This window comes from Micropterus salmoides, unplaced genomic scaffold, assembly GCF_014851395.1.
Source record: "Micropterus salmoides isolate LMB-PRFRI ecotype aquatic unplaced genomic scaffold, ASM1485139v1 Ms_hic_scaffold_15, whole genome shotgun sequence".
Classification (NCBI taxonomy): Eukaryota; Metazoa; Chordata; class Actinopteri; order Centrarchiformes; family Centrarchidae; genus Micropterus; species Micropterus salmoides.
The window spans coordinates 24,281,241-24,425,419 of NW_024040596.1; the positions used below are offsets into that span (position 1 = coordinate 24,281,241).

At 39.7% G+C, this 144,179-nt stretch overlaps 2 protein-coding genes across 3 annotated transcripts; both read left to right on the forward strand.

The window, feature by feature from the left end:
* Nucleotides 1–23,416: 23,416 nt before the first annotated feature.
* Nucleotides 23,417–50,795, forward strand: wars2 (tryptophanyl tRNA synthetase 2, mitochondrial). Its single transcript, XM_038721197.1, has 6 exons — nt 23,417–23,546; nt 39,333–39,590; nt 43,136–43,216; nt 44,955–45,037; nt 46,706–46,824; nt 49,753–50,795. The coding sequence occupies exons 1-6, from the start codon at nt 23,442–23,444 to the stop codon at nt 50,199–50,201; spliced, it is 1,095 nt and encodes a 364-aa protein (XP_038577125.1). The 5' UTR covers nt 23,417–23,441; the 3' UTR covers nt 50,202–50,795.
* Nucleotides 50,796–56,834: 6,039 nt separating this feature from the next.
* On the forward strand, nt 56,835–91,765 carry tbx15 (T-box transcription factor 15). 2 transcript variants are annotated; one of them, XM_038721198.1, is made up of 8 exons: nt 56,835–57,363; nt 63,998–64,205; nt 67,137–67,238; nt 74,591–74,762; nt 80,098–80,265; nt 80,594–80,658; nt 86,682–86,779; nt 89,802–91,765. In XM_038721198.1, the coding sequence occupies exons 1-8, from the start codon at nt 57,177–57,179 to the stop codon at nt 90,632–90,634; spliced, it is 1,833 nt and encodes a 610-aa protein (XP_038577126.1). In that variant the 5' UTR covers nt 56,835–57,176; the 3' UTR covers nt 90,635–91,765. The 2 variants fall into 2 exon arrangements, with proteins under 2 accessions (XP_038577126.1, XP_038577127.1); XM_038721199.1 differs by having other exon boundaries at nt 56,836–57,052.
* Nucleotides 91,766–144,179: the final 52,414 nt, after the last annotated feature.

A 144,179-nucleotide genomic window follows, 5' to 3' on the forward strand; every position in this document is an offset into this window, starting at 1 on the left:
ATACTGGTAAGAAACACTCTCTCTCTCTCTCTCAGTCAGCACAAAGGCATCCAATTAACAAGTCGGCGTATAATGCAAACCAAGAGAGTCAATCCCAACTCATTTACACTGCTAAGGAGGGTTAACTACCGTGAGAATCCTGATTCCCCATATAGGGGAAAAAATGTTCCTGGTCCATGAGGTTTGGCTGCCCCGGTGAAGTGAGGAGAAATCGTTGAGATTAAAGCTGGCACCTCACTCTCAAAGGGAGCACTGGGGAGGTGAGGGGTGGGGGAGGAGACCCAGCCCTGGGCAGTCTGCTGCCAACTGAGGTGAGGGATTGTAGGGGAAAGGAGACATGGCAGCTCCTCTTCCTGTTGGCTCGACAGAGGATGCCAAATTAGAGAGAAAGAAAGAGAGGGCAGAACCTGGGTTCATCTGTCATACTCTTCACTCTCTTTTGTCTCCTTTATCTCTCTGTATACCCCCCCCCCCCCCCCCCCCCCCCCCCCCCACACACACACACACACACTTCCCCTTTCTCCCTCTCTCTTTTTGCTGGATACAGTGCAGAAATATAATCCAGATGATGGCTAACCACAGATCGCTGGAGAGCAGAGGGAGACAACCAGAAATCACCAGGCCTGATAATCAGTGTGTGTTTGTCTTGATTACGTTGGCCATTTTGGGTTGATATTCATGGAGGATGTTTGACTTGGTTCTCTCTTTGGTTTGTGGGCTGATGGTGCTGTTGACAGCATGAACCTCTGCACTGAGTTGTGGATAGTTTCCAGGATTTTGTTTTCTTCCTCTCTTTCTCTGTTTAATTTATCAGTTGCTTCTATTTCTCTTTTGGTGTAATAACACTCTTTTGAAAATGTTCCTCCATTTTGAATCTGATGCTGATACCAGGTAATGATTTCATTTTTTTTACATGAACATAACAAACAGCTTTGATTAGGATCCCTTTAATTTGGTCATAAAAGAACTGTGACAAACTATGAAATGACAACACTGTTTCTAAACTATATCAAGTATATCTTGCATGTTGTACTGTAATTTCTTGTAACTTATTGGCATACAGTTAAACTGAGACCTAGACATCTGTGATAAAATCAAGTCAGATGATAACATCAGCCCATCTATTTTATTTAGATATAAGAGAGTTCTTTCAAAAGGTTTCAAATAAATAGTAAATTATTTTAAGTTCTCCTTTTGTTTAATCACGTCTTTCCTTTCACCTCTACCACATAATACATCATCCACATACCCTCACTGAATTAATTCTCTCTCTGCTCACATGCAAATTCAGTGCAACAGACCTTTCTTTTGCCCTTTGATTGGTTACACCAGGAAAAGAAAAGTTGATGACTTTGTTCCTTTGAGGTGTTCCAGCAAGTCCTGCTAGTGAGCCAACATGCACAGTACCGGGCCCCTGGATACGGTGCACCTAAATAGATTGCATGCTATTAGTTACACAGTCATAATATTAAATTACAGCAAACACTTGGTAACAATATACATCAGATATCCCCTTCAATAACATGTTAAAACTATACACAAATAGCTACGGCAAGTTGCTCTGTAGTTGGATTTATTTCAAGTAAAGCAGAAACATTAGACTCATTATTTCTAGTGTGGAAAACGTTTTCATGAATTAGATAAAGTTCAAATTACAGACGACAAAGTGTGTCAGATCAGCACGTTCCACTTTCCCCCGTTGTAACGGGAAGTTTTTCTTTCTCTGTCAACGGTCAGCATTTCCTTCTTTCTCTCAGTCTCGCTCTCTTTCATTCACATTTACGCCGACTTCACACGGTGCTGTATTTCTCTCTTATCTCTTGTCGCCTGTCTACAGTCTCTGCAGTGTGCGCGCGTGTGTGTGATGCTGACAGTTCGCCTCTCTCTTCTCCGTTTCTTGATGACCAGTCCTTCCTGGTGTTGACACACACATCTGGATGACGGCTTTGAGGTCTGCAGTCTTCATCAGAAATCAACACAAGCCATCACGTTACATTATACTTTGGGTTGTTTTAGCCAAGAGAACCTGTTGAGACTCCGGTTGCTTTTTTTTAACTGATGGTGCTAAATGCGTTGCTAAATGTGGAGTTGATCACAGTAACTGCCTTTGGTGTTAATTTCACTGTTTTTGTCATGGCAGTGTCATGTTGATGACAGTAAGACAACAGCAAACTAAACAGAGCAAAGTACAATTAAGTTAAGTAGGAATCATAGGGAAGCATGGAAACTTATAATGTTCTTCACTGAATAATTTATTGAACTTACAATTTCTGTTTATACAAATGTTATTTAAACCTAGTCTAAACCGAAATAAAAATCAGGTCATTTTAATTCTGAAATACGATTATGATAATACTCTAAAACACTTCTTTGATTGGAGAAAAAGCTGTGAGCCAACAGTTTTGCTTTAATAAAGTTGGCAGAGGACAAGTAGAGGCAGAGGCTCAACTGCTGACAGGGTTTGATCAACAATGAATGTCGGCCAATTTAAAATAACCTCTTCACCAAAAATGCCCAGTGTTTTATTTTTCCAAATTGAGTTGAAGATGAACTGAAACTGAATTGTAAAGTAAGAAATCAAATGAAATCAATAAGAAAGAAATACAAATTAAAGCTCAACTTAATATGATCTGAAATAAAATGAAATTTTGATATAATTTAGAAATAGTAGAACTAGAAGAACTGTGTTCAAGTTTCCATTTGGTCTTAAATGAGCACTTTGCCTTTCCCCTTTACCGTTTAATAATTTTAATAATTATTTTTTCTTCTGAATAAGTGAAAGAATCAAACACCTCTTGCTTTGATTTGGTTTTTTTAAATTGATTTTAGAGCCGCCAACAAAATCTGTACTTAGCCAATACCTGACTGAATATTCCTGTGACTTAAAGGTGTCGGTAGGTCTTTGGTAATTTGATTACTTACAAATATGTTGTGGCATTCACACCACTAACGTACAGTATCAACTGGTCACGCAGTATTATATAATCAAAATCTAGTTCTAATATTTTTTATTTAATTTAAGATGACAGAAAACAGAATACCTGGAGCTAGCTAATATTCCATTATAGCAGCACTGACTGGGTTCTGGATCTCTGTGCACAATATAATGAAGCTGTCATCTGTAGTGAGCTGTCCTGTGGCCACCAAAAGGTTAATCCAGTGACCAGTTTTTAAAGATTGAATTCTTTAATGGGCTTAGGGCTGAGAGCCACAGACAGAGTAGGGATGTTTGAAAGTATAGAGAGACAGACTAACACTAGATTCGCTGACAACAACACCTTATTTGTTGAAGCCTTCTCACTCCATCTCTCTCTGCCACATGTAGGACGTGTAAGAGCATTCAAACCGTGAACAGGGCAGGTTCTCTCTCTCTTTCTCCCTCTTCCTCTCTCAATCCAGTATATAAGTGTTTTAAGGCTATGAGACATACTGCTCTGGCCTGCTTCCTCTCTCTCTCACTGCACACATAGCAGAAGAGCCGCACTCCTCTCTGTGGGTCTGGTTTCAATTTCTGGAAAATGAAGAGGTTGTGAGAAGGAGAGAGGAAAAACTCCTGCCTTGTAAATCCATTATTGTTCAGGATATATCAGAAATCCAGCTTTAATAGCACTGTTTGTGTAAGATTTACTCTCAGTCTGCCACTATATAATCCCATTCGCCGACCAAGGCTTAGCAGCACAAATAAACACAGTAATGGATCCCCTCACATATAGCAAAGAGAAGAGGCAAAGAATGAGGCACCCTTCGGCCCAATCTTTTCCAGATGGCACCAATAGATCACATTATTTACATCGGCTGTGTTCGGGTTCCCAAGGCAACGTTGCACTGTTTTACAATCGTTAGTTCAATGACCCGAATCGTTTCTGTTTTTTTTAACCCGGGCCTTGATTAGCGCAGAATCCAAAAAAGATGGATCCCCTTCGTGGAAGAGGAGTACGTTACTGATACCCAGATGTGGTGTCACTCCAACGCACCTTCTCGAGAGGATAAACCTCCCATCTCCCACCTCCCCCCATATGGGATTCCTTATGATATTCAATCCTCAAGCTGGGTGTGCATTCTGCACTGATCAGCGCGCATCGTTTCCATTAGCGTGGCTTGTTCCTCTTCGTTCACCCGTGAACTGCAGTACGATCTTTGGGACTCATTACCCCTCTGCTCTCAGTGTGGTTATGGATAGTTAGCATCGTTCATGATCCTTAATTGTTTCTCCTTGTCTTTTCTGCTCAGAGATGAGCAGCTGGGTGGAAAAGGATGTACGCTGATAAATCTCTCGGGCAGGCGGGGACCTCTACATGAGAAAAAAATCTGCTGGTTGAACCCCAGTTGTTGTTTGTAAGTTAACATCCACTCTTCCTGCCTGTGCCATTTTGTGCCATGTTTCAAGAGTTTACGGAGGTTCTACCAAACTGTGGTGACATAGAAAAACACAGACACATGCTGCAGGGACAAGAGTTCAACGATTTCTTTCTGCTGGTAGCAGGGAGGGGACCCCTGTGAGGATTTCAGCTGCCATAAGCATCTCTTGCTTGTTTATCAAAGGTTAGTCTGTTTCAGAGTCTGGACGCAGCATCTCTGAAACCTTAAAAAACAGCATGAAGGTTGTTCAGCCTCATGAGAATCATTCAAAGCTGTCGTATTTTTTCTTTCCAGCTGAACTGGAAAGATTCGGTACTGTAGAAGTCGATGCCACAGTTGTAGAGATCTCTCACTTCTGCCAAATCTTACTGTCTTCTTCCTCTGCTTCATTGGCCAAGAGTCAATCTTTCAGACTGTTTCCCTCGTGCATCTCTCCATTTCTAACAGCAAGGGAGATGGGGGAGGCTGCCGTTGATTTCTGACATAATGGAGGAGAGCAGAGAAAAATAAAACAACAACAGAGAGGTCCAAAGATGTGAAGACCTGGTAGCTCTCCAGAAAGTCTGTGTTTTCTGAGTATGATTGCTGTGTTGCTGCCAAGGACACTGTGTGTGTGTGTGGGCATGAACAGTTCATGTATGAAGCAGGATTTGACTGATTCAGGTATGTGAAGGCAAAGACGCCAATGCTTTTGGACTTTGGTGCCAACAGCCAATGTGGCAACATTCAATATGCTGAAATGTATTGATGTAATGTATTTGAAAATATAAAAATGTGCTTCTTATCAGAGTGCCTGCAGCTCTTAAAGGTTGTCCCATAGCCCACCCTAATTATACAATTTGATTAATTAGTTTATTTGTCTGGGCTGATGCCCATTAATTAACGAAAAACTGTAAACTTGTTTATAAAGGAACATACAACAAACATCAACAAACCAATAATAACAAACATGGATGCGTACATTTCATTCTTTAAGCGGCAACTACTGTGTCATATCTTTTATATTAACAATGGATAACATGACATGTATGTAAAAGAAGTCATACCTGACATTGCAGTTCTCCTCAGCTCTGTAGAACGTTATAACGTCTTTCAGCTAATTTATTTCTGCACACAACTCTCTTTTCAGCTGCAAAATCTATAACTCACTATACACTACCAGCTCCGCACTGAACAGCAGCCAGAGAATGTTAGAGACTATAGTTGGTGAACATAGAGGAGCATTTAACAGCTGAAGAGCAATGTATTCCCCTCAGGAGTTAGTGGAGAGCTAATACAAAGCTAAAAGAAGGGTGAACATTGTCAAAAACACCATTCCAAATCACTGATAATGTTGCTCCGCATCTGCCGGATGTGTCAATAGGCAAAAGTTCACCATATCAACTTGCACAGCTTGTTTCTGCTGCCCCCAAGAGGAATAAACACCCGTTTTTGCAGATTTAACCATAGACTGTATATGAAAAACGTTTTAACTAAATGAATATGTGATATATATATTTCAGGTTTGAATCAGTTAAAACATTGTGGTAAAAGACTGTGGAGATGTGCAGAGCAGGAGGGAATCCAATATGAAACAAAAGACATATATATAATGAAGTGTAAATAACAAAAGAGATTTTTTCTGTTGAATGTTTGTATAATGAGGCAATGACTAGACAACATTCAGTATTTAATAGAAGACCAATAGTGGGAGCACATCAGCACGACTTGAGATTAACATTATTGATCCCTGAAGAGGAAATAGTTGGAGCGATAAATTATGGGTGATTTGTCTTCGTCATGCAAATGTAGAGCTCCTGTGGGCTCAGAACAGGCTGACTATGTTGACTATTAACAGATTTACAGAGGAACATGTGTTGGCAGTTTTCAGATATATAAATTTACAGTCCATTGCAAGAGCAAATGTGCATCACTGGCGACCTTGCTGCTGGAATTGTGCAACCTTTGACAAAGAACCCACTGATTGTGTTAAACTCCCCCGGTCACTCAGTCCAAAATCAACCGCACAAGTGTCGTCCTCCTCCCGCCCCTGCCTGGAAAAATGTACTCAGACTGTGTGTGTTCGATTCCTGGCTCGACCTGCGCTGTCGTATTTCTCTCACTCCTCACGTTCCTGTCTTTGCGGCGATAAAAACCAATAAAACATTGCCGAGAAGTGGCTGCCCATCGCCCCTCTTCCAAAAAACTCAATTAAAGCAAAACAATGAGCAGTTACTGCACATTATTCATACTTTAGCTCCCTGACAGGGATAAATCATTCTATTTAATGACAGATTGGTGCCTGATTCAGGCAAATGTATGAAGTGGCAGTGAGCTGTTTTGAACAGATGTAAGCTGAAGAAGAAGAGGAGGAGGAAGCTGGAAATGTAATTACAATTAATGTGGGTGAGTGGGAGGCCGGTGAGTTCGGACAGTAAGCAGAGGCTCGTCAGTCTGCCCCCGGATGGTTGCGGGTGCGAATCCCTTGTTGCTGAGACCAAGGAAGGCAGCTGAATAAACCCATTAGAGGAATGTAGAGACTACAGACAGGAAGCAGACAAACTCATTAGAAGAACATTTTGGGGATGTCGGATTATGTGGGACATGCGCTGTGGAAGGTTTGACAGATAAAAGTTTTTTTTAAAAACATGACTAAAGTGCTTGGTCCATTGTAATACATATAAGCAGTTACTGTCACTCTGCAGACGTTTGTCATAGTTGTCATACAACAGTCTTTCCCGGAAAATCAAAAAAATGTATGACACCAATTTGGAGTTCAGCTTGAAGATCCACAATGAGAAAAGAAAGAACAGAGACAGAAATGAGAGGAATTTCCTGGAGATGACCTATAATTTTACAGATGAAGAGCATCTTAGTGTCACGCACATCTCTTCTTGATCATGTATCTGCTCATAAACATGTCTGCTGAGAAGCATTGGTGTCTCCTCTCATGGCAGCGAAGCATTACTCGGGTCTTTTCATGTCGTCGGATGTTGTTTCCAGATAGAACCACGAAAATCCCACACCATTGGACTGAAAAATAACTTTTGTATTTTTACATCTTTGATAGCTAGTTGGCCTTTCAGGTCTGCACAGCGAAAAACTCTGTGCTTCTTATCCAGATAAATAAACCTACTATTTCAGTGCATTAAATATACTAGTTCTATACCATGTATTAAAAAAGACAAGATAATTATTTACAAATTTGATTAAATTCAAACATGCTAAAACCAAATTAACACATAACAGAAGGCATGTTCTTTGACAAGAAATAATACCATTGTACTTTGGAATGGCTCCGAATATATATAGCAAATCAAGCTTCATATTGATGTCAGAATGAAGAACAGAACTGTCAGTCAACTGATGATCAGGCTAGCTGAAATTACATACAGTATGTCTCAAGCCAGTGCCTTGTTAAGCCTTGCCAGATCAGAATAAAGGCCAAATTATACTTCTACAGAAGAGCAAAAATTGTACAATTGAGTTTTTAAAATGAGCTCAAAAGCTATGACCACAATTGGTGCAAAACCGACACACACGTATGGTGTTTCCATTGAAATCCCATCAAAAAATATATGACATATTACCACTGCTTTTTTAATGTACCTTAATAGTTCAGGACCTTTATTGCTTCTTCTACTGTAAACAAGTCATGTCACCTTGCACCTTACCGTTACAGGCTTCCATAGTTTTTGCAGAGTGAAAACAGCGGTCGCTCTGCTCTGCCTTCATCTGTGTGTTGCTCGGTATTCGGTGAACCTGATCCGGACTGTGGCTCTTCATGCTCGTTAGTGTGTTTGCTGCTCCAGCAGGACTTGACCCAACATCCGTCTGGGCCAGATCCCCTTGGCCTGGGCTGCAGATGGGGAGCACACGCATCAAGACAGAGACACACACAATGTAGACACACACACACACACACACACACACACACACACACACACACACACACACACACACACACATACACAGACTTAGAAAGATGGTAGATAATATAGGGTACATACATAAATACACTTCACACATGCAAAAATGCTCATAGGCTACATGTGGAGGCTCTGTTCCAACACTCGTAAGACAATTATAAAAAATGTATTTCTCATAATTATGGCTTATTATGAAACAAGTATGAGAATCCTCCAATTAAAATTCACATTTTACAGTTTTTCCTGTAATGATATCAGAATTTTTGACATGTTACATGCAGTACTTATTTTTTTCATCTTTTCTAATTATGATTTTGTCACAATTACAGATATTCTCTCCTTCTTCTCATTTTGTGCCTTTGTTTTTTCCTCACATCATACTGGAACGTCACACCATAAGAAGAAAACAAAACTTAAAAATGAGTGTTCAGTCTTAGTGGCAGAAGTGGGCCACACATATGCTACAGATAGCATCACTCCAATGCTGCTTTCAATCCTGAGCCTATATTAAAATAAAACCTTGCAGATTACGCAACTTGAGCCATTTAGTGTTAAATTTTGTAAGGTTTACTGACTTGCAAGAGACCAATTTAAAAAAAAACATGGTCAAAATCAAAGCAGCAGAGGTTGAGATATTCTGACTTTTAGTCCCTCATGTAGTTCAAGCTCCGAAAAGCATGGATCCCATAACGTGCAGAAAACGTTGTGTCTGTTGTCACAGGCTGGGTAGGTCTCCAATTATATTGAGCAAATAGTGACACATAGTGACCCTGTTTTATATGCTATTGTGTCTGCAGGTCTGGTATTCCTGACCCGAATGCTGAAAAAGCAATGTAATTGTCCTCCCCTCTCACAGGAATCCCACAGGACCCCTGGGACCTTCGATTTGACACGGGGTCAGACTCCACATACTCTCTTACATACATTCACACTCATAGATGCACACAAACACAACCCAGCAGACAATCAGATATGTACTCATTCATAAACACACTCACAGATGAACACACGGACTACTGTCTCGCTGCAGTTTTTCTGTTTTCCACGGTGGATGTGAGGGCGGTTTGGCTGAAATGTAAATGAAAACGAGCGGGTTCGTTGGGGAGATGGCGGGCGGTTCCAGCTGTATGACTTCAGTAAAACAATCCTCCGTCACACACGCTGAAGATCGGACGTGCTGACAGCAGTGACGAGGCCTTGAAACAGATATTACACATCTATTACACATGTGAGCAGACCCATATACGTGTACTAAAACACACACTTACATATGTGCCTGTCTCTTCCTCACATGTGCACACACACATGGGAAAAGTAAGGAAGAGTTGAAACATACAGAGATGACCGAGGTTGTGGGTTAAATTTAAAATAGTTTACTGTGTGTACAACCAGTGTAAATGTATCTGTTTCTAAAACTCTGAAGTTACCCACCAAACAGAAACAGAACAGATTTATTATTTTTTAATAATAATTTTAACCGTAAATTATCTAATAGATGACTTCATTTACCTCAACTGCAGATAGCATCTTTATTTGAAATGGCTTCATATTAAACACAATCCTTGTCCCTGTTTGGTTTCTCCCTGTTTACTAATCACTTAAAGTGATTAGGGATCAGATCAACAGCAGCAGCTCAGTGCACCTTTTATTTGATTGCACATATAGAAAACACTGGAGCCACTTTTCCTTGTTGCGTCAATGAGACAGAGATGGGTAAGTTCTGTATAATTACAGTGTTTTAGCTTTAGCTTATCACAAGGACAGAGGACACAGACCATGGATGTATAAAGAAAATCAAACTGTGTGGATATTTCCACCGACATAATGACTGAATATGCGACTTTGAGAGACAGATTTATAGACACCTTTTCGACTTCTCCACCTCTGGAGGCGCTTTGAACAACTGGATTTCAATCCATCTTGAATGCGTCCTGGATGCACTTTTTTAAATTATTTTTATTTTTGGAGATTTCATAGCTGTTCAATCCGTCCAAGATGGAAGAAGTGACTGAGTGTAAATGGGGTCTGAGACAACAATAATGTTTAATCATATAATTGCTGGCCACCACAATTAATCATATTTTTACAGTTGTAGGTGTATTACTGCAATTTTGTAAACATAGAGAGAAAACAGCTGCAACAATATGAATCAATAATAAAAAATATGAAAACGTGATGTGTTTTAATAGCCTACTTAGCTTTTCATGTTTAAACATATAAACAATTTTCTCATTACATGCTTTGGACACATGCTTTTATATATAGGCTACTGTACACTTGAGCACATCCAAAATGTTCCTACACCCTCCATTACCTCCACGATTTCATGCTTTTGATATGCTCCCAAATAATATAAGCCATATCCTTTTATTCCTCATCATACTCACCCAAAAACCTGTTCTGTTTGTCTCTTCACAAAAGCATTTTCATGTATCTTTGCAGAAGCATATTTAAGCCTGAAGCCCGAATTGGTGTGGGCTACTTGAGTGATATGATATTAACTGTAAAATAATAACAACTAAGAGCTTACTGGTTAATATCTCCTCTGATACTGGGAGGTTTGGGGTTTGACTCTTAGTGAAGTCATGCCTATTTTCTCCACTTAAAAGCCATACCCTTTCAGCTCTCCATGCTGTGGATGTGGGTGTTGGCATTGTGGTTACAAAACCAGATGAAACTTTTGGGTTTGTTGTGGGAAACTAGCAAAAAATCCTTCCTCATAACCATAACCATCCATCCTGTAAGAGTAACCTTCAGTTTCTACTTGTTACCTCCCTGCAAGCTGCTCTGGATTAAAACATCAAATGTCAATAATATAAAATGTCCCCTTCCAAAAAGTGATAATGTTAAAGCCAGTTTTGGCGGCAGCTGCCCAGGTGACGTTTTCTCAGATGTTTTCATCTGAAGCAGCTTCCTGAAACAGAATACAGAGTGTTTCACATCTGTGTGTGGAGCAAATACCATCGACCTCTCCTTCACTCGTCCCTCCTTTTAAATGAGAGTATATTAGGTGTTATAATGTTGTGGCTGTTTTTAGTGGCTGCTGAGAACACACACACTCACACACACATGGACAAACACATATTTGTACACACCCGTCAGATTGCTTATGTTTGGGCGGACAGTTTATTCAGTGTTCTAGCTCTTAATCAGTCATCAAGTTCAAGGGAAGCAGGTGATATGTGTAAACACACACACACACACACACACACACACACACACACACACACAAGTTAACTGGATAACAAGGTCATATTTGGAGATCGGGATTTACTTTGGCCCGTGTTGCTGGTCTTAATGATTAAATCATCTATTGGTTCAGGTTTTCATTATTCTGTGTTAGCACATATCTGTGGGTGACCAATTTTGCTGGCTGAACTGACTCTGTAAGTTTTTATCAGCTGTGAGCCACTTCTTAGGAGTTGGTTATTAACTCGATTTCTGACTTTTTCATGTCTTTTAGCTGACTTATTTGAAAATGAGCCTTCAAATGGGTCTTAAATATGCATCAGTTGGACACATACACAATATCATGCTAACACAATATTAACTTTTTCTGAGACTTTTAATCTCAGATTCATCCTCAGCACTGCTCCAATATAGTTTATTTCTGTCTACCATTTTTATGATTGCTTTTGTATACATTTCATTTCGCTTTGCAAACTGTTGCAATATGACAAATAAACCTACCTTGCACCTTTCACATGGTGTAAAAAAAGTTGCAGAAAACACTAAGACTAAAGCTGACAGATCTCAGGTAAAAAGTCATCATCCTTTCCTGTTGATGAAACATGCAGAACACTTGGAAATAAAGGAGCAGTATTGTATTGTAATCCATGGTAGATCTAGTTTGAATAAGTTTAGTGAGTAGGATAAACCCCTTGAGATGAACCATCTTGTTTTCGAGGGGGTCCTGATAGACAATACAATACAGAACAAGGGACTAATCAAACACATTACAATACTAAGACACAGACTATATGTAATACTACAATCAACACACTACAACAAAGACAACAACAACATCAACAACAAACAAAAAACAAAACAAAACAAACAAACAAAAAAACACAAACCACACAGAGGCTGTGAACAAATACTTGCCTGCAAAAACATAACATAGAATAAAGAATATAGTGACTTGTAAATTATATATAGGTATAGCATCATTTGAAACATGAACAGTTTAACTCAAAATATGAAGACAAACTATTTTTAAAAATGTGAAATGATGTTAAAGATCATATGTTTGAAGGTAAGTTATTCCAGTCTGAAGGAGCCTTAAACATAAACGCTCTCTTTACTGCTTTTTTGACTATAGGAGTGAAAAAGTAGTATTGTGTAGAATACCTCAAATGATGTATTGAAGAATACGGTACCAAAAACTGTTGTAGATATTGAGGATAGTTAAAATGTAGACATTTAAATACAAGTTGCAGCCAATGTATGTGTCTTCTTATATTGAGTGAAGTCCATTTAAGTGAGTGATACATTACACAGTGATGAGTATTATAGGAACATCCAAGAGAAAATCTGCAGAGATTACTGTATTAAGGGGTAGAAGGCTAGTTTTAGTTGCACTTTGATAAACAACATTGGTTTATTAGATAACAGCCATTTTGGTAAGGTACTAAAATCCAATTGAAGAGCCGTTTGGATTTGCAATAAATGTGGTTTAGATGTATAAATGACAGAGGAATAAGAGCAGATTAAAGGCAGATCATTAATAAAATAGAGAAAAGAAGTGGACCCAGCGTCGAACCTTGTGGTACACCTCTTTGTTGAACAAATAAATCCGACCTACTCCCTTTAAGAACAACACATTGTTTTCTATTATGTAGATACGAACTAAACCATAATAATGCATTTTGAGATTAGCCAATTCCATACAGCTTATCTAAAAGTAGATAGTGATCCACCAAATCAAAAGCTTTTTTGAGATCAGTAAAAATAGCCCCTATAGGATTACCAGTATCAGATGCTGAAATCACATCATCAGTAAGTTTTAAAAGAACAGTAGTTGTTGAAGGATTAGGTCTAAAACCGGACTGAAATGGTGAAAGGATATTATTGGTCTCAAGATACTGTGATAACTGATTAAATATTATTTTCTCAAATACTTTAGCAATAGAACAAATTAATAAGGATCAAGACAATCACCAACTTTGTAGAGTGGAGTAATGCAGGAATATTTCAAGATTGTTGGTAACTCAGAAGTAGACAAGGACATATTAAACAGGTCAACTAATGGAAACATGAGAATATGAGAAGATAATTGAATATATCTGGATTCAATTGCATCAAGTCCTGCACTGCTTCTCGAACTTAGTTGTTTGATAGCATTTAAAACATTTGTAGGTGTTATTTTCGTAAAGGAAAAGGTACTGTAACAAGGCAAAATGTTCTTAAAAATTTCAGTATAAGAGGCATTCAGTATTGGGTCAGAGCAGACAGAAGAAAAATGCTGACAGAACACTTGGGCAATAGATAGAGAGTCGGAGATTATTTTATTTCCATCTCTTAATTGATTAATGGGACTTTTGTCTGAAGTGTGTATTATGGCTTTTAAACTGTTCCAGAATTGTTTAGGATTTTTAAAATTATTAGAGAGACATTGTTTATAATAATTAGATTTTGTATTGCGGGTCACTGTCTTAGAAAGATTTCTTTCTTTCTTGCCTGTATGATTCCCAATCATCATTTTTCTTTGTCTGACGATATATAGCCCAAGCCTTGTCCCTCTGCTTAAGAGACTTACAATTTCTGTACTTACCCATGGCAGGTGTCTTTCCTTCACCTTTGATATTTTCCAGGGAGCGTGTCTGTTGATTACTTGAGTGAACTGTAAGAAATCCCAGGCATCCTGAACATTGGGTATTAATTGGAACCTATCCCAATTAATAGAAATGACATCATTAATAAATAGATCTATGTGATGATTTCAGAATTCTAATCTTCCATATGCAATAAATAGCTGAGTGGTCACTGAGGCAATCAGACAAAACACCTGCTTTAGTAAATCTGTCAGGGTGAGAGACAAGTATCCAATCGAGTAGAGACTGACATGTTGGGGTAATTTGAGTGTGTTCCATTATAAGTTGTGTTAGGTTTAGATTTCCAAAATTATTTTTAGTAGAAGACTTGTCTAGACAATTTTTGTTAAAATCACCTAAAATAATAATTTCATTTTTACAAGAGATCGAGTCAATGGTGGAGGTTAAACAGTCAGAGGAGTTCTACACACATTTCCAATAGTTATATATTTATTCTGATGAAAAAATGAAAGGCATTCAAAATATACTGGTTTAACTAAGGGTGTAATTAGCTCAGACACTAAGTTAGAGGAAACGTATGTAGCCACCCTTTGAGCCTCTATCAGCTGTATATAGCATATAATTTTAATTTCGTTGTCAGAAATTGTACTCCTAAGCCATGTTTCAGAAAACGAATACAAAAACACAAATAAACATTATCACAAAAAACACAGATTCAGGCCCAGCAGCCTCAGCCTTCTTATGCCAAGACATCTCCATGAGAAGGCCAAATAAAGAGACTAAACAGAGACCATTAATAGCGCACACATAGGTCTGCAACAGAGATAACAAAGTAGAGATAGCTCCATTAAACCATTAGGCAATAGTATACCGAAATTAGCATTCAAATTAATGGGCCTATGGCAGTATGAGAAACAATACAACAGGTAACTATGATTTTATGACAACAACTGAGAACAACTGGCAATACATCAGTGCAATTTTATGACAACCGGATGTAAACAAACATTGATTTTCGGCAGAGAACTAAAAGGCATGCCAGCGCAAATAAGTCAAACGTCCAGTTAATAAATAAAAATAAAAACCATGAAAAGAAATATCTGGCCTTGTTAACGTCACCTTCGCAATGGGTCAACTTTTTAATTACAGCTTGAAGTTGGGCGACCTGATTCAAACAGACAGGAATAATAGCGTATCCTTAAGCTAACAGCATTAGTGTAACTGTACCTGTTATGTTGGAGAGTTCATGGGAGACATAAAGGCAGTTTCTGCAGCTTTATGAAAACACTTGGGGTTTGCCATCAACAATGACACTTACCGGAGAGAGTATTTCAGATTCAATTCACGGAGTCTCCATTTAACTGTATCAAAACACCAGCATTTCTTCATGAGTTTGGCACTGAAATTGGCATAAATAAAGATGCGAGTACCTTTAAACACAAACTCAGTCTTTTCTCTTTTCCTTGTCCTGAAAGTTAAGAGGTTTAATCAGGATAGGCCTTGGGCCAGATCTATTGCTGTGACGGAATGTTGGAGTGAGGTGAGCCAACTTGATTGCCGGAGGAGTGGTGAAATTTTCTCGCCCAAGGAGCTGTGGGATGAGCTGGGACATGAAGCCAAGAATATCACGGCCCTAGGAAGATTCCGGATTCTTAACGAAGCAAAGATTGGAAGACCTGGTTTGATATTATGGCATTATCTTTAGTTAGTTTGTTAGTCCGAGTCAAGAGTTCTTGTAGATTGTCCTCGGTTGGACCAATTCGTTGTTCTAGAGAAGACATATGTTCTCCAAGTATATCCAATGACATCTGAATGCTGCTGAGTTTTGTTTGGATACGATCAACCTTTGTGTCAAGGTGAGCAAGCATATCTGTCTTGATCTGTTGTACGCCATCCCATAAAGTTTGCAAGGAGATCTAATTTTGTTGATCCAATGCCATTGTAATGGCAAGCAGTGTTCTTCAGTTCTTGTGTCAAGTAAATACAAATGATACTGAATTTAACTGTATAGATGGGGGTTACACATTGAAAAGTACCACGCATTAGTTTTACTTCATGTTAATGAAAGAAGGAAAAGATGACCAAATGGAGTGGCATCTGACTTTGGGAATAACACAGTCTTGAGAAATTACATTACCGGGAAAACAAGTAAAAACTCATCCAAATTGAGTTTGTCTGCGTGATTTCTACTGTGGTTGCATTGGTGGGCTGTTGGGGGAGGAGGACTGTGAGGAGGTGGGGGAGAGAGAGGGGTTCATATCCAAAGAGACAGTCATTATTTTTCACGTCACTGGGAATAGATGAGCGTTGTCAGGCTGACTAATGACTGGGTCTCTGCTGCGGTGGAATCAGTAGAAAGTCTCCGTCTACCGATGTCAGTCATTTTCTGATGGACCCCAGCGCTGATGGATTGTAGGATCTGGATCTGATTACACGCTACACTGGCATCCACTCATCCCCCGATCCTTTTGTTATTTTGGAAATGGGTAATAAACACAAATACAGCAGACATTCAGTACATGCATTCACACGCACACGCACACACACACACACACACACACACACACACACACACACACACACACACACACACACATTCTCGCTCTGCAGTCTTCATCAGTTTTGACACTTTCCTCAGACCTCAGCTCAGTCAGAGGCTGCATGGCAGAAACCCCCTGCACACACAGCACGTCTGGTTCCCAGAAAACTACACCCAAAGCTCTCAGTTACACTTTTTTCACTGTGCTAAATGGCTGGTAATGGCTTTGAAGTACACTATAATGACATAATGTACTATAGGTATGTATGCATGTATGCATGCTCTACATCCAAAAATACTTTGCAGATCCAGATGCTTTTGTTGTGACTTTTATGTTGTGCTATATTGCTATGTTCACTCTAGAAGGAGGGACATCTTTCTCCATGGCAGGAAGCAGCAGGCATGTGGGACATGTGGCTGTAAATAAAAACATATTAAAAACTGTGTCCCTACTTTCTCAACAATCCGTATACTTTTATATATACTAGAGTTTTCATATGGACTATTTCTAAGCTTCAGAGTAGTTACAGTGAAAACGTTTGTTCTGTAGATTATTCAGAAAGACAGTGGTCTTTTTATTGCTTTGAATCCTGCAAATGTTCAGCACATTGCTATTTATTTTACCTAAAACTAAATGGCTGTTGTCAGCTACTTCAGCAAAGGTTTATGTTGAGCTTAGGAACAAAAATATATGAGACTCCTGAATAACCATGATAAAGGACAGCAGAGTGTAAGCTGCTTGTATAAAAACACAAGTTCAGGTTATAGACCTTTGACTTGTCAAACACAGCTTTACAATCAATGTCACTCTTCCGTTTAGGTGTAACACCTCCCGGTCCATCCAATTGGCATAGCTTATTGGGGAACCTTAATGGAATGTAGTGATCATTCATTTGCTTGCCACTTACACCTGTGCTGTGAAAAGTCCTTGTTTGCTCAACTCACATGCTGTAGTCAAACAGTACTTTAACAAAGGGATCCAAAACTCAATAAAATAACAATTACATAAATAAAAATAATAGTATTGACAGTATTCATACTGAAGCTGAGTAAGTGTCCTTTTGATTTGTGTTTCACCTTGTCTGCCCCCCCACTCCTGTCCTGTCAACACTACGACAGGCAATGAGACAAGGTGCTGAAACAGTCCGACTCCCTGAGGGACCCCAGAGCTCCCAGTACAAGCCCTACTTTCTCACACACGCACACACACACACACACACACACACACACACACACACACACACACACACACACACACACACACACACACCTGTATTACTGCCTGTATTACTCAAAAGACCATAGTGTTTATTAAAAGTGTCTTCATTTCATCCCTTTTAACATGGCTATCTGCCGACCCAAGATACCCAATTTAATTCCCTCCTCCTTTTTGTATATATTTTATTGCAACTTCCTTGTCCACTTCATGTTTTATGATCTTTGTTTCAATTATTATTTATGTATTTATTAGAAGCAGATGTTCATAATGTAAACAGTATAGCATTATAGTCACCTCTGGCTATATATATCTATATATATATATATATATATATATATATATATATATATATATATATAGAGAGAGAGAGAGAGAGAGAGAGAGAGAGAGAGAGAGGGCTGATTTTAGTTAGCATGACTATAAGTAACAACTGAAATATTTTTTAATGTGATATTATTTGTGTTCACTTGTACTTTGACACTAATTGTTTTTCTTTTTTCTGTCATCCTGTGGATATCCTTTACATTTTATCCCACCTGTACTTGTAGCACCTCTTTTGGGTTTGTCATTTATATGTAATAATATTATTTTTCCTCATGTTTTTTGAAAATCTGACCAGTGATGTCTGAAACATGATTCACACATTATTTCTTCTTCCTTAAAATCAGATCTTAAGCATTTGAAATAGTGTATGATGAGCACACACAGTATTCACTCATGTCAATGCAAGCACTGAGAGACATGGGTGATTATTAATTTGTATGGATATTGAATTAGGGTGAGTTATGATTATTTTATTTGTTACTGTTTGATCTATTATATTTTGAATAATCATTCCATCTTTAGGATTTCACACAAAAAACAGCCCCACAAATTTTCCAGAGCCAGAGGTGATGTCTTTTGAGTGCATTGTATGTCCAATGGTCCAAAACCCTGAAATCCAAAATTTTCAATAATATAACAGAAAGAAACAAGAAGCAAAGAAAGAAAGAAAGAAGCAAATCCAAATTTAAGAAGATAGAACCAGAGAATATCTGGCATTCAAACCTTGATAGCAATACGGTATAGCAACATAGATTATTTAGAAAGTCAACTGTAAAACCATTTTCAGATAAAATATTCTGGTGATTTAAATCCAGTAAATTAACCACTTGACTAATGAAGGCACTGATGAAGAGATCAATCACATATATATACAGTATATATGTACAAACAAATCCACTGACGTGACAAAGTGTTTCTCACATGCACAGTCACACAGATTAGTAATGAAATCCAGATTCTCCTTGGGGAAGCAAACATTGCTTTACACAAAATACTTTGTCCTGAATGTTTATTATGCTTGCAGAGGCTTCCCACTCTGAGAACAGCGGGCCAGTGAGGGAGTGACGCTGCAGGCTGTGTGCGGTCGGCCTGACAATTCAATCACTGACACCTTCTCTGCACTGCACCTTTTTCGGACTTTATTATGTTTTTATCCCCCTGGCCAAATTCTCCATCCTTCCAGTGATCGTATCATCGGTCTGCACATCTGCTTAATTGTCCATCTACTGTACCCAAGCATATTCAGTCCATCTGATTTGTCTGTCTTCAAAAAACACATCTTCCGTTTATCAAGGTGTCTGTCATCCATCCGTCCGTCCATCCATCCATCCACTTGGGTGGTGGACGTCCTGTGGACTCCGAATGCCTGCAGTGTCAGAGGGGAGAACCTGTCTTTCAGCATCAGGATTCAGAGTCCAGGAAACACACACACACACACACACACACACATCTTTGGCCCTTCACTCAGCAGCCCCCCACTCTCCCATCATGCCTTGCCTGGCTGTATTATGACAGGTGGAGTGTCGGTCACCTCCAGCCGGACTTTCCTACCAGCATCTCTCCTCAGCTCAAGCGGGCTGCTGCAGAGACTTAATATGTGTGAGAAAATATTAGAATGTGTGTTTACAAGTTAGATTAATGTTGGGTGTAGATGTTTGTACATTCTGTCCGAATATATACTGTATATACTGTTCAAGTACAGTGTTATGGCTGGTCTGGTTTAAGGAGATGGAGATATGCATGAGAAGAAAGAGGTGAAGGAGATGAAGAGACCAGATCGGAGAATGTGCAAAATGATGCGCACCAGCAGAAGAAGACGACGGCAAAATAGACAATTATGAAGAAGGAGCTAAGAAAATGGTTTATGATATGAAGCTGGGGTAGGAGGGGCAGAGAGCCTGATGAGGATGAAAAATGAATCACCCTGATGGGGAAAGTAGAGCGGCTTTGTGATGATAGCACAAAGTCTTCACTCATCACCTGGGCGGCCTCATGTCCTCTCTGGAGATTGGACTGCTGAGTCTCTGTTTCTTCTACTCTGCTTCAAACTGAGTGATGGACACTTTTTAACACATTAATTCCCAGTGAAACCAAGACTGAAAGAAATCAGTTACTTTGTAATACTAGTATGTAAATGCTCCGTATTTGTATAGCGCCTTTCTAGTCTTTTCGACCACTCAGAGTGCTTTTACACTACATCTGCATTCACCATTCACTCACATTTATACACTGAGTACACTGAGCCTAAGTGCTCAAACAGAAATCATTCAGAATCATTCACACACATTCATACACTGGCGGAATAGCCACTACTCTCTGACTGCCATTGAACCGCATGCTGTATGTAGTATAAGTCTTTTTAGCTCTTTTTGTAGTGCAACACCATTATGATCATTTATTTCTTTAAATGTTTTCGCAATGGGTCAACTTTAAACCTTAAAATTGTGTTTTTAACCTTTATTTAAAGGTTCCCGGTGGATTTCTTTAATGGAGCAGCTTTTGCATGCTCACTGCCAGTGATTTCACACTATTGCACTGAACAACAGGTGGTGGTAATGTGCAAGCAAATACAGTAATGCACCAACAATGGCAGGGAGAAAGAAGAATGCAAGTAAACCTGCATGTAAACAATGTTATAAATTGGCTTTGTTTTATACGCATTCAACAAGTTTGTTAGAGCTCAAGGATACACAAAATGTGCTGGATGACAATGGATGTAAACATAGTTTATTTGATTGCAGCAGAACTACATTTTTTGGTACATTTTTTGCCCTGTTTGGTTTGCAGTAAACTTGGCTTCTTTTTCTTTGTTAAAAGTAGATTTCAGGCCATTTTGGCTCCTTATTATAGGAGTGTTAGTACAGTGCATTGTTTTCTACTTGTATGATGTAAAAAGAGATTTCTTCTACATAGTTTGAAAAAGATTATTTGTATCTACTGATTTTTATAAGCTACATTTTGATGAACAATGGCTTTGAACTGCACTGCAAAGAGCTATAGCTTTTGCCAGTTGAGGATGCTTTCATCCAAAGTGCGTTATACCACCATGAATTGTATGCTTAAATGTTTATTATTGTCATCTTGTGCCTTGACCACTGAGGCTTGCTCCTGGCAAGCCTGTATTTGCCATCCGAACTCTGCAGCTCACCCTGAATGCAGGAGTTTGGCTGGTCTTCAGCACCCTGCAATGGCTTCTGTTGGATTTTCAAATCCGATTCAAGAAACTGATGACTGCCCACCGCGGTGAGAATGGCACAGGCCCATCCTGCATCCAGGACTTGGTCAAACCATACACCCAAGTCAGTCCACTATGCTCTGCTACTGCCAGACAGCATGCTGTTCCCTCTTTACTGCTCAACATTGGCCCATAAAAGACAAAAAAAATGGCTTATTCTCTGTCTCTTATTGTTTCTAAATGTAGCACTTGAAGCAGATCAGCATATTTGATGGAAACTACTTGCATGATTCTTGCTATTTTTTGGGTAGTAGTTGAATGCACTTACTGTAAGAGACTGTGGATAGAAGCATCAACTAAATAAATTTTATGTAATGACTGGTGACCTCTGTAGGAATCGAACCATTGACAGTATGAGTAAATAAATAAATAAATAAATCAAAAACAAAAAGCAGGAAAACACCACTCCTCTTGAATTAAGGACAGGAATTTATCTTAGACTAAGAAGAAAAGAGAAGGAGGCAGAAGAAAAAAAGAAGCGTTGAAGAGCAGGAGGATCAACCTCTACAGGGTGGCCAGGAAACAGGATTATGCACACAACCACACACACACACACACACACACACACACACACACACCAGCAGGCATACAAACCCATCTCCCACCAGTCTGTCTCTGCTACACCGACCAGATCTCCCATCACCCAGGCAAGAGAGAACATACCGGCTCAAGTCTAAATCTGACGCACCAAAGAGCTTAGCCTCAGCGCCTCAGGAAATAATAATGAATATGGAATGATAGTCTGTATTTTGTGCTGCAAATGCAACCAGATGCAAAAGGTGGAGGGGGAAAAATCAGGAGCAGATGTTTGAGAAACAAGAGGTCTTAGGGACTGTGAGCAGCCAATTTGCCCTGCAAACATATTGTAACCCTACCCAGCATGTAGCATAATCACTTATAGTATGTATATCGCCACTTTGTAATGAGGGAAAGTATGGAACAGAGGCGTTCTGCAGCTGCTCCCTGGGAAAGTTCAGTTGTTATGGAAGCAGCCAGGCTAGACACAACACCACCCAATTAACATAAAGATCTCTGACAACGAGGGAAACCGCACATGTCTGACACATTTCTATAGCCTACTGTACATGTGGTGGTGGGTGAGTGTGTATTTGCATATCTTCCTCTTCCATAGGCTGCAGACATGCATACAGAACAGCGCAGACAGCTGGTGTACAGTTCAGCAAAGAGAATTCTGCGTTGTTTTCTGATGAAAAACCCAGTGGTTGAGTTTTCTGAAAATATATTATACATAAAGATTTATTCCACTGTCTGCGAGATCCTTCTTAACTTTTAGTGTTTTTCTTTGTCTCCATTTTATTGGTGCCAGGAGCTAATGATGGCTTTTCTGCACTGCACTTTATAGAGATGACTTGAGTTATACAGAAAAAAGTCAATAGACAAGTGAAAAAGCAATTCAGTCGGACTTCAAGACCTAATATTAGTGTTATAAATCATGATAATGAGTATATCTGATATTTATCCAATGAAACTCTCACACATCGCTACTCAAAACTAAAATCTGTAACTCGTTACATGGTGGGTAACCAGAAGGAAAGAGGAAGATGCAAAGAAACTTAATTTAGAAAGTAGCTGCCAATTGAACCGAACAATGAGAAAGCACAATGTTTTTACAAAGAAGTAATGTTTTGTTTGTTTTTTAAATTAACAAATATGAAATCATGAAATAAATATATTTTTGTTGTGTGATTGGCTGTACGCTCAAATTCCCACAGATGTTGGACAAAAGATATTTTGAAATAAAAACAGCTGGGATAAAAAAAACTAAACATGATTAAAGAAAAGAAGCAGTATCAAATTACAGTTCACAATAATGAGCTAAGTTTTAAAAAAGTATTAATATTAAAAGGAATGTTTCACAAAATGTTTATATTAAATATTTATTTCATTCACTTTTTAAATTTATATATAATAATTAACATGCTAGGTCTGCTTTACATTTGTTGTTCTCAGTTAATAACATGAGATAAAAACATGTTCTGTCACCTTAGTTTAACTTTGCTGATCTGCTGCTTTATCCGTTTTGTCCTTTCACAGCCACCGTATTGTGAAGTCACAATCCAAGATGGCGCTGCCCGTGCGAACTAACTTGAAACATCTCTTCAGATTCATTCAGAAGTTTAATTCCCCGAAAAGGGTACTCTGCGCTGAGGTCTGTACGGAAAACAAGGTACGTGCTGCGGTGAAAATAATGTCTTAACTGTGTCTCAGCTTGAATAAGAGATTCACGTCTGCAGACTGCACACAGACTGAAACTGGGTTTGTGTGTTTCTTAGAATTTCACTATTTTTTAATCGTCACGTGTTAAGAATTAGTATTTATTTCATCAACGTGTTTGTGTTGTGTTGTCTCTTCATGAAAATCTAGTTTATTAATCTTTTAATCAACAAATTATTTGAATTGATAATTAGTGACCTTTAGAGCAGATGTGAGAACAGACTGGCTGTTTGTATAAGAGCATGTCAGCTGTTAATTATCTCAATACAGACAGTGAACATGATGTCTGTGCGATCAATGTAACGTTACTTACACACAGAACAATTTACAGGAAGATAGAAATAGACATTGCGCTAAAAAACAAGGACAATGAAGCTTAACAAAGAGGCAAAATTAAACATCTTTTAGACAACTGTATTTGTGAATTGTAAACTAATACAAATAGTACAAAGGAATACATATTGAATGGAAAATGGATCACTTTACAGCATGTCAGTATATGGAGGTATACATGTTTATACAGTATCAAAGTTGGTTGAGTAACTTTGTTCACAAGACATGCTAAGCTGGCAGAAATAATTGTTTTATCCACTGGGAAAGATCAATCTTATCTGCAGTGCAAAATATTAGTGGTGCAACATATTTGTAGTATAATATAGCTTGTCTGTTGACCTCGTTGTGGCGCAGATGCCCAGACTAAAATATTACATACTGTCTTGTTGGGTAGTGGTGATGATGTGTATCACATGATGTTATGGTATCATAGTGCTAGGGTCGATGTTCTTTGGACTATCTGTAGGCCCTATGTGGCTGTGGTGGACACTTGTGGCTTGCTTCAGATGAGCTAAAACGTCATAATGTAGGTCTTCCTTTTGCTGCCAAAACAGCCCTGAGATGTCGAGAAATGGACTTCCCTGTGTATCAGCCCCCTTTTGTAAGCACTGTGTGTTCAGACACCTTTCTATCAGAACCAGCATCAACTTTTTCAATAAATTGACCTACAGTAGCTCGTCTGTGGGATCGGACCACGGTCCAGCCTGTCAGTGATCCTTGGCCGTCCATGACCCTGTTGCAAAATCACATATTTTCCTTGCTTGGACCACTTCTGATAGGTACTACTGACCACTGCAGACCATTTTGGAGATGCTCTGATCCAGTCGTCTAGCCATCACAATTTGGCCCTTGCCAGAGTTACTTTAATCCTTACACTTGCCCATTTTTCCTGCTTCCAACACATCAACTATGATGACAAAATGATCACTGTGCCACGATAATGAGATAATCAGTGTTTTTCACTTCACCTGTCAGTGGTCAACAGTACATGTCTCGGTTGCAGTTCTATAATAATGTCTTACTTTTCACACACAATGAGATGCACACCAGTGTGAGTTTAAATGCAAGCCCATCAAAATTAAAAAAAACACCATGCAGCTCTTCTCCAGTACACTCCATACTTTATTCACAACCGCTTTTGCCCATCTTGCCTTCATATGGGTCATCAGGAATAATTTATATTCAAATTTAAAGAGGCCATATTATGCTCATTTTCATGCTTTTATTTGGGGGTCCTACTAGAATAGGTTTACAGGCTTTGATGAAAAACACATTCTTTTTCTCATACTGTACATCGCAACAGTAAATCTACTCACCCTCGGGAAAAGTCACGCCGTGATTCCTGAGGCTTCTTGATCAGCTGGGAACATCACTGTAGCTACAATAACCATGGCAGGCTTTATGCGAATGTGTTGTAATCACATAGACAAGTAACGGAAGAGAAGGTCAGGAGCAGTGTTTTCTGTGGGACATAGTAACTCCCTAAGGTGTACTTTGGGCTTTGTAACTTTGCAGACCTTTTACATGCACTAAAAAAGATATATAACACATTAACAGAAAGGGAAACCCCCCAAATGCATAATATAGCCACTTTAATCAAAAAATGTTTGTTTTGTTGTGTATTAAAGTACATCAATAAATATCAACCAATTTGCTATACATTTTTATAGAAAACTCTCAAATACCTATTTGGGTTTTGATCTCAAATGTCAAGTATCAGTTTGGTTCTAGTTCTTTTTTTTTTCTTCTTTGTCCAAATGGATTGTAGTGTTAGTGTTTTAGTAAGTTGAGTCGAGCTCAGTCATCAGCAGAACCTACTAATTATATAATTTTCATGCTTTTAAAACGTGTAACTTCATTAAAGCTGGTGTAGGCAGTGTTGGAGAAATAGCAAAAGATGCATAGATCATGAAAATACATAACCGGAAAATCCCACCCCCTCCCTTCAGGCCTCCCCCAAAGCCACTCTCCCAAAACACATTTTCATGCACAGTGAGTGTACAGGCAGCGTGCACACAGGTACGTAGACAGGCGGGTAGGCCAGCCAATCGTTTCATTTGGGCCGTACTTAATGTAGCTTGGGACAGCCACAGATACTGGATTTTCTACATTTTTGTGTTGGAGCGTTTGATTTATAGATTGGTTTTGGGATGTTAATAGAATTTCAACAAATAGGCTATAACAAAAAAAATGAATTAAATTGCCAGGCCCAGCTTTAAACTACAGTGCACTGTTTTCCATAGCATTGTTAAGTGAAACTATCAGGTGTAAAAATCTGTCTTTGAATTCTTGCAAATTATGATATAAATCAGGATAAGGCTCATTTTAGACTGTATTATATTTAGTTCTTGTATGGCTTCTTGTCTTAAGACAAAATTAAAAACTGAGCAGCTGAGTGCAAGAATTAAATCATCCAAAGTTTCTCCTGGGCAGGAAGCCAAAGCGCTGCACTTCTTCATCAAATATGCGACCGAGAAAATAGTATTTTTAGTGTTAGTCCATTGCTTTCAAGTGCAACAGTCTCTGCAAACTGTTATTGTTACATACATAGAGAATACTTGTGGAATTGTAGCAGGGAGGTTTGGTATTTAGAGCAGCTGCATTTGGTTTGACAGCAGAAAATGTTTTCAGAGACTTAAAACCTCAACAGTAACTGTCAGCTATATGGTGTCAGTTGGTCAGAATCAAAGAGTGAAGGTTGAGTACAGATGAAAGCAAACATGGTTATGCCCAGTCCCTGGGGGAAAGGCATTCTGGGAATTGGAGGAAATAATAAACTGGAGTTGAACTAAACAAGGCAAGTGGCAAAATGTGGTTGTAAATGTGACACATTGATTATATTTTACTTTAGCTTTTATAAAACCACAAAATTATATTGTTGTTATTTGCTTGGAAATATAATTTTTTATTGCTTAAGGTTCCTGCTGAGTTTAAATCATACTTTTTGGATTATTCTGTTTTGGGCATTTCCTCCTCAGCACTAAGTGGCCCATCACATTCTTAATTGATCGTTTTTGACTAAAGCAGCTTTCATTTGTGACTTTTTCCCTTTTCTGTCTTGATTTTATTCAGTTCAGTTTCCTTTCCTAGTCTGACATGTGACATAATATCCTCAGTAGCACTACTTGAGTGTTCCCTTTATTACTTCATTGGATTCAAGAAATGGACCTACTATAACTCAGCTTAGGGTTTCCTATCATTGCACGGCTGCTTTGGAGAAGCAAATGGGGTGTTAAGGCAAACAACGAGTCCCCGGGCACACGTAAGAATAACCAGTGCGTTTCAGTACAACAACGATGCTAATTATTGAGCTGTTCTTGCATTACGCTGCAGTTAAAAACCTCAACCATCTGACCAAAGCCCTGTGCTGGTTGATGAACGAGCTGTAATACAGTATGCGCGTTCACCGCCGTCCTGTCTGTGTTTTGTTAAGGCAATGTCTCTGGAGAGACCGGAGAGGTGTGTGACGAGAGGGGAGGAAGGGGTGGAAGCGAGGGACTCAGAAAGCATCACAGCAGTGCTTCATTACCAGCAATAACATCAGAAATGAAGTGTTGGTTTTCATTTGTTTTAATTTTCTCCAAATGTGGAAGGCTGAGTCCAAACACCAGCACACTCACAATGCCCTGAGGTGTGATGTGCGTCAAACAAGACGCTTTTTGGAGTTTTTCTCTGCTCTGGAAAATGTGTTTAAAAATTCAATGAACCTCAACAGACTGACACAAAGATGAAGTGTGACCTTTGAATTTTTAGAGAAATGTTTGTGGTCGGTGGACAGCTGTGTGTTGCTTTTTAAAATCTTGTCACTAGTAGTTAAAATTTGCTGTTAATGTCTGCTCATAATAGCAGATATTATTTAGGTTACCTTTTTGACCATTTAACAACTCAGTTCAGTTGTCACCATCAGGTATTTCTCAGAGAGAGAGACATCACAGGTGAACTTGATATTTTACAGATCAGAGTTTGTCATGTCTGTGACGATAACCCCGGTAATGTCATCAGGGCTTGGGCTTGGACCCTGCCAAACTGTCACAGAAATCATGTATTAAAAACTGATATGGATTTTGAAATACAGTTTTTAAAAATGTTAACCAGGCGGGGAAGCTGTAATAACGGACACTGTTGACTTCCATTATGGGAAATATAGCATCCATGATGTTGTCTGCCATGAGTTCCCAGCTTTATGGAAGTGCAGAACTAAATTGTCGGGTTACTCCTTTAAGTTTAGGAAGTGCAAAAAAGAATACCCATCGCAAGCTACGTGAACCAACCTGCAGCTAAAAAAAACATAACATATTCATTTAGGCTACATGTTTTTCTGTAAAATGAACCACAATGGGAACTTATAGTAGTCCTGTATATGTACACATCTGTTCCTCTAAAATAGCAAGAGTAGATGTATTTGTAATTTTGTTTCTCTTCTGACATTTATTCTTTAATTAAATTGACATACAGTGGTTTCAAAAAGTCAAACAAGCAATTGTTTTGTATCTTGTATCAAATATTTCATTTATTTATTTATAACTTAAAAACTTACCTGAGTAGTAAATGTATACATTCGAGCCATTGGGGAGGTGTAAATCATTAGTCGGGGACACCCCTAGAGAGTATCCAAGTTGTTTTCTCATAAATTATAATTTTAAAAAATCTATAATGGCCCTAATACGCCATCGTAAATTTAGCCGTTGTAATGTTTGCTTGGGATTGAAAAGTGTGTACTCTCTACAACCCTACTGCCTTACAATAACCTCCGGCCTCATGTCAGCTGTAAATACAGGGCTCCTAGTTCAGCCGTCCCTCGCCTGTGGTCCTGTTATTGACTGATATCAGTCATGTCAGCCACGGGCTCCAGGAAAGAGGAAGTGACTTCTAATTTGCCTCTCTGTTCTCCGCTGTTCCAAATTCACTTACTCGGGTGTCAGCTAAAACCATTAGAGCAGCTCCTGCGCCACATGGGAGAGGCTGACGAGAGTGAGGAAACAAGGCCTCCCCTTTGAGGATGTTCATTAACTGCCCTATTTATTTTCAACTGTCAGAAAAGCCCGCTAATTCTCAGCAGTCCCCTCTGTGTAATTAGGTCTGTCGTAGTCATTCTCCAGCCAGGGCCCTCACTCAGATGCTTTGCACACTAACCATTTCTTAAAACTTTCCCATATGTCAACATATTCCTTATTTTTTAAATTCATAACTAGCTAAGTCAAATTACAGAATCAGCCTGTAGCTGTGCACCCACAGTTGGGCCTGGGGAATCTTTCTAGTTTTCCTGTGTTTTTGTGCGTGCCTGATCCAGCGCCTTTTGCTGAGAGTCTGACATTTTTAATTAAAACATAGCAAGTATCTGGTATCAAGAGATCAACATACGCCACCTTTGCAGGGGTAAATTACAGAGAGGCTGCTGGTAGAGGTTTGCTGTGAGTCTTACCATAATTACATATTGATACATTTATGAAGTGTGTGCTGGTTATTTTTTGCTGTGTTGTTACTTTCATGTGTTTTTCGGGTATTATTAGCTTACCTGTCAGTCATTTGTTTCCGGCAAGTGAAATAAAATTAAACATGTCCAACAGACATGGAGGACTGAATGGAAACAAGTAGCTCTGGCCTGAGTTTGTTTTTCTACCAGTGAAAAAATGAATTCAGCTAGTTTTGGCTTTTCCAGCTGCACATAGCTGCTTTATGTGTGGTTATGGATTATTGGTTTCAACTGCCTGAATAGTTCAGTTTTAGACAGTGATAGTGGTTTAAGCTTTTTTGGGAGTTAATAACACTGGTATGTGTTTATCAGGTCTGATTTTAGTCAGTCAGTAGCTATCAAGGGATGAGTGTTTTCAACTGCGTAAAATATTTCTGTGTGAGGTTGTGCTGATCAGCACTAGAAAACACAGCCTTGTTACTTATTACAGCGAGACCACTCTGTTGGCAAAAGTGGGGATACTAACGCAGAAGTCTCAAAGAAATTACACAGGGGCGTCTGCAAAAAGTGAACTAGCTCAAGTTTTTCTGCAACTCAATGCAACGCCATCTGGAAATGCACTACCTATTGCATTTCAGGATGGCAGATTATGAACAATATGATTATGTCAGCTTTTAAATTTGGTTTTATGGTTGTTTTAAGCATGTGCTAATTAACAATAAAGACAATAAAATGAATATGCATTCAGAAATAAATATTTTAATTAACTTTTCTGCTTTATCAGCAGTAAGAGCACCTCAACTTAAACTTCTCAACTTTTAAAGGAGACCTATTATACTGCATTTCCAGTCCTATATTGTAGTTCTGTGACCTCTGTATGGCAGCTTTGCATGATTCAAAGTAAAAAAAAAATGTAGGCAGTCATTTCAGCCTCTGCACGAAAAAAAGTTGTAGATGCTCCTGTCTCTTTAATGCCCCCCCCCCCCTTAAAGCGCACTGTCTTCTGATTGGCTAAGAACTGAAGAATGTTATCAGCTGTTGTTGTCCCTGAGTGGTACAGATAGACAGAACGTAGCTATGTGGAGCAAATGACCATATATGGGATACCGGCTCATCAAGCTCCGTGTGTCCTAGAACAGAGGCATTGGTATAAAAAGCAGTTGAAAACAGAGCGTTCAGAAAAGGAGGAAATCTGAGGTTTTTCTTTTAAACACTTTAACCTCATTTTTTGAAGCTTTGGCCATGATTAACATGAACATGTAACATTGTAGAAAAGTCATAAAATGTGGAAAAGCACAATTGGTCTTCTTTAAGTCAACATGGACAGTATGTCCTTGAAGAGCTCAGAACTAGGCTAGTTTCTAAATCAGTTTCAGTAAGATATTTTATTGTGGGACTTTAAGTTTGTTTGTTCACACTTAAGGTTGTGCTTCTGTGGCTGTAATGTCCTGCACATTCTCACACTTGTTGCATGCAATTACATCAGCAGGTAATCTGATACGGTAGTTGATACAATATCAGCTGTCAGTGTTTGTCACTTCCCATAAACTAGAAAAGTCATTAAACGTTTAGTTTCTAATGAGCCAGATTACAGCTTCCTGTGTTGAGCAGGCACTGTTCCTCTTGGTTATCTCCCCGCAGGCCGTATTGAAGTCTGGTTCCTTCAGAAGCTGCAGCCTGTTAGTGCTAGAGGCTGAGGCTGCCTCCCCTGCTTGGTTATTTTTGGAGCACCGTCGGGCCCTGTCTGCGGGGAGTGCTGTTTTTGAAGGGCCTCCAGTCCCATTAATCAGCCACGGGACCCCACGGCGCGAGCGGGCCCCGAGCCCTGGCCCGCCACACTGCAGCGTACTGTTCCTGTACCCCCGCTCTCTGCACAGTGTGAAACTCAGAGGAACCTCATCAATCTCACCTGTCCTACACGTCAACCGCAGATTTAATCAAACGCTCCTTTTGGGCCTTTTCCTCTGCTCCCCCTCCAACCCGCTCACTAGGAGGAAAAAAGAAAAAAACTGCCCAAGTCTGCCATAGTCACACTTTTATTCTTATTTTCTTTATTTTACCACATTGCCTCCTTCATCACTTTACTTTTTTCTTTCTCCTGCTTTAGCCACCACCCCCTTTCTTAGTTTTTGTGTGTTTCTCTGTGGTCATATGCACTTTGTTTCAAGCTGTGGTGTGTTCCCACATTGGCTAAACACACACGCGCGCGCTTTTAGGGATGAAGGGGGTTAATACAGTAACCCCCATTTCCTTTTTGATACCTCACTGAAGTGCAGCTCTGTTGGTTGCCAGCGTTAACAGGTCCCAAAGTGAGAGAAAGACAGAGATGAAGAAAGATACAGAGGACTGGGGGAAAGTGTGTCAAGGTGCATTTCAGCATGATGCCGGTGTTAATAGGTTGCGTGGGGCGCCCAGGACCGAAGAAGAACACTGGATTCTGTGTGTCTTGATGCCTCCATCTGTAAGCCCATCTCGATGCAGCCACGGCCAAATCTGGAGCCTTTCCCCGGCCCACAAAGAGCTGATGGTAATTCACAGCAGGGCAAGCAGTGATGCTCCCGGAGCTGGTTTTGAGATGTGTTGAAATTGGCGCTGTAAAATGGCGGCGACTGTCGGCCCCGCTCATCAGCCCCTTGGTGAGAGAGATGTCAGTGGGCCACACCAGGACTCCCAGGCTCTGATATGATGCATGAGCCATGAAAAGCAGCTCAGAACAGATCTGAGAAGAGAAATCCACTGTTTTGCAAGTCCTAGTTCAACCAAACCATGGCTGTGATTAATAACATTGAACGGATTGAGGCTGTGGACCTGGACATTCTCGAAGCTGTAACCGCTCAAAAATTAAAATAATAGCGAATCTAGCATAGCATGCTTTAGCAACACCTCAAATGCAACCGTTACTTATAGTGACACCAACTGGGAGACTGGGGTCCAATGAGGAAAAACAATAAACTATTGAATGAAGGAAACAAACAAAACAAAAAACTATGAGAACGATATTCAGACAGTTTGTGAGATTCCCTTTAGCAACCAAATGTATAAAAGGATCGACTAAAACCCCTATATGATGTAATTTATAAAAGAAGAGCTTGCAGTCAGAATGTGCACACCTCGTGGATCCTTCAGACCAGGTACACACAGCTTTCTAGGGTATACCAAGAATAATATTATCAATTGGAAATAAAAATGTGTAGTGTATATGATTTTGAAGTTACACACAAAGCAAAGAAATGTAATGCTTCTTCTAGGTGCATACATCTGTTTATTTAACAGTGTGAGCATAGAAGGCGTATGTTTTTGCTTGCACTGAAAGGCTGACTTAAAGTGTCATGTGAGTTAATTCAGCCTACAAGATTTGTAAAATCTCTGCCCTGTGGGAGTTAGCTTCTCTCCACAGGGAACAAAAAACCAAGATTATACGCATATTTCTGTCTTGTGTCAACGTGTAGATTCAAGTTTTATGCATCTTGTCCCAGTACTATTTGTCATTGTTGCTCATTCCTCTGTAAGTATGTCATTTCATTGTATTTTGCGTTCAAATGATAAATGGAACACATTTAGTTCCCACAAAGAAGTGGTTCCAGGGCTCTGCAAGATTTTGGAGAGAAAGGGGAACTGTTGTTTCCATAAAAACCTGGAATGGTGGGAAACCCAACATTGACTCAAAAAGAAGAACACTGTCTATTTGTTCTCAAATGAGTTGAATCAGTTCAGGTTGGCTTTTGTTTTCCATTTGATAAAGCAGCTTGTGCGTAGGATCTGGTCTTGTTACTGTTTTTTGTGATGTGTCTGATCTTTCCACCAGTGTCATATGGACAGACACCCTCACCGCTTAACTGATGTTGATGTAGGCAAAGACTGCGACACGTGCGCATATATGTCTATGTTTGCACATGACCTCTGTCCCTATGGAGATTACCACACACATACATGAGCAGTCAAATTAACACATATTCCCGGAAAGGTACTGCAAGTGTGAAAACATTGCTTTTCAGTGTATGTAACCTTCTAGCTGTTGGCGTTAATGTCACACACACATGGTGCGTAATGCATTGAGCATATGGCAGACATGGATGAAGAAAGCTTTCGTCGCCTTAGCAACAATGTAGTACCACAGCCTGTCGGTGTACAATATGAGGATCGAACAACCAGCGTTTCCTGCGTCTGTGAGACGGAGAGGGAAGTAAAGAGACAGAAGGGGAAGGCAGATGATTCTTCTCCCCTGGACTTTTGTATTTCATTTGTATGGAGCCTGCTGTTGCTTAAATTGTTGTCTCATAATTTTTTTTCATATCAGAAAAATGTTATGTTGTAATGTCTTATTTTAGCCACACTATCGGCCTGACTCTGGGGATATCATTCTGTCAGCTTACTGGTCCACCATAGGTCCACCAATCTGGTCCAGACTGAAATATCTCAGGTGCTATTTTTCATTGTCATTGACGTTCATGGTCAAAAATACATCAACATCCACTGAATGGATTGGCACAAAAGTTTGTACAGACACTAATGGCTCCCAGGTGGTGAATCCTAGTGACTTAAGACATCGCCTGACTTTCCCTCTGGTGCTTCCAGGAGGTTAACATTAGTGGGTTTGAGTGAAATGTCTCTCGATTAACATGATAAACTAAGTGAACATGGTAAACATTATACTGGCTAAACACCAGCATGTTAGCATGTAGCTCAAAGCCCCACTCTACTTAAGTACAGCCTTGCAGAACTGCTAGCATGGGGTGGTGTCACTGAGAGGGGTGTGGCCCGCAGGGCAAATAAAAAGAAACTAAAATAAACAACTCAGCTTTATTTATATAGCAGTTTGAATGTTCAGCACAGACATTAAGAAACAATAGAAAAGAAAAGAATGAAAATATAATAAAAATGTAAGTAAAAAAAAGCACTGGACACTATCTATGTTGCAGTATAGCCAAATTTTGTGATGGTTTCAGGTTAATTAAGGTGTCTAGATTTGGTTATAAAATGTTTAGTAATTTGAACCGTTTGAAGTGCATTTGATTTATCTTACTGGAATTTCTAACAAGCCACAAGGTGCCATTTCATCTCCAACAAATTAAGTCAAGCACTCTACAAGTATCTGAATGCTGAAATGAATGAATTTGCACAGGTTTAATATAGTCCATGGCCAAGGTATGCTAGATGATAGTATTTTATTACTCTTGGCTTTGCAGTGCAGTATTCCTTACAAACAATAATTGCTTTTACAACATTTGCTGTCTCCTCTGTCATCATGCAGTAGTTGATTTACTTCTTTGTGTAACCTACTTTCACTTCCAACAGCTATAGAGGCACATGTTTAAAGACACTTTCCTCTGACCAACAGTAACACTGAGGTGTCTGGCGAAGTAGCATTATGCATGATAGTGCGATTGCCCAGTGGCTAGTTAGCCGTGGCGTTGACTCTCATTTGACACTCGATTGGCTCAAATGACACCATTACCATGTCTGCATAGCTAATGGTTTCCCCTGGGGGACGGAGCAGAGGGGGAACATGCGTTTGGCGTGTCAGCTCGAGGTGAGAACACACATGAGCCAGACTCGGGGCCCCGTCTGCACCCAAATCAATCCTGACACCTCTTAAGAGGCTCTCAGCATCAATGGCACTCCAGTGCAATTACCCCGTCGGTAATGACATAAGCACCCAGTTCCTTCCTGCCTCTCTCTGGCCGGGCAGCGACCAGCTCCCTCAGGCCGGTAGATGGAGACTTTGTGGACCACGCTGGCCTCAGAGCAGTTGTTATTCGATCCCTCAGGGCTGAGAGATGGAGAAGTTCTGGGCCAAACTGGTGAGAGAGCAGCTGTTATCTGATCTCAGAGGCTGTGCTGTGCCTGTCCCTCAGTCAGATTGAATGTGATGTAGCTCAGCTAGCTGTCAAGATAACCGATATCTCAGCAGCGACTGAAGAGGATATCCTCTGAAAGCTTCAGGTTTTAATGATTAGTTATGATAACCTTAAAGACTGCAGCCGGCGAACATATGATCGGCAGTCAGATTTGAGGTGATAACACAGAGATCCCATGGGTTTTGTGGGGAAACGTTTTAAAACGGGCTCCTCTGTCCAGCTGTTGCTGTTTACATCCCATCAACACATCTCGTGTCGAACTTAAACAAACTTAACCTCATCAGAATTGTGGGTCATTTTCTTTGAAAGTGATATTTACAATATCAACATCAAGATGTACTGTTTATATCAGAACAGTTTGTTAGATCAGAACAATTGACAAAAGTTTACTTTTTATTTTAAGTTGCTGGTTAAAAATGTGCTGTTTTTCTACTGCTGTGCAGGAGGCACTACTCTGAAATACACCCATACAGTTTTAGAGGCTTTTGCTCTTCATACACGTATGTTCTTCTTATTAGGGTTGTCCAACATAGCACTCTAAAACACAAAATTTAAATTAACTAATTTGACTGGATTTGAAGTGGGAGCCTCTGGGTTTGAAAAGTGAAGCCAATAAAGAATTGCCTTAAATCTGCATTCTTTCTAATGGCCAGCAGGGGGCAACTCCACTGGTTGCAAAAATAAGTCAGATTGTATAGAAGTCTATGAGAAAGTCATCTTACTTGATTAATTACCTTAGTAAACACTTAAATAATGAGTTTATGGTCTCAATCGCTAGTTTCAGGTCTTCTTCAATATAGCATGATGTTCAGTTTTATTTATTATTATAATTATGGTCCAATTTAAAGTTAAATAGAAGACAAAGCAGGGTATGTTTTAGGGCGTGGTTTCATTGTGATTAACAAGTCGCTACTACGGCGACCTGTCAGGCGTAGTAATGTATATCTCTCCCCAACTCCACCCTCGCCCAAATATGGTCACTTCTAGTTCCAAAAAAAAACAAGATGACAGCAGCTATTATGCCAAATTTAAAGCTTCAAAACGGTAGTCCATAAAACCAATGGGTGGCGCCATGGTAGCTACGTCCACTTCTTTTATACAGTCTATAATTTTATGTAATTACATGTTGACTGTTTGCTTTTTTATTTTTTTTTTCTGCTTGTGTTTTTTGTTTTACGACAGCACGGACACTCTCTAGACTTTAGCCAAAGCCTTTTTCAAGAGCTTTAGAATTGGTAAACTAGTAAAACCTGTTGACAAGTTGGTTTAAGCCAACGTGAGTAGTTTTTAAAATGAATATTTACAGTTCTATGACAACTGGCCAAACTCAGTGTGGTGTGTGATACAATCGAAACCTTAAAAACAACTTTTTAATGGACCTTGTGGGAAGATTGTTTTGTGCCAATTTATTAAGTACCAGTTCTTAGGGCCCTGAGTGAAATGTATCAACAACAATTGGATGGATTGCCATGAAATTTGTAACAAACATTCATGTTCTCCTGAGGAGGACGTGTAATAACTTCCGCCCTGAATGCACCCAAGACGCATTGAGGACCCATTGAGATCTGATCATGTAGACCTAGAGCTGCAATGGTTAATCGACTAACCAAGTAGTTGTATTAAATTAATTGCGAAATAAACCATTTTGATAATCAGTTAATCTGTCAAAATTCACTATTCACAATTGAGAAAATAATTGTCATTATTATAATCAACAACATAACAGTAACCGTTAGTTGTAGCTCTACTTACACCACAATTGGAGGTGGTATGGGCCACATATGACCACATTCTTTTACCAGTGTGTACTGCAAATATGTCCTGGGCCAGGACATCTGAGCATCTATTCAGTTGATGTCCTCTGCCCAGACTGGGAGCTCGGAGCACCGGGGTTGTGTTACTGTTTACACCACTAGCACAGGAGCTTTGGACCGCCGGCCAGAGAACATTGGAAGCGAAACCAATTATAAATATTTTCTATATTATGATCCAGTTTCACAAACATCAGTGACTAAAGTTATGGGCCCGGCCCTCAGAAACACTGCAACTCTGTCTATTGGTTTTCCAACCTAACTCTTGTCTCACTTGTGGTCTGATAAATGGTAAATTCATCAAATTCAGGTTAAGCATATTTGGTCTTTTCAAACGGAAATAATGTCTGTGGAGCGTAGAAGAGAGATCTGATCAATTGATCACTCGAGACTCATATGAAGACACATTCTAATGCCAGGTATGAACTGATCTACGTGGAACTGTCTACATGAGATCAGATGACCCAAAATGTATGTTAATGCCAGGTGTAAACAGGGCCTTTGATGATCCCCTGACTTTTCATCTACCGCCGTCGTCAGTTCAACGTTTTAATTAGTCAAATGCTTTGGTTTACAACCAAATACCTGCAAAACTAATGAAATTCCCATCTGCCTCAGCTGTATTTTGTGCTAAGTAGCAAATGTTAGCATGCTAACATGCTAAACTAATATAGTAAGCCTGGTTAACATCTGCATGGTAGTACTATCATAGCATACCGATAGTAGGATTTAGCTCAAAGCACTGCTGTGCAAGTATAGTCTTATAGAGCTGACTGTAGACTCTAGTCTTGTTCACTTGAACAGTGTTATGCTGCTGTTTAGCTCACAGTCATCAAGATGGACAATTAAATGACTGCTGCTGAAATCATTTTCCAGAGTTGTAAAACTTTAACATCACCAAAATAGTAAGGGACATCGGATCATGAAAATCATGGCCATTTTCAACAAAATTAGACTCCCTGGTATGAACCTGTAGCGACATACCTTTAACAATACAGGCCTTTGCAGTGCTATTTTCAGGATGGACATGTTCCTTGTATATACAAAAGTCTCTGGCACTGCTGGCCCCTCTTTTGTTCTGGATTTTGAACACCTCATATAATTCTTATCCTTGTGCACCTAGAGGTTTATGTTGTCTCCACCACATGTTCCACCTACACACCCCAACAAGGACATGATCCCTGTACCCTCTTCTCACCTGTGAGTTAGAGCACCCGGCCAAGCCACAGCCCTGCACCTCTGCCGGGAACTAAACCCTGGCCTCCGTGGTGGACAGACAAATGTGTGTCACCCAGGCGCCAACAATTTTGTCTTTATAACTGCCCAACAAAAACATCACGTTCCAGCCTGGTTCTATGTGTTTTCCCCCTCTGTTGAAGTCCTAATCTACTGTGTAACGGCTTTGGTGAAGAAGCCCCAGATTTTGGATACCATTTGCGGTTTCATGTCTGATGACAGGTGCCGCTCTGCTTGCCCTCTAATTGTATCATGTAGTGCTTGGTGCTACAAGCAGTGGTTAAGATGTTCTTCCAGCAGGGCCAATTGAAAGCCAGGGTTCAGCGGAGTGGGCCCATGCCAGTAGAAATGAGGCGGTCTGGCCTGGCAAGGCTTTGCAGGAAAAAAAACAATGTTTGCCCAGCAATACAAACACAAAAAGTGATCTCCCTCTTTCTTTCAAGGGGGGTGAAGAGTCAATTGCTCTCATAGCTCCAGCTCTGTAAAATAAGGTCTGTGTTATACTGTTGGGCTGCATGTATGTATTTGATCCATTTCTGTGGTTCTGCCTCCCCTACTTTTTCACTGTACTTCCCCGTTGTGGTAACAGAGGTCTCGAGGTTGGCTGGACGGATGTTAATTGTTATTGTTGGCCAGTGAGGTGATGCATTCTTTATGCTGGATGTGTTTGGGAGTGAACTGAGGTGATAGCCGTGGAGTTAGCATCTCGTTAATACAAGCATGACTGCTGCTGGCTTCTAACCTGCCAATAGTTTAACACTGACACTTCAGTCTCTGCAGGCTTCTCTCTAGTTGTGACTTTCTAACATTTTCACCTTCAGCCTCTCTCTCCAAACACTAGTTTCTCTTCTCTTTCATCTCTTTCTTCTGTCCATTATCTTGAGTTTTATATAAAAATATCATTACTGCATTAATTTTGAGAAACAGATATTATGGGTACTATAAGCACATGAGACACGATTTATGTGAGACACTAGCCCTAATAAAGGTGTGAGTCTGGTTTGTTTAAGGTAATTATATGAACATATCCTCACAGAGAATCTTGTATAAAATAATGCTAACCTGAGCATTTCCCCCCTTTTCTCCAGGTGTCTCCTGGTGGGCGCGTATTCTCTGGGATCCAGCCAACTGGGGTGCCCCACCTCGGTAACTACCTTGGTGCACTGGAGAACTGGGTGGCCCTGCAGAACCAGTATCCTTCAGTGCTCTACAGCATTGTGGACCTGCACTCCATCACCCAGCCTCAGGACCCAGCCCAACTCAGGAGCAACATACTGGACATGGCAGCCAGCCTGCTGGCCTGCGGCATCAACTCAGATAGGGCAATACTCTTTCAGCAGTCTCAGGTGGGCAGGAGAGGATGGATGGATGGATTTTGTTTGCCTGACATAAAATTGTTTTCTCCAATGTAACGTTAATATTACAAAATTGTTAGGTCATGTGTTTCTGAAAATCTTGAATAATTCAGGATTACCTTATGAGTGCAATGATGTTTAGACACCGTGTTGACTTCATGTCTGATAAATGCTTCTCTGTGCCAAAACATTATTGTGTGGGCACCGTGGACATTTGGAATGCATTGTTAATGTGTTATGAACGTGTGTTTAAATGTAAGCTCCTTTGTAATACCTGGAAAGATAAATGAATAACACTCTTACTCATCGGCAGAACAGTAATATTCATATGTAATCACATACGAAGCGCTCTTTCCTGACATGTGCCTGTGCACACATGTTTACTTTGTGGCAAAAAATCTGATCTTTACATGATCAATGCTGCAGTGGACTAGTGTGAAAGTATGTTCGTGTATGCTTATGAAAATATGTGTGTCTTTTCTAAAAGTCTGTTTTCGTGTTTGTCATCTTGACGGTCAGCCATCTTTTACTGTTTATTTTACTGCTGCTGTGATGTTTACCCGCTGACATGCCAGCTGGTCCAAAAACGCTTATTTGATCACTCCTGATTCTTATCACCACTGTATGCTGTGCAAATTCACTGGGGCTATAAAAACACACGCACACACGCACACACGCACACACCTACCTATAAACCACCATTAAGTCCTGCTTTGGCCACATGAAGAAACTGAGAAAGGGTGATGACTAGATTCCAGATTTCAGGCTTAAATTTTAAGTGAGTATGATGAGAGAAATCAGAACAGCTGATGGTTCTCTCTTGATACTGTTTTCTTTTTCACAAGTTTAGAAGCTGAAGTGTGTGTGTGTGAGTGAGAAAGAGGGTGAGATAGTTAAATTCGGTCCATCTGTGTTTCTCTGCCACTCCCCTCCCCTACACACATACTCACAGTCCTATTTTTATTCCCGTTTAGCTTCATGCCACATAACTTGGCAGCGGTGCGACTGACCCTCCTTTTGAACACGCCTGCTCCACATGTAAAAATACAGCGACTGCCCAAAGAAAATACTCAACTTCATTGAAAAAAACAAAAAGGAGCAGATCTGGTGACGAGCTGTATCAGAAATGAAGTGAATGAATCAGCAGATCCACAAGCCCTCTGGGTTTTATAGAAGTGAAGAAAAGTTGATATACTGCAGGGCCAATTGTTCAACGGCTGTTTCCCAAATCCCATCTTTACAGTCTTAATGAGTTGTTGCCATGGTTGTTTGCTATCTCACTATCAGTGTAATATCCATATGATCCGTAACATTAGCATTTCTCTTCTTGCCATGCCTCATGAATGGAGACCTTGTTCTTCTCAAGCTTTTAAATATCAGTGTTTTATTGCACTTCAAACCATATCCATCCCTTTCGGCGCTGTCATCGACATCTGTCCCATCTCTTGTCTGTCTGTGTAATGAATACCGGCCCCCTACATGTTAGCTTGAAATCCTGGTTTATGTCCCTGCTGTCTGGTGTTGACGTCACGCTCCCCAGAATGCTTTTCAAGCTACAAGAGAAAGAGGGGATGTCAATATTGCCAGCGTCCATAAAGTTTAATTTGCTGAAGCAGAAGGCTATTTCCTGCATCCCCCCCCCCCCACACACACTCTCTCTCTCTCTCTCTCTCACACTCACACACACACACACACACACACACAAGCATTTATTTTTTCACATTCAGAATAGCCTCAATGAAAGTGGATATGTTGTTCATTTAGCAGTGCCAGATGCACAAGATACACTAGATTAACATTCGCCAATCAGTTACTTCACAATAACTACATTTTTAAATTAAGCTAATTCAGCAAACAAATGTATTGCCATTTCAACAGACAAAAAAACACAACTAAAACATAAACTTGAAGAGCAAATTCACATATCTATGCAGCAACAATTAACATTTACATTTATTCTTTTAGCTGATGATTTTATCAGAGGTCACACGCCTCTGGAGAAGCTAGAGGTTCAGTGTCTTGCTCAATTAAGGCAGATAGTGATGTCTGATGTCTGAACTGTAGGGATGGATCAGTGTTTAGTGTACCTGTGTTTATTAGCTGATATCTGGTGTTCCCCAAATAACAGGCATCGATGACTTACACTAATAACCCCAATGAGAACACAGATGTTTACAAATCCAGGATTGCTTCATGTTGTCATTTATGCCCCCCCCCCCGGATTCATACTAATGTGTAAAAAAGTTGTGTTGTTTTTGTTATAAAAGTGATCATAGCGCAATAATCATCAATTGTGGCTAACAAAGTCTTCCATATTGCTTATTCTTTCTTTAAGATGGACAAAATTAAAGACACATTTCAAACAAATGGCCCCATATCAGCACAGATTATGTTTATTATGAAGCCACATTTTGAATTAGCTCTGTTAATATCAGGAAATGTGTGTTGATCTGTCTTTCTACAGTTCATTCAACAGTAAACCCAGGTGTGCACCTGTCTGTGTGGGGAGTGGACAGATGGGGAGAAGCATAGAGGGACAGTACTGTTCTCTGCCACTTGGAGGCGCTAGGGAGTCGCCCTCTTCCTACCCCACAGCTGTCCCACAAGGGACCACCTGTAACCCATTTATCTGTGTTTGTTTAATCTGTCTGCTTAATTAATTTCTTCTATTTATCTCTCAAATTCTTTTCTGTAGGTTACGAGCATTTAATTTATAACTTAACTAAATAAAGTACAACACACGGACACATATTGAATACATGTGAATGTATGCAAATGTGCATATATCATTTGTCTATTGTGTAAACGTATATTGTTACATTCTTTATTGATTTTGAACACATACATTCTTTTCCTAACCCAGCCCTACCCGTACCAGCAGTTACAGGAATTCACAGCCCTATGAGTAGTATAGTGTATGAGCCCAACAGAAATGAAGAATATAACTCTGGGGAAAAAGAGAAAGAAATCAATGACAATGAAAGGAGAAAAATACGCAGAAAATTAGCAACTACAGCAGGAACAACCACTCCTTGGGCCAGAGTGTCAATTCTTCTACATGAGCAACAAACGGTGTTGTGCAGTGATCATGTTCTTTAGTTGTAGTAAAGACATCACTTGCTGTATCTAAATTTAAATCATCAAGTTCCTAATTAATGAGCCAAAATATTTGCAGATGCTTGTGAGTTATTACAGAGAGCTCGGGTTCCAAATATGGCAGGTTATAGATTAGGAAAGAATGACTGCCGAGTGAAATATTAAAGATCCAAAAATGAACTAAAACATATGACCCATTAAAATCAAGTTATTGCATCTAGGACAAAGGATTCAATTCAAGATATATTTTGGCTACCTTATTGTACTTAAACTGTAAGATCTTGAAATTCATGTGTGGTGTTTTTAATAATAGATCAATATCATATATATCATATATTTTTATAATATATCATATATTTTTATAATGATTATAATAGATGATTGTTCTGTGACAGTAACATTGCATGTGTCCCCAACCCTCCTCTCTCTCGACCCTGCAGGTGTCCGAGCACACTGAGCTCTCCTGGATCCTCGGCTGTCTGACCAGCATGCCCCGCCTCCGACACCTACCTCAGTGGAAGGTGAGACTTTTCAGATTTCCTGCAGCAGACACTCAAACATGCACATAAAATGATCAGACAATGATCATTGAGCCTTTTAGAGCAGTCACCGAGGCAGCAAAGTACCCATTTAAGTAACTTCGCACTTGGTAAATAGGGAAGTTAAGGGTGCTGAGAGATTACGGAGTCATTTTTTACTGTTTATAATCATGTGTGACACACAGACTGTAATCAGCTGTGTTTATAACCTTGTCTTCTTTCTCTGTTGCTGTGGTGCAGTATTACAAGTTCACAATAACTTAATTTGTGGATGTATTTAAATGTGATTATAAAAATAACAAACACTTCTGTTATAGGTATCAAATTATCTTGTCTTTTTTTAACAAGCCTTTATTGGATGTGGGCTAATGACACTGCATTAATGATTGACAAGCCAGACTACAAACATCTGTTAAAACGTAATATTATTGAGTTTTTTCAAAAGTAAGTATGTTAAACATGGACTACAATTATATAATAATCTTATTATTTGTAGCATTTATTTTAACCAAATAATGATAATAAATATAAGTAAAGTCCCTTCAGTTGTTTAGATTAATATATCCATTCACTATTCTTCAGTGAGATGTAAGATGATATAATAATATATACAGTAAACTATAAAATAAAACTATGAAATGATAAAATCACCGTTTGTAAAGGGACAGTTTCATGAAGTTTTTTTTGTTGATTTCCTTTGTCGGATCGGAGAGCGACCTGTTTCTGTGGCATTTCAGCTACAAAGACTAAAACACTTCAGTCTCAAACAACAAAAATAGATGCAGTTTAATTTTGTCCCTACTATGATTAACGACAGTACGTTACTGGAGCCTTATAGATACTTCAGCAGATAAAAAACCTTCTGACCAAATTGTGTCATTATGATAAGATGCAATGCTGACGTAAAATCAAATTGAGTCTAACCATAGTATCCTGTTACTTGCTGCGGTCAAATCTGTTTTTGACAAACATGATGAGATGAGAAGTATTTATTTCATATCTGAACACAATTAAATGGAGATTGGCCCTAAAATCCAGCTTGGATTTCTGTGACTGACATAGTTTTTGTACAGCCAAATCTTTTATCAAGCAACCTGCAATCTGTAGATGACGACGGCTCCCTTTATAGTAAATTACATATCTCGTGATTATAATTGATGTTATATGTCTATCAAAGGTTTGACCTCCTCTCGCTCCCTTGCTGGTTCAGAATCACGCTGGTTTAATTATTGCCACGTCTGCGCTTAACTTCAGTTTAATAGTTAAATTAAGATCATTCCCTTTTCCTCTCCCTCTGAGTGTCCGGCATTTATCCAACATCCCTATTGTCTTGTTTTATCGTTTTGTTTCTCTTAACCACCCGCCAGATTTTACAAAAGTCTTGTGATTACAGTTATTTTCCCCGGCCACATGCAGTTTTAATACACGTTGAGACCGAGTCAAAGAGCCAGCGGTTCTCTGTTCTTGGAGAAATCACCTTTTGTTTACCCAACAGATGAGTTGATCTCAAACATGGTGGAAAATGTCCCGTGAACTCATCCGTACCCCGTTTGTCTGAAAGTCGATGGGTCGTAAAAGTGAGAATGGCTCTTTCAGGGGGAAAGAAAAGAAGCACTTGAGTCAGTGTTTCCTCCTGTCTGCTTTAAGTTTTTTCTTTTATCCCTTAATTTTTTCTTCCATCTCCACTTGCTTAAATTTCCTTCCTGTGCGTTTTACTTAGATGAAGAGCAAACAAAAGAATGAAGGCAGTGTTGGTCTCTACACGTATCCTGTCCTCCAGGCCGCCGATATTCTCCTCTACAAGTAAGAACTCCATACAAGTAGAAGATCGTGTGTGTGTTTCCAGTATGCACTATGTTTCTTGAGATTCAGCGACTAACTAAATCTTTTCTCTTTACAAAGAACATTTATTGCCCATTGTTGTCCTGTATAATTTTATTGTTATATTCCACACATCAGTCAATCTGAGTGCTAAAGCTTGTTGAAGGAAGCATTGGTATTCAACCCAAACTTATTAGGAAGGGGTCACACTCTTTCAATGCAGTTTTATTTGCCTTATTTTGCTTCTGGTACAGATGAAGCTGAGAAAAATGAAGTCAATGCATCCTTGTAGAAAGCATGGTTGCATCCCCTTTTTTTTTTAAATGTTAGAACAGAAGAATCAAGGAAATTTGTCTTGTATTTTAATGCCAAAACAAGTGACAGGTCCATGTAAGAAGCAGGGTCATCAGTTTCTGCAAGCTAAAGCGATTGGTGAGGTTATAAAAGGTGATATAAACTTTATTCCAGTAAGATCTGGGACTGTGAAAAAAAAAACCTTTTTGCATTCCATGGGGGAAAAGACAGCAATATCAGTGTACAGTTTTTCCCACTGAAGACATTTTAAAGGGTCAGTTCATCCATCCACAGATTTTCTCACTTACATCTAGCCCATGCAGATTGATTTTATTTGTCCAGGTTTTGGGAGACATGTCTCTGAGATTTCTGCCTTTATCACAATACAAGGAAATCTTCCAACTTCCCATTACTCTTGATAATCTACAAGACATGCCATGTGTTTTCATAGGGGCTATTTCCTCAGTATAAAGCAGTTCCAGTGAAAACTGTTGTGTGCTCTGTGGTTTATCCAGAGTAATAAGGGAAATTGTGTCTAGAGAGAGATGTTGCTTTCAGTGTCGGGAGCAACAAAACAAATGTGAATGGACTTTACTTGTATAGTGCCTTTCTAGTCTTCCGACCACTCAAAGGGCTTTACACTACATGTCACATTTATACACTGATGGCAGTGGCTGTCTTGGAAGGCGCCTGAAAGAAAATTCCATTGTATGTGGGGGTGTAGACACAAATCTACGAGACAGATAACTAAAAATCAGGACAAATAAAACCAAAACTATCTCCACAAGTAGGAAAACCTAAGTAACAGAATTTGTTTTTATATAATATGTGTGAGTCGGCCTTTTAATACTCTTTAATGTATTTAAAGTGCAGTTAAACCGTGCTGTTTTACTTGTGTTTTTGACAACTTGCATTTATGTACGATCTTGCAAGTTAAAGTGCTGATGCTGCGTCAGTAAATTTTGATGCGAGCCAAGATGGTGATCACATCAGTGATCTGGTGTGTGGTGGTGGTGTGTTTTTTTTTTTCTGCAGTCAAAAATTAATACTACAGATTCCTGAACAAATTTATAATTGATCTCTTCAGCCAAAACCCATTTTCCTGGGCAAAAAAGGCAGATGTAGCAGCGAAAACCCTCATCTCTAATGCTAACTGGATTTTATTAAAGAGAAAATGAATGGATTGCTTCATCCCAAGTGACAGTTTGTTGCTATACCAATGCTGAAGAGAGCTCCAGCAGCGACTCCAAGTGTCTTCAATTTGTGTTCACATCTTGCTGTGTATTTTATCTCGTGTGCTGTCAATGTGTACGGTTGTTTAGGAAGCTCATTTTGTGCTGTGCGTTCTTCTCTCAGGTCCACTCACGTCCCTGTCGGAGAGGATCAGGTCCAGCATTTAGAGCTGGCTCAGGATCTCGCTCGCATCTTCAACAACCACTACGGAGACTTGTTTCCTGAACCTGGCGCGCTGCTCAGTAAGAACATGCTCCTACACACATTTACAGGCATGGTGGCACACATACACACACTAGGTTTCTTCACATATGGACTTTTGAAGGTGTGCCACCCATTGATTGAATGCCGAATAAATACAATAAAACCCGGCTGCCTTTACAGAAGGGCTTGACTACCTACAATGAAATATATCTCTGGTAGCCAGTGATTGGTGGCAGAATTCGGGAGCTTTCCATTTTTATTTTTATGTGCAGAATATATCCAGTGGTTTCATCAGTTTCCTTTTGTAAGAGTGGAAAAACTTCTTAAACAGCATTGCAGCAAAGCACATCAAACTCCTTTTGAAACGCACACATTTTATAATATTCCATTAGTATTAGCAGCTTTTTATGTTATGAGATATCGGCCCTTAGATGCTCGTAAACTGTAGATAGAATTTATACTTTGTAATTACTGAGTATTTTCATGTTTCACAGTGACAGCTGTGAGTTGTACATATGACTTGAGAGAGCGCCATGGTGATTTTTTAAATTAAAATCTGAGCTTTTTATTATTTTTGTCTGTAATAGAAATCAGCTTGTTTAAATTTAAGTTTAGACCAAACAAACTTGATTAGCATTGGAAACAAGGTTACATACACTAAGTGCACTGGCAGATTTTTTAAAACCCGTTTTAATAAAATAACATTTTAAAAATTCAATTACAGTCTTCAATCTTATGAGAGTTTGTGCAGTGCAGATTGCTTATGTTGCATTCTGTTATATTTTTCTGCTTGTGTGTGTGTGTGTATAAATTTGTCTCTTTGCATTTCCCTCTTTTTTCCTGAATGATTGTTAAGCAAAACAGCAGCTTTAGAAAGAAGTGTGAAGTCTTTGCAATTTGAGGGACTGCCACTTGTGATATCTGATGTCACTAAAATAATTTCTATCATCAAACCCTGTTGCTGGAAATATGTAGATGACGATGCAACGTCAGTAACGATTGCTCGGCAAACAACTTGAAAAAGCCAAATTCAAAGCAACAAATGTCAATAACTGTGTTGTTTTCAGAAGTGTTCATCTTTGCAAACTATTTTGTTTTCAAATATTTGGAGGCCATTTCATGTCTTTTATTAGATATGCCTTCATCTTTCATCTCTCTACTACTATCGTGGTAGAGAGATAACAGGAATCAAAGGGAAAGCAGAGCAGGGATTCCCAGCACGTCTTCACCTATAGGTGCATGAAGAAGGAAAAAAGCTGAAATGCGCTTGTCTGACAAAGTGTTGCTGGACTTTTGACCTCTTTGGGAAACAAGGGAGAGAAAGGAGGATGACGTGCAACAGAGGTTATCGGCTGGATTTGAACCGTGGATGTCGCAGTTCATGGTTGGCATGTTAACCTCTAAACCACAGAAGCGCAGCTTTGCAAACATTTTCATTTTACAATACATACCTCTGACGATAAGCATATTCGTTGTCTGTTGCCAACTGTTGGATAGTGATGGATAAGAAAACCGTCATGTTTTCTGCTTGAGCCACTGGGAATAGTCTGTGGAAGGAACTCATATCCTTGGTCAAATTCTGTTTTGGCAGCAACTTTGGCCAGTTGGAGGCCTGGTTAAATAAAGGTTACATTTAAAAATGTTTTTATTTTGAAATGATTGTTCAGTGTTTTCTAGTATGTCCTCAAGAGTTTTTACACACACATGGTTAACATGTTCTGAGCGCCTAGTTTCATCCTTCTTGATTATCAGGATCATAAAAGCACAAGATGAAGTCAGTCATGTGTGCAGTGCGGCTTTGATTAAAGAATTATTTTCTTCCTCTTGTATCAGAATAATAGAGTGATAATAGATTTGGGGGCATGTCCTTGGGATGACTTCAAGGAGGGGGTGTGTGTGTTTGTGTGTGTGTAAGCAGGCAGGCAGCAGTGTTTAGCTCAGATTGCTGGATCCCATCCTCATTTCTTGTCTTTGGCGAAGCGGAGTTGCCAAGTCACCACCTTCCCTTTGAAACCGAACCAAAGACTTTTTTAAAGTTTGCCTGAAATAAAGACGTCTCCATGGCGATAAACAGTACGTGGCATGTGGGACGGATGTGGACTGTACTAATATAGAAAAAGAATTGCCGCTTGCAAGATGGCGGAAGGAGGGGATTGATAAATAAGAAAAGAAAGGAAATCCCGGCTCCCACTGTCTGCCCATCACTTCACACTGAGATACGTCTGTTGGCGCTTTCTCACACACCGCCATACACACACAAACACACACACACACCAAGCAGAAATAATGAAACTTTAATTCTTTGTTCATTTATTCATTCCTGCACAAAGAATCCAGCTCATCATTCACATCTGAATTTAAAGAATTTGAAAATGCTGTGAAAATCCATTTTGATAAATAAATAAAAATGTACCAATTGAAATCTATCACTAGATGTAAAAACAAAACAACAAAACCCTATAAACTAGCACTGAAATGATTTTTCACTGAACAATACGTTTATTTACAGAAGGATAATGGACAGATTGACCCCAAAAAAGTATTAATTTTGAATGATTAATTATTGTTTTTTATCAGATTTATCATCATTTTAGACATTTTTTGATTGAATCACTAAAATCTCTCTAAAGTGTTCTCTTAATGTTCAGTTGACAAATTCAAGAAGAAAGAAGCTCATATGCTCATTTAGGTTTCCTTCACTTATTTCAGTACACTCAGATCATTAAGCTTGCCCTGGTTTTTGCCTGTCAGGCTAAAGACAGGCGCTTAGTTTTGTGAGTTTCAAAAATATGATTGATAAAATTTTTCCAGTCTGATGTGATCCTAACTTTGATGCCGGGGGTAATTTTACAATGTGTCAAATTCTTCAACTGCTGGATGTCTTATTTTAAAATCAATATATTGTTTAGAAAAATACTTTTTCATCATCATACTAATGGATTTCTCAATCTGGTTTCCTCCCAAAGGCTCAACGCGAAAGATTAAATCTCTGCGTGACCCGTCTGCCAAAATGTCCAAATCCGACCCCCAAACGATGGCGACGATTACCATCACAGACTCTCCTGATGACATCGTGCTCAAGGTTCGCCGTGCTGTTACTGACTTCACCTCTGAGGTCACGTTTGACCCGGAGACGCGGCCAGGTGTTTCCAACCTGGTGACGATCCATGCTGCCATGGCAATGATCAGTGTGGAAGAAGCAGTGTCCCAGGCCAGAGGGTTGGACACAGGTGCCTATAAGAAGCTTGTAACTGAGGCTGTGATACAGAGATTGACTCCCATCAGGGAGGAGGTCAAGAGGCTAAGGTCGGATCGTGCCCACTTGGAGGGAGTGCTGGCCCTAGGGAACCGCAGGGCTCGGGAACTGGCTGCGCCGGTCCTCAGAGAGGTCCGACAGCGAGTTGGATTCTGCTGAGAGGCAGCTGGGCTGGAAAGTAAAGGCACATTTATACTGCAGGCCGTGCTCAGTACTTAACTGCTGCTGATATCAAATTTTATTCCAATGACTGTTTATATCTTTAGGATATTCAAGGATGTAACTCATTTCATAACACAATGTGTTGAAAGCAACGTGGAAAAGACTCAACTGCAGTGTAATGTTTTGTTCAGACTGCAAACTGATTGGTGGACAACATATTGTTATTTTCTCCTCTGAGTTTGTCTCATTGGAATGAATTAATTTCATGCAGTTGTAGTTCTGAACACAGCCCAGCAAGAATGAAAGATGTCACTTTTGTTTTTGTGCATGCACTACACACTCATTGGCTGTATGTGTTTCCCTAAATTCCAACAGAAAAAAACATGTAAACAAATATTTGCAAGTAAGATTCAAAACATTCATTGGTGTTTTAACATGTGATTCAGACACTATTTCTCCCCTGAGCACTCAAACACAACAGTAAACAACACAGTTCATCAAAAGTGCTTTACAAAGCCGGCAGAAATGGAAGAAAGGACTGTGAACATACAAATAAAAGTACATATTCAAGAAATAAACCCTCCTACAGATATACAGAATACATCATTTGGTCTCAGACGAATGCAAGCAAAGATCATGTACTGGAAAGAGCTAGAGGAAAAATGCATTACACTCTAAGTATTGCCCTACAGAACACTGCAATGAAACACAGACATGTGACTGAAAACAATTATCAGGTGTAATAACTCAAGAAAATCTTGAGAAACACACAAAAGGTGAGTTACTCCTGCTTGCATACTGAAGATCACTGAGGAGCATCATCTTTTCCAGAATGACCAGGACAACGTGATTCTTTATTGCTTGCTCATTTTAGACCGTGCAGTACAGCATCGTTTACCGTTGAAGAATCAGTGTACGTCATGCACAACACGAAGCACAGTGGTGAAAAAGGCATCGATACGTAAGGGCTTCAGTAACCGTTCCATCTGCTGATCTTCAGTCTGCTGCAGGTCTCCGCTCTGCCGCTTCCACACACGTCATCACACCGCATGAGGAGTCCAAATGTAAAAAAACTTGAAATCAGAGTTAACGACTTGAAACTAAGCACTGATGGTGATAGGGTGTGGTGATTATAGTCATCAGGAACGCTGCTGCTGTTGTGTTGTCGTTTGCTTGTGTCACAGTTTTGTCTTTTTCTCTGTATTTTAAAAAAAGAATATATTATTTTGTATTTTTGCAGCTCAATAGTTTTTTTCTTTTATTTGAAAATATTTCATTAACATTGATTTAGTTGACATCTTGACACACATTGGAACTGGTATGCACAACCTTACACTTCTACACTGTAAAACTTCTCTGTTGATTAACAGCCACACACACGCACACACTCTCGGTGCTCCTAAAGAAGATACTTGTGCGTGCCCACAATTCCACCTTAACTGCTTACACATCCACACTTGTTTGAACTTATATATCTAATTTGAACACTTTGCTGTAGATTTGTGTTTACACGTAAACACTTGGAAATGATCACATCCACACTTTGCTTAAATAAAAAGATGTATGTATGTGACATGCACACATGATGTCATTCTCTCTGAGGAGAAATAATAATTGTTATTATATTATTTATACATAACTTTCCAATACACAGTATTCCCATTCTGATGAATTTATACAATATTTATATTAACAGATATAATGACCCAGTGTCAGCAGTGACTTGAACATTTGGAATAGTATTTTTTACGTCTTGTGTCCTTTCTGTGTCCCTCTCTTTATTTTCGTTCTTGCGTTCCTATATTTCCTTGTTATTCCCCTTCTTTCATTTTTTCCTCTTTTTAGTTGTGCAATTCTTTCTCCCCTTTCTTTCTTTGTTTTTTCTCTTTGATTTGATCTCTCCTCTATAGTCTTCTTTCTTTGAGTCTCTCATCACGCATTCATTCTTTCTTCTCTTTACCTTGTCTTTCCTTCTTTCTCCTGTTCCTTTCTTTCTATTATTGTTATTGTTGTTGTATGCCCCCCCCCCCTTCTCTGTCTCATTTCTTCATCCTTTCATTCTTCCTTCCTTTATTGTACCCACTGGTCTTCTCCCCACAGTTTATCCTCCTGCTGTTTCTACTTTTGCAGTTTTAACCATCACACTTTCTCTAATTGAAAGTGCACTGCTCTAGTCCTATAATATTCCTGCAGGGACTCACACCACACACACACACACACACACACACACACTATGGAGCTGGACCCTGTGGTTTTTCCATCTCAGTGTTTACCTGGGAACAGAACGTATCCTTGCTTGGTTTATTTCCCTTTGGTCCTTTTTTTCTGTTGGCATAAGCAGCTGACAGAGTATAAATAAAAATATATAGAGTACATATACGCACAGCACCAGGCTGTAAATCACAGCGGCCTGTTAGGACCGCAGCATTATGACAAATACATGTTTCTGTGTAAAGTGGGACAGCAGTGATGTCGGTGTGGTGTAATAAGTAGTCTGTTTTAATATGAAAGCGACTCCGTAACTCGACCGTTTTATGCGCAGAAGTAAAAACTTTAATAGAGTCGTAATAAATGTTACTTTTTAAAGAAATCGTGGTAAATGGAAATCGTGTCACATGGAAACAGCTACCCTACAGAACAAATAAAAGGTTGTTTTTTTTTTTTTACTGATGTTGAACTTACAGTGAGTAATATTGGAAATGAAGTCTCTTAACCTTCAGACATTATATCCTGTTTACTGATGGACGTCTCGCTCTGTGCAGACACACGTGACCTTGACAGTATTATTACTAATTAATCAAATAGCATTTCATTGTTTTATCGCGCTATCACGCAATTCATTTAATTTAGGGCAGAATGATACGCATACTAATTAATGTAAATTATGGTCTATAGCTACAGCATAGCCTATCATAAAAATGCGTGCGTGTGTTGGATATAAAAATACACACTTTATGGTATTTTTTGGATGTAATGTCTGTAGCCTGTTTATCCTGTAATGTTCCTATGGGGCTTCAGCTGGGATAAATCTGTCTCTTCCTCATTGTTTTGGAGGATAACTGTGTCAATGTTTAGTGTAAAAATCACGTTTTTCATTTTTACGGCGGCACATCCGAGGACCAGGTGTCATATAATATAACTTTATTTATTTAGGTAGCCTAGTTAGTTTTCGGTCGAAGCATTGGAATGTAATGTTTATCCGTACACACTGCTGCTGCCTGATATTTTTCTTGATGTAATTAACTCTAGTTTTATTGTAATATTCTGACTTCACATTTAGAAAACATTAGTAATACCAAGCTAGCTTGTCTTTTTCAAATATAATTTTCAGTAGAATGTTTACTCTTTTAGATCTCTCTCATGTCCCCACAAAAATCAAACGGCGATTTAACAGTAGGCTGATTTATTCTACGCATTACAGGGGATCACACACAATCAGACTGTTTATTTCCTACTTTGATGTTGTGTTTTTTTTTTGTCATTCGATTTACTTTTTAACTTTTCACCAACACTTAAGGGAAAGTGTCTTGGTATAACAACGCAGCTTCTTTGTCTGTCATGCATCCTGTCGCTCTGTGCTTAAAATGGTGAACTTGTGATCATCGCAGTAGGAACATTAAATGCACAGTTTAACACCCGCACTGTTATCTTACACCTAAAACTGAGCGTCAGGTGAATTTAAGGATCCTTGCCCACAGGCCAATCTCACATCTTGTCAGTGTCTGCGCCTCCTGCAGTTGCTGTCCACACTATATTTAGTCCAGCGTGAGGAATCGCAGTCCTTGGCCCGCGGTGGAAGGTGCTGAAACAACCCGAGAGCTGCTGTCAGGTTGGACGCTTTTACTGCTCGCTGCTTGTTTCATCCCTGGGGTCAGGCGGGGTCAAACGCTCTCTTTTACTAATTGAATATTAACGTGAGGTGTGGCCGTTACCGCCCACCTTCCACGTGTCTGTCTGGTGGGATGAGATCAGAAAACAAAGGTTCCTCAGAGACATTTTTGAGTTTATGACTGTTTTGCATAAAGAGCCACAGTTTGGTAAAAACGGAAAACCAAACAAAACTGGCAAGAACAGCGCGTTGTATGAGTTATAATGTAAAAATGACTGCTAGATGAATTCAGCAAGTGTTTGAGAGAAAATATTTGAATGCATTGAACCTTATGAAAATGTCCCATGTAAACCTCACCTGATCAAACCTGATTTTTGTCTGATTTAGTTAAAGCAAGAGAGTCAGCCCGTCCTCTTGCTTTAGTTTTGGGTTAATGAGATGCCATCGGGGCTATAATTGGGATGTACACAGCAAACAGTTGGTTTTAGTTTTTACTGCTTGTATTTAACGAGATTCCTTCCACGGGGATTTAAACCCACCTCCTATAAGCCTACGCGCGCGCAGAATATTTACTGGTTTACTTTGCCAGAACTTTAGGCACAAGCATTTAGGCTACTCTACAAAATCATCCAACATTTCATACAAATAAGTAGACCTATCCACAGCTTGTTTTTATGTTAATTTAAGTCAAAACGACATTAATATGATATCAAACTCCAGATTCCTCACGATTCAAATGTAGGGTATCCTCAATAATTTGTTTAAAGCTAAAGTAATCTTCCACAATCTTTTTTTATTAGGCTAAAGCGTCAGACAAGCCCAGAACATCTACTGCGTTGATCTCTATGCTGAATAATATCAGTTCAGTTAAACCCGTAGAAGCTGTAACTGATGAAATGTCACTTCGATATATTCTATATCCTAATATTTATACGTAAAGTATTTCAATACGAAACTTTGCTGTTTCTATATGCTGCAGGCTGTATGTCAGTAAAATATCACGACAGTATTTCCGAAATGTATATGTTTTTTTTTTTGTTTTTTTTTGTTTGGTTTTTTTGGGGGGGGGGGGGGCGTTAAAATATATATTTTATTAGCTGTGTCTTCATTTGTTTTGATGTCGTTAACTTTATTTCACCGTTTCTACAGATTTTGCTGAGTTATAATCCAGGTGCGCACTTCAATAGTCTATTTGTTTTAAGAGGACAAACGCACCGCGGTGACCTTTGGAAAGCTTCATTTTTAGGAGCCGCAGGTTGACTTCAGGCCTGCTCGGTGTGAACCAGCAGCGATCACCCTCAGCTGGTTTTGCCGCCGACGGGAAATGTTTGAAATATTTCCCCCCGCGGTAGAAACTGATCAGCCTCTTTTCTCTGGTCTGTGCGCCTCTTCCTGAACATCAGGCCTGCAGACTGATCACATGCAGCTCTGAGGGAAGTCTCTGGAAAGCGCCTGATTTTAAAAAGCGACATTTAATCATAGGAAACCGGTTATATTTTTAGAGCTTGACCAAAAGCTCATATATGACCTGCCTGTGTTGTTGCTATTATTATTATGATGATTATCATCATCATCATCATCTTCATCATAAGCCTGATATCTATTTAATGATTAGGCTACAGCATTATTTTTATTTCAATATTAAGTTGTCGTCTATATTATACTAGCCTAATATATGCTTTAGATATTTTTAGAAATAAGTATGTGCATTCGACCAAAATTATTATATAATATAAATATTAAACAATATTAAACGGAAGAATGTAGACTATTTTCTGATATTCTACATAGCTTTATTAGTTATTAATTAATCGAATAATTGCACTCGGTTCAAGTGATATGCCATTTTATGGTAATTTCGCTCCATTTAGTTTTTAAATCAGTGACTGGGATTTGTCTTCAATATGTTTGAGTAAAATAAGTGAGTATACAGTTTAATTGATAAATAGGCTATAATAAATCGATGACAGGCCGTTGATGGCAGCCGACGTTTAAAATCGTTATATCCACTCCTGAATGATCTACCTCGAGACTCTCTAAACAGTAATTTATTGTCCATATACATTTTTTCTGTTACCGACCTGCAGGTCCGCTGAAGTAAACGCTCAATAAGCCGAGCAGAGCCAAACCATTTCACTTGCTAATCTTTTCGTTCCTTTCAGTGCCCGACCACGCAGCCCTGAGATCAGCCCACCTGTCCTGCTGGAGCTCTGCACTGACTCCTCAGCTGTCCGGTGACACGATGAAGCTGTAATTTGACTTTTCTACAATCCCTGGTAATGAAGCAATCAGGGGCTCAAACACACTTGGTGAAAATACAAATATTTTAATGACTTTGGGGTGTTCGCAGTGAGGTGACGGTCTCGATTCGGCCTTGGCTGACAGTCTCAAAGGATGATCAACCTTCAGAGGAGAAGTGAAGTGGAGCTGCAGGATCTGAGTGTCAAAGAAAGGAGACATCAGAACTGGTGAGGTAAATAAATACATAGCTAATTTAACGCAAACTGACACTATTCTATTATTTTATTATTCTGTTTTCAGGGAAATCTGCCTGTAAAGCAGTAATGGGTATAACGAGGGGGGAAAAGATAATGAGCTAAGGTATTTTTCCATATGATACATTGTGGGGTCAGTTCATTTGGCTGCTGCACTCCCAATGAAGGCTCCGCTTCCAGGACGCGCGTCTCCCTCGCTGCCATTGGACGAAACATTTTGCCTCCGTGTCTTTCCTAACTTCTCATTGGATGCGCGGGTTTGACAGGGAGCAAGAGGGCCGCCCCCATGCGCCTGGAAAAAAGCTCCTCCAGAAGTGAGTATCAATCAGCGAGAAGTTAGGGGGACAGAAAGAGAAAAAGAAAGACGCGGAGTGGAAGGACAGAGAGACGCGCAAAGCGGCAGACCGCATCAAAACTATCAATCCTCCCGGACTTGACCTCATGAGCAGCCAGGATGGCACAGTCTGCCTTTAAAAGTTTGAGGTGGCGTTTCTAGTCACAGTTGGGATTACTTTGGACATTTGGTGAGTTTGCGTCCCGCTGTAAACACTGACGTGTGCATTTTTTAAAAATTGTTTTGCTTCATTGTGTTGGACGGACGGAGTGGGTTTTTCGCCTCGTCCCCCCCGTCGGGTGGATTTGAGAGAAATGAGTGAGAGGAGGCGATCTGCCGCAGCTCTGAGCTCTAGAGCCCACGCTTTTTCCGTGGAAGCCCTGATCGGCTCCAACAAGAAGAGGAAGCTTCGGGGCTGGGAGGAGAAGGAGCTGGAGTTGTCCATGGAGAGCCTCGCCACGGACGGAGAGGATCCGGCGCACTGTCTGGATATGGACCCGGGTCAGTGCGCAGACATGCACCACACCGTTCAAATGTCCGGATCTCTGATATTTCCCTGCAGCGCAAAGCAAACCGACAAGTCCCGAGTCAAAAGATGGCTCCACTTTCAGTGACCCAACCCACGACAGGGCATGTAGCTGTAAGCTCCACGGTCTCTAAGTGAATGTGGAGTTTCTTTCTTTAAACCGAGTTAACCGAGATTCTGCTTAATGATTCCGCTCTGCTGTAGCGCTGTTACACAAAGAAGAAACATGTTGCTGTTGTAGACGCAGCTCATAAACCTGATGAGTGCAGGCCCGTAGAGAAAGTCATTCATGCTGGTCTACTGTCAGGAACATGACGCAGAATATACATCAAGAAAATTCCTTAAAGTAGATTATTTGCATCAATAACAAATCGAACTATCAAAACAACTCTAAAAATAAATTGGGATTCAACAAAAGGTTTTGTGATTAGAAGTATCTCTTGACATGGCGGGTTAGGGTTAGTCCAGGTTTTGACTCCGGACTGGTGGATTCCCCTGTAAGATATATGTGACATAAGAAATAAAAAAGCAGTCGAAGCATAAAGTTGTGTTGCTGTTTGGACGCTATTTGCTTTCAGCCTGAGCTTGGCTGCAGGCCCGCAGGGAGGCCTCGGCTTGTTGCAGGAAGCTGAACTGGCACGAAATAAAGTAATGTAATGCGTTTCATTCTCAAAGGGAAACACATTTCAGACATTTTGAATTATATCGTCTGCTGCTAAATAACCCCCTGGTGCAGAACTGCAATTCGCTTTGCAATAAAAGCGTCCGTCTTGCGCAACACGCAGAACAACAGATATTTTCCAGGTATGAAGGCCTCAGAGAAGTAAAAAATTATATGAATGAAGTAAAATAAAGATTTGATCATTCATAAAAAATGTGATCAGTTTAAAGATGTAGGCCTATAATAAAAACTTTCAAACCAAAATGTTAAGACATTATATACTGCATGGTGAAAATGCATGGCGTGTGTCAAAAAAAAAACAAAAACAACAATCATCACATAAGATAAAAAAAAAAAAAAAAAACTAATAAAATGTATAAGAGAAGCAACGAGCGATTAAGATTGTAATGTATTGAACTGTAGTAGAAATGACCAATGGTGGACATCAAGATAAAAAGTGGTAATGTTTAGTTGTTTACATAATTTTGCAATTTTGAAAATGGGCAATTTGTGCAACATGTAGGCTACAAATGTTATGTAAAACAATTACATTTTATGTTTTGTTTTTTTTTAATTCACTGCTTATTTGCATACACTTAAATGTTAATTTAACTTTTAGCACATGAGCTGATGTATTATTCCATTTTTGTGAATTATTTAACTACAGGTGTAATATTATTCTGGCTGCTAGCTCTTTCATTTTAAACTGGATTTCAGTGTTTAGAGATGAACTGATAAAAAGTGATAAACCTGCTGCGCCGCTGAGAAGCAACTTCAGGTTCAGACTTGAAGTGACTTTTAACCTCTATGTTTCCCTTTGTACTGAGATGTCGACCCTTTTTAGCTTCATTTTAAAGTGGCAGAGCTGCACGGCTTATTAGAGCCACAGCTAAACATGTAATTTATTTGAAAATTCCTCTGTGTGTATTCCTCTTCTTGCAACATTTTACAGTTGGTGAAACGGATCGGAGAATAATATGGATCCAAATGTGGCCCGTTCTTAATTATTGAGTCTTTAATTTAGATTGAAATATACAAATTATTTTATGTACATCACAGCTCATTAAATTTGTGCAGGAATGAAGAAACAGGCATGAAGGAAGCTCACCTCTACGTGCTCCTCAGACGGTCTCAGGCCGACGCTGAGTCCTGCCGCAGTCCGACCTCCGGGGCGCAGCGCCTTTACGCACGGTTCTTCTCTGGTCTGAAATTGCCAGTGATTAAAAAGTGATTGAACTTTAAAAAGTGGCAAAAGAGAAGTCACCAGGAGGATGTTTTGATGAGGGAACACTCCCATGGAAGGTTGTTGTTGGTGCTGGTGTAGAACTGTCTTCTGTATTGTTAAATGAGGGAAGTGAACCTTAACGCTGATTACAATGCCACCAACGGCGAACAACTTGTTGTGTTGTTGTTGTGTGTTTTAAAAGGGCAAAGATAATCAACAAAAACGAAAGCCTATACCTCATTAAATAACCCTGTAGTCAGTGTTTTTTTTAATGATCTTTGGTTCAGTTGGGCAAAGAAGTTTCTGTTCATCTTCTCTCAGGTTTTGTCCCTGGGAGTTTTAAGATTTGTGGCTGAATGAATTACCTAGTTCCCGGTCCCCCCCCCCCCCCCCCTCTCACTCATTAGCAGGCGACTTCCTGGCAGGTTCAGCGGGTCCTGCTTGGGTCCTAAAGCCTCCGCTTTGGCGCGTCGGGCGGCGGTGACCGAGAACAGCGAGTCTCTGTGGTCAGATTATGTGGTCTAGAGGAATCCTTAACGGAGTGATTTTATTTTTACTTAACTCCAGGCGAGGCTGGAAGCCGGTTGGTCGTATAACACGTTTATTAGTCTCAAAGACAAGGGCAGGACTGAGAAACCCTCAGGATCTGAACCCAGCTCGCATTTAACAGTCTGCCTGTGCGAGCTGAGCAGTTCAGTTCACAGAAAAAGTAGTAGTGTTAGACCTCACAAAACTGCTACAACCACATCTCCATAATATGTACCATTTTAACAATAATTAACAAGTTGAGATAATCTAGTATAACTTAATATTTAATGCCATTTATCAAAGGCCTGCCCCAAACCATGTGATTTACAAGGCGACACTTCTCGATTTTGCACAGAGTAGAACTAATTCACTACAAACAGCTGGCCGATGTCTTGCTAAGAATCTGTTAATTGAAATATATCAAGTTTACTGTACTAATATACTTATACTAAAATCATAAATGCAAATCCTTCCATTCTGTTTTTCTAAAGAGTAATTTTTTAGTGTAAGCATGCAGGCTGGCAAAAGAGATGTGTATATGAGCCGGATTTAAGTTTTTACGGCTTTCTCAGTCTCAACCAGTGAGAAAACAGGTGCTCTCACTGTGTGGATTGTGTTACTTGGTAATTTCATGGTTGACACATTGCTACTGTCCATTTCAGAAACCTGCTGCAACTTCATCAAATAGCTACATCAACCCTTATAAAGGACCAATTCACTGTAAATGCTTTTTTGGTGTGGAAAACACATGTTTACATTGCCAAAGCAAGTGTGAGAGAAAAAGTATAAGTATTAGAGCAGGACTTCCTTCTCTTATATGTTAACCTCTTAAACATTTGATGCCCCCCTTGAATTTCCCCATAAAGTACACTGTATAACATATCACCTACTATATACTGCATGTTCTGTATCTGCTTGTAATGCTTCATTAAGTGTGTGTGGTGCTTACACATATTCAAATCCAAGACTAGATACTTTTTTATTGCTGCACCACAACATCAAATTGGAACACTGCAGATTGATATGGGATCTATTTTTTATTTATTTATTTTTTTCCCCCAAGTTTCCCAAATTTCAGCCTGACTTATTGGGTATGTTTGGAAACTTTATGAGGTAAAATAAAGTTAGGTAGGTTTTCCATGAAACAACAATGCCTGGCTTTACAAAATGCTTGGAAAGATGGAAACACAACTAGGTTTACAAGGTTAAACATCTAAAAAGAAAATGTTCTAAATCAGGTGTAGAATTTTCCAACCACTGCAATAAAAACAATGCAACAACTGCATGTCAGACTAATGATGAAGATGATTCGCATATATATCGGCAGCTCCCAGTTTAAAAATGCTGCTTCAACATCATTCAACACACTCTCCATCAAAGGTATACCACCAAAGCAGCAAACATTTGTATCTGCGTTCGGATTAAAAACCTCCTATTGACTTAATTAAAAACAGTTCCTCTTTTTGTAATATTTTCATTTAATGTGTGTGTTATGTGTATAAGTTCATTCATTCAGCAAACTTCAGCCTTTCTCCAGCTGTCTGAAGCTATAGTACGAGAGTGACTACAGGGGAACTGTGACACAGAAAACAATTTGCTGTGCAGCAGATTTGATTAAATTCAGACGAATCAGTGTTCTACTGAATGTTAGCCTTGTTTTAATGAAGCCTGGCATGAACCAATGGAGAGGCCTTAAAGGCAAGATACAAGCCCTGAGTCTGTATATAGTGTGTGTGTGTGTGTGTGTGTGTGTGGCTGGCTAATGAGTGGCGGAGGACAGGTCCTTCAGCCTGATGACAGGGAGTACAGACAGAGTCTACAGGCTCCCGGTGTTTCCCTCCTATGCATCTCAGAGGCATTGCTGCCAAATTATCTTATTTAGTCCGGCTGCTTTTGCTCTCTGGAATGCGTCTCTTTCCTCTGAATACCTCCGTTCACACACTAACATCAATTTTAGATGCCTGTAGTAGATATCATGCTGCTCAATGTGGCTTTTGAAGCAACGTTTGTTGCACAAATTCAAACAGATTTCAGATTTGATACCAGAAATTTCTTTTAGTGTACAGAATTACTGTATAAGACCTAAAATTGATGGTCTTGGACTATGACATTATTTAAGATTTATTGCCTAATTCAGGTAGAGGAGACTTATTTTAGGCCTTTAAATTAAAAATTATTCACAATTTAAATGGGTTTTAAAAAGGGAGACGTTTTATTGTTGTTTATATTTGTAGAATGCCTGATTTTATACAGAAGTCCAGTTTACAACAGAAAGACTTTGTTGGGAGTCTATGCAAAGCAGCTTGTAGATAAAGACAACATGAGCCTTGTTGCCTTGTCAGTGCAGCAGACAGTATTATTCAGATTGACAATAGAAAAATCTAATATTCTGTAAAATGTAGGAATATAGAAACAAATGTCCAAAACAGGGTTGCAATATTAGTCCACCACTGTTTTCATATATTCTGTATATACACAGTAATATAATAGTGCCAACAGTATTTAAATTATTTGTCAAAATCCCCCGGACAGTCAGACATCCCTGTTCTCCCACTAACAGATACTCAAATTAAATGCCTTCTGTTTGCAAGAACTAATCTTATTGGATTACATTACCACAGCGCAGGCTTATAGTTGTTTTTCCTTTTTGTTGGGTTTGAGCCATCCGTCCTGTCCTCTTCCTTTAACACTAGCAGTATGTGTAATAAGTGTTTTTATAGAGATTGAGGGGGCAGCTGACTGACTGGCCAACTGAGTATCTGCGTGTGTGAACAGTTAAAAGGAGAAGAAGGGGAGAGTGATCATGTGTGACAGTCCTCACTGGCTGCAGTGGCACTCGAAGGATCTCCCAAGAAGATGATGGAAAGTCTGTCTCTGTGGTCATTACAGCCCCCCCCCCCCCCCCCCCCTTCTCTTCTCTTCCCTTCCTCCCTCTGCTCTTCCTATCTCCACCTCTCCTCTCCGTGCTCTTGTTTCCAGTGGGGTTGGCTGGGCCTGTGCTGTAGCGGTTTCGCCTGGGACGCTGTCCAGTCTCTCAGCAGCTCTGCATTTGCATAACCATATTTGTGTGCCCTTAGTCTGCCAAGTCAACCTTCTCATGTCAGGGCCCCCAATAAATAATACATTATTAGATTCTTTTTATTTTTTGGTTGGTGTTGGAGTGGGGTGAAGGATATTTAGCTGTAAACTATTTCTGAGAAAAGTGGAAGAAGAGATGGCGTGTGGTGATCTTATGAGTTTTATCTGGGCAAAGTGCAGTTTTGAGGTGTTGCGCATTAAGATTTGACATCCCAGCTGGAAAAACTATAATGTACATTGATATTTAAGCCAAAAAAGTTTTCCATTATATATATATATATATATATATATATATATATAATCACACATATTAAGTAACATTGAAAAGTTGAATAATTTTTTGTTGAGAAATTCTGCATTTCTCATAAGTGGATTTTAATGTTTAAAAGTGTTAATATTCATTGGCTAAAAGCAGCTTGGATTTCTGGTATAATTTGTAATTTCCTGTGTCACTTAGAGTTTTTGAGATTAAATAATACTTTTGATACTGGAAACTTAACATTATATCTCTAAGGTCAGGCAGGGTTTTAGGATTTTCAGGTGTTCTTGTTATTTTGTCCACCTTAATAGCATAGTCTAGCCTTACTAGCCTGGGCAGTTGTCCTGAAGCGAATAAGGCAAATGTAAAGGAGGCTGAGGTCATCCTGGTTGGTGTCTGGGGGTTGGAGGCTCAGACCGATGGAAACCTTTCCTGTAGGTCTGGATTCATTTCAGGATGGTGGGAACGTTTTATCTGCTCTAACATTGTTGATGACTCTGAATGGTCAGTCTGTTGAAACTTGGTCCAGAAGGAGCACTTGAGGGGAAACTTCATTAGCTCAACGATTCCCATCGGAATTCTTCATTGTGTGGCCCAATTTAATATTGTCTGCATTGCATTTCAAAGGCTTTACGCAGCATTTATTCTGCTTTTGACATCAACCCAGAACTCCATGACTGGTTGAGCCAGCCAGCCAAACTCTGCCGCTTCTCTCCAAGCTGCAGACGGCAGGTGATTTGGAGTCAGCGGAGAGAAGCTGTACTTCTCACAGAGCCAAGTTTCCTGCATAAAGCCTAAGCATATTAATTCCACTGTTTCAGCGTTGCCTTTTCATCATATTCCTCATTTCCCCCTCAGACTCGGAGGCAAGTCCCGGCTCGGACGGAGAAGGTCTGGCCGAAAGGACGTCCTGCTCCTTCGGTTCACCTGACGACCTGGCCCCCGGTCCCTGTGAACCATCGCCCCCGGCCTCCATGGAAGAGATCCAGGTGGAGCTGCAGTGCGCAGACCTGTGGAAGCGCTTCCATGACATCGGCACGGAGATGATCATCACCAAGGCGGGCAGGTAGGCCGGACACACATACGCACACGCACTCACAGCCGCTGGAAATAGCCCAAAAGGTCTACGTGCAGCTCTGCGGCGGACTCATGGCGCATTACTGTGCGCCAACAGTGCGGAAAAGGCGATTTGCAACTTTTCGACGCAAAGTTTTTTTTTTCATTATTTGGGGAGGACAACAAACCAAATGAGTTCCTTATCATTTCCATTATGCGTTTTAATTTTATTTTATTTTCATGAGGTCAAATTGAGTCAGAGTCAAGTCGGGTAGACATAGATTTACAGACGCATCGACCCACAAGCACACAGAACTGCGTCATTTTTAAGAAACACGCAGTTCTGCTATAGCTGAACACACACACACACACGCCGCTGAGCTCTGTTTGGAGGGTGTTAATGTGTGGCACATGCAGGCCGCACTGTTGTGTTCAGGCCCTTGTGACGCGGCAGGTTATCCCTGATGTTGGAAAATAAGGAGAGCTGGTTCTAATTAATCGGTCTCTAACATGTTCAGGTTTTTCTGGCTCTCTCGGGCTCTCTCTACCCAGAGCAAGCGCAAATGTTGACCTGCGGAACTTGCGGGAAGGTCCTTTACCCGCAGTCTGCTCGCTCTCCGTTCCCGGAGCGACCCACATTTCCATTAACATTTCGATTGTTCACATCCATCGGCATGACAGACATTAGGCCTCATATTGTTTCAACTGTACTGCAGAGCTTTATTATGTGTCGAGTCTTTAAAGGTTTTTTTTGGTTCTTAAATGAACACAAGCTGTCAGTGAGGTGAGAAGTCTTTATATTTCCAACAAAAGTTTGCTTGTATACGAAAAATGTTTATTAGATCAAATGTTTCTTGATTATAGCAGAGTGCTGGAGCATTTTCAAGACTGTGATATTTTCATGACAAAAGCACTGAATTAATTATCTCCTCCGTGTTTACTTTGTAGTTAACAACAAGGAAAGTTAAAGCACTTGATAAGTTTTATTTTTTGTGTTTTTATTCAATAGATTTCCCGCCTTAAAACGGTTCAGTTCCACTTGCGGTCCAAAACCACGACTTATGTGTGGAACATTTTGCTCTTGCAAAATGGCAAAAAGTGAATGTGCTCTAGGCTTTATCAGCCAGTCATTCTTATCAATGTAGGGTTTATTTAGCTAAGACCTTTTTCAGACCAGCAGACAAACTTATTTTAATTGTATAATTTTCTGTTTAACAGGACTGTTGTACTTGTATAGTACAATGTTTAAAATGGTTGTGGTAGTATATTTTGAAACCAATTGAATTTGGCCAATTTATTCTGCGCAGCCTCAAAGTTGGTTCTTCAGCTCTTCCTCTCTGTTCTGAATGCCGCTCTCTAGTCGTTTGCTGTAGACTACACTTGGCTGTTTTTATGAATTGGGTTTAAATTGGTAATCAGCTCATAAATAGAGCCACTATCACTTTGCGCTGAAGCAGAGGGCCGACACGACCGTCGCCGTGTCCGTTTCACGACCCGCTCATAATAAGCCCATAAATCCAGAAGAGAAGGGAAGCAAAAAACAGCCCTCTTTTCTCATTAGGCATGCCCGGATTTACAACCTTTAAATGAAATGGGGAAAAATTCCTCGTTTGAAGTGCAAAACGAGGTATTAAGTTGAAATGTCTCCCTCTTCACATACAGACCGTTAATATAGGAGGCATTTTGTCTTTTTTAGAATTTACTTGTCATGATGTTCACAGTCTCAAGCCTTAGGCCACAGCTTCAAAAAAATATTTCAAGGGTAAAAATACATTTATGTAGCATATTTATAAATAACATTTTCAGTTTGACTATTTTTAAAGTAGCCTACTGTTCTAAATAAGAACAATGACCATAGAATTATCTCTAAATTCATGTCGTGCAAAGGTCAGAGGTCACAGTGACATGACACTAGAAGCATTTCCCTCCACCGAAATGATGAAAATTAAAGAAGCAGCTCAGAGGACAAAAATGAGCTTGGTAGTGTCTGGAGAGATGATTCCAGCTAGGAAAAGAGAAAATTAACGTTGTTATATATGTATATATATATATATATATATATATCGTGGAGTCAGAGTAATGACAGGATAATGATGTTCTTGAAGGGTTTTGAAATAATTATGATTTATATAATTTTATTAAATCTGGAGACTATAAAATACGGAACTTTGATGGCCAAAAGCTGCATCTCCTCTGATTGAGAGGAGACCTTCCACTTAATAAGCAGCAAACTGCCATGATTGGATGGATTTGAGTAATTCTTGAGTTGAAGGAGTCAATTAGGTGCATGAAACCACCTGCTGAAGAAAGTGGGAATCTTTAAAAATGCACGTAAAAATAACCACTGACACAGAATTAAATGCCCATTGTTTATTATATTTCTACGTTATATTTTTATTTCCTTAGTAGGGCACCTTTTTAATGAACTGTGTCTGCTTGCTTTTCGTAAAGTCACTCAACTGTTACTGTGTTGACATCAGTTGTTTTTGGAGGCTGACCAGGACACCTCCTGATTTCAGTAATTAAAGACTGACAGAACAAATACAGATTTCTCTTCAAATAGAAAAAAATGCAGCCGATATTTAATTTTTTTTTTAAAAGTGTATTCAGTGATGAAGACAGTCACAGTTTTGTCATTTACTAGTTAATTCAGTAGTAATGATGATGAAACAGTCTCTTGTTTTTTATTTTTATTTTTTTTATTTTCGAAAGTAATTAAATGCAAAGATTACATATCAGAGTTTCTATACATCTAAATGTCATCATATAGCTTCTGATATCAAAGTTATTCAGTCTGGTTTCAGTGTCCTCTGATGGTTTAAATGGGGTTAATTTGGCATTATTGTTTCAGATATTCTTAATAATACTACTTAGGCTAATTTACATAATAGAAGAAAGACACAGAAATGAGTGTCACTTTGTGTTGCTTTTTCCCCTTCAGGAGGATGTTTCCTGCCATGCGAGTAAAGATAGCAGGTCTGGACCCTCATCAGCAGTATTACATTGCCATGGACATTGTGCCTGTGGACAACAAGAGATACAGGTACCTTTCTCACAGCTAGTCAGAGTCATCCAGAACAAAGGTTCTGAGGACTAAACAGTGTAAAACCTGACATTTCATTTAATTGTCTTTGCACATTTTAATTATGCTCCTTGCCATTTTACTTCCCTTCCAAATGCAGAAAAGCATCCCTGAGTTGTTAAACCAAAATGATTTCATTCTTTTGGGTTTCAGTGGGGAGTTTAATGTCCCATGATGGTCTAAATGCTGTTTCAGATACTTCAGCCATGACAAGAATGGTAACTGCAGAGAAAATGCTGAGTAATTGTATTTATAATGAAAGAATGTCAACAGATGTTTACAGATGTTGCACACCAGCGCAAAAGGACAGCTTTTGGCTACTTCAGTCTGTACAACAGTCTTTAGAACTCATTTTAAATGCACAGCTGTACATAATATTCACATGCACAGTCATATCTGCATGTGCATATGCATGAGAAAGCCCCCACTTCTGCTACAGCTGGACACAAATCTGTATTTTCCTGGACGATTCTCAAATGTTGGCCGAGCATAAACATTTTTGGAATGTTCTCATCCTCATGCCATTTCTCATGTAAGAGTCGTACGTAACAGGATTCAGAAGATATTGCAGCCTTTTTCATTTTTCAGATTTCTCAAAACTGCTACGAGAGGTGTTCCTGTCTTCTTCTTGGCAACAGAAAAATTGTAGTTAAAGATGTAGCTCCCATCCTTTGCATCAGTAAAGTGAAGTGAAAGTGATTAAAGTGTGCATGTGCTGGAGGAAGGCTTGTATATGATGGATCTCTCTGGATATGCAATAAGACTGATATCCTGGCCCACAGCACTAGTCCCTGAAGTCAGAGCCAGAGACAGGAGATTGAAATGTATTCATCTTCCCACTGGCCGAGCAGCAGCTTTAGAGGCTGCCTGCAAATAGGATAACTCTCAACATTCAGGTCTAATGACGGAAATGGGGAAAAAACGAGGTCGAGATGGAAAGAAAACTTGCGATGCTGCACGTAAACCTACTGCTGTGTCAGTTGACTGTGGAAGTTTTATAGGGTTACTTTTATGGCTCAATATAATCTTTTCAGCTATTATGACAGAAATGAGGAAGTAAGATGAACACGGTGAGAGAAATGTGTGAAGTTTACCTGTGTATTCAGTGGTTGCGTCTGGTTTTATAGATGCTGATGCAGAAACAAGCGGTTACTGTGTGTGATGAAGTGATAATGTGGCAAATAGACCCAAAGCCTGCATCAGTGTATTTAAAATAGAGTTTGTTAGGGCTTCTAAAAGCTGACGCTGCAGTTTTTGTGTTAAAGCTGCTAGTAGATAGTCTTTTGTGTTGATATTTAGAACTGATGGTTCAAATTCCAATTATCCTTTATTCAGAGATTTTGCTGAGCTGAGGCCAGTTCATGGTTTCCAATACTGCAAAGGAAAATTTGGTAATTTGTCCAAGTCTGCAAGTGTCCAGACAACCCTTATGCAGACATCCAGGTGCAGCCCAAAATATTTTAAAAAAGGCTCAGCTGTGTGCTGTAGTTTTTTGCAAACATTACTCAAGCAGGGATAAATAATGCATTTGTTGGGAACTAGTTTCAGCTGTGGAGTAAAGGATATTTTGTGCTCGATTGAGTATTTAAGGCACCAGGACAGTTTATGTGGGTTTTATTCAAAATAAACAGCAGTGCCCTTGTTCACCGTAATGTCACGCACTGCAACAGGTTGGCTCATTGCTATGACTTATCACTCATATTTAATGTTTCATCTCATTATCAACATTTAAAATACAGAACTGAAACCTGCCATCACTCCTAAATTTTGCAACTAGTTTAGTACATGGAAAATTTCTTCAGATATTTCTTTATATCTTTGATGTAGCTAAACACTAGCCTATATTTTACATCATGAATGATTTGAAATACACACCATGTTTATTTTTAATTAATAAGTCAAAACCTTTCCATTCTTTTTTTTTTTTTTTTTGTGAAAAATACTTTGATTTGTCTACCATAGTTTTTTTTATTTGTGAGAACGTGTTAACAGTTCTTTAAAGGTATTCCAGCTCCGTCATACACAAGACCTTTGAATGGAGAATTAATTTAAATATTAACTAATGCCTGAAATTTCAAATAAATATCCAACAATGGTGCTCAGTGATGCTGGACCTAACAAACTATGCATAAAACACTTAAAAATCCTAAAAATCCAGAAGATAATTCACCTTATGAGCAGTAACATAGAGACACGTCCCTGAACACAGCTGTGTAACAAGTTCTCAGTAGTGTATCAAGTGAATCAGAAGTGTTTTTTAAAAGAGAAGGCCTACGTGGTCTTTCTTGGCAGCTGGTGAGCATATTTTAAAGCTGAAATACATAAAACATGTTTACAGGGAGTTAGTTTTGTTTTCATGCATTGCTATGCGAGAGAGAATATTTGATTAAAGGGTGAGCATGCCACAGATGCATCCCCTTTCCCTTGGTAAAACAAAACCCTGTCATCCCAGAAGGAAACAGAGAAAAGGCTCTTTTCCCTTACAAAAACAGGATTGTTAAAAAAGAAATTAAAGTCTGCATGAAAACACATGAGTATAAGTAAAGTGACTTGTGTATATTTGAGTTGAGCTGAGCCTCCTGTATCCCCTCTTTCATATCGTTTATTAATGTAAAGTTTTCCACCAGAGCATAGCAGACGTTCTGCCCTGCCGCCTCTACCCCACTCTCCCACCAACGAACCAAGACACCATGGAGGATTTTTAGGGGCCAGAAGATCTTGTAAAATTAAATAGGATTTTCTTCCTGGCTGGGGAATTTACCACAGGCCTTTGCAAACTGAGCTGGGAGCTGTCACTGGTGTGTCTCACAGCCCTGGGGAGTTTGGGGTCTGGAAATACAGTCTTTATTGGAATCGACTTACTTTACTTGGGCTCCCTGCCCCTCTTTAGGAACGTCTCATTGGTACCGCGCTCATTAAATCGCCATATATTACAGTTCTTTTATGTGGACATTCACTTTGCTTCGAGCTCCTCAATCATACCCCATTCCTTAAAGTGTATGTCAGAGCATGTTGCAGTTCTGCTTTCACACACACACACACACACACACACACATACACACACTTCCAGGTACCCGCTTACAAACACATCTACAAACACTTATTCAATGGCAAGTTATGCGTTACTTCTAACCATAATCCAATAAACTTGAACTGACCCTATGTAGAAGTGAGGACTGAAGTTACATCAAATTGAATGAATTTTCTTTGTGAAGACATTTAGTCCCCAGAAGTTCAGAAATAGAATAACATGCACACAGAATAATAATAAAATAAAAAGCATATTCTAAAGTGATAACAAAAAAAACACAAACACATACACACGGGCATGTGTGTTGCTGTGAAAACTGGCACAATACTGTCACTTTGAAATATTTGCCACAATGTTGTTCCTGTTAAGTGAGGGCAATCATTGAATCCAATTGCTATTGCAACCCTGATCTTAAACCTAAACCTTAAACCAACTTGATCCTAACCTTATTCTAACCTTGATCCTATAAACAGTAATCATAGTCTGAAACTGGCTCTCTGTAGAAGTGAGGACTGTCAAAATTTTATCATTCATCTATCTTTGTGTGAGGACATTTGGTCCTCATAAGCATAAGTATTCAAGAAACACATGCTCACACAAAGCTGTTGGTCTTCTCTTACAAACGCAGTCAACCCTAAATGGTAATTCAATAGCAATATTTACTCTGTCAGTACAGTAACCCAATATACAGCCTGGGTTTGACAAGTGTGTAAATGTGTGTTTTTATGCGCCTGTGTTGAAGTAGATGTGTGATGAGCTGAGAATGCACACACCCACATACACACTCACACATGCATTGACAACCTGTTGGTGTGTGTCCTTCTATGTGTGTGTTTTATGTCTTTACATGCACGTGTGTTTATCCCACTGGATGTAATTGTGTGTATGTGCGAGAGAGAAAGAAAGAAAGAATTGGAGCATGCATTGCAGCTCAGTTTTGTCAGCTGTGTGGTTTGGTATTGGCTGAGAAGGGAAAGGAATCCCCCCACCACCACCACCACCACCACACCACCCCCCCCACCACCACCACCCCCCCATCTGTCCAGTAAGAGTGTCACATAAAGTCCAGTCTTTATTGATCGTGCCGGTGCCAGATGGCAGATTTATGGAAGATGAAAGCGGGGGGGACTAATCAGATTTCCAGTCCTGTTTGGGGCTAAAGTTTCCTCATTCCTTAACACTTTCCCTGCTACGCCGAGCGTAACTCTAAACAGCACTCCAAACAGGAAATTACAGAAACGCCTGGCACCCTCTGTGAGTGTATATGCATGTGTGAGTGTGTGTGTGTGTGTGTGTGTGTGTGTGTGTGTGTTTGATAAGGTCAAAAGTCAGAACTGTGTGTGGAGGTGTGTGCTTGGTATTAGATATAGTAAAAACATGGAACAGGTAGTTAAGTGTTCATGTTTGTTGTTTTTGCCCCATATTTCACTATTTAACAATAAGTAAAGACATTTTCAAATTAATAAATGCGCATTTAACTTTAGTAACATGGCTTTTGGTTCCCCCATTACAGGTTTTATGTGGGGGAGTTTTTACTTATCCAAATCCAGATTCTAAAGACAGAGGGTGTCGTATGCTTTATAGGTTGTAAAACCATCTGAGGCAAATTTGTGATATATATACATAAAATTGACTTGCCTTGACTTACCTAGCCAGCACCTAAAAATTTAACACTTGCTGTGTGTTAGCTCTTTCCTGAAACAGAGGAAGTGTGTGTTTCTCATTTCCAGGTTATTTAAAATACACTCAGCATGAGCAGCAACAGCCAGCATGTCTTACCAGACACAAAAAAGGGAACACTTACACCTCCAGATAAAATTCAAGGAATAAGACTTCTCCTAATAATGCCCGCATTACTGAATATATATGTACTAATATAAGTCGTGTCACAAGGTTGAGTTTAGTTTAAGTTGTTATTTGCGCAACAAAACAATAATATACAATACATTAACATAAATAAAATGATTGTGCTGGTGAGATTAAAAATCTAAATGTTTTTTTAAGGCATCTCATCATGTGATTGTTACAAACCTGGCAGAAACATCCAGCTCAATCACGGAGGTCTGGTGAAAACTGGATTCCTGTGATGACTACATTGTATATTGTATAACAAACAGGACAACACAAGGGAGAAATAGCAGTAAAAGCTTTTGGTTGTGTGGTTACATTAGACATTCAGTTGTTAACACAGACCATTTGCAGATGCAGTCTAAAGTTTGTTGTAGTCCAAACCACTTAAGAAAACCTCAGATTAAATAAATCAATTGGGTTTTAACAAGTCCAACATTCAAAACCTCTGTAGGAGTATAACATCTCTGCACAAGAGTTGTTTCTCGTTTCTGTGGCAACAAATCACATAAAGAGGACACAAATATGAACAAAGAGGTGAACAGCGAAATTGGCTGAAGATGAACGACACAATGCAAGTCCCACAATGCAATGTGTTTTATTTTTATAGAAGCAAAAATTACACTTGTGCAGTACATCTGTCTGTGATGATGCAAAATGGTAATGATAATTCATGCATTTCCAAAATGCACTGTACAGTGTACTCTTAAAATGACACCATCTCCAACTCAACAAAGCTGACCTTGTTTTGGTAATTTGTTTAATTTCAGATGATTAATTGAGCATGTGCTCTCATGTCCTTTTGTGTCTTGTCAGGCTAAAACTAATGTTTATACCAACCCACAGCAATTTAAGCCAGACCTGGCAAATGATTACAAAGTGTGGACATGAGCCCTGACTACTTATGTGTCTTACCTTGAATTGGCTTGAAGACCACTAGAAGACCATTTTCTGTAAAAATGGACCATTTTCTGTAAAAATGGTCTGATAAAAAAACATTTGTTCTTATCAGGGCAATGTTAGAAACATACTAAGCTGTTCACAGTTACATAAAGCTGGCTTTCCTTCCAACATCCCTAAAAATGCCCGTGATGCTTTTTAAATATGTGTATGAATTTGTGTAGGTTGTGTTTTTTGTGGCAGAGAGGCTGAGGATGTTTATTTTGCTTGCATTTGAATGTAATTATACTGTGTGTGTGTGTGTGTGTGTCTGTGTGTAACGGGGTGGTGCAGCCCTTCGAGGCAATAACAAAAGGACCAAATGAGAGTTTTGTCCATGTTTCTGGAGTGAGTGATGACTTTGGCAGGGACGCTGCAGATAAAACACTTTCAACTCAGCGCAGGGCCAGAACTAAAGGCAAACAGCTGTGCTTCACACTCGCTCTCCTCCACTTATTCTCAACCTCGCTCTCCCATTCTGTGTTTCCCTCTCTCCTCTTCCTCTCCTATTCTACCTTTCTTTTACCTTTCTGTCCTTTATCTCTAGTGATGACTGGCTGACTTTCTTTATCTTGCTCCACTTTCTCTTCTCTTTTGTCCCCTTTTTAAATAGTGCATACAGTCTTGACTAGTGGCTAAAAAGGAGGGTGAAAGTTTCTCTCTCTCTCTGTATGTCCCTCCCTCCCTCCCTGCTGTTTAATGGGTGGGACGCCCCGACGTACCCAAACTCACACACAACATCATCAAATATTATGGCTGGGCTTAATTGAAGCTATGCAGCAGAGCGTGTGACTGCATATGGAATTTTTTATGTTGCTCTTGTTAGAAATTTCAAGCGCAATGAAGAAACAACAGATGAGTTTTAAAAAGCCGCTGTTGTGGCAACGTGGCAGAGTGTTTGGAGTTTGTTTTTCAGTGGAGTGAAAAAAGCAGAGGCGCTCCAGCCTTTTCGAACTCCAAACAGCCTTTATAATAAACGATTCAACCCTGAAGTAACCTCAGAGACTCAAATGAGTTTTCAAAATAGCTATGAGATGAGGGAATACTAGTCCTGGAGATTGCTCTAAACGTCTTTGGAATAAAAACATGGTTAGCATAAGAAACCCGTGTGATAAGGCAGAGGACAGCACATAGTTCTTCTCCAACATATTAGGAATGCTGAAGATTGCAATGCAGTTGAGGCTGATCTTCCATAATTCATATGATATAACACATTCTTTTTAACACGGAATTAAGCAAAATCATGACCTCCATAAAACCATTTCACCCCAACATTAACCAAAACAAATTACACAACTCAGAAAATCCCCCAACTGTATCTGTTACCAAAAGTAACCAAATATGTGTTGTACAATTTTACAAGTTTGTATTTGAAGCATGAAATATTCCCAATCTTTTCTCCTTCCTTATTTGTTCATGGTGCATCTATGTCATCAATAAAGTAGATAATATTAACTGTAAAAACTTAATTTACTTTCCCTGTCTTGTCTTCTAGGTATGTGTACCACAGCTCCAAGTGGATGGTGGCAGGAAACGCAGACTCCCCTGTGCCTCCACGGGCATACATCCACCCGGATTCTCTGGCCTCAGGAGACACCTGGATGAGGCAGGTGGTCAGTTTCGACAAGCTCAAGCTCACCAACAACGAGCTTGATGACCAGGGACACGTAAGGGAACTTTTCTCTTTATGTTCAGAACTTTGCTGCTGAATGCTTGTACATGCTGCAGCCATGAACATTTTAAGAAACATTTTGCTATGGCATCATTGTGTCTGTATGTGACTAAAGACCATATTTAGATGTTTAGAGCATTCTGAAAGACATCCTTATTAATGAGAAATGTACTAATACTTCCCATGACAGGGAAACAAAAGCGATAAATTACATACTACTTCATAAATGACATGACTTGTGACTGAACAAAGTATTAGGTTACTCTATATGTTAGGTGACTTTTGTGTTGCACTCTAAATGATTGTGCAAGGCTTACAACAAATAACTAAATGATGGTGTATACAATGTAGTTTAATATTTCATGTTTTGTGAAATATTAAACTACATTATACATAATACATAATATTTTGTTTTAATTGTGATTGTGGGGTTTTATTTTATCCTGTTAAAACCCCTGGGTTGACAAGCCAATCAGATGTCAGTATTTTATGCTTGTACAACAAAGATGATAGCGATTTCAGCTGAAACACTTTAAATGTCCAAGCTGTGATTCATTAGTTTAATTTTTTGTGCTTTATGACACTCCATGGTACTGGAAATGAACACGCTTTTGGAGCTATGAGGCAGTTTTTGGATAGAAATGTTTTTGATGCGTTTGCTTGAATGGAAAGTTGACAACGCACTTCATGGACATCATGACTCACGGAGCCATGAGACTTGTTCAGAATTGATTTTCTGCAATACATAACAGCCTGCTCTGCCACATACTGCCCTCCCACACTCAGACCATTTCGGTTTGAGGATGGTCCACCTAGACTGAATATTAGTAGGTTTGAGGATTAGCGTGGAGAGATATTAGAGGTCTGGGATTTGAACCCATGCCCTTGTTTTAATATATAATATTCATTTCCTTCATGGCTCTGTAAGGCATTTTGTAATGAAATGGTTTCATTAAAGGCACTTAATGATTGAATTTGATTTGTAGTACACTCCAGCAGCCACACCACTGAGCAAAAATTTGAGTCTGACCACAATCTGCCTGATTTATTGCCTTGCTTGAAGCCAGTCAGTAACAGAGGTGGTGAGCTAAAGTAAGCCCCTTATTCTTCTTGGCTGCTCTAAAAGTGTAATGTGGGTTTCATAGGTGAAATATTTAACTCTAATGCAACGAATTAGACCACAATTCGTTTGATTTACTGCCTTCCTTATGTATAATCAGCAAGTGGGCAGCAAGCTAAAGTCAGTCCCTAATTTGCACTTTATACTTTTCTATAGTAAGAAATGGGTTTCATGGGAAAGGGGCAAACTTGGGTAGAAAAAAACTGTTAGGTTTGGGTTATTAGCTTTGACTTATTTTAAACCTGCAAGGAAAGTTAAGAAAATAATCAGCTAAATATTAAATAAAGATGACAAAACTGTCCAATAACAAACATTCGTGTAGCAGTTTTGCAATACCTACAGTTAAAAGCTCTGATAAACCCCCTGTAAAGTCACTTGAGTGGCTGTAAAGCGTGGGGTGCTGATGGTGCAGTGGATAAGACACATGCCTTTGGTGTGAGAGACCCGGGTTCGAGATACCAATGTGACCAAATGGCCCTTACTAAAAATAACAATCAACTTGTGCAAAGTATAGCATTTTAAAGATCATAAAAAACAGAGAAATGGCAATTTTGAGTGAAGTCTAACTTCATAACTCAAAGCTCCCTTTACACAACATTTTCTGCGAAATGTGTATATCTACTGAGAGTAACAATTCCAGTTTCATTAAGGCTTTTGTGGAAATTAAAACAGATTGAATTAATAGAAAATCCAGGAGTGTCTCAGGTCTGTAGGAACACCATCTGCTTTTAATGGCTTGGTGCAAACAGGAGATGATCTGCTCTGTTTTTTTGAATCACATAATCTGAATGTCGAAACAGTGGAAGATGGCAAAATGCCTCCTGTCAAAGAGGCTACTGTCAAGCTATTTTAGAGGAGGCTGCTTTGATTGCTGCGGTCTGACACACTGTTGAAAAGAGCATGATGAGCTGCTACAAATCAATTTCTTCTGAGAGCTTGTGATTAGTGCTGAGATGCCAGGTGATGCGATGATTAGAAAAGTTGTAGCAACCTTTCCAGTGCTTTGACAAAATGGCGGTATCCAGTTTAGCGTAATGAGCTGCGTAGGGCTGGCAGTTTCCTGTTCTGTCACAGCACTGCAGATGATCACATCAGCTCAGTGGTGACAAATGTAATAACATATGGGTGTTAGGGGGCGAGGACTCACATGCAGTACTCCCTCTCAAGAGTGAGGGGAGGTTGTCTTTTGTCTCCCGCTGCTCACTTTAAGTGCTTTGTTTCCCTGGAGGGTGTTTAGAAGAAATTAATTTTGGAACTTCCTGTGTGGGAAACCTTACCACTTCTTGCTCATCCTCCTGACTTGTGGTGTCATGAAATGTCTGCCTCATCAGAAACAGACACTGTACATGTCATGAATCATCAGACGTCAGAGCGCACAACAGAAGCAGAGACGGTGAGAAAAAAACAGTATTTATTATGTCTCAGATGGCACATCCAGACTGATGAATCCAATGTAGAGTTAGAAAAAGCATCTTTAGGTTGGGTGGTGATGACGCAGTGGATAAGACATATGCCTTTGGTGTGAGAGACCCAGGTTCAAATCCACTGTGAGACACCAATGTGTCCTCTGAGCAAGACACTTAACCCCTAGTTGCTACAGAGGCGTGCAACCTCTGACATGTATAGCAATTGTAAGTTGCTTTGGATAGAAGCGTCAGCTAAATGAATAAATGTAAATTATAAAATCTTGATTCGTGCATGAAAGCACGTGACATCCCGTTTTTAAATCTGAGCCCTGCCCCCTTCAAACCAGTGTGGAGAGCACAGACAAACCCCCAAAACAGAAATCTGTCAAGTGTGTGAAAACTCACTCTTCTAACTTTGGCGGATAATTGTTATGTTCATGTAGGACCACACCACCAAGAGTAAAGGTCGGCTTGGGGAAAAAATGTTTTTTTTAGTGCCTTAAAGTATTTCCATTTACTCTCCACTTCATACTTCTTCTCCATTACAGTCCAGAAGGAAACTTTAAAAAGTTGAATACTTGATACTGATGATAATTCTGTACTTCAGTAAAGTTCAGGATTCAGGAGTGTTTTCCCAATCTGGAATTGGATTGGATCTTAATACTCCTTTCACCAGTGTGGCACTGACACTACAAACTGGTTTGAAATTTAAAGTCGAAAAGCAGCTGAAAAAGGTTACTTTTTTTTTTGCTTTAGGCAACATTTGCTTCAATACTTTGTTCTCTTCTGTACATCAACTGAAAAACAATCAAGCAGCTTGATGTCACAGAGAGGATATCATGCTGTAGGCTAACAGCGCTTTAAATTTTTTTTTGTCACTGGGACGCCTCATTGCCTGGCTGGACTCGTTAGCCTCAGGCTTCGTCGTCGTGGGTTCAGATCCGCCTCATGCTGTCACTCTTGCCTGTCGTCTATTTCCTGTCTTTCCTCGCTAGTCTATGGGAAAACCTAATAAAAAGCTGAAGCAGGCTGGACTGGCCAAAATATTTTTTTTTCTCTCGCTTCTCTTTTGTTTCATAGCTGCTTTGTTGTTAATGATCCAGTGCATTGCAGTGTGTGATGCTGTTGTGTGTGACTGTTTAAACCTCCACTAAAGACATTTGTACATCTCTGCTTTAAACATTTGCCTGTTTTAATTTTAATGTAGTGAATCTGGCCTTTCAGATGCAAGTTCTTCCGCAGCATGTACTGTCAGTACTGTCACTACTGGTGACCTTAAGTGAAAATCCTCATTGTTCGTGGCTGTAACAGGATGTAATTTCACAGGTGAAATATTATTACACTAATTTAATGAGTTAAATCACAGTTTGGGGGATTTATTGCTTTGATCACTCAATTTTTCTGGTGAAAGGTTTTTCAGGCATGTTTGACAATTAATTGGGGCCACATTGTCGTGTAAAATGTGCTTTATAAACAACATTTGATTATGCTTTATGGAGATACTCAACACATCTGTTACACGTGGAATGTGTTGGTGTGTCTCGGGTGTGAATGTCCACATTATTTTCAAAGGGGATTAAAAGAACGTCATTACCTACCATGAAAATGAAAACATCACATATTTAGCGTAATTGTATTTGAGTGTGAACAACTTTCATCTGATGTCCTCTGGCTGCCCTCTGAGTCGTTTGTTTTGAGTTCAGCATGTCGATGTATGATCTGCTTTGACTTTACATCACCTCAGGCCGACTGGGGACTAGAAGCAAGACTCGTCTGGGCCATAAGGCAGTTGTGTGTGTGTGTGTGTGTGTGTATGTATGTGTGTCTATTTTATTTCTAAAGGAAAAAGACACCACATCGCCGCCCACACAGTCTGATCGACAAGTGATCTCTGAGCAGAGTGTGCCAAAACACCACAAAACCAATGTTAAATGTAGTGTTTCTAATACTTAGAGGAGTTCCCCTCAGAGCCTTGATTTGAAATGACCCCCTCTGTTGTTGCAGAGTTTGGTGGTAGGGGGATCGGGGGTGTTTGGCTCTGGGTAGGTTTTCTCACTCTCATATTAATCAAGAGCAGGCCGAGGCCCTGAGGCGAGGTAGGGGCCAGCATCGTCTGACGCCTCCTCTCCACTGTGAACTAATCCTCCGCCCTCCTGTGAGCTTCATTGCAGTGTGAACTTGGTTTCCGCTTAATGTCATGTAGCCCCCAATAAAGCTAATTGATGTTACAAAGGACTTGCATGTATGTGTTTGGAGAGAAGAGAACTGAAAGCTAAGACTTTTGCGTTTTATCTTGAACTGGAACTTTTAGAGGCTCACATCACGCATGCACATACAGGTTGATATATCACTAAACTTATGAGGGCCTTCAATCACCAAATTCACTTCCTAGCCCCTGATCAATTACAACTACATGTGGAACCGTCATCGAAACCTGATCCAACTGTCAGAAGTTGGAGATCTTTGTGTGATGTAACTTGTCACTGTGCCATTAAAGAAATATTCAAATCTTTCCATGTTTTTGATTGTATGTTTTACAAGCATAAACGGATTCATAAAAATTGAGAATGGGATGCTTTATTTTGCCTGCAGTAACTACAACTTCAAAGCGATAAAAGATGGCAAAATGTTCTCTGTTTGGAAGATCTCCATCCTAAATTTGCTTATTTTCCAAATGTCCTCACAAAGTCAGGAAACCTGCTCCATTAATTTGGAGTTAATTCAACTTTCTTTGGACATCATACCACCTCTGTGATTGCGATAATAGTAGCTGCACTTCACCTTCTTTCCTTTCATATTTTCAGGTCATCCTGCACTCCATGCACAAGTATCAGCCTCGTGTTCATGTCATCAGGAAGGACTTCAGCAGTGAATTGTCTCCCAACAAACCAGTGCCGAGCGGGGAGGGAGTAAAGACCTTCAGCTTCCCTGAGACAGTCTTCACCACCGTCACGGCCTACCAGAACCAACAGGTATGCTGCTCACATTAATCATTTGCTGCACAAATTTGTGATCTTGCAATCTCAAGAATGAATGTAAATTCCCTGCAAATTAGAATTTTTTTTAATTCCCAGCAACTTTTCCTGCAAAACAATGGTTGAATTAGAAGAATTCTTATCAACTTTATCAATCGCCACAGATTTCCAGAATGCAACCATTTCTACCACTTTCTACTTCCTAAAACTAACCATTTGGATTATGTAGCTAATTGGCAATACTCAATTTACTGTGAAATAGCACAGAAATGCTGTGAAAAAAAGCTGCAATAATCACAAATTACCATGTTCCTCTTGTCTGCAGATCACCAGGCTAAAGATTGACCGCAACCCTTTTGCCAAAGGATTCCGGGACTCTGGCAGAAACAGGTAATTTATCACAGCATCTGTTTACTGACTGAGCAGCCGCACAATACAACCTGTTACTGTGTGTTTCATGTTACCCCACAGTGTGGCTCTGTGTGACCTTTAAGATGGAAATGATTCTCTGTAGATAGCACTTAGTACCATATGTTGCTCCATATAAAAACACAGCTGCTTTGTCTGTTGCGGAGGAACCTTCAGATCTGCTGCACTCACAGTCATTGGTAGATGTGATGACCTCTCTCTTTATTTATCAGTTTCAGTTTCATCTCATGTGTATGAAAATGCTCAAAATGCAAATAAATTGTTCATGGATGAAAATGTTAAAGAATTAATTCATCCGATTTGTGTCAGCTTTCACCTGTTTTACCACCACATCACAAAGACCAACCCTTGCCATGCTCTAATAATATACCCCAAAGTAATCCTGTTTACATTTTTAAATATTATGCTGATCGTAACCAGCAGAGGATCTTCAAGCATCAGAGACTTGTAGGAGTAAAAAGCAGCCCATGTTGACCTATCAGAGATCTGATCTCTGTAGCTACTGTTGCCCCAACTTGTAGTTACATTTTTGATGATGTGCAGGTCAGCTCTGATATGATGCCACTATGCATGTGATTGCTATGCCCCCAACAACCAAGTATATATCCACCTTTTATCTTAAATGTAAAAACATTATTAATCAACTTTTCACATGATGTTCTGTTAAATTTGTACTGTACAATATAAGTTTTTCTGTGTCAGCAACATCTACAGTGAGCTGTTAATGGATCTTAGATTTTGGTTAGAAGTGGTTCTATTTAGTTTTTTTTTTTTTTTCACTTCACAAAACTATAAAAGAAAATCATTTAATCACATATTTAGGACCTGCTACAGACTGAAATATAGCCATTAAAATGCTGTTGAAACAATGGTTACATGTAACCCAGACGTCTAGACATATTTTGACCTGCAAATCACCAAATCCTTACAGGGTTATTAACACTCTGTCTGAAGTCATGGTTTTTTATTCCACATTCTCACACACCATACAACTCAGTAAAGCCAGGGAGTCATGCAGCATCAATCATCAATCTCAAATAGGATTCTTTAAAGGGATGTCGAGTCCTAGCCCTCCTCATCCTGTCACAAACTCAAACATCACAAAGACGGGAAGCAACATACACACACACTTCAGACAACACACCACCCACGCACACATCATGCAGACAGAAACCGACAGGGTGTTGCACTGTTTTCTGTGACCATCAAAAATATGTGACATCAAACAGCACATACACACAAACTGACTGGTCAGACCCTTTCGTCACTCTGTCCGCTGTTGAAGTTATCCAGAGAGATCGCTGCTATTGTCACTGTGGAATCATAAATCATGTTGCTGAACATCATACACCTTTTGAGAAAGCTAATGATATTATTAAATATGTTTTTTGTAGTAAAGACAAGCCCCCTCTGTCTCTTCCTTACTGGTCTTCCTTTCCCTCTTCCTTCTTTCCTTCCTCTCTGCCTCTCTGTTCTCTTGATTTGCCCCTCTTTCTCTCAGTCTCTGAATTATCATATATAACATTTGTGGAGGAGCGAAGGAAGGGGAGGGGTTGTACTGAACCACCAGACCCCTCCGTGCACATGAAAGCAGCCCCCTCATCTGGTCTGCATTATTGGCACACAGATATTTGAGACATCTTTTTTCGTTTTTCAAACAATAGAGTGTTTGATTTATGAACTGGCATTAGAATTTCATTGCAGAAAAGCTACAGATGAAAAGATAACGGAATGAGATATTTGTCCGGAGAGAGAGAGAGAGAGAGAGAGAGAGAGAGAGAGAGAGAGAAAATTAATTTATCCTCACGTACTGCTTGTGATTCCTTCCCTTCAGCCCTGTTGGGATTTGTTATGATCAGATTCAAGTAGGCGCCTCACAGAATTCAAAGTGAGAACTCAGCTTCTGTCACCTTAAAAACAATTCTCAGTCTTTCTGAGTTGTAAAGTTCATGCTTTGGAGCTGCTTTTTATCTTTGATCATTCATGAATATTGATAGAGAACCAAGGCCCTGACTCTTGACCTTCATACTGCTGCTTTTGCATAACTATGGTGATTTAGGAGTTTAATTGGTCACATACTGTAAGTCACTCCGGAAACGGGGGCCTGGCTCCCATGTGGCTCAGATTAGACTTTTAATCAACAAAAACATGCATTCAATAAGAGGACTATTTTGATGGATATAAAGTGTTGTTGATTGCAATTTAATTTTGGAAAACTCTTTTCACGAATTATGGAGGAAGTCTTGTATAGTAATAATAATAATATTTGTGTGTGTATGTATATGTGTGTGTGTGTGTGTGTGTGTGTATATATATATATGTGTGTGTGTGTGTGTATATGTATATATATATATATATATATATATATATATATATATATATATATATATATATATATATAATGTAAGTGGCTTTGGCTAAGTAAATGTAAAATGCAAACTACACAAAGTAGGAGCATTAAAACCAAAGAAGAAAAAACATCAAAAGAGACATTCCAAACAACTGAAATTTACAAGAAATAAAAGCAACTTAACTCCCTCTGACTGACGTAATTTAATTGGACAGGGTCTCGGTGGTGATTGGACGTTGGCATCGGCATCAGGTATAGCTTGTGTTAATGTTGGGTGATCTGATTTGTGATTGTCCTCTGTGTGCGTTAAGTGAATGCTGTCTGAAGCAAATGTTTGCCTTTTCATTTGATTTATTGACTGGGCACGAGTTGCATATGCTTCTTGTATCAAATTGATCCTGCCTCTTCCAACTCACACACAACTCTTCAATGATGATGATGATTGAACCTGTGAAAAAAGTGAGACTCTCCTGTGTCCAGCCAGTTTAAAAGAGAGGGTGGGATTTATCTGTCATTTCAGAATGTATTGTTCATATAAAATATGAGCAAGACGTATAGGATAACATGAAAAGCTTAATCACATTTTGTAAACTTAAATCCTTACCAAGGTGGTTTAATCAGAGAGATGAGATACTGGTGTGTCTTTCTCTAATTTTTGCCCAGTCTGTCACTTTTCTGCCACTCCCCTACTTTATTTTTTTCTGCTGTTGCAGCTGCCAGGTCACGTGGGATCACGTAGTCATTTACATGTCATGTGTATATTACAAATATTACATGTCAACCAATTATAAACTGATAGGATAATTGTGTGAAACATGAAGATATATGAGCAAACAGGAGCCAAGAGCTGTGGCTGAGGGGGGGGAATTAATGGAGTGTAGGAGAAAGAAAGAATGTCCTCTCCCTTACTAAACTCTCACTGAGCTCAGTTCCTGCATTTATGTGCTTCAAAATCCTCTTTCAAGCAATTTAAATCCTCTAGCCACTTTGGTTTGCGTTACACATTGGGATAATGGTATTCATTCATTCACTTAAATATTTAAAGCCAGACTTTTTGGCAGCACATTTATATCACAGATGATATGGTTCAGGTTGTGTGCATCATTTTATAAACATTTTGCTGTAACATACCTACATTTCTGGCATGTTTGGAAATCTTTATCATGACTCAAATTTAAAGTGCAGTTTTGAGGGTTTTAACAGTGCTTGTTGTGCACAATCAATTGTAATGATGGACATGCTGATTGGGATCAAAAAGGTCAAAACTACAATAATCAAAAAGAAACAGAGAAGACACATATTACTTACCACAAAAACTGAGCACAGAACACCAGACTGAAAGTCTTAATAGAAAACAAAACAAAAGGGGAGATGCAAAGTCAGCAAATATTGTGTAGTCTCCATTTATTAATGCCAACTAGCTTTAAGTCTCAATATGAGATTATTCATTTTATCTAGATATACTTTCTGCAGTGAAGACTGCCTTTAACTAATTCATAAGAATAAAATACAATTAATTTTCATATTGAGAGAAAATTTTAAATAAATTACCTTGAAACGCAAATTTAAGATTTATCATCCTATAACAAAATAGTTTGACTTGCTCAGCCAAAATGCAAAAAAAACAGCTGCAACTAAAAGTGTTAGACACAAGAAGCTGCAAACGTTAAAGCAAGAGTGACATATTTTGTTTTCGTTGCCGCGCTTGTCTTTTAAACATTACTCAGTTAATATTCGTATCGGATATGGGTCACATTAACAATGATAAAACAAAAAACAACAACTTTTATTTGGATTTTAGCAGTAAAGTGGCTGCAGTGCGAATGCAGCCTGTTTGTTGTGGAACATTAGCAACTAATTCCACATTGAGGGGAAATTCAAAATTAATAGAGAGGGCAAACCTGCACTGCTAATTCTCAAATTAATCACTGACTTGTTTTCCTTTTTCTGACTTTCTTAATAGTGTCTTAATATAGGCCTAGGACTCTCCCAAGCTCTAAGTTATGGTAGTGTCGTCAGCTGGTGACTGGGCTTTATGGCCTGGCGGTCGGATACAGCTCATTTGTTGGGTTTTGGTCCCGCAGCAGTGTGACTGTATGAATGAGTGCAGTGATGGAGAGGGCCCGGCCGATTAGCATGGCGCACTAACGAGCTGCCATGGCCAGGGAGTTAGTGGCCCTGAGACGGGGCCGAGCAGCGCGCAGAGAAGTAAATCAAGGAGGAAGGAGAACCGTGTACAGATTCAAGATGAAACGTCACCCAGATTTATGTGCACAGTAAAAACCTGCTCCTTTTTAATGGCTCCAGTTTCCTCCAAGCAGGACTCCAGTTTCTCCCTCCCTCTCTCTCTCTCTTTCTGGTACTCTATCATCCAGTCTGGCTTATTTACCACCAACCTCTCTCTCTCTCTCTCTCTCTCTCTCTCTCTCTCTCTCTCTCTCTCTCTCTCTCTCTCTCTCTCTCTCTCTCTCTCTCTCTCTCTCTCTCTCTCTCTCTCTCTCTCTCTCTCTCTCTCTCTCTCTCTCTCTCTCATATTCACAGACCTACATTAACCAATGCCACATCCCCTTCTCTGTTCAGCCATTTTCAATATGCTTGTTCTTAAACCCATATCCATCTCTCTCCTTTTCCAGTTGTGTATTAGACACACACAGAGCCTTCATTTACATTGCACATTTTCAAAAAACAATGTTACAAAGTACGTTACAGTAAAGCAAGGATGACAGAAAAGGCTAAATTTGTCATTATGCAAGACTTCAAACAGCAACATCAGAATAAAGATGGCTTATTACAGGACTGCATGACTGAAAAATTTAAATTTCCCAAACTGTTTTTGTTTTGTTATCATTGTTATTTACTGTTGCAGTTTTTATGTCAATAAGGATTTAAGTGGAAAAATAAAACAAGTATAAAGGAAGCTTAATGAATCAATAAGACCCAGATTGTGCAAGATACAAATGAGATATTAGCCTGCCTGACAACATAAGGCTTAAAAAGCAAGCAATAAAATCTTCAAATCAATGAAAATCCATTCTAAGACTTAATAATATTCATCTCACTCACCAAACAAACACCAAACTCTATGTCTCTGTGTTCATATCATCTGGTCAGCATGCACATGCAGAGGCCATTATTGTCCCATGTTCCCTTTCTTCTTCCATCCATGGCAAGGCAAGGCAATTTTATTTACTATATATATAGCACCTTCCAAACACTACAGTTGTTCAAAGAGCTTTACAGACACAAAGACACAAAAACAGATACAGAGGTAGCCTACTTTATATGAAGCTAGATAATTAGTGTGCAAGAGATAGTAAAGTCAAGATTAAAACAATACACATCTATCTGTCAAAGTGCATTACATATGCGAGAGAGAGAATAAAGAAACAATAAAAAAATGTAAATACTGTAACAAGAGATAAAAAAGTAAAATTGATATTAAAACACAATTTAAACAATGAGACTGAAAGAGAAATGTATTGGACTGGGCTAAAAACCGAATTCAAAAGGTTTAAAATGCCTCAGAGAACAGTAATGTTTTAAGACCTGACTTAAAAGACTGTAAGGTGCTAGCTAGTCTCAGGTGCTGTTCATTGTGTTCTGAAATATTTCTCTCTGTATGCCTGTTTGTCAGGACTGGCCTGGAGGCAATCATGGAGACCTATGCTTTCTGGAGACCTCCTGTGAGGACCCTCACCTTTGAAGACTTCACCCATATGCAGAAACAGCAAGGTGTGTGAATCTGTCCCCCATTTTTCCTTTTAGATGTTTTATTACAGAAAATGTATGAAACCCATGACCCAAAATGTCATACGTTCTGTGATTGTGTTACTTACAGATGGAATTATAATGAAAATAAATTATTCCCCTTTTTGCCGGGGACCCCCTGGAACATCCTCAAGGACCCTTGGGGGTCCCCAGACCCCACTTTGAGAACCACTGCTGTAGAGTACTCTCTCTCTGTATAGAGGAAAACACATCAAACGCCATGGAAAAATGTGTCTTGTTTTCTTCTAATTCAATTTCCTTGGTTTTCCTATTGGATTTTTCTATAGTATATTTAGTTTAGGATAGTAAAAGACAACAAATGCTTTCATAAGCTTAAAAAAGTCAGGGTCAGATCCTGTGTTTGACGATTTGACCCCCACTTATGGCAGCAAACCAAAACAATTATCCCTGATACGCAAGGAGAAGAGCTAACAACATTTATTTGTTAGAGTTACAAAATGCTTTATAATGCCTTGCTTACTATCAAACACCTGACAGAACACAACTTTTCTGTCCTTTCCTCTTCACAAAGACACATTAGAGCCAACTGACCCCATTTTGTTCCCCCAAAAAACTCACACGGGATAATCTTCATTCTTGTGTTGTAGCACTGTCTGCTCTTGACATGAAGAAATGAATGGAAACCGAAAACAATAGTTATTCTTGTGATTCATTATTACAACCACAGTTATTACAAATGAACATAAATATGGTATGATTTGCTGCTAATTAAGCAACATAGTGTTTTTAAGCTTAGTAACAAGGTGATCAATTACTGTATAGTTAACTATCTCCAAATCTCTTAGCATGACCTTGGTTCCTGTGCTGTCCCAATCTGAACTCTCCCTCTGCATATTTTCCCTGCATATATCACCACACACTGCATCAGCTATGGTTGTCCTTTATTTGAGCTTGGCCATGCACTGCTCCTCTGGCAGGTCGGCCGGCGTCTGCTGAACTTTTCACATCACGCGCAGCCCTTGAAAATAAAATCGTTAAACAAATCCTGTGGCTTTTGGACGGCTCCGCTACACGAGTCAGCGTCAACCTGGCCACCTCCCTTTGTCTCGACTCCAGCACCGGCACAAGGTCTTAGTCACGGCTTATATCAAGGGCCACGCCGCTTTAAAACAACTCTGTTTCCTCACCGGCCCTATCTCGGTTACCTCTGGAGGTCCAATGATGTGACGCTCTGTGTTTTCTGAGCAGGCAGACATGTGTTTGTTATCATTAAACTCCTCCAAACTGATTAGGATTTAATCAAAGTTCTTGCATCAGCAGTGAACCCTGTGTCACCCTGAAAGGACACTAGTGTACGTGCACAGTTTGCATTGTGCATTGTGCATTGACTGTGCCTTTGCCCTTATGGCACCATATAGCCTTTTCCCTTCAAGTAATCAACCGTTCCCCCTCGGCACTGAAGCGCCTCGAGCCCTTCTAACCAGAGGAAAACATGACATAACCAAACTATCTTCCTCTCCTTTTTCCTCATATATGTCTACCTAGCTTTCTCTCTCTCTCCCCCTGGTTTTTATTTCTCTCCTTCCATGCAAGGCCCCCCCATCTCCTCACGCTGCAGCAATATTATCGAAGTCATATGGTGTAAAATAGAACCCCAGCCAACAGAGTCCTGGATTATTTAGTTATGCCTCCTCCTCATTCTGAGTTCAAACTGAATTTCTCCAACAGCTAGATGAACCCTGGCCAAATTCTCATTAATAGAGAAATATGCAATTGATATCCCACAGCTATCATTTCACTCTGAAAGGCTTGGCTTAGTGGATACAATTTGTGCCAACAATGTTTTTTGTTCTTTTTTATATATATATATATATATATATAGACACACACACACACTGGTTCAGCTGTGGTGGAAAAGGGGGATAATGTATGTATACATATTATACACACATACATATGTACATGTCAGTGGCTTTCTATTGAGGAAAGGACTGGGGATGTGAGGCGGCTCTGTTGACCAGACATGGTCAAAACTGAATCCATATTTATCTCCACATACCAGCGTTTTCTTTTATGATACTCTTCGTGACTTTGTATCCAGCAGTTTTGAAGAGTAAGGCCCTGCAGTTAGTCTGGGGGGTAGGATTTTGAAAAAGTCCATGTGGATCAATATGGTTATATATTAAGTTAGCGACAGGTGAATTCATAGTGTAGCTAACTGCTTACTTTATTAGTCAGACTCAGTGCATGTGCAAAGTCAATGAACTGAAAAATGTTCTCATTACTGCATTCTGCTTCAGTTTGCTCTTCATGAAGACAGAGATAAGGACGACATATGCTCAAACATCTTGATGATGAAGAATTTGGACAAAAACTTTGTGCATAACAGATGATTTCTTGTTTACATTTTAGAAAATAAAAATGTCTTAAATGAACATTTATACATTCCACCTGTGGGAGATATTTCTCCTGTGCTGCCACAGGGTTGAAAGGATGTGAAGGTCTGGCAATAGGAGACTAATAGCTCCCCACAGGGAAATGCTGTTTGTTTCTAGCTACCCTCCGCAGGGAGGTCAGAGCTAGACAGGCAGACAGGCATTCATGTCACTTTCCCATTGTATCAAATTTTCAAAGGTTTGTCGAGATGTCTTACAACATGGCAGCCGAACCAGTTTTCTGTGCTAATTTATAAAAATAAAAAAAGGAGATTATGACAATGAGCGCAATTTGATGTATGACATCCATCATGAGCACTTGAATTGTGACCTAAACACAGCATCACTGCCTTGCTCATCATTACTTTAGCATGGACGAATCTTGCCAACATAGGGAACTAAAGCTTTTAGTTCAGAGGTCTATTTCTCTCTTCATCCATATGAAAGTCTTTGAATTATGCCCATTTTTGCACTGATTGAAACTCAACTGAATCTGGTCTTAGAACTGATTATTTAAATGCTCTTGACTAAGATGAAAACACTTGTCAAATGGAACTGTATTTCACTTTCTCTGTATTTGTGTTTTCCAGGTGGAAGCACAGGCACTTCTCCCACCACATCCAGCACAGGAACCCCCTCTCCTTCTGGTGCGGCACACCTCCTGTCTCCTTCCTGCTCCCCTCCGACCTTCCACCTCGCCCCCAACACCTTTAATGTTGGCTGCAGGGAAAGTCAACTCTGCAACCTGGGCCTGTCAGAGTATCCAGCCTGCGCTCGCAGCAACATGGCGGCCCTGCAGGGCTATGGCGGCCTTGCTGACAGTTCCTATGGACGCCTCCAGGCTGCAGGAGGTGCTGTGGCCTCTGCCCAACCCTCTGAATCCTTCCTGCCACAGAGGACTTCCTCCTTGATTGCTGCTGGCATGCAGGGCAGCGCTCATGCCTCCCTGACCGGCGGAGGGAGTGGCAGCGGCACTGGAGGCAAGATGGATGCCTACAGCAGCCAGCTCAGCTCCTTCCCAGCCTCGCAGCTTCAGTACGTGATGCAGGCAGGAGGTAGCTCCAGCTCTGCCTCATCCTCTTCATCTGGATCCTCCCCTTCCTCCGCCCACATGTTCAGTGGGAGCCACCACCACGTGCAGCAGGGCTCCTACAACGCCTTCTCCCTGCACAATCCTTACAACCTGTACGGATATAACTTCCCCACCTCTCCTCGCTTGGCCGCCAGTCCTGAGAAGCCCCAGGGAGGTTTGCTCTGCTCCTCGTCTACTGCCGGGGCCTTCGCTGAACGCCAGTACCTGTCCAACGGAAGCATGGACACTATGCACATGATCGGCAACACCACCAGTGGCCAGCAGGGCAGTAGCTCCTGTGATGGACGTCAATATGGATCCTCCTCTCAAATGTCCATGCACATGGTGTAGAACCTGGTACTGAACCTCGCAGTCTTCCATGTTTCTAAAGTCTTTCAGCTAAAAAGCTAAATTCTAATCTCTGAACCCGGTTTGGTGTTGATGTTGAGCCAGTGTTTTTACATGAAGAGTTAATGTACAGAGGTACAAAACAGCCTTTCAGAAAAGGATTTCATCTCATGTTTTTGTTTTTAAAGACACTCCACCACTTACACAGCATTATAGAGGGAGTCAAAACTATTATTTAATTATCTTTGTATTATTAAAATGGAAATTGGGACTGCAACCAGACTCTTACTGTTCCTAACAGGAAAGAAACAACAAACTCAGATTGTAATAGGAAGGAGTGGTTGGAGCCCACATGCTCTGTTTCAGAAGGGATTATCAGTTGGGAAGCAGATAAGGTGCAATAATAGCAAAACTCTTTTCAAGTGACTCATTTTTTTGGGACTCTAGTCATGACATCAAGTTAAAGAATCTTCACTGTGATCCAAAAGTTTTTACTTCATGCAGCACTTGTGCCGTTTTAGAAATGCGAAGGGGTTAGTGGTTTGCCGGCATGGTCTGAGGTTTTCGCTGGAATGAAAGAGACAACTGGACATGGTCATGGAATGACTCACTGCTCTTCATACATACAGGAGATGAAGTATCTGGACGCTGTGGTGGCCAGTTGATGTGCCAAACAGGGTGAATACAACTCATGGATGTAGTCAGTCAAGGAACTGTAGGATTGGTTAACAGAGGAACTCAGTCTTCATCCTAAAAACTCGCAGCGGGCGTACATGAGAGTCCAGGACTCCACCACACAACTTCATCAACCTGTTATCCTCATAGACTGGAATGGCTTCACTTTTTTGAGTGGATTATGTTTTTAAGCATATATAAGATGGCGAATGCAATCAATAACGTAAGCTTAAAAGTTGTTGTGTGAAAAGTTATAAAAGAAGCAATAGCAAAACAGAGTAATTAAAATATGTTTTGGTGTGTTGTAGAGATGTGTATTTAAGTGCTGAGCAATATAACAATTTTACAGGCCAATCTGTTTGGAAAATAGCAAAGTAATTCTTTTTTTGAGACATTTAAAAAAATGTAAATACAGGTGCCAAGCACGTAAAAAGCTCAATAAACGTTTTAATTCATGTACATGGTTTTGATTTTTTCTCTTTGTTAGCAGTTTTGAAAACATACTTGATATTTAAGGCAATTATTCAGCAGAAATAAAGTGTTAAATAAATAAAGTACTGTTGTTTTCCAACTCAACAGAAAGGGAAATTATGTTTTTATTGGTGATATGCTGTGAAGAAATTTCCCCCAAAACTCAGAGGAAACAGGAGTTGCTCATAAATAATCATTTGGAGCACATAAGCAAAACAAATTATAGTGTTTACTGTAGGTAATCAACAAAATAATGATACTTTTACATGCTGGATGTTCTACATTTCACAGCTATTTACTGATTAAACTATTGAAAATGACTGATAAATTATTATTTTTAAAACATGCCTTTTTGACTACAATAACAGTGAATTACATGATTATTAATCATACAAGAGAGTGTTCTCTGCTTATAAAACACACATCTGCTCTGCACCACATCACAGGCATGAGCTTCAAACGCTGACGCAATGCATCGATCATAAACCAAACTGGAAGAAAAAGACCCAAAAAAGACAAATTTTATCCCCGCTGGTTCTGTTTACTACAAGGAATATGAAGAATAAAGCTCTTGTGCCAACTGCACTCAGCCACACTGCTGTTGTGCACATAAATATGGCACCTGTTTAAAGAGACAGTGAAATCCCCTTGTAATCATTTGAACCTCCAAAAGAGGGAAAACATGCAGCATTCAGGATCATAACTAGTCTAGCTTTGTGGTTTCCCTCTTGTTACACAGGCACAGACTCCAGGGATTTAGCCGGGGCCAATCAGAGCCCATTACACGGATGTCTTCTGAACGGCTCTCCCCAATCACTTCCTATCATGCGTCCAGCTCCAGTCATGAAATATCATATCTGAACCATCATCAGAAAACGAAGGGGGTGCGGGACCGTGGAGACAGCGACCCAGTATTGGAAACACCTGTTTTCCAAGCATGACTTCAAATAATGAGCAGGGTGATGTACCAGAGACAAGCGCATGATTTCATAATTTGGCTCCACTCCATCTATCTGGACATTATTTCCAATAATTATTCACATTATTTGTCTGATACATACACCCCCCTCTCTAATTGCATCAGCATTCAAAATCACTCTGCCCCCCCCCCCCCCCCCCCACATTGCCCCCACCCCGTCTTCACCGCAAATTTACCTCAGGGCCTGTTAAATTAGGAGATGTATTTGTAAAGAGGAGCAGTATGACATAATGCACAGCAGGTCTGTTTTTATACTGTAAACTATCCATCAGGTCCTTAAGTGGAAAAGAATGGCCGAGCTTGAGCATCAGCCACTCTCTGCCTTTCATCATGGCATCTTTCATTAGAAACAAAATATGCAAACAATCCCACTGATTGATTAATGGCAGAGTGCGGCCGGCTTGCCGTAAAACATGAAACTGGAACAATTGGAAATACAGGACCGGGTATTTTAACGAGATCCTCTGACAGACATGAGAGGGATCTGGTGCCTAATCTGCCGCTTTGAGCCCATTTTGAGTGACAGCACACTGACTGGAGGGTATCCCATAATCTGACTGTCTCAGCCATTGATCTCTTCGTCCAAACACATTTCAGAGATTTTTACAGACTCACAATCACTCTCTGGGGAACTTTACTGAATGCAGGTCCAGCCGAGGGGGGTCAGTGACCATATGCAAAAGAATGGAAAAGCTTGGTTTAATTTCTTGGATCTGAGGGTCTGGTTTTGATACTACCAATGCGAGTTTATATCAGACAATCCAATCAGAAATTCCTGGTAAACTATTGCCCTCTTGTGTTTATTTCTCTGTTGTGCTTGAGATCCCTTGGCTTGACTCATCTTCACAGTAAATTATTACTGACAGGAGACGTAGACCCACTTTTCTGAGGTGTTAGATTGTGCCTGACACGTGTATTGAAGCATTAAATCACTGCTCTTTCACAAAGGGCTTTCGCATACTTTCAGGTGCCTTCCTCCAGTGTTTTTTTCCTCCTTCAAGGAACATCTTGAAACTATTTTGGGATTGATAAAGTCATGATACAGATGTCAAGCTTAAAAAAAGAAACATACAGACACTGGTGATGTGGCCAATGTTTTATAGTCACAGAAGAACAGATCTCAGAAGGCAAGTTGTGCACTTTCTGAAGCACAATGGCTCAGAGAGTAAAAAAGTACATGTGCTGTAGCAGAGTTGAAGACCCGATCTGATAAGTCTCATCATGTGCTGCATGTGCCAGTGCCGCCCAATATCTTACAATCATGACTTAAATTATAATATCAAAAATTGGTTAGAGACGAGGAAACCTCAACATGTCATAAATCATCAGCTTGCCATCTGGCTACTGATTATAGACAAAATGACAACATCAGAATCATGTTTTTATTAAATGATCACAAGAAGACAGTTTGACAATTTTTCTCTCTTCTCTGCACAGGAGATAGAGCAGCCGTTCGATTTCCCAGCTCCTCCTGAGTGTTGAAGCATCCTTGAGCAAGACACCGAACACCTAACTGCTCCTGATGAGTAGGTTGGCACCTTGCATGGCAGCCTCTGTCATCAGTGTTTGAATGTGTGTGTGAATGGGTGAATAATTTCATAATTTATTGTCTGACAAAAGGTATTAATTACAATAGTCTTGTCTTTAGAACTGAACTTTGACTTTTACAGAAGCAGAAACTACATCGGTTCATTAGCTGACTATCTTACAGCTTGTTTTGCACTGAATTTAACTAATTGTGGCAAAAGGAGATTTGGCACCAAAATGTTTACCAGAGAAGACTCCATATACCAGAATGCAATACATTTTGCTCCATTTTGAACTTTGATGTGATGTCTGCCATCATCTTGTCGCTGCTGATGTCAGCTTTTTCATTTTGGACTGAAACTGTATATTTATTAATCCGAAACTTGAATTTGCGTCCTTTGATATTTATCCAGCTTCATATGGGTATTTTATATACTATGATACAAACATGAAATGTATTGTCCTTGGTATGACTGTTGTATGGATGATGTGTGTTTTTTGTAGTGAAACTGAAGACAAATTTCCACATTGGTGGACAATAAAATTTTCTTAATCTTAATCTTAACGTTCAGCCGCTGTTGATGTTGTCACCCAAACTGTCCCAAACATGATCAGTGAAACACAAAATCCTCCCTATCACAGACTTTATTCACATGGTGGAAACATCATTGCAGACGAAACACGCGATAGCAAAAGAGAAACACAACTACTGCCAAATGTAAAATGCTGTTCTTCTCTTCAAAGTAGGTATAGACAGTGCAGATGGTGCACTGGTATGGAGCTAGAATTGTGTCTTTATTACATGCGAGAAAATAAATGATCTGAGAGAAAAAAAAAAGTTTGAGAGAAAAAGTTATCACACTGATAGCAAAAAAGGATTTTGTCAGTTATATGATTAAAAATGCACATAGTCTCATCATTTAACAGTAGACACCCAGCTCATCTCAAACTGTTGCTGTAAATAGAGATCAAGTGGTAGACATACACTCAAATGTACTCAAATTTCCCCCTTTGCCATGGTGTCTGACACCACAGACTTTTTAGGTTAAAACTACTGAAATCTGTGGCAAAAGTAGGTTATAAGGTATACGGTGAAAAAATGTATTCCAAAAATTCCAAAGAATGAATTTAGGCTTTCTTTGGTATTTGTGTCACAAAGCCCACATATGCAGTAATATGTGTTTGGCTGCCCAATCTTAAGTTTCTATTTGATCATGTGACAAGATGACGACGCTCCAGGTGAAACGCAAAATCTGACAAGTAGACTAGCAGAGCACATGTGCAAGCTAGCAGTCTTGCCATTCAAACATAAAAGTAGTTTCAAGAAGTCGCAAAGCTCCCAACTAAGATTGTTTTGAATTTTTTACTGAGGCCATTGTCAAAGATTTCACTCAATGCAGGCTCGTCTGAGTCCATTCAAATAGGTGTGTAACTTTACAAATGCTTTTTCAGTGGATTTGGTGTGGCTGCCATGCCCCTGTTTAAAAGGCTGTTGTTATCTTGGGACATGTAGCCGCTGGGCGCCTGATTGTTTGGATGTGCTTGTGGATATTAAACTGAGTGTGCGCCTTAGCTGGCCTGTTTTCAGGACATGGTGTTGTCTATGAGTAGGCCACTTTTCTTTCTTATTCACCATAATGTCTGCCTCTCTGTCGAAGAGGAATGTGGTTGCCGTGATTTGGAAGGTTATTGTACTGAAAATGCCTGAAAAAGTCTGCATTGTTTCAGCACAGTGGACACCTCCTCTGCACTCAGCTGTTTGTAGTGACGTTTCAGAATTTTGACAATGACAGCACTGGCCATGTGCTTTATAACGTTCTCTTTGACTTCTATACTTTGCAAGTACAAAAGTCGAGGTGATACAGTCCGACTCTAAAATCCATCACATGATGGTACTTTAGACTGCTGCATCCAGGCGCACGCAACACAGCAGCAGCGTGTGTGTGTTGTAGAGAGACGCACACAAAGAGAACTGTTGAATTTAAAATGTCAATATGGAAAGAAATCAATTTAAGGAGCTTTAAATTAAGTAGGTTATTTACTGCATCTAATGTTATCAGTTGTTAAACTGTGCACAACAAGGAAACAAGGCACACAAATTTGCCAATATAGGGTTCCCTTCCAGACACGAACGCAGCACGTGTGCTTCGTAACTGTGGAGCCCAAGGGCCCATCATAACAGCCTGCACGGGGCCCGTTGTTACTACCTTATGCTACTTGTCACATTCAATTTCTTTTTTCTCTAGATGGAAGAACGGTTAACTTAAAAAGTAAATGTAGAACAGATTAGAGATGGACAGACAAGTGGAAGATCAGAAAAGGACCTCTGGAAAAAGTGTCCCTGATTACTGTAAACAGAAAATCACAAGCACTCTCCAAACTTGTTAAGCCGCATACGTAGAAACATAGAACATCAATAGTTAATGATGTGTGTCAAGAATATTGGTGGTTTTACCTACTATATTGAAGGATTACAGTCATTATATCATACTGACTAACACTGAGACAATATAGCAGTGTATCATAACAGTGCAACATTTAATCCCTATAAGGATTCAAACTTAACCATGATTTTCCACTTACATTTTTCTTTAAAACACATTTAGCTTTAAAATACAGCATAAAGTAAAATAAATGAAAATTAAATTAAATTAAAAATAATTCCTCACAACATCACATATACTGTATATCATATAGAACTTTCAAACTTTGATGACTATATAAAATGCTGACATAAAGTAAAATATTCAAACTGAAAGGTATAAAGTGTTTCTCATAGTTTTACCTTAAATGTAAATATTCTGGATTTCTTTCGCAGCGTGCTTCACACATTCTGACCACAGTAGAGTCAAAAAATGTTGATTTGTTGTTCTAGAAACTTTGGCAATTCACTTTGTGTTATTATATGCATAGTTATATGTGTTTAAACAATAATTGTCCGCATAATGTGTTTGTAATGATGGTGCCACCAGAGTGTTTGGCAGAAGCTAACACAGATGCATTTTCAAGCTACAACCTCCTGTATCACTAGTTACAAAGACCCTGTTTTGACTACATGATGTGCCCTTACACTTAATATATATAATATAATAATAATCCTACCCCAACATGCCAACCCTCAATCTATATCTTCTATCAAAGACGACCCTTAATCTTAATCTTAAATTCAAAATTTCACAGTACTACAAACTTAGTATATAATGTAACCAACACCAAACCAAAACAGATTAAAGAACAGAAGACTGGATCTGTTTAGAGACATGCTCAGTCACCCACACACATAGAGAGGAGAAATAAAACACACATATACTCTCCACACTCAGAAAAAGGCTTCAGCAATGGCATGCAGGTCAACAGGATACAGTCTAAATTATTTTTTTCTTCCTCAGGAGGGAAAAGAGATGTTTGAGATATGGCCGACCCGCACAGGCAGGTGGTTCTGATAAAACCCCGGACCAGGCTGTCCCATGGTGCAGTGCCTGCTGAGTACAAAGACGCCCCACGGGGACGCCCCTATGTCTAAATGAGAAAGGTCCGGTGCTGTGTGGCGGTTTGCAGTCAGGTCCTTAGAGATCCAGCGGATAGTGTGACTGACCGTGCAGGTGACCCGGATATTTAAACCCCCGTTGAGGGTTGATTTTAGAGTGTGAGAACTAAAGCTGTGGAGTGTGAGAATTTTTTGCAACCCTTAAGATGTGTGAAGTTGTGCTGATTAATCTGTAAGTCTACAGGCAGAAATTGAATTGACAAAGATTTAATTTATCCAGCAATATTCAAAAAATAGCTTCTCAGATGTTTCTCAGATGTCAGGATTGACTGCTCTTTGTTGTTATTGGAAACTGATTTTTTAGGGGTGGGGGGTTGAGACAAAGCAATTTGAAAACCACACTGCAGGAAACTGTGATGGACATGCCAGGAAGCATTTATTGATTTGCAAGTAAAAAAAAAGTCTAGAGGCCCTGCAATCACCAAAACAAATTACAAGAACTGTTGGCTTTTTAAAAAAAATTCACAGGAAAACGATTCAACTCAAATACATTCAATTTTATTCATATAGTGCCAATTCGCAACAGCTGTTATCTCATTGCGCTTTTCATATAGATGCGGTCTAGACCATACTGTTTGTGACATCATATATAGAGACCCAACTATTGACCCTTCACTAAGCCATGCTCTGAATAATAATAATAATAATAATAATCCTTATTTGTAGAGCACTTTTCAAAAACAAGTTACAAAGTGCTTTAACAAGTGTAAAGAATAATACAAAAAAAGATAAGAGCATGAAAATTTAATATAAAATTAGTAAAATCCAATAAAATAAAAGGGATAAAATAAAGTCAAATAAGATCGGGAAAAGCTCTCCTATAAAAGTATGTTTTAAGAAGGGACTTAAAAGAGTTCACTGACTCAGCCGACCTGATTTCCTCGGGCAGGCTGTTCCAGAGCCTCGGGGCCCTGACAGCAAACGCTCTGTCCCCTTTAGTTTTCAGTCGAGACTCTGGAACAGACAACAGACCTCTGCCCGAGGATCTCAAGGTACGTGCTGGTGTGTATGGGACTAAAAGGTCAGAAATATAACAAGGCGAGAGGCCATGAAGAGCTTTAAAAGTGATCAATAGAATTTTAAAGTCAATTCTAAAACACACTGGGAGCCAGTGTAATGAAGCTAAAATAGGGGTAATGTGGTCATATTTCTTTGTTCTGGTTAAAAGCCTGGCAGCTGAGTTCTGGACAGTCTGGAGTTGATCAATAGATTTTTGGGTTAAACAGGTGAAAAGGCTGTTGCAATAATCCAGGTGTGATGAGATGAAGGCGTGTAAAATGGTCTCGGTGTCCTTAAAAGTTAACATAGATCGAATTTTAGCTATATTTCTAAGTTGATAAAAACATGATTGAACAAGTTTTGTGGTTTGCTGCTCGAAATTTAAATTACTATCAAACCAAACACCAAGGTTCTTTGCCACAGGCTTAATGTGATTTACTAGGGAACCAGCAGATGGCAGTATTTGATTTGCCATCTGCTGAGACCCGATGACCAGGATTTCTGTTTTGTCTGAGTTCAGCTGGAGGAAATTATTTGACATCCATTTTTTACTTCACAAAGGCAGTTGTTAAGTGAACTCAGCATTCCAGGGTCTGTGGATCTGACGGGCAAGTATATTTGTGTGTCATCAGCATAAATATGAAAAGAAATGCCATGTTTATGGATAATATGTCCAAGGGGAAGCAGATACAAGGAAAACAAAATGGGTCCTAAGACCGACCCCTGAGGCACACCATATTTAACTGGACAGAATGAAGAGACATAGTTGTTTACAGACACGCAAAACTTCCTATTTGACAGGTAGGATGAAAACCATTCTAGGGCAGTACCAGAGATCCCCACCCAGTGCCTCAGTCTGTCTAACATGATGTTATGATCAATGGTGTCAAAAGCAGCGCTAAGGTCCAGGAGTACAAGGACTGAGCACATACCTTCATCAGCAGACATTAAAAGGTCATTGGCATGCAGGTCAACAGGATACATACAATACGCAGCTGGCCAATCATAGTACAGTATAGGACTCGCTCTAACTGAGGTCTGACACTTTCATGGCTGCGCTCCATTGACTTTAATGCAAAAAGAGTCATTTTTTAGCTTTCTGTTGCCATATTTTTCATTATATAAAGATATGGTCAAAGCTGTTCCTGGAGCACTTGTAATAGTTATCATAGGCAGAACCCCATGTCCCCCCCCCCGCGCCCCCCCCTTAAAAACCAATCAAATAATACAATGATATATACTTAGAATAACTGTGTAAGTAGTAAAACGATACAAACGCAAACAGGGCAATTAAAGTTCTTTTTAAGTTTAGAAACATTTTGAGTCCCCCCTCTCTTGCCTCACAGTGGTTTGGTCCACTCACTGCTTTCTCCCTCACAGGACTCCGGTGGCAGAAAACCAGTTCAAATCTGTCAGTAGTTGTGGAGCTCCATTAATGTTAAGCAGGCTGGCAGGGCTGTTTTATGCACTTTAAACATTGGATGAACTGATTCTTTTGTCTTTAATACAGATGATGTTGAGTCATTAATAAAGTAATTATGACAAAAAGTTATGATGACCGATTATTTTCTATGAGCCCACTCTGTTATTATAAGATTACCTAGCTTATTTGGTAGCTTGTTTAACAGCTTATTGGACTGGAACTCACAGAATGAGACGCTGTGGATATTGTAAAGCAGGGACCAGGTAAAGACACAGTGAACACAGCTGTTGGTGACGATGTCATTCATACCACGGTGGTCTCTATCGGTGATTAACAACAAGCCTCCTCCACACGCGGCTCATCTGCTGCTGTGAAAACGGAATCGCGGGTGAAAAACCAAACGCGAGTTCTTATAAATAAAACTGCTGACAAATAAAGTCAGAGCAGACAGAGAGAGACAGACAGTTGTAGGTGTGTGCTTCTGTGTCTGATGGGAAAAGCAAGGTGAGCAGATTACTGCAGTTTGTGATTAAACACAAAAATAAATTGGAGAATTAAGTAGAATTAAAATGTGTGCAATTTATTTTCAGCTCCTTCCAGTGAAAATGTTATTTTATAATCAGTGTTTCATTATGACCATACAATTGAGACCAGTGACAAAAGCCAACATTTATACTGGTGCTGATGGGGATCATAATAAAATTACAATAAATAGTTACAAAAAGGTTTGTGTATGCTGTCAGTTATAGATCCTAGAAAGAAGGAAAATCAGAATCAGCCAAAATTAGAATCTGCAGGTCAGACCTTTTAAAAAATCAATAATTGGAATCAGCCAGGAAAATAATGTAAGAGAGATGTAAGAGACATCTTCTATCCCAGAAGAAACCTAAATTACTATGTAGCTTATAGAGGATGCAAGTTATTTAGGATAATATGACCACGTGGTGAACCTATGAACTTAAGTCATATTGCTTTGTGTTGTTGGCCAGAAAGATAATTGCAACATGACCTTCTGTGTACATGTATCCGATAAAAACACAATTTTGGCTGTATTACTTGTGTCCCCTTCAAAAATTGCTCTTAAGAAATTTTATGTTTATTGTCCACCCCTACTGTGAGATGTGATTTATGCCCATGCAGCAGCTACCCAGAGTGGTTGAGAGGAGAAGTAAGATTTATTCTCTTTCCAAAACCTTAAAATGTAGGCTATGGATTGTTCCTCATGTAATGTTAGTTAGCTAACGCTAGCTAACCTCCTACAGAATGTAACGTTATATAGCCCTATTTTTATGCTTTAAAATGATTGTAATAGTGAATAGAGACCTACCCAGCTTTCCAAGAACAGTGCTAATCCCTAATATTGTTGTCCTGTTTCTCAATAGTCAGGTAATGCAGTGGTTCACTTTTACTCTGTGATCGGTAGGCTTTAGCTTCTGTCTTTATTTTTTTCACCTCAGTTTGACAGCCTGAACACAATCTTCAAATGTATAATGCAACTGTAAAAGTGTCTGCTTCTATCTGAGATCGCTTTTTCCAGAAATTAGACAATATTTCTTCAGGGAGAGCAATTACAGACAGTGGCAGCGTCGTTATAAAAGTTCGACAGGTCCGACAGTCAGTAATTAAGGGGGGCGTGGCTTAGAGAAGGGTCAATTCCCACCACGAGCAAGCACTTGGTGCACAGTGACAAGGAAAACCTTCCTTTTAAGAGGCAGAAACCTCGAGCAGAACCATGGCTCACGATGGGCGTCCATCTGCCTCGACAGGCTGGGGGATGAAAATTATGAACACATTAGTGGATAATGAAAAGTGAAGGCAACAGTGGACTGTAGGCTTATGTGTTAATTTGGGTAGAGCAAAAGCTAATTATGTAGGAGTAACGGTGTGTCTACAGGAGCCGACTTTATTAGTTGTCCATCTTACACACGTCTAACAGAGCAGATATGCTTACATCTTGATCAATCCAGTTGTCTACATAGGCCACGTTACATTTTATGCACATAACTACAGTGATTGTGTGTTGAGTGCTGCCATAATCCAGGTGACCTACACTTAATATTATGCATGAATGCATCTTGTGTACGGACACAATATAAGACACTTTCACGATAATAAACACACATTTTCTTGTTCCCCATAAACGACAACACAACAGTGACTGAAACTAGATTATGTTATCTTTAGTCATATAACAAATACATGAACTACAACCACTGCATTTCCAATTTGAAGTGCCTTTGTGTGTCTGGCACTTAAGGAGCATGTGCAACCCTGTTGGGACTAAGTATAACCTCAGGAGGGTTGTGATGCCAGCGAATGGAGAGTGTTGGGTGGGGTGCAACAGCACACAGATGCTGTAGGGACAAAGAGAGCGAGTTGATTTGTGGGTCCAGATACAGTAAAACAGGTGTCCCCAGGCCTCAAGCAGGAGAAATTAAAATTATGAATGGTGGCTCATTTCCTCCACTCTGATATTATCCGACTCTGTTGAATGGTGGCAAAAAAATATGGGCTTTCTTTTCCACTTTTCAATACAACATCTTCCATTTTTAGGATATACTTTGTCACTAACAGTCAAAGACTTTTAAACGTAAGTTCATGTATGGTTTTTCTCATTTTATTTTCAACACCACATCTTATATCTAGTTCATCAAAGCTTTTACATTTTTAGTTTTAAAGGCTCTCTTATTAATAACTCCTTCTGAGAAAAAATTCTGCCGCACAGGAAGTCCTGTGTCTGTAATGCACTGGCTGGAAAACGGGCTAGTTAGCATGTGCTGAAAAAAAGGGATTTCGGAGTTGAAACTACCAGGAAGGTGTAGTATATTCACATGCTGACACAAGAAATTTCAGAAAGTTTAGAGCACACATGTATTTGAAAGTCAGTTGAGTAAACCGTTGTGTGATTGACAACTCAAGCTGTCTGAACTGTTCCCACTGAGCTCTACTTGCTGGTTCTGCATTTTACGTCAAAGATTTGAACAATTTGCAAGCACTGTTAGCACTATGGCTCAGGTGTGCTCTGGATGAAAGAGCAGAAAGGAGAACAAGCCAGAGGTCACTGCTCTACACAAAAGGCCATCCCATAAAAACAACAATGCTTATAAGTGTGGGCTTGCAACAGTGTGCCTCCCTTGTCCTTGTCAGGCCTTCTCAGAGGGCATTCAGAGTTTTCCATTCGCTACGCTCATTATTTTCACAGGAAGTTTGTTTAACGGTCAACGTCGGGACGATGCGAACAACCAGGCAGATTTGAAAATGCAGACCTAATACCCCTGGCTAAATATTCTGGAAATAATTCAGCCCAACACACATGCGTTCTATAAATCACCTTTATAATGCTTGTCACATAAAATGTTACTATGACTGTGGGCTTGAGAGCGTGTCCACTGTGTTAAAGCTGGCCTGATTTCAGGACAGCCACACAGCCCCCCACCCTCCGCCACCATCAATCTATCTATGGGGGCCATACATGCCTGTTGGTGCGTGTCTGAATGCAAGTTTGAGAGTGGCAGCTGTGCTCTCTCATGGACCTCACCTGCACTGGCTGGGCAGAAGCCAGGAACAGATTGGCAGAAATTTCACGGTGACATTACTGAAGCCGTACGTGAGCGAAGTGTCTGACTTATTACTCTGATAAAACAACATTCTATCGTGGTCCGGATAACACTATTAAACAACGCTGGCGTAATCCCCGGTAACAGGCCTGTTGAAAGCTGAATCACACCCGTGCTCATTGTACTGCCCAGCAGCTTGGCTGGAGTCGCATTGCGACGTGTGCTGAGAGGGGAAAACAGGAAGCCGGGGTCCTCTCTTTTTCCCTTGGTGGAATTTGGTGTGGCTGCACATGTTCAGCTCCTGAAACCTGTGTGTCAAAAACACACACTAACCAACTGCTTGAACTCTTCCAAACTCTCTTTTAAGTCCTTGAAATGCACAGCTGGAGGACAAAGGCTGGCTGTGGATGTGTGTGTTGTGTGTGAGTGGTTTCAGAGTTTAATGCACAAATATGGACATACAGAAGCAAAAGCAGAACATGGAGTAAGAGTAGATCATTCACATAAGTATGTGTGTGTGTGTATTCACACGCATGTGTGTCAAGGACGACCCCTTCACTTACTCGATCAGAATGCATTGCTTGTGGGCATTTCATGGGTTTGTTCTGGGGTCAAGTTTTTATTTATGAACATGTATTACTTTTCTTGAACTCTCTCTGTCAAAATATAATCCAAACTCATATGTATGCATGCTGACCGTTAAAGGTTGGCAGGTAAAATGGCTACATTTACTTTGCAGAGATTGGATAGGTAAACCGTCTTCTCTGCCAAAACAGCATCTAGTTCACCTCAAGTCATTTTAGAACAAAAGTTGTTGTGACTTATGTCTCAATATCTAAATTTTCAATTGCCATTGATTCCAAAGATTTTTCTTTATAAAACAATCTAATTTAATATTTTATTCAAATACTAATGTAAATAAACTAACTATGAAAACACAAGCTAAAGCTGGTATTAAAAAGCCAAGTAGTTCTGATGCCAGATGTTCAGATTCAATATAGGGATCCTCAGACAGGCGGATAAACAGATGGATCTGTAGCTTTTCCCTTTATGGTCAAAGAACCTTTAAAGGAAACTGTAAAGGCTTCAGCAGGCAGAAGGTCTTTACCAGCAGCACTTGTGTTCTCAGTAATGATGGAAGGCGTTGAGAGAGCAAGGAGCAGAGTGACTGAATTTTGACATAGCTGTTTTGTCTCCCTGTATGTAAAACTACTGTCTATCTGTCGGTCTCTTTTAAGTGTAACCAATGTTTGGTGTCATCGTGTTGCCCAGTTGTCAATTTCTCTGTAGATGTCTGCATGTACAGTGTATAATGTAATTTATGTATAGCCTCCTCTGCTGCGCAGACAAATCAGTGTGTGAAGCAATCTGTATGTGAAAAGTTCAAGTTCAGATGTCTCACAACATATACAGTTTGGGAGACATCTGAGCCTAATCCCTCACACCTGCTCTATAAAGGAATGCCAAGTTAAATTTACAACCACGAGTAAAGTCACAGTGGAAAGAAGATTTTAATTGAGGACGGCTCTGTGAAGTTTGGACTGCATAACACAGTTGTATGAGCAGTTTATTGCAATTAATTGCCATAGCCATGTCTTAATTGCAGTGGGTAGATTCAAAAGAGGGAAGGATTATGAAATCTCAAATAAATGTCCTGCTGCTCTAACATTTCTACTTATTTTTCTTTTCTATTCTATTACAGAAATTTAACAATAAAGTCTTGTAGCTTCATTAACGTTGTAGTTCCTGTACAGTAGCCAAACAAAGTGGTTACTATGTAACACCTCAGAACTGGTTTGGGTAAAAGAATGTTTTTGTGGTGTGTTTATTTGATATTTTGCAAAGTCTTCAAATGTGACTCCAATCAGATGCGAGCAGCCATGTCTGTTGTCCAGATTGAGACGTCATGCTGAGCCACAGCCTGGGCAACAGGTTGTGTTTGGACTGCACATCTCTGGCCAGAGCGGCTCTGCCCTGCCTGGCACTTAATCCACTTAAAGCCAATTACAAGACTATTACTGTGATCACCTTCCCGAAAATGACAATGGAGCCTGTGATGGAGGGAGCCAGAGAGCAGGACAAGCCCTCAGCTCTGGTCCTCTGTCTGTCTGTCTCTAGCAGCTCTCACGCTGTTGCTGTTATCTCAATTAGTTGCAGCAGCGGCGATTGATATAATCACTGTTTTGGCTACAGAGAGGTGTTGATGGACGAGTTCCTACTTTGGAAAAATGAGATTTAGAAAGTGTTATGTGGAGCTGCTTTAAGGTCAAAGGGCAGATGGCCATGACACACTATAAATTTATTTTAAACACAGTAGAAAGCGCTGGGTTTGTACATTTTTAGTTCACTGAGTCTGTAAATCCTCCTGACTGTTCTATGTCTTGCAAAGCACAACTTAATTAAACAAAGCATAGATTGCCATTTTCTGTTGAGGTGGAAATCTGTGGGATCCTCATTATTTGTCTTTAGTTTCATCATATCTTATTTCCTGTATTGGCCCCTATATAAAAAGGGATTGAAATAAAACTGAAATGGACTGAATTTATTTAGCTTGCCAGACAAACACTAACTTAAGATCTACTTAGAAGCTTTTATTATTAGTGCATTTTCAAAGTCAAGAGGGAACTTTCACAACTCTTTCCACTTAACCGCTCAATTTATTCTCTGTTTAAAGACAAAATTAACTAGTATTGCTATGTAAAGGTCAAGTCCTCAAACATAAGATGACCATCACTTTCTCAAATATAAAAATACATCATCTTATATTTACGCCAATAATGGACGACTTACTCAGTAACATGTTTTGTTACTTATTAAAACTCAGGACTTGTTGTGGTGTTCAGTACATATGATCAACAAACAAATCATCCTTAACACTGAGTCAGCTGGACTGAGTCCATAGCAAATCATCAATGTCATTAACAGAATATGTAATTTCAACATCAAAGTTCCGCTCACTGGTGAGTGATGTTGGGAATTGAAATAGTTTAACGTGGCACCAAATTGTGTAGGTGCAATCATTTAAATTTGACAATCAGAATTATCAAAGATAATAATACATAATGACATCAATTAATAAAGCTCCCCGGGGCACCACCATTAAAGCAGCAGTCGAGAGCCTTGCCAAGACCGCGGCCCCTCTAACTTAAACTTGTCTTCTCAAAGACATCCCTCCATCTCTTCATGGCCCAGGGAAGAGCGCCCCATGCTTCAAAGGCAGCCCGGACAATGTCCAAAAGTTATTCCCCACTGTTTGTCATCAGTCAGTTTCAGCAAATATGACGTTAAAAGTTATTTATATAAAAGATACCTACTGAAAATATAAAGAAAGGAACATGATGAATTGATTCAGTCTCATAAGACACTGAACTCAACTCAAAATTACCATGTTAATAGCAAAAGTTTGAAGGTTTTTGGATTTTGGCAACATTCACTGTGCAACACCAGCATGTATATCCACACAAATTTATTAAAAAGATAATAAAAGCAAAACACAATATATAATCTAACTAAAATGCTCTAAACTAAGAACAAAAGGGGTGTGTGCGTGTGAGTACAGTATGTGTGTGCACGTGCGATATGTTTGGGTGTGCACCAGAAAGGATGTGTGTATGTTTCTTTGTTCAGCCTCCGTATGTCTCGCATGCACGAGCATGGACACACATGGTATGGTATAGAAACACAGAAAGCATTTGAAGCGAGAGCTTTAAAGTTCCTCTCCGCCGTGTGTGGTTGTGTTTAAGGCCAATTAGAAACAGTTAGTTAGCTTGCATGCAAAGACTGAATCTGCGTGGAGCATAATGTTAACAAAAATCAACATAGTGGTGTGGCTGAAGACTTTGGTCCCTTGTTGCTTGAAAAGTTAGCTGGCATACTTTGTGTTTTAGCTGCTGGTGCTAACTAAGCTTGTTTTCAGTGGTCGAAGGCAGGCTCTTTTGTGTCACTGTCATAAGAGAGTTTGGTTCTGCTGTGTTTCTGCTACATGGCGGAGGAGACCTCTGGCCTCTTGTCCGAGAGGGGAGCCATGTTTCAGGGACCCAAACGAGTCCAGGAGAAAAAACAAAACAAAGGGCAGCTGACCCTTTTATGTTGACATCACAGGTCAAACGTCATGCTGACCAATGGAAGCTGAAAGCTGGGTATGAATAGTCAGTAACTTAAAATTTCCACCTTTGCTTCAAATGTTTTGCTTCAGAAACTACCGACTAAGAAAAAACATTTTTGTGTCGATTTAGTAAAACATACTTTGTTAAAAGCTGCAACCAACCGCTCGAGGCCCTTCTGCAAAATTGCCAATGGTGGTTAATAAAACCTTCAGCGGTCTGTATTAAGAGATACGGAAACGGTTTTATGTTCAATACATTCAAGTGTGTGTCTATGAAGAGTGTTTGTGTATCATCATACATATGCTGAGCACACATAGGCGTTCTCCAGCCTCACGTACAGTACAACATGTTGATTTAATTACACAGGAAGTAGGCTCTGTGACATTCTTCTTCTTATTTATGATGTGTTGCACCATTTACGTCTAAACCAACCGGGAAGGGGGGGCCAGGGCAGCAGTTAGTCAGGAATTTAAACCACTTGTGTCGGGAAACTCAGTTACAGTAAATGGCCACTATCAAAACAAAAACAAAATCACAACTTATTCTATGGAAGAAAAAAAAAGAAAATAACAAAAAAAACCACCTCGAAGTGCATTATTAGATAATGGCCACTTATCACAGTCATAAAAAAATGCTGTTTACTGTAATAGTCCTTGTGCACTGATTTAAGATGGTGCTTAAAGCAGCTATAACCAATATTTTACACTAACAATGTAAGTCAATATGATAACAGTGGGGTCTGTCAAAGTTTGTTTAAGTGGGGAACAGGAACATAAGGAATTGTACCCAAATGCAGACAGCTGGGTGGTGTTTAATAATTAGATCAAAAAATACACAGACTTAGAGGGAGGTGAGGCAGGCAAAGTACAGGCAAGATCCCAGGGAAACAAACAAAGTCCGAAAACACTGGGGAAACCCTTTTACTGCTCTGTTAAAGCTCTAAAAACCCACGGTACACTACCTTGCCATAACCACACACAGTTAGCGACCAGCTGGTGAACACAGTGGAACATTTAGCAGCAAAGAAAGAATTTCCCTCAGGAGTTGGTAGAGACCAAAACAGAGCTAAAAGCAAGTCACCAAAACACAACTCTAAATGAATGATAATGTGGCTCCAAAACTTCTAGATGTATTAATATGCAACTTTTTGCCATCTAAATTTAAAAGGTGGCTAAATGTCAATGATATGTTCACAACCTGCTGGCCCTAAGTATCCAAAAATGTGTTACTGCATACAAACAATTTTGACCTATAAGCAAATCAAAAAAAGGTCAAGGTACTAATCTTGGGGAGTAGCGCACTACATGTAGTGAAGCAAGTAAAACACCCATTTTAACTACATTTCCCATTAGTTTCGAGAATTTCCTCCCAAGAGAAATGACAGCATCATTCACTTCAGCAAGTTCTCCAAAACAACAAATGTAATCACCGTAACCACATGTATTATTACAACCCTGATGACAAAGTTCCCGAAACCTTAGATAAAAAAAAAGTAATTTTAACCCCAACCTTGATCTTTCCCTAATTCTAACCAAGACATGTTCATGCCTGAACCTAATCAAACCTTAACCATATCAAACCATGGCATCATAGAGAATTTTGACAATTCCATGCAATGTTTTCATCAGTGAAGTGTATGTACTACATACTACAGACTGGATTTTCTGATAAATTTATTTTGGTGGTGTATTGAATTACAGACATCTTAGTAATTTGAAGATTTTCAAACATCAACACAAAAAGCTATATTAAGCAAAGTTGTTTTACTCATTAAGCAGACAAAGAGCAACATTAGCATCCCATTGGAGTCAAATTCCTTCCAATATTCACTCAGCTTGATCCAGTCAAGTACTGTACTGAATATCTGGCTTATCAGCACTTGTTTCCTAGAAACAGCTGCAAACTGGTTTATGTGGATGTGAAGTACCAAACATATTAGCCAACAGGTGCTAATACGCTGCAAAGAAATTCTGAATTGGGTGTTAATTCTTAAATTATTATACACTGGATACATTATAAATAAACACACTGAGGTATGGTCTTTGTTCAATCTGTGGCCAGAATGTTACTTTTGGCCAAAATATTGAGACTTTGAGGCCAAATATTTATAGGCAGGTGAAAATCAATAGAAATTTGTATTTTTTATCTGTATATGCATCAGCAGGACTTGGCAAAGACTTCACAGGTGCTAAAACATCCTGCATGTCCCTGTGCTATGAAGCAGTAAAGGGTCTCATCTTGCTCTAGGTTAAAGTTAATGCAACAGTTTTGGAACAGTGAGACATGCTCCTCAGATGCCTGGATGTCCCGGTGTAATTTTATATATATTTTTTTTATCTCTAGTGAGTGAGTTGCCAGCTTTAGTTGTATAGGTTACAAAGCAGGCACGCTGGGGGCTATCTAGTTACCACTGCCTGTGTGTGTGTGTGTGTGTGTGTGTGTGTGTGTGTGTGGTTGGGGTTGGGGGGGGGGGGGGGGGGGGGGCGTTTGTTGAGTGGAAAATGGCCTCTAAAGCTCCTCTACTCACCTTTCGCAGTGACAACATTTAGCACAGTGTGCTGACCCTCGACTCCCCTCTCTCACTCACCACCCTCTGCTTCTTACCCACCTCTACCCCCTCATGCAAATTTCCCTTTTTAAGGCGTCACAACCTGTTTTTGGAGTCATAGAAGGATGAAGTGATTTTGCAGGAGTAAATGCCCTTCAACAGATGGTCAGACATGACAGGGGATAGTGGGTGGAAGTGGTGGTGGTGGTTTACAGTTGGGGTCCTGGTCCAGCCCCCACTGCAGTTGAATGTGACAAAATGCAAAGTGGAATTCGCTGGCCCCTCCAGTCCAGAATTGGCCCACAGAAAGAGCATGTGAGAGGCACGATGGCATGTCCTTCGCGGTCCGAGCGAGCTTGGGTGACAGCTGCGATGTTTATAGGCCAGCTTCGATGACAGTCAGGGAGGGGGGCAACTCGGCTCTTTTCAGACAGGAATTAGGTTTGTCATCAGATTCTAAAATCCTACTGATTTATGACATTTCCACTCCTGTTTTCCCTCCTACCCCTTTGACCCCCACCGACAAACACCCAGCAGGGAGACGATGACATTCGGCAAAACTGTTTGTTTGTTTACCTCTTACTTTCACCACAAAGGATCGATTTCCCACCCACACCAACATGCACCATGTTTAAACATCCACACCACATCTTGCTGTGCGTTGCTTTGTTGGGAAAGCATGGTTAAATGATAATTACTGTTAGATTTATTACACTCTAATGAATCCATTTTAGTCTACTTGGGGCTTTTTGATGAAGTGTGTTGTTGCTCAAAGACATTATTCACACCTATTTTTAGATTCACCACATCATGTTAGTTTTTCAACCAACCAGTATAGTTTGCCCTGAACAACTGTTTCAAACTTCCTTGTGATTATAAGACAATAGGTATATAATATAAATACAGGTATGTGAGTTTTCATGAAGTAAATTAAAAGTTAATCACTTTTACAATTAAGGGTAAGGACATGAGATGTGTAAGTTACAGTAGAAACACTGAAAGGAAGTCCAGCCACTAGAAACCTCTCTCATATCCCATCCAGCCTTAAGTCAAGTCAAAGTCAAAGTTTTGAAGCAGTTTCAACCCATATTTGAATATAACTAACAATGTGTAGTGTCATTCCTTTTTCCAGAAAACGTGTCATTTTGGCAAACAGCAGTTCTCCTTATAAAAAACAAATGTCAGTATTTTCTTGCAATGAATGAGGAAATGAAAACAATGCATTTGAAGCTAAACAGTAAAATCAGCATGAAGCCTACTTCTGCTAAACGTCACCACCGGCTGTTTCCATACTGCGAGCAGCTGAACTGGTGTACGTAGCATCTCTGGGGTGATGTTGCTCTGGCAATTTACAGTTTTGGCCTTCAACTGAGGTAGAACTTCTGTTTCTTTTTTCCAAACATTCACTTTCAGCAACAAGAATGACTAGAGGTCTGGTTATATTTGACACACTCGACTGGACCTCTGGACGTCAAGGAGGAAGGAGAAAAACATTTAGATTAATTCATCTACATTTAAATATCCATCAGTATTACAGGTTCACAAGTTTAGCTCAAGGGATACAATTTGAGATTCACAGCTGGACTGACAGAGATACAGTGTAAGAGAAATATGAAACTATAATATTGTGGAAAGATTGTTAGCTTCAGGGTTGCATAGAGGGAAGATGAATAGTAAAGTGAAATATAGAGTATAGAGGGACAGTATTACATCCCCAATTGCACATTAATGACTGGTTGCAATTTTGATGACAGGTAGTCTAAAGGATGTTGAGTTGGCATTGCCTGAGGTGATCTACAAAATTGGTATCGGGGCCTATCAGTTTAGCCTCCCACCAATCTTTGTATGACTAAAAATATGATAGGCACAAATGGAAGGAGCTCTATTGAGAGACTAGGACAAGTATTTGTGAGTAGAGGTCATAGAATTTAACATTGTGTTAGTGTCAGAGAATCAGAGCGTGACCAGATGCAGAATAACTTAATGAGGCAGGGTATGGTCACTTGTGTGCGTAGACAAACAAGCCAAAAATAGTCTTAAGAGATGCAGTCCTCTTTCCCATGCCTTCGCTGAGATCAATTATTTGAGGGTCACACTAAGTATGTAGGGTGTTTTTAAAACATGTAACGATGTCAACCTATATTTGCTGGAATTGTTCACAGTATTCTTACACTGTGTTAGTGTAGACTTTTTGGGTTAGTTCTTTTACCAACCTTCAACTCTTTCGGCAAATAAATGCAAACGTACATTTGATCCCTGCAAAGAAATGTTTTCTCTCTGTATCCTCTGCTTAAAAGAGAGTTGGGGGGAAAGAGAGAGAGACACAGTGACCCAATACATGGAGATGTCAAATAATAGTAAGGGTAGTGGTAATAATACACATATCAATGACAATGAATTGCAGTAATTAAAAAAAAGTTGCATGGGGCAGTTGCATAGCTTGAAACCATAGATCCAGACCCTACAGCTCCAGAGGCAGAAACACCTCAGGAAAGCGACAGGAGGAGAGAGGAGTGGGACAAGAAAGCAGAAAACTAAGGGAGAGGGAAGAAGTTGCTCAGTGCATCATGGGACGTCTCCCGGCAGTCTAGGCCTATAGCAGCATAACTAAGGGATGTTTCAGGGCTCACCGGAGCCAGCCCTAACTATAAGCTTTTTCGTAACAAAACGACAAATGTTAACTGCTTATCTGTGATGGAATGTAAACTCTGGTCCCATTCATGAAAGGCAGACCATCCACCACCTCAACCTCCGCAATCTTACTCGCCTGCATGCAACATAAGGGCATTAGACGAATGTCCCTAGAATGCTGCCTTCTGTGTGTGGAGCCTGTTGCTATGCACATTACTGTACATGTGTCAGTCCATTATGACTAGCTGTGAGGATGTTTCCTGTGATGAACAAGGCTTCCTTTTCAGAGGCCCCTAATCTCTCTGATCCACCCAACCCCAACCTACCGAAACCAATCATTTACATAGAAACATCCTCTGATGAACAAACTGATTTAGAGATTACATGTAGAGCAATGTCTCAGTTGACCATGGAATGAAATGACAAAACATCTCGCCTGACAACCAATTAATGAGGAGATTATGTGTTGAACATCTCTTTTAATAGGAGAGTGTCACCAATACCAGGAGGGCTGTGTGGCAATGCAGTTATGCAAGGAGGCAGTTTTACAGGAGTCACCCAAGCAGATCACCAGGGGGAGGGTGGGGGGTTATTTTTGGAAGCAGTATTTGGGGAATAACTGTGAAATGTTTGGTTTCACAATACAAAGTCAAGGCTGCAATCAGAGACTACTATCAGAGACTGTACAGTTTTTCCCTGGCATCGTGTCAAACCAGATTTTGCAATCATTACAATATACCATAGTCCAACTCTTTGTCATTACCAAAATATTTATGCTTTGATAGTGGTCTAGAGTGGTCTTTTAAGTCTATTTTGGATGATTGGTTTGTGTGTTCTGGCTGGCTAATCCAGTTTTATCATTAACCTAATATCCACAAGCTCTGCTAAACCCACTGTAAGCACCAAATCACCGACAAAGATAGCAACTAGCTGGTGAAACAAGTGGAACACTTAGTTGAAGATGAAGACATTTTTGGTGGAGACCAAAACAGAGCTAAAATTAGAGTGACTATTGGAACCTATATCATTCATTCATTCATCGTTCATCAGGTGGACAGAAACACTATTCCAAAAAAATCGCTAATGTTGCTCTGTCTTCCTCGTGTGTGAACTGACACGTTTGCTAACATATTGCTGTAACAACTTAATGAGGTGATGGCATTCCTATGTACATTGTGCCCAAGTTGCCCCCATTTCCAACTTTTCTGCTAAATGAATAAAAGTTTATACAGCATGGGAAACTTTACGTTTCTGTATTTCAAAAGAAGATCAAGCTGGGCGGCATTTCCTCACATCTTAAAAAAATGACACCCAGCTATGTGACACTTCCCCTCTCCTTATCGTGGGAATTTATAAGCTCTCCTCCATGCCAGGTGCTCCGACTGGGGAATGTATGCACACACACACAAATACACACACAAATACACACACGCGCACACGCACACACACACACACACACACACACACACACAAACACACACACACACACACACACACACACGTGGATGTACACTTACAGTGCAGATATACAGCCTCAGATATATCTACACATTACACAGACAAATGCACACACATTTAAACATAGGCCCCTTGTGCTCACACGTACAAAAAAATTTTTTTAGTATATAGTATGGAATTCACATAATTGTACACATGCACAACCTCAAATATACCCTCTCAATGCATATACAAATACATATTCCCAAACACACTAGTATAATAATCTTTGTACCAGCGGATAGGCCCATTGTTCCTCCAGCTCCCACCCCGCTGGTTGTCCATTCTCTTTCAAACTGCTGTTAACGGAGAGTATTTCACAAGCTGTAAAGTCAGAGCAAATATATAAATCACAGAGGGCACAGCTCAGGGGGGTGGGGAGGCGGGAAGGGCATGACAGGATCTGCAGACTTTTGCCCCAGGGGTCACTGGTGCTATTCCAAACCCAGTCGAGCTGTTCAACTACTGATGGGAAGACAAGGAGGGTGCAGGGAGATGGTGTATCGCTGTATTTAGGAGGGGGAGTCAGACAGGTCCACCACATTGTGAAAAATAATCTGTGTAAATTAGTCATTTTTTGTCATGTTCACGTTCAGAAATCCTATCTTATCAAGTCTGTTTTGTCTTATTCCTAAATATACCATTGTGTTAAGTTTCCAATACAAATTTTGTTATTTGAGAATTTAAACACATTTTCTTAATTTCTAGAAAATGTCACGGTCAAATCAGTTAAAAACATCAGAGATGCTTTTTTTGCCCGCTTGAAGGTACAAGAACTCCAAGCCGATAAATACTAAACCCCTGAAATATTGCAATACATGTTGTTATTGACGGCTGATGTGCTAAAAAATATTAGTTGCCTAATTTCACATTCAGCAGACAGAGCAAAATTTGCATTAATTTGGAGCTGTTTCTGACGACCTGAAATATTTCCTCTCTTTTTAGCTCTGTTTTGGTTTCCACCAATCCTGAGAAAATATATGGCTGTTAACTGCTATGTTTAATATTTTCTTCACCAACTAGTTACTAACTTTTATCAATATTTGTGATTTGTTTCATTCATATGAAAAAATGCTTAGTGGCACTTTAAGCTTATTAAGTAATTAATGTATTTGTGTGCATGCACATGTATTCACAGCTCTAGAACGAATTCAACTTTCTACAAGTAAACTTCAGACTATAAATGACATAAAATGGGTAAGCCAAAAAGATAGATATGGTTAGATAAGGCAATTGTGCTTGTATGTGTGCATAACTCCTAACCCTATGTTGTGTATCTTAACACTGGGCATTACAAGGGCAAGATAAATACATAAAATGGCATTCTAAAGCAAAGTAAACTAAATGAAAAGAATAGTTGATAAAGCTGTTATGGACTGAACACCAGGGATGGGCAAGTATGAAAAAGTGTGCAGACAAGGTCATCACACATAGATAAAGTTACAGGTCTGGAGTCAGATTTGTTTTGAATCTGTAACCTGGCAAGATAACAGTTAATGACTATAACTCTGTCCAATGAACAAGCTGCTTGTGAGTCCATGTGGAACCAAATACTCAGACTAAGCCTTCCATCTATGGTTCAGACCAAAGAAAACAAACTGTAGCTGTGATCTGACCCCAGCAGAAGTTTGGGATTGTCCAAGGCTTGATGGCAGGGCACATGGCTTGGCGGATGAGGTTTGTTTTCTTCAAAATGTCTCTGTGTTGAAACAAGATGTCCTGTCCTCCCTTCCTCCCCATCTGATCATCTCCTCTCCTACTGATCCATCATTGGATGACAATATGTGTCCGTAGCTGAATTTCTGCACCACAAATAGCCCAGCCAGACAAGCCTCACTTTTTTGAGCCTCTGCAATCTCCTGCTATCTACAGTAAGTCATGCGTTATGTGTGCTTGTCTGTGAACAGACTCAGCCTGCAGGCGAGCACTGTGACCCCCGTTGCTGCCCTTGCAACAGGGGTCACAGGATATTTTAGGCCCACAACCCCCTTCTCTTGCTCTGTTGCCCCCCCCCCTTTGTCATTAATCATCTGCCTGTTGGTGGTGAAGAAAACAAACAGTACCCCCTCTAGGACACAAGGGGCAATTTTCAAGTGGTGGCAACAACTTTGCGACTTTTCAAAAATATTCTTTCCTCAGTGGGAGTCCGCCATGAATCTGCCAGCTGACAAAAGTTAGCACTCAGCGGAGCCTGTCAGTAACCTCAGCCCCTGTCTGACGGAGAGACATCCACACCAACAATTAGAGCTTAATAAATCAGTTCCCCATTTTAACACCTTGATTCTCCACGCCAAGGGGTGCCTCTTGGTTGGAGATGTCTTCTTTGCTAATTATCTGTTCAGGTGGCTGGTGCAAAAGCAGAGTGGACTCTGGCTAAGTAAATGTTTTAGGATTGTTGGAATGTAAACGGAAGTTCCTTTTGAAATGATCTCAATATGTTTCTTATCATAACGACCTGCTAAGTGCATCAAAGTTAGTAAAAAAATCTGCACTATAATAAGCATTAAAATATTTAAACCCTGAGAAACGTTACGCTCATTTGTAAGAAGAAGAAGAAGAAGTAGTTGTTCTGTATATAGTATAACACTTCGTCAAATAATTGTTGATACTGTTTGTCAAATGGCACGGAAGCTGAGTATTTAGCTTTATTTTGGTAAAATAATTTCTGTTTGGCGCATATTGAGTAAACAGAGGGACAGAAGAGATGCAGATTATGCTGCAGGAGCAGTTTCTATGAGTGTTGTGATACTTCCTTCAGCCACTGTTAGAATCTATGATATATAATTACTGTACATACATACATCTAGGCAGACCACAGTTGCTGTTCTGTGATGAAGCAAACTAGAAAGCTGACCTTTCATGAATATTGCTTTAGTTTTACCAGATACTGAATGTTTCTACTGCACTTCAATGATAAATGCTCATGTACAGCTGGGAAGGCAAAAGGACAGTTGTATGTGATGGTATGTGTATGTGGGTATCTATGTGTGAGTGTCTGTGTGTGCAGGGTGGGGGTGGTAAGAACACCTGTGTGACAGGCAATCTGTCTTTGTTTAAAGAATGTGACAGTGACCCCGGGATGAAGGTGAGTGTGTTTGTGCGTGTGTCAGTACTTCTGTGTACAGAGGCAGGTGCTCAGTTATTGTTTACAATAATGACAGACAGTAAGTCACATCTGCTTAGAGGCAGTTCTTTAATGTTGTGTTGAGACTGCTCCATATTATGTGAATAGCAATGACAGAGGCCTGGTGATATAACATTATCTTGCAAATGTCATTAGTGTCTAGATTCTTTCCATCCCTGCAACTTGCAATGAGCTTCCAAACTGCAGAGTTAAATGACAAATGTAGTTGTAGATCTACAACAATCTACAGGTTTTAGAATAAGCAAGCCACAGCCAAATATCAATGAAAAGATTTTGAAAGGGCGTTATTTTGGGGGGGGGCGATTTTGCCTTTATTGTTGATAGTAGCTGAAGAGAGACCGAAATATCGGAGAGAGAGAGAGAGAGAGAGGATGACTTGCCACAAATGAGCCGTCAGACTCAATCCCGGGCCCCTACAGTAAGTACTTATAGCCTTGTACATGGTGCAATGCTCTACTGAATGAGCTAACCACCATTAACCGCAAACTAACATTGGTGATCATGGATAATTCTGACAATGAGCTGGCTCTATTTGACCTGGGTTTTACCTTTGCAGCAATGTGCAAATGCAAAAAGTAGAGTTCATAAAGCCCATCACATGGCAGTCTCCTGGCAGTCTAGGACTAGAGCAGCATAACTAATGCCACAACTTGCAGTCTTGTGACGGGAATTTTGAAGTCGCTGTGGCGTTCACACTACGTGACATGGGGTCACACACTACACGAGCTAACTGAGCTGGTCTCCAAACCACATTTTTTTCAAGAAAACACACGTGAAATGTGAAACAGGAATGACGCAAACCTACACATGAAACAGCTGTTGTTTGTTATTATAAAGATAGCAATTATAAAGACAAACTAGAACTGCAAGCAGTTGTAAGCGGGGTCCAAGCCTCCTGACGCAAGCCGCCCCCCCTCTGGCCCAGCGGAGGGTGTGCGAGTCGGCCCGCCATGATTAATTGTCCCATAATCACGGGCCCTGGAGCTACGGGCTCATGGAGAATAAATGAGAGCAGAGTTATAAATGAAAGGGGCTTACGGTTACAAAGATGTGAAATGAATGTATGTCTACGGGAGTGTTATTTGCTTTCCAATTAAGAGCGAGACCTAGAGGCAGATTGATGGCAAATTTCACACAGGCCCTCGAGAGGTCATGCCAGATAAGTTTGGTGTAGATCGGCTATTGCAAACGTAAGATATGAGATGACATCCTGTTTTTAGCGTTTGCGCAAAAATGTGTTAGCTTATAATTTGGGTATTTTTTGATACCCAAATAAAATACCCGAAATTCCCTGAACTTTGTTCGGCTTGGTCCAGAGATGGTCTGTGCCAAGTTTCGTGGCGATCGGACTTGCGGCTTCGGAGGAGTTAATTAAAATAAGTTTTTCAGTTTTCGCGATGTAGCGAAAAAAAAAATGTAGGCGGAAATGGGCGTGGCCTATACCACGAGTTTCAGCTCGATCCCCCGAACGTGTTGATATAAGGATTTTGATATGCGCCTTCGTAGGCGGGAGTTCCGAGCCGCCTACGAAGCCGAGCGGCAAATCTAGCTAAAAATCGTGTAGTGTGAACTAGGCTTCAGGACCTTCAGGACTCACCTGAGCCAGCCCTAACTTTAAGCTTTCTCAAAGAGTAAAGTCTTAAGCCTTCTTCTAAATGCAGAGATGGCGTCTGCCTCCCGCACCCAAACTGGGATTGATTGCACAGGAGAGGAGCTTGATAGTGAATGACAGATCAAAAGCCATTTATTTTTTTGTGTTATTTGTTTCAGATATGATGAAACTGTTGATCCATGTGGGAAAATACCTTTAAGCGAAAGGAATTTTAATAGAATAACTGACCAAACCATGTTTCTTACATCAAGTTGAGCTTGAATGCTTGGTCAGATTCTTGGTCTTTACTTATCGTCCACCAGACTATCACCAGATAGTCCCTGATCTAAATCGGGGATTCAAGAGAATTTTGCCAATATTTATTGCATTTTATTTCTGTAGTATGGCCTGTTGTATTGAGACAACACTAACCACTCACTGATTGAAGTTTGATGATTCACATTTCCTGAATCGTCGGATGAAGTTTTCATTCAAAGCAACTATACGCCATACTACATGTCCCAACATCTTTTCTGTAGTTTGACATGTGAAAAGCCTTAAATTAGTGTTCAGTAGATTCTGCAGGCAAAGTAATCCAAAGTATTTAAGTGAGAGTAAAAGTTGTTGTTACCATTGTCTGCAAGTAAGCTATCATTTCTTACCTTCCAGCTCTTGCTTAAGGATGCCAATCTAGGCCACTGGCACCAATACACAAGCCCACTCTGTACATCTGTACTAGTTTTACAATAAAAATAAAATAAAAATAATTTTAAGTTATTGTATGTTCATGCTGGGCTCCATTAATATTACAACATTTCACACATCAACTGACTATCTTGGCCAACACACCGCCCATCCAATTTTTTATTAGCTTAAATGTTTGGTTGACTGCTACAACATTAGAAGGTCTAGTGAAACTTAAACCTCCTTCCAAACACCACCTCTCGTTCTCACTTGGTATGCTCTGGATGGTCAAGTGGAACATTCCTGCAGCCTGCATTTCACTCTGTTGGCTCAGACCTGCTTTAATCACCTCAGCAATGGTTGAGCTGCAGATATAGAGTTACAGTATCAGGGAAAGAGAGAGAGAGAGTGGGAGAGAGAGATGGTGGACCCCAGAAGTACTTTTCCATCATTGGGCCAAGCAAGGTTTCACAATGTCAGAGTTTGTTTCAACTGGCATGAATGCACATTTTAGAGATACTGCAAAATTTTGTTCCCAGTAAGGTTTTAATTTTAAGGTTTTTTACCACCTTCTAAAGTTGATGTGTGTTAGCAAACATAACCTTCACACTTCCAGCAGACATAGGCGGCTGTGGTTCAGTTGGTAGAGTGGGTTGCCTGTTATTTGGAAGGTTGGCGGTTCAATCCCTGGCTCCTCCAGGCTGCATGTCAAAGTATCCTTGGGCAAGATACTGAACCCCAAATTACCTCTGGTGGCGATTCCGTAACATCTGGGTCTTTTCATGCTAAATCCTCCACCATGTTCACCAGCTAGCTTGTCACTAACTTTGTCTGTCAGCCGTTTTGTACTGGGCAGGTAGTGAATAGTGTGTTTAGTCAAGCTTTTCAGTTTAAAACAGTTTCCTGCTCTGCACAGAAATTGAAACAAAACAGAACCACAGACTGCAAAAGCCAAAACAATGTGCTGAAAGATAATAAAATGGTCAGACTTAGGCTACTTCTTAAAAATGTCTTTCAGGAAAACATCAACGTCCTTTCAAGTGTTCGAGGAAATGATCAAGAATGTAGTTTTTCCGGTGAGGACAAAATACTAATGGTGCTTTCAGACCAAAAGCGAAGCGAGCGTTTGGGGCAATGAGTTTACATACAAAGTCAATGTAACGACGTCAGGCGGCACTAAGCGACGCGAAGGGGGCGGGGCCAGCGACGCAAAGGCAACGCGAAGGAGTTCGCGTGAGTTGAATATTTTCAACTCAAGCGAGAAAGAGTCGCGATAGCCTATCAATGTTGAGATTGTCCGTACGTCACCGAGGCTTCAGAGCGTTGTGTGGAGAGGACCCGGCAGAGCGGGAGAAAATTAGCTGGCCGGCTGAGAGCTGCTAAACTTGGGGGAGAGGAGCAGGGAGCGCGCTGCAACCTTTGGACAAATAAACACCCGTAGTCGGACTGGATTATGCTCTAACAACTGTGCCGTTTACTTACGGGAGGAGCTCGGAGTTAACTGCTTTTATTAAATTAGCTTTTTACTTTAGTTTTTGGGATTTCAACGTTGATTTATCTTCACTGGAGCTTCTCAGCAGCTAGCTTCCATGCACATCCGGTTCCAGTGTTGTTGTTAGCATCGTTAGCTCTGTCGGACTACGACTTCATATTTATATAAAAACCGGACAAAACTGGACATTACTTGGAGAAAAAAAAGTGAGGGGGTTGTTGTTTTACATGTGTAACTTTATTCCAGCTATCAATTGTACTTTACTGTGACCAAGTTAGCATAGAATAGCCCTGATCAATCCAAACTCCAGAAAACAAACATTTTAAAAGTTGTTGTCCTGCTGTCTTGCTGGCAGACCTGACAAAGCATGAATTCACATGTTTAACAAATCTGCATCATATTGTAGTTATTTCGGCATCAGTTTAATCCGTTTATTGCTATTTAATCAATCATCACAGCAAAATGTTTACTTTGGATTCATACAGCTGTAGTAATGGCAAGTTGTGTTTATTCACGTTATTCACCTTCTTGCGTAGTGTGTGAACACTTGCAGCGAATGTCCTCACATGAGGAAAGCGTCATGAGGAGAAAATTCGCGTTTGGTCTGAATGCCGCATAAGACAATAAATCCATACCTCCAGCTGGTTTACCATATAAACAGCTGATTTAATCATAGCAGGAACCTGTTTGTGTTTGCAGGGAAGAAGCTCAGTGATATGATGTAATAGCATGGAAGCTAGCTCAGCCAATGCTCCATGTTCCACTCAACCTAAAATCTAACTACAACAAGACCCATTCTCATTTGAGGACAGATTCCATCCATCTACAGTGGATCGTGTGCCTGTTGGGGCTGTTAAACTAGTCATCTGCGCATATAATGTAATTTTATACACTATTCCTCTCTCTCCACTACCCCCCATCCTTCACCCCTCTGTCATGGTGCCATATGCCTGATCATTTACACCACTCATACTGTGTGTCACCAGGTCGTTACGTTTATTTCAGACGACCACCAATTAGCTGGCTTCTAATTAATCAGCACTTTCCCTGATTCCTCATGTCACACAAGTTCAATCTTTCACCACAGTGGAGCTGGATCAGTGGTTTTCATCTTCAGAGCATCTGATCCATCTTTGTCTATTTGGATAGCATCCTAATACTGTTGGCTGTCTTGCAGTGCTATTCTTTCTGCCCCTGCTGTAACCATGCTATCTTTTATTAAGCTATCATTTTATTTGAATTAACTCTGATATTTTTTTTATTAACACTTTAACACAAGACGCTTTTGCCTTGGATGGTTCGGGTGAATATTTATATTACCTCAGTGTTCTTATGCACCTTCTCTAGTAAATACAAAACATTCTCTTCAGGCAAATATTCAGGAGGCATCTCACTTCGTTGTACGTCTTTTATTGGTTTGAATGGTGTTCACACCAGAAATGAACCGCTCCAGAGACCACCTATTTGAGGCAGACCAGAGAGCGGTTGTTTGGTTCGCACCAGAGTTCGAGTCCAGCTAACCCAAACAAACCAAGAGTGTAAGCACTCCAGGGTTTGGTTCAACAAGACTAAACAAGGTTGGTGTGAACCAAGTGTCCAGCCTGGCATAAAAGTCATCTTAAATGATATCTTATCTTTCATAGTTGACTGGGTCACTGCAGTCACATTTTTCTAAATTTAGTATATTATTTCTATTTCGTAAATTATTTCGTTCCTATCCTGTCACTGTGATATTTTGGCCCAAATGCTTTTGTTTTAAAAGCACCAACTTTTGTTTGGAAAATAGCTTGCTAACAACTGCTATCATCAAATAATAATTTTAATAGGCTATGTTTGTTGCATTGCATGCAAATTACTTTTAGGTTTAACACATCCCCTGGATATCTGCAGCACTTTAGCAGCAAAAAAGAGCTTGTTTAACAAATTAATTTTAACAAATTTGTGTTCAGAAATAACATAAAGGTTTTTCGCTAACCATGTTGTTGGTTAAGTGTTACTGTTTGATACAATGTTGCCAGCCCAAAAAACAAAAAATAAAAAATACTATCGTACATTCAATGTAACAACTCATACCCAGAATTAAGTTTACAACTTTTATAAATCTTTGCCAAAGGATTGTGCTGCAGTTGACAATACATCCATGGGTTCAAAACTGTACTGCAATGGGTTTCAACTGTGAGTTTATTATGGAAGATACAAGGCACACTATGCATACACACTATACATGTGAGCAACTAGGTTACAGGTACTGTACAAGCCATAACAAACAAGACTAAAGGGTAAACATAGCAAACAAAAGTGTTTTACAAGTAAGAAATACCACAATAAAGTTGTGAAATACAGTCACAAAGAGTTCAGAAGAGGTTCCAAGTAGAGACTTGGATCATTTGGCAGGCTCAGTTTTCACATAAAACACGTTACCATACAAAGATCAATCAGGCTTATTCACGTAAATAACAAATGATTGTTTACATGAACCCAAACCTACACATAATAGTAAAAACAACACAGGATTCTGTGTCAAGCTAAATCTGACATGGTGTGGTTGCAGTTTTAAGCAATTGTTTGACAGTTTTATCTATAAAGAATCTTGTAGCAAATTAAAGGATTTATTTTAGCATTAGTGGCTCTAATTTCTAATCCTGCTAGTATCTTACAAGTGTCAGAACTTTGTTGTACACAATGAGCTATATGTATTAACACATATGAACCTACCCAATAATAATTCTAAATGAGAATGAAAAGTTGGCTCAACTTAGATGAGCATTTGAACCTAGATGAAAGAGAAGAAGACCAAAGTAGTTCATGATTTGATCACTCCATCAGTGGAAATAGCTTGCTATGCTAATCATTTCAGAAGACTTGATATGAGCCCATGCTGACTGAATGAATAGTGTTGTCTGTAATTATATCTAAATTGATTTATGGGGATACATTTCCAGAAGGCTTTGGCTGTGTGGAAGGTTGCACCTGTTCAGCCAGATGGAGATATAGATAGACCACAAGGTACAGGACATATGTACAATACACATGGTATATAAATAGAGAGCCTGCATAGTAATACAGCTTGCAGTTCAAATAAAAAAATCATATCTGTGCATTCATATACATTAAATAAACTTCACAACACCATCAGGTATCAGCTGTATGATACTCTTTAATTTTACTGTAAATACTTTCAAAATGTTATTCATACACTCAATGATATATCAACATTCTGCCTTTTTCAGAAGTGGGCTGTCCACTGAAGTTCAGCAACCTAAGCCATTTTCTTTCCTTATTAATGTAATATCAATAATAAAATAATATTTTATCTTTGTATATTTCTATTACAATTTTTAGTGAAGGAACACATAAGCTGATGAAAGATTAACTCTCTTTACTTGGCATCTTCCTGGACGGGAACGCTTGTGGTTGCAATAAAGTTTATGTTACTACATTCCCGCTCAGTTGCATTTAAATACTGTAGGGGGCTGTTCACAGGGTCACTGCAACCTTTCCCGACATTGAGTCACTTCTCGGTTTTACCGTAGCACAAATTATGGCAGGGTGAGCTTTTCACATTAAAGGCCAATGGAAATCTAAAAGCAGGACATGGAGCAACACGGACATGTGGGTGGGCAGCCGCCTCATGTCACATCACATGAAGATTCCTCATCACACACATCAGCCTTTCACCAGGTGTCTACCAGTGTGTGCTCTTACATGTGGTACAGTGTATAGCAACAGGAGGGTTTTCGATACCCGGCTCTGATTGATGAACAAGTGGATACAGCACTGTGTTTTGTTATGTTCATAATCAAGATCAACTTAAATTTTCTGTTCTCTCATTTATGCCTTTTCTTTCCTGCTTCTTTCTTAATAAACTGACTGTAGGCATTTCCCCTATCCACTTTAATCAATCTGATTTCACAAAAACCTTACTTAACCTAACTTAAGTATCTTGTTGCTGTCTAAAGTTAACGCTGTTCTTTTCTAGGCTGCTGTTTTAATCAGTATTCAACTGATGTGAATCTCCAGTATCAGTTATAGCCATGCAGCCAAAATGTGATCTGGCTCCAGGTCCAGTCCAGCCTCAGTTTCCATAGATGGGTGACACTTTAATTGAATGAGTAGAGGAACCAAACTTTTTGGAACAATGTGTTATGTGTGACAGTCACATGGCCGCAGTCTTCCTCTGTTAGCCTCGGAGCCACTACTCATTCTCATTGATTTCCCCTATACCGCTATTATCCATTGACTTTTCTGAGAATTTTAATGGTTGGCCCTTCACAAGCTTGCTTCTCTGACCTTTAGGCTACCGTCACTGCCCTCAAGTTTTCAATCTCAGCAAGCCACAGCATAGGAATGTGAAAGTTAAATAAAAGTGCTAAGGAATCAGAGACGTACGGGTTGTGGGAAGAGGTGTGTAAAAATGTGAAGCACCAAAGTTCACCCTGTTTTGGCCAAAGATACACTCAGAGATATCCAGAGCCAGAGATTACATCTTTTTCAAAGTAAATAAATGGAATTATGATGTTTTTCTTGGCTGTCCACATTGTTTATAAAAAGCAGAGAGAGCAGTCCGTTCACACTTTAGGTGATAACTACAGTGGGCCTTTGTGAAGGCCAAGTGCTGGCCCAGGAATGATAGTTTACTTTGGAGGCTAAAATTGAACTCAACTTTGTGTGCAAAGTTGTCAGGATTTGTACCTTGTTTACAGAGCATAACCCGTTTGTGAACTTGTCTGTTTGTCATAGCGTATAGCAAGCCTGTGTGTGTGTGTGTGTGTGTCAACATTAGTAGAAATTGTATTTCATAAATTGTAAAGGAGATTTTTTATGAGTAAGAACATGTGTATTTTTTTTCAGTTTTAAGAAAAAACAACCCTGACTCTGGCAAGACTCTGGCTGAATGATGGATGTATTTCTGAAGCAGAACAGAAAAGGCCTCGAGTTTATACGATTACAAAATGCTTACTAAGAGTAATTCAGTAGCAATTCCACTAGTTGTGTATATTTAGCCAGCAGAAGTAGCCAGTCGTTGAATTTATAGTGGCTGATTTAACTTACAGCTACATTATTGAAAATGCTACTACCAAAACTGTTTGTTTTTTCCTTTTCAGAGATGAAATGCCTCTTTCCACACAGTCAGATACTGTCACCACCGCAGGCCTGCTCATCTTTCCAGGGACTTGACCCTGCCATTCTTCCATGGCTGGTTACAGAGAAAGTCTGATAAGAACTGACAGGTCAATAAAAGCAGAAATATCAGCTTCGTCATTAACCACTGCCTTGGTGGCTGCCAAAATATTCCCCATCGTGTTGGCCAGCTCCTCTCCAAACACCACTGCCTGTCTTTTAAGAAAGGTGCTAATTTTATGACACCGGAACACTTTAACCCGCAGATACAAAAAACATTTCAGCACCAATACACCTGATTGGAAAACTGGGTTGCTTGTCTTTTCCCAGCTTGTGGTGATTCTGGTGCTGGTGATGCTGACATGGGTGCCTGAGCAGCTTCCCACATATCACCCTGTTACTGACTGATAAATTGAGCACTCAAACCACCTCAGTACTGTGTCTCAACACCCTAAAACATTGAGGTGTTTACTGACAGTCTTCACACGTGTATTACAGTAGGTCACACTGCAATAGCAGCCCACTCTAGCAGCATTCTTACGATGATCACACACTATCTTTTACTACTGATAATCTTCAGATGTGTATGCACCCAACTTTATTTCTTCTTTCCTGTAATACCAGAGAAGCTGAAGCAAAGACCACCATGTAGGCTACGGGTTTTTGTGTTACAACTAAACACTGCAAGAAAACTGATTCTGTCAACTGAGAAAATGAGTTTAAACCTGAGTGAGAATCTCTTATAATATGTCATTTCACTGTTGATGTAAGTGATTATATCTTGAGAGAGTAATAACACAATAATGCAAAGCACTCCACTGGTGCTAAAGAAATGTCACTTGATTTAAGAGAGAATCTGCCAGATTTGCAAATGAAATCCATTGACAACATTGTTTATCACTGCACACACAGAACGGACAACCATGAAGACAAATTCACTTTGATCCCACCTTTAATTGCGTGCAGTAGAAGAAAGACTACTCTTTAACTTCAGATATTTTGCATTTCCCTCCCACATGTTTAACATTTATTTTCATGCCAAAAATAATGAAAGTGCAAAAAAACTAGAAGCATTCAGTGGATCCTCAGGAACCATATTGTTGTAAAAGGGGAAAACTATAATTTATAGTACATGGGGACACTAAAACTCTTGACTGAAACCACACTAATGAAATTCTGTTTGTGCAAGCGCTGCCCTCTGAGACACATAAATACCTTTAAATGACAAATTCATGTCGCCCAAATATTACTGAGCAATAAAATAAAATGCCTAAAGGAAAAAATATATATATTTTAGAAATAGAAATATCTGTTAAAGTCAGTATCGGTTATTTAATAATAAGACAATATTGTTCAAAATGTAATCCTAAATTCCAAAATTTCATATTTGTGAAGCCAAGTGTTTAGTGAAAACACATGGAGATTGTGGGACCCCACTGTCCTCCAGTGTGGCAGGACACTAGACAAATTCTCCTGTTATATCAGGCAGGCCGGCTGGTTGAGACGAGGTTGTTTTGCTGTTGTCTGAATCGTTTGATGTTCTATTTCAGCGCACACTTGAAAGACCTCTCTGTCACATTAATCAGGACTGCAGTGAATGCCAGGCAGTGTTTTCTGTCAATCCAGAGGCCTCTGCCTACAGCGGCAACAATTTATTGGGAAAAAAAGCAGCTATATTTGTAGGACCAGCTGATGTCAGTTAATTATTTGTCCCCTGAATCTAATACTTTTTCCCCCATGCCAAAACTCTGGCCATGGAGATTGAGATCCCAACACATACACACACACTAAGATGTAAAGTGCACACATAGTGACGTACACAAACACACACACACTAGCAGATGCCGACTCTCACTGTCGCTCGGTGCGGAAAATCAGACACTCCATCCATCTGCTTATGTTATTCCTAGCAACCAAAGTTATGTTGCTATGGTAAAGATCTCCCCACATGAACTTGTCAATCAAGCTGCAGTGACTTAATGTTTTTATTTTTTGCCACCCCCCCCAAACTATCCTCATTTGAATTTTTGTTCATTCCAACATTGAGGTTTCCCTACCTCATCAGGCCAACAGTGTTCCTCTGCTAACTTTAGATACCTCTGCTCCCATTCAAAATATGGCTGCGAGTCAGAGCTGAGTGAATCAAAGCAAACTGGAAGAACTTAATGTTCTCAGGACCAGTGAAAAGCAGCATTTCAGAGTTTATGAATGAATATCTTTGGTCTAAAATATGAGGACAAATTGCAGTTGTGTCACCTTGTGAATGTGTCAAAGTACCGAATTGATCAAAACTTGCGTGTAACAAAAACTCAAAAGGTGCTGGATGAGTTGTACTTCATGGTGGGTAAAACCACATCTGTTTAGACAAATGTGTGATTTAGTGTTGTGGGTTTAAGGGAGAAAAGCCAGGAAAACTTGATAAACCACACAAATCCACCATAACCACAGAAAGCCTTGGTAAACTAGAGTAATGCCCAAATGAAGTGTGAGAAAAAGTGGGAAAAGAATGACTTTGTAATACCTTTAACGACACGGTTTACTCTAGGATGAGTGTCGTGTTTCCTCGGAAATATTGCCACGTCCGAAATGTGGGGCGGCATTTGTCTCATTTTGCACGCTGACTTACGCTTTGGTATTACACTGGAAATAGTTATGCTTGGATTTCAAGCTATTGCGCTATTAAACTGGCCTTCGTCCACTTCCATTAAAATATACTGCAATCCGATCATTTGTGTTTATTGGCAAGGAGGATTTGTGATGAGCAACTTTTTTCTTCACAGCTCAAAGCACTTGTTTTTAGTTGTGATGACAATATTTTATTATTACATACTTACCATAGACACTTGAACTACTTTACTCAAAGAAGTCTACTAGAGTATTACAAAGTTCAATTCAGTATTTATATTTAATGCCTCTATTTACCTCAATATGGTACTTTTTACTCAACTACATTAGAATTACAATATTGTACATAAATGTATAATAATTTAAAATATGATGCATTAATATCATGTAGTTAAACTCAGTTAAACATGTATAATATTACGATACAAACCTTTTGGTGGGATTTGCATGCATTTTTCTTTGCAGTATTCAGTGGTGAATAGATACATACATTTACTAAATAAAATAAAAAATGTAATAAAAATTTGAAAAATAGTAATACGTTCTAGTAGAATTTGAATGCAGGACATTTACTTGCAATAGTGTTCTTCTTCAAAAAGACCTCGTAAGAAAATAATAATATTTTTTTTTGAATAAAGAACTTTGAGATAGCATGCAATGACTACCGAGCATATTAAATTATGCTGGGAGAGTTGCAACAGAGATGATCCAGTCCGGTTTTTGTTTTGTTTTTTTGTCTTGATGTGTTCTCTGGCTTAAGGTGGCAGAATAGCAACAGGTGGCTAAATCACAGTGACGTTGATGGATTTCTGGGAAGGCCCAGGGACCGACTACGCGGATGGGCTCAGGCGGGATGTAATGGAAAAGTTGTGCAAGGAAGGTTTAATCAAGGGCAACTGGACTTGGTTGAAGATAGAAGACAAGATACTGAAGAAGCCTCTTGGATGAGAAGCGAATATTTTCAAGTATCTTCAACAAAGTCCAGTTGCCCTTGATTTAACCTTCCTTGGATAGCCATGACCTAGATGACTCTGAATCTTCACATGCAAAAGTTCTCAGTGTTTTCTGCAACCCTGTTCCCACTGACAGCTCAGCGGCCTCTGCTTTTCCCTTTTTGAATCTTACCCGGTTCTATAAAACCAGTCTTTAAACGTGACGCAGGCAGCAGGTGGGGACTCCGTGCCATGACAGGAATGCCAGGCAAGGGGAAGGACTCTGTTGGGGCTTAAAGATGCCCCTTGGCACTGTGGAGGAGACCTCTGCGGGGTTGCCCTTTAAGGCTGCACTGCCAGTGAGAACGAAGTTCAGCTTGAAGTCTCTACATGTGAACCTGTCACTCTTGCAGTCTGGAAGCTTGGCGGGGTGGACGGGTGTGTGTATGGGGGTGGATTTAGACCATTAGTTCTGGGCTGCCCAAGCACACACTCACATGTGTGTGGAGAGTCACTGAGGTCTTTCTGCTAATTATAGGCTGAAATCTGACAGAGAAAAATTAGAGGGAAAAGGGACAGCTGCACGGTCCTGTGGACATCGGAGGGAAGAAGAGAAGGGAGTGGAGGGGTTTTTGATTTCTCGCTAAATCCTCAAACCCCCCTCCTTGAACTTAAAAACAAAATTCAATCATCTTGGTGTCCCTCTCGCTCTCTTATCCCCTCTCAACACAACACCACTGCTTCCCTTGTCCTCTCAGACAAGAGGTCAGGAGTCAGTCCCAGATGGGATCACCCCGGATTTCACAGGACGTCCCATCTTTTCCCTGAACTAATGCCATTTCCTAAGGGAGCTTAGCCATCAGCTAGAGAAGAACTCTGAGACCTCCCCTGTGTGAATGTGGTCACATCATCAACTACTCTCATATCACACACATGCTGACACCTGTGCAGATACACACACAAAACAATACCATATTGTCTTTATCATAGGTTTACAATTAATAATACTTTACAATAGGTTTACAATTAATAATATTTTTGATTTGAATAACAATATATTTTCTTTTACACATGAATATTCAGTTTTGACGTAAGATTCATGACATATTTTAACTATTTAACAATTAGGTTATCACCAACTACTATCACGGCTTAATTACTAAATGACTAAAGCAACAACTGCCTTGGGGCTCCAGACCCTTGGCCCTCAGTGGCCCCTCATATTTATTGTGTCACTTGTCTGAAGTACGGTAATGTGATTATTTGTACATTTTCTGTACATTAACTGTAATATATGGACCTTAAGGTGGGCCTTGCATGGTCTAGTCTGCCTGTCTTATGGGTCATGCGTCATAATTGACATAACTTTCTATTGATGGTCAATCTGCCCATGACAGTTTTTTTTTTTATTGCAAAACACAGCCACAACCCTTTTTAAGCAAAGAGAAACAAACTGAATTATATAATGCACACCAGGTAGACAGGTACGGAGGGAAATTAAATCATGTGTCAAGAAAAGGCTGAATCCCTGCATCCTGTCAGGTCTGAGTTTGTTTGAGATGAAAGTCCATGAGTAAAACGTAGTGTCTTATAAACTCATCGAGAGTGTGCAGGAATTCAATGGCAGAGATTGAATTACTATTAAAACACAGATGTTTTTTTTATTATTCTGGGCTGGAGCCAATCCCATTTTACATCTTCGATTACATTGGCAAAAGGCAGGGTACACCCTGGACAGGTCGCCAGTCCATCGCAGGGCCACACACAGACAAACAACCACTCACATTCACACCTAAGGACAATTTTTAGAGACACCAATTAACCTAGCCTGCATGTCTTTGGATGGTGGGAAGAAGTCAGAACACCTGGAGAGAACATGCAAACTCCACACAGAAATGCCGGGGCAACCGGGGTTTGAACCCACAACCTTCTTGCTATGAGGTAACGGTAACAGTGCTAACCACCGCACCACCCTGGGGGGAGAAATGCAAACTTTATAAAGTCACCAAACTTCATGAATAAGTCAATAAGGTGGTAGGTATAAATTCTCTCAACCTAACAGGTGCAACAAAACTAATAGAAGGGTCAGAAAATTGTCTGTCAAGTACCCCTCTGTACACACATACACTCATAAAACACCTGCATTAGGCCACTGTGTCTCTTTGATTATGCATATTGGTCATTAATATTCAGTATTTATTAAATGTCCTAAAAAGCATGTAGTATAATGAGTTGAGAAGTGTGGGACTGCTGCTTGTACAACTCAGGGTAGAACTGCATCAGATGCCTCATATGCATTTTACAGAATTTGCTATTAATTAGATATTTGTTACTGAAATTTTCACAGATGTAATTTGGAATTTTGATTTTATGTTTTATGTAAAACATGTCTTAGTTATTACCACCTGGGACCAGGTTGGAAATAAGTGCGCTCACTCTCAGTTTTATAGATTGGATTCAGTTTGAAGATCCATAAATAAATAAAAATCTAAATAATACTAGTGTGTTGCTTGTATCGTCTTCATCCATCACTCTCACACGCTCAGGATAGGGTGACCCAGCTTCCCCACAAAAGCCACACAAACAATCAAAAGTCTGTTTAGTGCTGGGGAGTATGTTACTCATCTCAAGCTTCATAATGTGCTAGTGTGCAAAATGTTTCTCAATGTCGGTGTAATATTGTAAGATCATTATCTTGTTACAGGGGTTTCCGTGAGAATATCATGAGCTTGCCTTGGGCTGGCTTAACCTTCTTACAGCTGAGGCACAGTAGCCAAGTCCAGATTGTTTGCCTCCTCGGTCTGATTGACAGGTGTCCAACAATCACCCTGGCTTTGCGCCGGAGATCCAAAGAGGCTGAGTGGAGGTGCTAGTGCGGTTGGGGCTGACCTTGCCTGGCTCATCAATAGCCTTCATTGCTCCCAGGCTGTGTGAGACAGGTGCTCAGGCCCAAACCTCTGCCCTGGCCCCCCGGGCCTAAATCCTACCCGCTTTTATTGGTCCGTCTGCCCTTCCCCTCATCCCTATTTCCTCCAGGGACATTTAGGAGCGAGGCTCAGGTCTCCTCTGGCTCAAATTAAATGCCTGTGGTTAATTAGCTGAGGTTGCTGTTACCAGAAGAGGTGGAAACCCTTACCAGTGTACCAAGGCCTGGGAACACTGGGAGCTGTGTGGCCTCCCCTCTGAAACAAGACAGAATTTGTACATTCTTAGTTTTGCCCCAAACCTTTACAGAACACACTGCTTGGCTTGCTCCCATATCTGAGTCAAATGCACCAGGCTCTCTCCTGTAGGCAGAAATACAGAAGAAGACTCACACCTCCCCCCTAGTGGCTGTCACTGTACATGCATCCCTTCAATACTACTGTGATGTTTCCAAAGGTTCATGTTCAGAAATGCACTGTTGACATTCTAGCATACCTTTGCTGGAAAGAATGCTCCTGAAATCATTTTTTAATCCTTATGGATGTGTTTTTAATATAATTTCACAAGCATTAATAAAGGCTGTTTGTAAATTGATGTAACATTTTAAAGAATGCAGTCTGCTCAAATTCTATGACAGCAGGCAGACATGTTAGCTCTAATCCTTTTGTTGGGAAATAAGCATTGGTGATACTAAAAACATTTGAAGTACATGTACTTTACCTGAATATTTACATTTTTAGCTTCTTCTACTCCACTGCATTTCAGAGGGTAATATTTTACTTGCCGTGTTTGATGTTTATAAGTTGTTAGTAGTTCCACCAAAGAGACATTTCTCCTCTAAACTTAAATCAAATATTAGAAAAAAGGAAAACTCAAATAAGTACAAATTGTTTAGCACAACTTAGTTTCTTCTTCTTTCCTCTCCAATTAATCTCACGACCCTTCAAATTTATTTTGTGACCCTTTGGAGGGTCCTGACCCCGGGGTTGGAAGCCACTACACTAAACTAGCTAACTGTATGAAGATGTTAAAACTAGTGTCACCTCGAGCAGCCACAACAGTTGAATGCTGCTCACACATTGATGCATCAGAATTAACAAACTAACAAAATATATTGCTCACATTTTTACTTTAATACTTCAAGCACATTTTCCTGATAATACTTCTGTACTTGATTTGGATTTTGAATGTATGACTTTAACATTGTTGTATTGGTACATTTAATTATATAAAGGATCTGAATACTTCTTGAATCGCTGGAAATAAGCTATTTTGAAAAGCTTTTCTTGCACTTATTTCCTGAGCACCAATAACACACACACACACACACACACACACACACACACACACACACGAAGAGTATGTTTTAGTGTAAATACGTTGCAGTAAGTTTCCACCTCGTGTGTTGTCTCCCTGAATCTAACTGTAGAAAAAAAACAAGTCCAACCCCCAGGCCTCCTGCCGACTTTGTTTCTTGAGAAAAATGGCAAAAAGCCACGTTTTCTCTTTTACAAAAGACTGCCTCTTAGACATTTCTGATGCGAAAATCCTTGGAGTTTTTGTTTCTGCTCATACATTTCTCTTGCTATGAGTGAGCATCTTGTTTTGTGTGTCTCTTCTTCATTCACAAAGACAAACTTAACATCACCTCCTGTGCGTGAAAGGATTTTTTGGAGCGGGAAGCTTCAAGAATGTAATGTGGGTGGTGATGCCGCAGTAGATAAGACACATGCCCTTGGTGTGAGAGACCCGTGTTCGATTTCCACAGCACCATCCAACATTGTGTTGCTCCAGAGGAGTGCATCCCATATACAACAATTGTAAGTCGCTTTGTATAAAAACAACAGCTAAATGAGTAATTATTATGTCCTGTGAGTTACAGTTTTCCAACATCAATTTGTATCAATAATTGTTGATTTACATACAATTGTAACTTTAATTATAAATGAACACCAGATCTTCTGTGCAAGTCATTCTTGTGCTGGACAGGTGGGACCTTTGTGGTGCTGCCCTCTGCAGCAAATGTTAATGGGTTTCAAACAATAGCTACAACACATACTCAGTTACATAACTAGTTTTCTCTTTTTTCCCCTCTCTCACATGTGCCAATGGTGGAGTTTGATCCTAATTCATGTGTCCAATTCCCTTTTTTGGAAAATATTGAAAAATGTCATCATTTGAGCTAGCTTTAGTTGTACTGACATTTAGGGCTGCTCTGAATGCAAAAGTCAGCCAACTCAAAAATGTGTTGGCTCGTTTCACTCATGTGTACTTCAACTTATTTTATTTGTATCTTCAAAAGCAGCTCTGTCTGCAGTGCATGTTTATATCATTAATTGTGTACACAATTAGCCTAAATTAGGTAAATCAGGGCTTGACCAGTATGTTTTAGGTTTTTGAAGCCAAAACATACTTATCAGTGATAATGATTTTATTCCACAATTTAATGAGTGTTGCTCTTAAATTAAGTATTCAGTTTTTAATATAATATAATAGCTTTGTATAATAATCACTGTGTGTGTGTGTGTGTGGGAATAACATGTGTATATATATATACACATGTTATTCCTATTGGTATTACTATTAGTAATGATGTAATGGTACATTATTTACTACTGTAATGGTGAATTAATTAATCTTTTTATAAAAAAATACTATTATTGTTACTATCATGTTTTTTATTATTATTACTTTTATGTATTTTTTTTTTTTTTAATTATGACTGTTGTGAGACTGCAGTGATTCCTTGGTTACGAAACTGGATTCATGTTTGTCACTAAACAGGCCATATGATGTACAATATCTCTGTAATGCTTGGCCTCAACTCAAGGCCTCAGCGCACCAGGGTTGCATTGTCTCACTCTTTCACAATTCTTAAAATGATATACACTCAGTACATTTACATAGAATGTAAATCCTGTAATACAGGATTATAGAATTCATAACAAAAGTTAAACTAAAGGGTGGAGAAGCTCTCGCCTCTCAAATCAGAAATCTCAATAAATACACAGCAGTGCTGTTTTTGTATCTATGTCATCCATCCATTTTACTGTCTAAATTATTTATTCCTGTAGGTGCTGCTGGCTCATGATGTCAGTGTATAATGGTGATCACTGCTGTGAAGTGTGCTGTATCCAGATGTCCCTTCTACATGTGTGTGTGGATCCTGCCCAGACTCAGAGCTCCTTTACAGGCCTGGGTCTGTCTGCAGAGACACCTCCATGCCTTCCAGCTGTTTAACCTAAAATCCATCATCCTCCTGGAAAGTTGGGATTTGTTCAACATCTTTGTCTTTCCAAGTTACTATTGTATTTGTCTCTTATCTTCATGTCTTGATGTCTGATATTACATTTCTCTTTTTTATTTCACTCCCTCTCACAATGTCTTTTTTAATCATGTTCTCAGATTTTTCTTTCCTTTCTCTCCTTTTGTCCTCATCTAACTTTTCTGTGTCTCTGCTGAGAACACATTATTTTGTTTAGCCTGGAAACACTATTATAACCCCCAACAGAGAGGGCCTTCACCAATGAGATGAAGTGGATACCTTGGCAGAAGGTCAAACGCTGCATGCAAGTGTGTGTGTCTGTGTGTCTATGTGTGTCTGCATGCATTACCAATACTATTTCCCTGGAGAGGTGGAATTTAGTGTGTAAAAACATACATATACCCACACTAATATACAGTTCATATGGGCTGCTTGCACAGACAAAATGTATGTGTATGTGTGTATTTTCGCACTGTCCAATAACGAGAACAATAACAGCAGTAAAAACTGATTATCTGGCACATGTATACTGAGCACATGTACATGTATACAAATATAAGAATGCATTTATAGGATATAATGCTGTGTTCGAGACCCACACTCTTAATAATAATATAATTCTTTGTAAAGCTATATACAAAATGCTACTGTCACAGTGCACTGTATTTAAGAACATATTTTAGATAAAGTGTGGCCTCTTCTCCCCAACCAGCCTTCAGTTTGAGATTTCCTACATTTGTAAGTTACTGATCAACACAAATCCACCTGCAGGTGACTGGGAAAGTTTATGATTTGGGTGAACTGGCCCTTTACTCTGTTGACAGGATTCCCAGTTATTAAAAGCCTTTGGAGATCTCTTGACTTGCAGCCTTCTCATGTCATGTGTGTCATCAGCGCTGCTCTGCAGCTTTGTGAAGTTAACACTACAATGCATTGCATTTACATAGATGTACGATAATTTGTTTATGTTACTTTCCTGAAAGCAAAAAGAACAAAAGGAAATATTTTTGCAGTTTGATTTTCTGACATCTCAAAGACAACAGCCATCTAACTGTGGAAATCAAAGATCTGTAGTCTACTCAAAACTCAGTTGCTTTTGACAGAAACAAAAGCAAAACCTTGTGACTTTGTTATCTTGGGTAAAACTTACTGGATGCGGTCCTCACATTTAACTTATTTATTGAGTGAGACACAACAAACCTCTGACATGTTACATGCCTTCAGTCATATTTGAAACACAGTATGTTTCAAGTTTCTTTTTTAAAATACCTCCAGCTTGACCGTCTCCCTTGTTGTGTGCAGCCAGTGCTGCTGTGCTGTGTGAGAAGTTGTTAACACTGTTATTCCTAACTCAGATGAAGGCCGCGGGGCTGGTTGTTCACAGCCCTGAAGCCTCTGCGGCATCCTGAGGGACCAAAGCTGAGCGGCCATCACATGACTGGCGGCATTAACTCCTAACACCTGTGGGAAGGAACAAAATAACCTCACAGCTCACAGCGGTTAAGTATGAGGGGCGATAAGTCTAGTGACTTTGTGCTGATCAGTGACATTCCCTGCTTCTTACATGTGTTTTGTGTTGTGATGTCATGTTATGAAAACTAAAAACTAAAAAGAGAATGAATGTCATTCATAGGGAGTGCTTTGGGTTTAAAATCTTTGGAGTTGAGCTTAATGCAGGTAAAGGAAATAATATAAAGGGACAGTCTTCACAGGTCTGAAATATAGCCATGACCCACCCAGTTTAATGAGTTTTGCTGGGATCTTACTGTATGATGTTGTGCCTAATGTCTGACAGGCGTGGGGTGTCAGAAACATAAATGAGCAGGATAATTTGGCTTGTAGTCCCATGTAGTGTGTTCTGATTCTGCATGCAGGTCCTCTCATACATTCCCTTTGAAAGACTAGCATGCCCAATTTGTTTTTCTCCCTCTGCCAATCTGACATTGTACGTGAAATGCTGTTGTTGCTCATCACGCCAGTGAAAGACTACAAACTAATTTTAACTGGTCACGTAGTCTGACATGCCTCTTTACCAAGACTCAGCGAAATGTGATGGAGCAAAAAAACAGTCGGTCCAACTTGTTAATAGCGGAGCCCTGTACGGAATGTACCATTAGGCAAGTCAAAGGGTTAGTTCACCCAAATTACACTACAATCTGTTTTCTCTAATCTCTAATGATCTAGTCATGTAATTTCCAAGAATCCTTCGCCCATCTGAATACAATAAGGATTAAGGGAATTTAGCTTTTGTTGCTCAATGCAGTGAAAAATTACTTTTGAAAACCACCACATTTCTCTGTGAGGCTTTATGTTATACTGTATCCCATATTTTATTATGTGTCTGGTTTTCTTCTTCAGTGTTACTGGTGTTATTAGAGCTTGAAAATACTGGACCCCTTGCTGTCAGTTCAATTATTAGATTATCGAGAATTGCATCAATATATTTTACCAAAAGAAAGACGGTGAAATCTGTTTCCCTGCCCCTAGCATGTTTCCACTTTCTGCCTCGCAAAATCCCACAGGAGTAAAGCAGTGTGTGTTGGTGCACATGCATTCCTGTGTGGGTACACACAGTGTGTGTTAATGCTGAGTGTGTTACTATGCATGTACATTGTGTTTGTGAGAATGGGCTTGTGTTTCTGTGTGTGTGAGTGAGAGGTGCTGAGCTCTTCCCAGCTCATTAGGGACTCTCTGCTGGGAAGGTACTGGCCAATGTAGCCTCATTGAGCTATATTGCGCGTGCAAAAGGCCTTCATCCAAAAACCACTCGCTCTCACCCAGGCCGCCTCAACTTGAAGCATATGGCAGCTTGCTGTGTGTGTGTTTATGAGAGTGTCTGTGTGTTCCGCACACCCAACAATGTTGATTGATTCATACTGCAGTGTTGCTCTCCGTGAGCTTTAAAACATTTGCCAGGTGAAACTGGTTTTAAAAGTAATGATCCGCAAGCAGGATTTTCAAACCAGAAAAGGGCAATTTTGACATTATGACCATTTTGAGTTAACATCTTGTAATTAGGAGACAAGATTGTGTAACTATAAGATCCACAGCTATATGTAAGTCATTAGAGGTATTGATATTTAATTATGAAATTTTGTTCCGTAATTCCTGATTGATCTGAATGCAATATGTACAAGTTAGTCCCTGAGTTAAAGAAATGTAGTTGGTTTCACTTTTCCCCAACCAAAGACATCATTCCTCATCTCACTACCTAAATGTTGCATTTGAATCACAAGTTTGTGACAAAAATCTATTCCCCACTATCACATTCAAATGTTTCATGTAGTTGTGGTGTTAACTTGCAAAAATCTTTAAACGTGCTAGACGTGGCTTAATTAGTAGATTGTATCCGAATACATGAGTTTGCATCTGTTTTTAGTACATGCATGTGAGTGTGTATAGGTCTGAGAGCCATTCAGCAGTAGTGAAAAATAAAATGTGACGGGTCCGTCCACAAGGGCCGTAATCCAAACTCTCCAAACCCACCCTCACGTTTTTACACTTCCTTAGTCTGGTAGTCTGTTTTAGCTGCCCAGGTTGCTTGTTTCTTCTTTTTGACCAAAAAATAAAGTGGTTTATATATAATAATATGGCTAAACTGTTTCCACGTTTACAACCAGTCTGATTTTCCAGCTGCTTGTCTTTCCTGCTCCATTGCACTTTGTACTGATGTTACTGTGTTCCCAGATTTCAGCAATTACTTTGGAGAGAGTTATTATGAGAAATTATGGTGAAAACTAAGAAAAACTACGAAGAATCTTGTAATATTGTAATTACAGGTTTAATTTTATAAAAACATCTTAGCAGAGATATTAAATGTCGTACTGGTCAGAAAAAGTGTTTTCAGCTGCTGATGCTGAGAGAAAGAGCAGATGATTCTACATCAGTTTGCAGGGATTAGTTAGTACTAGTTATGGCCATAATCACACACACTAACACATTCTCTCAAACACACATTTGCTCTCAAGCATTCTGTACACTCACACAGTCTCTTAAACACAGGGGCAAACACATGCTGACACACACTCACACAAACTTCAGAGATTGAGAGGCGGCCAGGCCATGAGCAATGTGAGGCCACATGATGGTTGGAGGGAGATTTGAGAAGGCTTATCTAAGGATAGATAGAGCAGCAGACCGCAGCTGTGCTGAAATGATTTATATCAGCAGAAAAAAACACATGCACACTTTTTGAAGGTCGTACCACAGACGTTTGCATGTGTGTGTGAAACACAAGTGCATGTTAATGCGGTAGAACTGCACTTGACATGAATACTTAACTGTAAAATCAATTTGCACATTTGTCTGTGAATAAAGTAGGTTATTACCTTTGTTTAGTCACAGTATTGAGAAGCAGAATGTACTATTCTATCTCCAGATGTTCGCTGCTCAAGATTTCAAAAGCCAAAAAAAGGCCATAGTACAGCTAATGATTATAGTTAGTATAGTTACTAAGGAATGTGGCTATTTTCCAAATTCTGGGATGCACCATTTTTTTGTTGATAAAATGGCAGAAATGTGTTTGAGAGGAAATTAAGCTACAGCAGTATACAGCAATATGTTACACAACTAAGTTCTTTCACATTTCTTCTAGTTTGTGTTTGGTCTTTTTCTTTTTCAACATGACAATGAACAAAGAAATAAGTTTGTTGTGGAAGAACTTGACTGGCCCTGACCTCAACCCCATCCAGAACCTTTGAGTTTAAAGTGAAACGGCAACTGCAAGCCACACCTTATCGCCACACTTCAGTGTTCACCCGTACTAATGTTCTTGTCGCTGAATGGGAGCAAATACCTGCAGACGGATTCCAAAATCTAGTGAAAAGAATTCAACCAGAAGAGTGGAGGTTGTTATAGCAGCAGATTACTGCCCGTGGTTTTGGAATAAGATGTCTCAACAATCACACCGTAGTGTATGTGTGTGTTTGTGTATGTGTGTGGCATTGTAAAGTCACATAAATAGCTGCTAAATGTGGACAATGGAAACACATATTTATACATGGTGTAAAAGTAATCAGGTTAAAATCATATCTAGATACAATCTGAATGTCAAGTGTTAATAGTGTATGCACTTTCGCAGTTCACTTACAACAAAGAGTTTAGCTCACATTAGCTAACAACTCTCCATCAGCTAACACAAAGGCATGAATGAAGCATGTTTTTAGTGAGACAAAAAAGTTTCATCATCTAACTCATGCCACTTTCCACTCCACACTTTTATTTATTCAAAGGTTTTTATGATTGCTTGAGGTGGCTTTTTTTAGAAAGCGTTAATGCGCTAAATGGGAGAGGGAAACATCTTTGCTGAATAAGTTCTGACGCAAAGAACATTTACTGATCACTCGCAACTAAACAGCTGGTTCCGCTGTCGGCATCTTCCCATAATGTGCGGAAACATGGCTGATAGCAACTTACCCGCTTGAAATACATTCCTGACGAACTCTCAATTTATTCCAAATCCATGGTCTTCAGGTCCACGTGACTGGTTTTGTTTCCAGTTTGCAATCTCTACTGCTTGTTTATTACAGTGATACATAAAGTCAACTTCTGACGAAAACAAAGCTTTGCATAGCCTGGTTTATTCGCTACAAACCAGTTGATGGAAACATGCCTCATTCGCATTTTCTTGTTGACACTTAAAAAAATTTGCTTAAAATTCACTTGACAATAGTTTTTTATTCATTTGCATTTCCTAACATGAAAGGAAAACATAATGTACCTATTGGTTTTATGAGTTTTGCTGAAACTCCATATTTCTCCCAGCATGAGCTTTTACCCAAAAGGTGGTAAGATCCCTGTTTTGACTCTTACAGCTCCATGTTTTGTTTAAAATTTTTAACAGAGGTCACATTTTTACAGCACATTCTAAAATCAAGTGAGAGCAAGAAAATTAAATTTGAGTACAAGTGGTCCCTTGAGATGTTTTTGAGAAGCATTCTGACTGTTGACTTAATATTAACACAATCTAGACACAGTGTCTGGATACAGGAGACAAGGTTTGAACAGCAGTCACTCTGCCTCAATTTAAAATTTTGACCAAACACATACCATATTTAAAAAAAACAACAAAAAAGGAGGTTGTCTCCAACTTGATGACAAATTAAGCATTAATGGTAAGTGATTCTGCTTTTCAGCTTTTCAGTAGCGAAGCTCTTTTATTGACCGAGTACCGTCCACACACGTTACATTTTCCCAGGCATTTCTGAAGGAAGGTCTAGAGATGCAGCGTAAATTGCCTTGACAGGCATACCTTGGGTAAAACTTATCCACCTTTCGTAGTACGGGTTAATAGGTAAATTACACTCGACCTCACAAAGTTATTCCAGAAGTTACCTGGATAAGCCAGTTACCTCACTTTGGAGTACAGGCCACAGCTTATTTCTTACAGTCAGAACTATCAACACCAGAAAATGTTTTAAATAATTGTCATCAAAAGAATTCACCATGAGTCCAACAACAATATACAAAAAATTTGCCTCACCTGACACAACACAAATACTTCCTGTGACTCGAAAAGGATTCTGTATGAAATGCAAATTAAAATTTTATTTTGGAAGAGAGTAAAGGACGACAGTGTGTAAGAGGAAAAATCAGAGAGACAAACAGCTTTAAGAAGAAAACCCTCATAACCATCATAAAGGAACAGTTTTATTATTTGTTTTCAGAAAAAAAGAGCAATTTTTGAAAACCTATTTGAGGGCTCGTAGATACTTGTTAGCAGATCCTGATTGAGAAGTAGCTGCTCCACCACCTGAATTAAGAGGAGAGTTAGAAAGGATATTTGTGTGGTTGTTTTGTTTAGATTTTAATTTCAGTCTCACCTATCATTAGCAGAGATCACTAGTGTATGGCCTGTTGGAGATCTAGAGATTGTTTGTCAGGTGTTCAGTAATGATAGGTAGATTGACCCTAACTCTGCCCATCAGTAGCAAATCAGGGCCAGTATTTCCGAAACATATTACTCGGAACCTGATACTGTAATATGAGTATTTCTTTTTTGCCTCTTTTCTTTGTATTGTGTATCATTTTAATGCCCCACGACTGCAGTGAATACTTTGAAGTGGACGGCTACTGTGGATTTAGAGTCAATGTTTCTAACAGCTCTTCTAACAGCTTGAGTTTACCAACTGTCATTTTAAGTTCACTTTATAATTTTTTTTATCTCGGTTCCTTGCTGGTACAAACACAAAGAACATTAAGAGATTTTAACCTGAGGTATTTCAAAAGATTTGATATTAAGGCTGTGGTTAGCGTTCGTTCTTGTAGTCATTTTGCATGGTGAAGAAGATTGCTGGGAGTGTCTGCAGTAGTGAGCAAGATGGTGAAAGGCCTCTAACAAAATTACATCGGGGTGTCTGAGAAAGTGTGGATGTGGTGTGAAAGTGTTGTGAAAGTGATAGATCAGTGTGCTGACAGCATCACCAGAGAGGTCCGTCTGTGGCCTGACTCAGTCTCTTGTGCCAGGAGGATATCAGCCCTGACAAAGTAATTGTAAGCCAAAGGAATTTCCTCCTAGGGACAATAAAGTCTAACTAAGCCAAAATAAATCAGAATCAGAATCAGTTCTATTGCCAGGTATGTGTACACATACAAGGAATTTGACTCAGGATTGTACATTGCTCATGATGTGCTTACTTATACAATAATAACATAACACAATAATAAAATAATAATAAAATAAAATCAGACACAAACTACAGTATAGACAACACTAATTACACTAACACTAACTATTCTCATTATGTACATGTTGAAGGTGGATATGATGGAACATAGTGCAAAGGATGCTGGAAAAAATAAATAAGACC

Coding starts and splice junctions, on each gene's coding strand:
- wars2 (XM_038721197.1), top strand. CDS start 23,442: ATGGCGCTGCCCGTGCGAACTAACTTGAAACATCTCTTCAGATTCATT. Junction 43,217..44,954: donor GACACCTACCTCAGTGGAAG/GTGAGACTTTTC, acceptor CGTTTTACTTAG/ATGAAGAGCAAACAAAAGAA. Junction 46,825..49,752: donor TGAACCTGGCGCGCTGCTCA/GTAAGAACATGC, acceptor TTCCTCCCAAAG/GCTCAACGCGAAAGATTAAA.
- tbx15 (XM_038721198.1), top strand. CDS start 57,177: ATGAGTGAGAGGAGGCGATCTGCCGCAGCTCTGAGCTCTAGAGCCCAC. Junction 64,206..67,136: donor ATCATCACCAAGGCGGGCAG/GTAGGCCGGACA, acceptor TTTCCCCTTCAG/GAGGATGTTTCCTGCCATGC. Junction 80,659..86,681: donor CGGGACTCTGGCAGAAACAG/GTAATTTATCAC, acceptor CCTGTTTGTCAG/GACTGGCCTGGAGGCAATCA.